The sequence below is a fragment of the Aquarana catesbeiana genome, linkage group LG02, assembly GCF_042186555.1.
Source record: "Aquarana catesbeiana isolate 2022-GZ linkage group LG02, ASM4218655v1, whole genome shotgun sequence".
Classification (NCBI taxonomy): domain Eukaryota; kingdom Metazoa; phylum Chordata; class Amphibia; order Anura; family Ranidae; genus Aquarana; species Aquarana catesbeiana.
In genome coordinates this window covers 332902979-333047157 of record NC_133325.1, presented here as the reverse complement: position 1 = coordinate 333047157, position 144179 = coordinate 332902979, and the positions used below count along the sequence as shown (strand labels likewise).

The window sequence follows — 144179 nt, the reverse complement described above, 5'->3', positions numbered from 1 at the left end:
ACCTGCTTTGCATGCTCCTGTCATGCTGTCTGAAGATGTGAAAGATTAAGTTCAGACAGTGTGAAATAAAACATAAGGCAGTCATACTGCTGCTGTACTGAACTCCCTGTACCAAACTGCTTCTTCTAGTTTACACACAAGTATGTCTGATGCCTATAAATATTTGTTGGCTTCCCTAGGCAAAATTAATTATAGATAGCTTTCCTCTTCAATTTTTTCTTCATTATTGAAATCTCTTTTATTCTGTTATTTTAATGTGTATTTTGCAAAAGCATGTGCAAGACCAGGCGTTGTTTTTTTTTTTTTCCCTCATTATCATTGGTGCTACATATTTTATTGCTGTAGCATGCATTCATAGAGGCCAGATGTGTTGCACACTAAAGCTTGCAATATACTGACAAACATTAAAAAGACAGATCTAAAAACTACACATTCTGGAAGCAAAAAGATCTACAGTAACTTTCCCAACTTCAGATTAACTGTTGTGGCCCTTTCCAATGAACCTACCATTACTGGTCACTAAAGCATTTTCATTGTATATTGTTTGGCAGGCAGTCATAGACCTGAAGTCAGGGGAGTCAGTATACTCCGAACAGTGAAAATAGCTTTGGTGTGGCACAAAAAAGGCATTCCGGCTAATATTAGCAAATAGCAGACATTTTGTGGTATCTATCCTAAGCAGGACCTGTACTTTTGAATGTTTAAAGTGATCATTTTCTTCAGAGATTAGAAAGCAAAATGAAAATGTTCTTAGAACTCAAAGAGAAGCTGCTATATAGTGCATCCATCCCTTGCTGCTTGGGTGCCAGAGCTCCTCCTGTCCAGCACTACAGGATACAGAAGATGAGGGAACCAAGACAAAGGTGTTGGTTAGTAGCAGTGCCTGGATATCTTGAAAAAATTAGGATTTGTCCTCCCACTTACCAAAGAGGTGCATCCTTACAGTTAGGGATGAGCTTCGAGTTCGAATCAAACTCATGTTCGACTCGAACATTGGCTGTTCGCAAGTTCACCGAACAGCGAGCAATTTGGGGTGTTCGCGGCAAATTCGAATGCCGCGGAACACCCTTTAAAAGTCTATGGGAGAAATCAAAAGTGCTAATTTTAAATGCTTATATGCAAGTTATTGTCATAAAAAGTGTTTGAGGACTTGGGTCCTGCCCCAGGGGACAAGGATCAATGCAAAAAAAAGTTTTAAAAACGGCCGTTTTTTTCAGGAGCAGTGATTTTAATAATGCTTAAAGTCAAACAATAAAAGTGTAATATGCCTTTAAATTTCGTAGCTGGGGGGTGTCTATAGTATGCCTGTAAAGGGGTGCATGTTTCCCGTGTTTAGAACAGTCTGACAGCAAAATTACATTTCAAAGGAAAAAAAGTCATTTAAAACTACTTGGGGCTATTGCATTGCCGGTCAGACAATACACATAGAAGTTCATTGATAAAAACGGCATGGGAATTCCCCACAGGGGAACCCTGAACCAAAATTTAAAAAAAAATGACGTGGGGGTCCCCCTAAATTCCATACCAGGCCCTTCAGGTCTGGTATGGATATTAAGGGGAACCTCGGCCAAAATAAAAAAAAAAAAAATGACGTGGGGGTCCCCCTAAATTCCATACAAGACCCTTCAGATCTGGTATGGATTTTAAGGGGAACCCCATGCCAAAATTAAAAAAGAAAACGGCGTGGGGTCCCCCCAAAAATCCATACCAGACCCTTATCCGAGCACGCAACCTGGCAGGCCACAGGAAAAGAGGGGGGATGAGAGAGCGCCCCCCCTCCTGAACCTACCAGGCCACATGCCCTCAACATTGGGAGGGTGCTTTGGGGTAGCCCCCCAAAACACCTTGTCCCCATGTTGATGAGGACAAGGGCCTCATCCCCACAGCCCTGGCTGGTGGTTGTGGGGGTCTGTGGGCGGGGGGCTTATCGGAATCTGGAAGCCCCCTTTAACAAGGGGACCCCCAGATCCCGGCCCCCTGTGTGAAATGGTAAGGGCATTTCACTAAAAAACTGTCAAAAATGTTAAAAATGACAAGAGACAGTTTTTGACAATTCCTTTATTTAAATGCTTCTTCTTTCTTCTTTCTTCTATCTTCCTTCATCTTCTTCTTCTTCTTCTGGTTCTTCTGGCTTCTCTGGTTCTTCCTCTGGCATTCTTGTCCAGCATCTCCTCCGCGGCATCTTCTATCTTCTTCTCCTCGGGCCACTCCACACCCATGGCATGGGGGGAGGCGCCCGCTCTTCTCTTCATCTTCTTCATCTTCTTCTTCATCTTCTTCTCTTCTTCATTTTCTTCTCTGGGCCGCTCTGCATCCATGCTGGCATGGAGGGAGGCTCCCGCTGTGTGATGGCGTCTCCTCTTCTGACGGTTCTTAAATAACGGGGGGCGGGGCCACCCAGTGACCCCGCCCCCCTCTGACGCATGAGACATGACGGAACTTCCCTGTGGCATTCCCCGTGACGTCACAGGGAAGTCCCGTCAAGTCACCGTGCGTCAGAGGGGGCGGGGTCACCGGGTGGCCCCGTCCCCATTATTTAAGAACCGTCAGAAGAGGAGACGCCGTCACACAGCGGGAGCCTCCTTCCATGTCAGCATGAATGCGGAGCGGCCCGGAGCAGAAAATGAAGAAGAGAAGAAGATGAAGAAGAAGATGAAGAAGAGAAGAAGATGAAGAGAAGAGCGGGAGCCTCCCCCCATGCCATGGGTGCGGAGCGGCCCGAGGAGAAGAAGATAGAAGACGCCGCGGAGGAGATGCTGGAGGAGAACGCTGGAGGAAGAACCAGAAGAGCCAGAAGAACCAGAAGAAGAAGATGAAGGAAGATAGAAGAAAGAAGAAGCATTTAAAAAAAGGAATTGTCAAAAACTGTCTCTTGTCAGTTTTTAACATTTTTGACAGTTTTTTAGTGAAATGGTAGGGGTACTTTTGTACCCCCTTACCATTTCACACAAGGGGGGCCGGGATCTGGGGGTCACCTTGTTAAAGGGGGCTTCCAGATTCCGATAAGCCCCCCGCCCGCAGACCCCCACAACCACCGGCCAGGGCTGTGGGGATGAGGCCTTTGTCCTCATCAACATGGGGACAAGGTGTTTTGGGGCTACCCCAAAGCACCCTCCCAATGTTGAGGGCATGTGGCCTGGTATGGTTCAGGAGGGGGGGTGCTCTCTCATTCCCCCCTCTTTTCCTGCGGCCTGCCGGGTTGCGTGCTCGGATAAGGGTCTGGTATGGATTTTTGGGGGGACCCCACGCCGTTTTTTTTTATTTTGGCGCGGGGTTCCCCTTAAAATCCATACCAGACTTGAAGGGTCTGGTATGGAATTTAGGGGGACCCCCACGTCATTTTTTTTTAGGTTCGGGGTTCCCTTGTGGGGAATTCCCATGCCGTTTTTATCAATGAACTTTTATGTGTATTGTCGGACCGGCAATGCAATAGCCGCGAGTAGTTTTAAATGACTTTTTTCCTTTGAAATGTCATTTTGCTGTCAGACTGTTCTAAACATGGGAAACATACGCCCCTTTACAGACATACTATAGACACCCCCCAGGTACGAAATTTAAAGGGATATTACACTTTTATTGTTTGACTTTAAGCATTATTAAAATCACTGCTCCTGAAAAAACGGCCATTTTTAAAAGTTTTTTCTGCATTGATCCATGTCCCCTGGGGCAGGACCCAGGTCCCCAAACACTTTTTATGACAATAACTTGCATATAAGCCTTTAAAATTAGCACTTTTGATTATTCATGTTCATGTCCCATAGACTTTAACGGTGTTCGGGTGTTCGAACAAACTTTTTTCCTGTTCGCATGTTCTGGTGCGCACCGAACAGGGGGGTGTTTGGCTCATCCCTACTTACAGTATCTGCTTCTTTTGCAAGGTAAATGCAGTTTAGTTTTAATAAACCCAAATAAGACCCAAAGCACCTTCAGACACCTACTACAGATGTTGAGTGGGACAGTGAACAGGCCTGGCCTTTTCTGTTCCGCCTATTTCTTCTCTCTCACTTCTTACTTTCTCTCATTGAGCAAGTGGCAAAAGGTGGGGATTCCAATAAAGAACTGTAATATCTTAGAGTAAATTAGATACGTATTTATTGGCGTATAACACGCAACTTTTCCCCCTGAAAATCAAGGGGAAATCGCGTGTGTGTGTTATACGTCAATCCCTGCTGCCTCAGAGTGGAAGGAGGGGGCAACCGCCACTGGATTACACACAGCTGTGATCTCCTGTGTATCCGGTGCTCAGTCACACACAGTCCCACCCCCCTGGCCCGGCATTGGACCCCTGTTCTGTCCATCATATGAGCCGGGCGGGACTGTGAGTGACTGAGCGCCGGATACACAGGAGATTGCAGATCTGTGTAATCCAGTACTGGTGCGGCTGCAATCATTGGCAAAGGTGAGTCTGCAGATGTGTACTAAACAGGCTGCAATCGTGGGCACATTGGAGGCTTCAGATGTGTACTAAACAGGCTGCAATGATGGGCATGTTAGAGGCTGCAGATGGGCACTAAACAGGCTACAATAATGGGCATATTAGAGGCTGCAGATGGGCATAGATCATGCTGCATTGATGGGCACTGGTGAGGATGCAGATGGGCACTGATAGGGCTTCATTGATGGGCATTGACCCTTATTTTAAAATTTAAAGTTTTTTTTCTGAAACTTTCTTCTTAAAGTTAAGGTGTGTGTTATACGCCGATAAATATGGTATTTGCTTCAGATCCACTAGTCCTGTAAGTCTTATTATGCATATGTCAATTTGATTAATTTCATGATAATTTCTTCTTGCATGATATGTACAGATTTTATATATTACATCATACCACTAAAAAGAATATATACAACGTACATGTAGCAGATGTCTAACCCATACTAAATACAAATGTAAATGCCCAGTGGCGATATCAGGCCTCATTTGTCTAATAATTCCTGCTGCTTTGACATCCTATTTGCATACAAATGTGTGCGTACTGCAAGAATCTAACCTGTTGCTATGGCTTTCCACCACACTGACAATTCTTACTGCTGGGCATTATTAATGCTAATATAACATGGCATGCTTAGAACTGTGTCATTGTCATTCTTTTACTAGTTCCCTGCATTATTTTCTAAATTTATGGTTTTGTTTTCTCACTGAGCTCCATCTTCATAAAGTCATAAAATTATCTGTATCTTAAATGACAAATGCAGCTGAGCTACTTTCCTTCTCCAAGAGCCAGCCATGGGCAGATGATTAAACATGTTGTTGAGTCATTTGTTAAGGATTCTGCTTTTCTTTCTTTGCTGTCCCAGAATTTCAGATTTGTATCTCACCATTGTGACTATAAAGGAGTTTTGAAGTTGTTTTGTTTTTTACTTTTGAATAATTGTACTTTTCATTTTCTAAACCCCCTTCTTTAAAATACGGCCTATGATTAAAGTCTGAAGGGGTTATTCACAGATTACTATACATGATTTTTCTATTTTATTGTTAGTCTCCCTGGTTACCCTCATGGACAGGGCTGAATGTTTATGGATCAGCAGTATTGTGTCAGAGGCCTTCAGTGCAGGCTCTGAAGGTTATTATCTTTATATGGAAAGAGGACTAATTTGCAGTATAAGCTCTTGAAGAAGGATTCGATGACTATGTTGCTATTTTAAACAGAGCAGCCACAAAAAATTGATATTATAAGGGGCCGTAAGGGGCCAGTCTAGAGGAAAACAGTTTCAATATGGTCATATTTATGGGAGATTTTGAAAGGTACACAATTCAACAGTGGCGGCCCGTCCATAGGGGAGCACGGGCGGCGCCCCCCCCCCCCCCTCCAGGCAGTCACAAAAAAAAAAAATTAAAACTGGCTCTTAAAAGAAATAGAAAAAAAGGTCCTTAAGTGCACTGTGTGCTGGACACTATGGGAAGCGCCACATCTATGCAATCACAAGATTGCAGACAAGGCGCTTCATTTGTGGGATTTTGTCCCACCTTGCGGCACAATACAAAGCGCCGAACAGCTTCCGCCTAGTGCCCGTAGTATGTATTATTACGGCTGGGTGCTTTGAATGACATTCGAGTTATGATGTCACTTCTGGCTTTTTCTTTCCCAGTAGAGTAAGCATAGGGAGTGGACTCCTCCACCACCGCTGCTGCACACTGAAGGAGACACAGCAGGAGAAGAGGACACAACATCAAGGTAAGTGCCAGACCTCCCGCGGAGAAGGGGGGGTTTGATGGGACAGTGAGGCACTGAGGCTGCATTTGATGGGACACTGAGGCACTGAGGCTGCATTTGATGGGACACTGAGGCACTGAGGCTGCATTTGATGGTACACTGAGGCACTGAGGCTGCATTTGATGGGACAGTGAGGCACTGAGGCTGCATTTGATGGGACAGTGAGGCACTGAGGCTGCATTTGATGGGACACTGAAACAATGAGGCTGCATTTGTTGGGACAGAGAGGGTGCATTTATTGGGACAGTGAGGCTGCATTTGTTGGGACAGTGAGGCTGCATTTATTGGGACAGTGAGGCTGCATTTGATGGGACACAGTGAGGCTGCTTTTGATAGAGCACCATGAGGCTGCATTTGATTGGGCACAGTGAGGCTGCATTTGATGGGACACAGTAAGGCTGCATTTGATGGGGCACAGTGAGGCTGCATTTGATGGGGCACAGTGAGGTTGCATTTGAAGGGCACAGTGGCTGCATAAGATGGGCACAGTAGCTGCATAAGATGGGCACAGTAGCTGCATAAGATGGGCACAGTGGCTGCATTTGTTGGGCACAGTGGCTGCATTTGATGGCACAGTGGCTGCGATTGATGGGGTTTTTTCAGAATTTTTCAGTTTGTTTGTGCCCCCCCAAAAAATTTTGAGCACCAGCCGCCACTGCAATTCAAGGATAAACAATGATTCTCAATGGCTACAGTGGGGTGCAGTATTATGAACATTATTGGTGTGTGGGAAAATGTTGTTTTAGAATTTTATACAATTAGCAAAGGTGTGCCCATTCCAGACTAGGCAAGGTTGGTTTGAAGGGTGTAGGTATGGTGTCAACTGAAGTGACACCAGCTAAAGAGGGTGGCAGGTGAAGGTGGGGAGGAGAGGGTTTGCATTCAGGTGTGGAGGCTACATGGTGGGTGTAAAAGGATTCTGCTAGTGTAATGAGGGCAGGGAGGATTGACATCCAGAATGTGTGTGTGTGTGTGTGTGGGGGGGGTTGGTGGCAGTGGTGAGAGTAAAGGAGGGCTGCCAGTGTTGGGGATTTGTGAAAGTGGAGTAGGTTGCAGGATTATGAACATGATTGGTGTGTGAAAATAATGCAGTTTTTAGTTGCAATTGCAACAAAAACTAAAACACTAATATGCTTCAAGCCAAGATTGAGATTTCACAGTTGTGTAAATTCCTTGGAATTCATATAGCACGGACAGATTTTGCAAAAGTGTCTCATGTGTTCTAAAAGTGATGCAGCATGCTCCAAATGCATGTAACTGTCTAGAACCTGTACTTGAATTTAGTGAATGCTCCACTTTTAGAATGCATGCAAGATGATTTGTAAGATGTGAGATATCTATATGAATTTGGTGCATGGACGTCCTCACAGAATCGTGCTCCTGGGGCTTGCACCTGGGAAAGTCTGTGATCGTTGGGTCCTCCGGACCCAGCGCATTACGGAACGGGGTAAAGGGCCAATGACAGTGTCCAAAGATGGAGATATCACTTGTCAACAAACCAGAGCTTGTCCTTTGCAGCTCCTCTCCTCACACCAATCAATACAGTGTGCGAAGGAGAGGAGAGAGCCCAGTGCAGCAGCGCTGTGGGCTGTCTCTGGAGTGTGCACGGTGCTGATCTGTGCCCATCCATGCTACATCCATTAATCCATCCCTGGCTCATCCATGCTCCATATGTGCTTACATGCCTTGTATGTGCCCATCCATGCTCCATATGTGCTCATCCATGCCTCATATGTGCCCATCCTTGTCTCATATGTGCCCAGCCTTGCCTCATATGTGCCCATCTATACTTCATTCATCCCTGGCTCATCTATGATCCATCCATCCCTGGCTCATCCATGTTCCCTATGTGCCCATCCATGTTCCATATGTGCCCATCCATGCCTCATATGTGCTCATCCATGCCTCATATGTGCCGATCCATGCCTCATATGTGCCCATCTATACTTCATTCATCCCTGGCTCATCCATGCTCTATCCATCCCTGGCTCATCCATGCTCCATCCATCCGTGCTTATCCATGCTCCATCCATCCCTGGCTCGTCCATGCTCTATCCATCCCTGGCTCATCTGTGCTCCATCCATACTCATTCATGCTTATCCATGCTCCATCCATGTTCATTCATGCCACAGCAGTGCTCATCCTTGCCACATCCATACCACATCAGTGCTCATCCATGCCATATCAGTGCTCATCCGTGCCACATCCATGCCACATCCTTGCCACTACAGTGCCCATCACAAAAGTTTAACAGGTAGTCAAATTAGATTTGAAATGTATGTCCCCGATGGTGCTCCCTGCATGTTGGGCCTCTGTATGTGGCCAGGCTGTGGAAAAGTCTCCCACATGTGGTATCACCATACTCAGGAGGAGTAGCAGAATATATTTTGGGGTGTCATTTTTTCTATGTACATGCTATGTGTTAGAAATATCTTATAAATGGACAACTGTCTGTAAAAAAAAAATGCGTTTTCATTTTTTTCCCATGTTTTCAAAAAAATGTGGAAAAAATGACATGTTCAAAAGACTCATTGGGGGGTTATTTACAAAAGGCAAAGCCACTTTGCACTACAAGTGTAAACTACAAGTGCAAAGGGCACTTGAAATTGCACTGAAAGTGCACTTGGAAGTGCAGTTGCTGTAGATCTGAGGGGGACATGCAAGGAGAATAAAAAACAGCATTTTAGCTTGCACACGATTGGATAATAAAATCAGCAGAGCTTCCCCTCATTTCACATCTACCCCTCAGATTTACAGCGACTGCACTTTCAAGTGCACTTTCAGTGCAGTTTCAAGTGCACTTTGCACTTGTAGTGTGCACTTGTAGTGCAAAGTGGATTTGCCTTTCGTAAATAACCCCCATTATGCCTTATAGAATATACATTGGGGTGTCTACTTTCCAAAATGGGGTCATTTTGTGGACTTTTCCATTGTCCTGGTGCTCCAGGGCCTTCAAAAGTGTAAGGTATTCAAAAAATGAAATGTGTAATTTATGTCCCTAGAACGCCTGACAGTGCTCCTTGCATGTTGGGCCTCTGTATGTGGCCAGGCTGTGTAAAAGTCTCACACCTGTGGTATCGCCACAGGAGGGGTAGAATGTGTTTTGGGGTGTAATTTGTGGTATGTATATGCTGTGTGAGAGAAATAAATCTTCATTTTGCAAAGAATTGTGGGAAAAATTACAACTTCAAAAAACCAAAATGGCTCTTACTAAACACCTTGGATTGTCTACTTTCCAAAAAGGGGTCATTTGGGGGGTATTTGTACTTTTCCTGGCTTGTTAGTGTCTCAAGAAATGAGATAGGCCATCAGTACGTCAGGTGTGATCAGGTGAGATCAATTTTCAGTGATTGGCACCATAGCTTGTAGACTTTATAACTTTCACACAGACCAAATTATATACACTTATTTGGGTTATATTTTACCAAAGATATGTGGCAGTATAAATTTTGGCCAAAATTTATGAAGAGAAATGACTAATTTGCTAAATTTTATAACCGAAACAAAGAAAAATGCTTTTTTTTTACAAAATTTTAGGTCTTTTTTTTTTTAATTTATAGCGCAAAAATAAAAAACCCAGTGGTGATCAAATACCACCAAAAGAAAGCTCTATTTGTGTGAAAAAAATCATATGGGTAGCATGTTTAGCATGTTGCTTGACTGAGTAATTGTCATTCAAAATGTGAGAGCACTGAAAGCTGAAAATTGGTCTGGTTAGGAAGGGGGTTTAAGTGCCCAGTGATCAAGTGGTTAAAACTGTGGGGATATATATATCTATAGATCTATATCTATAGATATAGATATAGATCTATATCTATAGATATAGATCTATAGATCTATATCTAGATCTATAGATACTGTATATATATATCTATAGACAGGGCTTTTTTTCTCAGAGAATAGGTGCAGGAACCCCCCCATCTGAGGCACCCCTTGTCTCTGCCCCTACCCACCTCTGACCACCGTCTCTTGATTCCACCCCCTACCCACCTACCAGTACTGCCCCTTTTAGAGACTACAGAACGAAGTATCATTTTGTGGTGCTAAATCATTTGTATGGAACATGTTAATTAAAAAAAAAGCAGTAAAATAGATCCCTTGCAGACAGGAACAATAGAATCCCAGCAATAGATCCCCATACAACAATAGACTCCCTGCAGCAACAGTGAACCACCCACAACAAAATATCACACCCAGTAACAAAATATCCACCCAAGCAACAGATCTCCTAGCAGCCAGCATCAATAGATTCTCCAGCAGTCAGCAAAAATAGACCTTTCTCTCAACAGCAGATCCCTTCCAGCGACATAAGACCCCCACAGCCACAATAGATTCCCCATCAGCAACAATAGACCCTCACACAAAATCAGATTCCCACCAGTGACAATAGATCCCCCAGAAGCCAACATCAATAGACCCTTCAGCATACCCCACACCTCATGCTATTAAATTCAGTGCTGGGGGTGCCGGAACTGCGTTCCCCCGCGTCCCCACTGAAAAAAAGCCCTGTATATACACAGTATACTATAGATATAAAAAGTTTTGCCTTTATACTTTAACCTCTATTGTTTTGTCTGTATTGGTTGCCTAAATTTGGTGTGTGTGTCTTTATTAACTGAGTGGTTTGGTTTATCCTGATTTACAGAAAGCTGGTAATATCACTTCTTCTGTTTAGTCATTGCTGTGACTAACTTTTCTGCAGTGTACGTTAAATGATTATGTGGGCCATTGCCCTATTGTCTTCCTTCACATATTTCTGTTATAGTTTTGTATGAAAAGAAATAGTGGGATTCTGACAATCTTGAGATAAATTTAATACAATGCAAACACAACCAGTTGAATCTAGCGAGAATCTAAAAAGACCAACAACTGGCTTTGCATATGTAGCTGTCTATTAGGAGTGGAAGGTCACCTACTGAAGTCATTTTAGTGAATGGAGCTGCAATGTCACAAGTGTACATTAAAGTGATATTAAAGGCAATTTTTTTTGCTAAGTAACAAACATGTCATACTTACCTGGTACCTGTGGTTTTGCACAGAGAAGCCCTGATCCTCCTCTTCTCTGGTCCCCCGCTGGTGCTTCAGGCCCCTCCCTCCTGCCAAGTGCCCCCAGAGGAAGCAGCTTGCACTGGGGGCAGCCAAGCAGGCTTGCTCCCGAGCCGCTACTGTACTGTGTCCGTTCACACACAGAACTGTGGCTCAGCCCTGTCCCCTCTCTCTCCTCATTGGCTCACTGTCTGTGATTGAGGAGGGAGAGTCCTCGTAGAGCCGAGGCTCTTGTGCACATTGCTGGATCACGATGGGCCTCAGGTAAATATTAGGGGAGGCTGGGGGGATGCTGCACAGAGAACTTTTTAATGGTTAAAGGTTAAAAAACCCTTACCCTTTAGAACCACTTTAATTTTGTTGTCCGCCAAAGGAGAACTTTAACAAGTGAAAGAATACAAATTAAAAATTCCTTTAAATATAGTGCCTGAGGGGTCCCCTTAGTTTGCCATTAAAGTGGTGCCACAATTTAGTGCACTCGGAACAAGATTGGAGATTTTTTGGATACATTCTGGTGACTCTTTGGCAGACTTTGGATGGAAGTAACCACAGTGAGCAAGCCTTATGTGAAGAAGCCAAATTATAGTACACTCAGGTCAAGATTAACAATTTTATTTTAGATAAAGTCTGTTGTATCTTTTGCGCACTTCAGACAGAAGTAACAGGTGGGGAAAAAATGGGTTTTGCTTGTTGTAATTGGGCTTTGGGCAGGAGTTGTAAAGCCAGCAAATTGGACAAGCTGGAATTTAGACACTGGGCATATGGGTGGCAGGGAGTGTATTTTTTTTCGATGCATTAGCAGAGAAATTTGACTGCTATACTCTACAGCTGGTGGTGTGCTGCTGGCAGACGTGTTTCAAGGACCTGTGAAACCCTTTGCTATACCATCATCCCTGTCAGTGGAGGCTGCTGAGAGGTCATGAGATATAGCGGGGGGTAGACATGAAAGGTAAGAAGTGAGGAGGATAAGAATTGTTTCCCTTTTGTGTGGCTTTCATGTGCTCTTGCTAATAAGCTGAGTGGTGAGAGGTTAAATGCCTTTGTAAGCATGTGGTACCCAAATGGCTGGTGTTTTTGCCACGCTAGATATGCTTGCAGCAGAGATTGCTAATTGCAACAGTGCGATCAGCTGTACATGTGCTAAAAAAGGCCCACACAGCTGAGCTGTGGGAAGTGGGCCGGGAGATAACAGCTCCACAAACCGATGAAATAGGGTGGCTGCTCTCTACTGTTCCATGATGGCTACCTTTGGAGGACATCCTGCCTCATTGGCATTGTGCCTCCCCATCACTTTCCTCCTCTGCTCTGTCTGGCACCCAAGTTACATCAGTGACCCTCCATCCTCATCATCACTGGAGCCAACTTGGCAATGCGCTACAGCTGGTAGAACATGACTGACAATTTGTTGTTTATCAGTGTTCTCCCCTCTCTGTAGGCTCATGTTACTCCCTTCCTCAACCTCAGAACCAACATCAGAATCAACTAATGCCTGTGCATCTTCAAGAAGCAAGTAGCTGATGCTTTGTTCAAATAATTCAGCAGACTCCTCCATGCATGATGCTGGGGCTATGGCAGGAGTAGCTGTGGACAAGGAGTCAGAATAAACCGATCTGGCAGCTGCGGTGGATTGCACACTAGTCTCAGCTTGGGTGATAGAGCATGAGGAGGATGGCTTAGTAAGCCAATCCACCACCTTCTCTGCATGCTGTGGCTGGATAGCACGGGCAAGATCACTAAACAGAGAAAAATGTGCCCTGCCTGAGGACGGACCACGTCCACCATTGCCTGTGGATACAGACGCTGTTGGCCCCCTCATAGTGGCATGGGAATGTCTGCCTCTCCTTGTTTTCCTCCCAGACATGATGGGGGGCTTATTACCCAAATTTAATAGACACTGGGAAATGTGTAATTGGATGCACTTTATTCAATGAAAAGTCGTGTTTGGTGCACTTTAAGTTAAGGACTGCAGCTGACAGAAATGTAAAAACTATGAAAAAAAAAAAAAATAATAAAAAAGGGGGAACAACAGTGTCACAGTCAGAAAAACTGCGGCTGACAATTTTAAAAAGAGTGTCAGGTGCAGGACAAACCCCCCCCAAAAAGCAAAACAAAAAAAACGCGGCAATTGAAAAAGAAGGGGTATACAGCACAAAATCTTATGTAAAGCTGTGCTAAACACAGCACAACACTACATTCACTCTACACTGACACTACACTATACTCACACTATACTGATACACTAAACTCACACTACACTGACACACTATACTCACACTATAATCACACTACACTAGCACTGCACTGATACACTACACTTACACTACACTATACTCAAACAATACTCAGACTACACTAACACTACACTGACACTTTACTTAGATTCACAATAACACACTAATTTGCTAGTGGCAAACAGAGCCCTGCTCTATCTTTGTCCAATCATGGCTCTGATGGTGCTCTCTGCCCTGATTGGGCAAAACCTTGCACCTGACCAGTGGTTAGGTGCATTGCTTCATCCACTTAGGGCCCTAGAATGCACTGTGCAGCACGCAGTGCTTTCTGGGGTGCTCGGCAAGTGAGCATCCTGCTGAGCACCCCAAAATGTGGGTGTTCGTATAGCAGGCTGACAGGCAATGTCTGGGCCCAAAGCTCAAACTGTTCTCCAGTGGCGTCACTATGGGGGTGCGCCAGAGGGGTGACACCAGGCTCGGCACAAGGCGTTGCATTGAGAGGGGCACCATGGCTCCTTCCCTTCTGGGATCTCTGCTGTATCTCCTCAGCTCCCCGTGATGTGAGGGGAGAGAGGGGGGGAGAGAGTGAGGCAGAGACACAGACAAGCTAGCTCTTGAGTCCCGTGTCCCAGCTCCACTGATTCACTGCTCCGGAGCTCATTACTGAGCACACCTGTCCCGCATGTGCTGCGGCAACTGGTGCAGCAGTCCCCCACTATATTATTGTGACTATTATTGTGACAGCCGCCTGCCTGCAGGCGGACAAAACAGGTAACACACTTAACAGCCGACGGAGCCTAGGAGCAGGGACACCTGTGTGGGGAGAGCCGTACTGATATGAGGTCTGTCAATGTAGGGAGGGATTTACACTGTGGGGGATTAAAGTAGGGGAATTACAAGGGGGGTTCCACTGTTACATTGGCGTGATTGCACTGGGTAGGGGGTTACACTTTTACACTGGAGGTGATTACATTGGGGGAGTGCAATAGGGGATTATGCTGGGGGGGAATACACTATGGGGGATTACATTGTGGGGTGTTCCATATTTACACGGGGGGTGATTACATTGAGGGGTGATTACACTGGGGGTGATTACATTGGGGGGTATATACATGAGGGAGTTCAATAGGGGATTATGCTGGGGGATTACACTATGGGGAATTACCTTGGGGGGGTTCAATAGGCGATTATGCTGGGGGGATTACATTATGGGGATTACATTGGGGTTCCACTTTTACACTGGGGGGATTACACTGGGGGTGATTACATTGTGAGGATTTACATGGGGAGAGTACAATAGGGGATTATGCTGGGGAATTTATATAGTTGTCTTTTAAACCTCAGCAGATGGACCCTTGTATTGCTTAGTTGTATATAATAGTCGTATAGTACAAATATACTACATAGTAGTATACGTAGTATATTATACTACTATACCATAGTATACATAGTAGTAGTAGGGTAGTATATCCCAGGGCTCTTTAATTTTACTAGTCTGAAACTGCGAGAGCAATTTGAAATAAATATTAGTCTATGATTATGTGCCTGACCCACTTGGCAAGTGTGCAGTATCTTACTTTGATAAAGTGTTAATACTTTAATTTATGTGAAAGAAGACACTTCTCATAAATCTTTACATATATTAACATAATATGTTCTGCTATTTATAAGGGTTTGGGACAGTAGCTCAGGTAAGAGTTATAAATCTTTTCTCTCTTCTCTGGATAAGCTGGAAACATAGCCGATAACTTTTAACTCTGTTCTTACAACATAACAGGGACACTTAGTTCATTAATTTCTCCAGTACCGGGGAGTACATTTTCCTTGTCAAAGTTTAACAAAATATCATTTAATGATGTACAAAAAAATAAAATCCCCTAAAATGATACAGCTTATGAGTGCCAGCTTATGAGTGCCTGCAAATGTCAGAACAATCAGAGTTATAGAATGATTTGATCCCTTTGCAAGTTACTATTGTATGAGCATTTTCATGCAAGCTTGAAGCCTTAGTAAGGTTGAGCAGTTGTATAAAATGAATCAGTCCTTGAGAACACAGCCTACATTTGTCATTGTTAGCTTATGACTCACTCAGGCAGCTTATCAAGATATGTCTCTTAAGAGATCGGATAAATAGGGACAGTTGAAAATGTTTTTTTGCATAATGATAGCTCAGTATATTCTTATCAACATTATTAAGCTGTTTTAAAAACAAACTGGAACATTTCTGCTCTACTAAAGTAACAATAGGAACATACAGTATAGTGTTTGTGCACATATTTTTTCTTTGCTCATTATGGTGATTACAAAAAAAATATTATTAAAGAAAAATTACATTTGTAAACATGTTTGCTTTTTTTCATCTGAAATAATACAATTTGAAATTATCCTTTTAAGCCAGCGTGTGCTGTTTCAGGTTACTTTTCATGTTTTTTTTCAGGTTCACTTTTGATGAAAAATGCCTGTTTACACAGATAAGTAGCTCAAGCTAAAGTTGACACACAAAAGTGTAAAGCCTGGAACACATGGGCCAAATATCGGCTGGTAATAACAGGAACTGGCTGACAATTGGCATGTGTGTACAACAGCCTGTCCGGCAATCAGCGCTCATAGCCATCCATAGTGTGTTCTGGTGGGAGGGCAGTCCCCCTGTCAGAACACAATAGCTCAGTGGGGAGATCACTGTGCTAACATTGCATAGTTAAGCCCCGTACACATGGGCCGAATGCCAAATGACATCGGCCAGTTCAATAAAAAAAGTCTGACATTCGGCCCATGTGTATGGTAGTTGGTCCGACAGAAGCTGGCTGTTTGGCCAGCTTCTGTCGGAAGAGCATGCTGGAAAACCAGTAGCCGACTGTTTCCTGATCAGTACTCTTAGCCTGGCTGAGAGCGCTGACCAGAGTGTTCTGGGGGGAGGGGTCTTTCACAACAGCTCAGCGGGGGAGATCGCTGTACTATCGTCAGATCATTAGTACAGCCGCTCTGACCGGAGCTGACAGTTTTTTTTCATTCTATACTACTGGGTTCATCAAGTAGGCTTCTTTTTTGTATTGAGCCCCTAGTACTCTGGGGAATCTTTTTGAAATGTATTAAATGTAAATCAAAAAAAGCAAAGTTTGTAAACTTGTAGAGATACAGATATAAAACAGCAGTTTGAAAACTTATAAATCTAAAAAAATAAGAAATAAATTTGACACTTTAAAGGAGAACTTGAGGCAATACATTATATTCAGTAATATAATGTGAAAACTTGAATGTTCTGCTTCTGTGAGTTTCAGACAACATTGTAGCTATAACACACAGTCAATGTGATGGAACGTTGAATCCTCTCTATCTACTTTGATTAGTGGAAGTTGCTCTCAGCTGCATGAGAGCATTTGTAGCATCCTTTTGCTGATTCCCACAATCTCCTTCTGAAGTTCTTTTATGCCTAAAAGTTATGTGTCAAAAAGCAAAGTAAATGTGTAAAAAGCAGCCAATATGTGACTGCTAGCTATATGTTGATATCACCTGTAGTGAAGCAGAATAGGTCAGCTTCACTGTCCCTGAATGAATATACAGCGTCGGTGTGAGAAAAAGACGGCTTTCATCAGGGGCTCCTTATATATTTTATTTTGTAAAGTGTTGCTTTTAGCCTGTATTTTCATGAAATTAGAAGTTGGCCAACACTGATACAAAGTAAACTCAAAACTTCTCTGGATGAACAATTCTAACTAAAGCATAGCTTCACCTGTAAGCAAAACACAAAAAAAGTATTGTCATTTATCAGCCCTTAGATGTGGTGGCTGCATACTGTATCCATGAGGGAGCAGCATTTTCCCTCTAAGCATCTCTCCTGAATTGGACTAAAAACACCACCTCTACTTCTTAAAACAAGGAGGAGGCATTTTGTAGTTTACAGGAGATAGCTAAGAAAACTGAAAACACTTCAGGTTTTTTTTTAACTGAACAAGCTGAACTTGATTGGCTACCATGCACAGCTGCACCAGATTTTGTACTTTTTAGTTTTAGTAAATCAACCCTATTGCTTGAGATATCAGTTTGGTACAAAGGAAGTTACAAGGACTAAAGATTTCCGACAGAATCAACAGGTATTTTTTTGTATTTTCAGAAAGTGTACTTAGCCTAAAAAAAAAACAAATGCAGGCACCACATCTAATTCTGATAAGTTGCAATATATACAGTATTTTATACACAGTATCTTCTTGGTTTTAAATATCGCTTAGGTTATTTTTTTCTGAAACAATGGCATGCAAGCTGTATTATTTCAAACTTTAAAATAGTTTAAAAAGTGGGGGTTGGAGGACCTAGAGTGAAAACACGAACTGAAAATGATAACCTCCTCCTTTGTCCCCAATCCTCTAGATTATAGCTTATAATTCCTGATCATGATACACTGATAGCTGATGTTTAAATAAACTGCTGCTGGAAGCACATTTGGTCCTTTTTTACCCTTTCTGTACCCTTTGTGCCACAAAGCTACCCCTGGTGCTGCAAACATTCAGCTTCAGGGGACAGGACAATTTCTGCTATTTTCCACTTCACTGTGATGGACCAAAAGAAGATGTGGATAGCCTCTTGAACTTGAAAGTTGGGTCAATATTTGAGTGAAATATAAAAAAGAGTTGAAGGACAGCCAGCATAAAGTGACAATGACACTAAAATCTGTTTATAAATGCTATCTAAGTATGTATTCTTTACTCAAAAAAGTACTTTTTGTTACTCTCAGCTTCTACCTTTCTCCCAATGCCTTGTTTTTGCTGCTGTTAGCTAACTTACTGCTAGACGGTGGCTACATTCATTCTTCATGGCACCTCAGTATGTAGTAATGTAGTCACCCTCCGTTGCTCTCTCCTGGGATGGATTGGGGACTATGGGATAATTAGCATGCAGTGCACATGACCACCACTAATGGGAGCTGCTTGTTCCAAATGAAAGTGAGGGGAAAAAATATTAGGATTACTAGGCCATTAATTAGTGGATATGTATAGATTATTTTTGGAGAATAAAGATATAATTTAGTGTCACAATGCCTAAAAGGTGCAGTGGTGGATTAGGAAGCTTTTCCCACGTATTAAGTATCTCTTTTTTTTACAGGTATCAGGGGTAATTACATAGACTTTATAAGAGTAACACCTAGTAGAAAGGGAATAGAGATACAGGCCTGAACACAATCAGACCAGGATTTTCAAGTGCAATATTTGAAGCTAAAGTAGCATTGTAGTAAATATAATTTCTTCCTCAGCTCTCACTTCTTCCTGCAACTCTGAAACCTACTTGCAAGTTTGTTAGGTCCTTTAACGAGGAAGTAAACCCTGGTGGGTTTTACTTCCTCTTTATTTCCCTGCAAAGTTAAAGCATAATGGGCTACTATGCATCGCATAGTAGCCCATTATGTGTCACTTACCTGATACCGAAGCCTGTGATGTCACTGTTGTCCCCACCATCAGGGAGCATCCATCTTCTCCCCTCTTCCTCCCGGAGACGCAAACTCCAGGTCTGTAACTGGCCGGAGTTGCGTGACATCATTCCCGTGCATGCGCGCAGGAGCCGCCAGTCACGGCATGACCCCTATTAGAAAGGGCACGATGTGCCCTTTCTAAAGTGCTCATGCGCCGATGACATTCTTAAATATCTCCTAAACTGTGGAGGTTTAGGACATATTTCAAGCACCTACAGGTAAGCCTTAATATAGGCTTACCTGTAGGTAAAAGTGGTTGTACAGGGTGTACAACCACTTTACGAAGCTACCAGTTCTTATAAACACTTCTTAGTACTTCTAGTACTTACTGTTTTTTACCTGTAGTTATTCTGGTTGTCTTGTCCTGATCTAAACTTGCTTGCTGATTATGATAACATATTAGAGAAAATCCTATTGTGAATTACTGCAGATTCAATGATAGAATGAAAGACAAGTATTGCTTTTGCTACTAGCAGAACAGACTGTTCTAGTCCAGTGTTGGTTGAAAAAATACTGTGCACTCAGGCACAATTCTCCAGGGCTGCAGGTTAATTATTGTTTTCTTTTCCCCTGGTTTGCCTTCTGATTACAAGTGCAGATTGTTAGCTAAACTGTTCAAAGATACTTATCTTGCATTTCTGCCTTGTTTCCTTTCATTGCCATATATGTCATGCTTTTTCTGATACATTATTAAAATCTCAATGAGCAGTGTAATTTGCTAAATAGGATGTTGGATCCTATGTCTAAAGATTGCAGAATGCTAACCAGCGTTGGCATCTCAGCAATGTCCTGTCATTACAAATGTCAGGGAGACAAAACTGTGCATATACAATACTCCACTTATTAATGCAAGAAAAAACAGTGCAATGGGGATTTCCAGCGTTAATTAAAAATAAATCTTCCATCTGCTTCATTATTGTTACATGCAGGAGTAACCATCACAATCCCTAGCAGCATAAAGAACCTCGTCCATGGTTTTCATTGACCAGAGTACTCAAGAACTATCTTGTCAAATATGGTAGTGTTAATGGTACAACAAAACATGTGACACAAACTGCAATACCATCCTTCGGAAAGTCCTGTAGTTGATCTCTGAAATAAAAGCTTGAGGGTAGAGCAAAAAAAAATATTTAACCACTTCAGCCCCGGAAAAATTTACCCCCTTCCCAATCGATACGGCACTGCATCATTTTAACTGACAATTGCACGGTCGTGCAATGTTGTACCCAAACAAAATTGATGTCCTTTTTTCCCCCACAAATAAAGCTTTCTTTTGGTGGTATTTGATCACCTCTGCGGTTTTTATTTTTTGTGCTATAAAAAAACGACAATTTTGAAAAAAACACAATATTTTGTACTTTTTGCTATAATAAATATCCCAATTTAAAACACTTTTTCCTCAGTTTAGGCTGATATCTATTCTTCTACATATTTTTTGGTAAAAAAATCACAATAAGTGTATATTGATTGGTTTGCGCAAAAGTTATAGCGTCTACAAAATAAGGGATAGATTTATTTTTTTTACTAGTAATGGTGGTGATCAGCGATTTTTATTGTGACTGCGTCGTTGCAGCAAACAGATTTTACAACTTTGTTGGGACCAGTGACATTTATACAGCGATCAGAGCAAAAAATAGCCATTGATTACTGTATAAATGTCATTGGCAGGGAAGGGGTTAACACTAGGGGGCGATCAGGGGGTTAACTGTGTTCCATAGGTGTGTTCTAACTGTGGGGGGATGGGACTGACTAGGGGAGGAGACCGATTGGTATTCCTACTTAGTAGGAGCACACGATCTGTCTCTACTTCCCTGAGAGAACCGGGATTTGTGTGTTTACACACACAGATCCCAGTTCTCCACTTGTCAAGAGCGATCGCGGGTGCCCGGCGATCATCGCGTCCGCCAGGCACGGGCATCGGCTCCGGGGACACGCTGCGCGTGCACCTGCTAAAGCTAGGGCTGACATACAGCTATGACAGCTCATGCAGGGGAGCCAACCTACCGCAGTATAACTGCAGCGGCTGGTCCGTTAAACCAGACAGGCATGTGTTAATTTCCCCCCAAAAAATACTTCAGGTCCACAGCTTTCCCATGATTCTAACTTTTACAGTAATAACTGATAAATGCCACAAATATTGCCCTATCTTATGGGGTGTAGTTCATTTAGCCACTGTCATCACGTCTACCTCTTCATGACTGTGTGAGACTATGGGGGAGATTTACTAAAACTGGTGCACACAGAATCTGGTGCAGCTGTGCATAGTAACCAATCATCTTCTAGGTTTTATTGTGAAAGCTTAAAGTCATTGTAAAGCTTTTTTTTTTTTTTTAAAAGTTTTACTCACTTCCTCTGTGCGAGGGTTTTGCACAGAGTGGCCCCAATCCTCCTCTTCTGGAGTCCCCCGGCCACACTCCTGGTTCCTCCTCTTCTGGAGTGCCCCCATGTAGAGCCACTTTCTATGGGGGCACTCGTGCTGGCGCCCTCTCGAGTATTGCTGCTGTGACCATTGACACAGACATCAGGACTCAGCCCCGCCCCCTGGCTCCCGTGTCATTGAATGTGATCGACAGAAACGAGAGCCAATGGATCCTGCTGCTATCAATCTATTCAATGAGGACCTGAGACAGCGGCTGGAGCTGCTATTCTCATCCCAGTCGCTGTAAAGAATGGGCTCAGGTAATAAAAATGGGGGGTCTGGGGGGGGTACTGCAGCACAGAAGGTTTTTCACCTTAATGCATAGTGAAAATTAATGCATTAAGGTGAAAAACTGTGAGGGTTTACAACCCCTTTAATTGAACAAGCTGAAGTTAGACCTTCTTTTAAGTTAGACCTTATTTTTAATTTAATGAGTTATCAATAGTTAAAGTAGATGGCTGAGAGGCATTACAAAATAAGAAACATCAAACATTTGGTGGTTCATTGTATGATAAAAACATAAAGTGTAATGTCTATTATTTTTGCAGAATAAAACTATGTAAGAATATGACAGACCTCTCTATTTTCAGAATATGGCATTTTACAAGCCCCCCCCCCATTATGCCAGTGGTGATTAATTTATAGTGATTCTGAAGAAGTCAAGTGACATGTCATGTAATGCGTAAGGGTGGGGGCCAGGAGATTTCATCACATTGATCTGGAAGGAGAAAATGCCATTACTGTGACCCTGTTCTGTATGAGTATTTTGCTTTGTGATTAAAAAATTTGTGTGAGTACTTTTCTTTTTAATAAATATGAAACTATTTAATTTACTACACAATGGTGAGCTCTTCTTTTCTGGAGTATATAGCTGGCCTGAACGTGTAAGTGAGAATACAGAGTGGACCAAACAGATCTTTTAAAAGGCCACTAGCCCTGAATAACTAGAGGAAGAGTGGAAAGTCTTTGCATCGATTTCTATACCGCTGAGGCCCTGGGGAATGCGCTGGTGACCTATATTAGCATATAGGTCCTATGCTAAAGGTGAGGGCACATCTATAACACTGTGGTAGCCACTTTTTTGATTGAAGTGACTCACAGAGGTTTTTAGTATAAGGTGGCATGAGTGGGGACTCTATGCTTTTAATACTTTTCTAAGGACTATTTTCATATATTATATGGGACTCTGTAGTACACTTGGATGCACTTTTTAAAGATGATTTATGTTATGCACATACAGTATATGGGGGATTTTAATTTAATTGCATACTGGATGTATGGACTGAATGGTAAATATATTGCATTTTTAGTTATACAATATTTGAGACACAATTTAATACACATATTTTTTTTATCAATGTTCACATATTGACATACTGTCAGCAGCACATCACTATTTTTCGTTTTATACTCTCAGATCATCATTTTTTAGGGTGAGGTGTTTTCATGTCCTCGGTCTAAATGGGAGCAGTAGTTTGTGCTCAGTCCTTAGGTTTTGGGATGTAAAAAATCATGAAACAATATCCTGAGTATTTAAACAAACAGCACTGCATTCTAATACCCCATACACACGATCGGACTTTCTGACAACAAAACCATGGCATTTTGTTCGAAGGTTGTTGGCTCCAACTTGTCTTGCATACACATGGTCACTCAAATGTTGTCCAACAATTACAAACGTGGTAACATGGTGACATACAAGACGTACAATAAAAAGCTGTTAAAAAGAAAGTTCAATAACCAGTGCTGCTCCTTCTGCTTGATTCCAAGCATGCGTGAATTTTTGTGCGTCAGACTTGTGTACAAACGATCTGAAATTCCGACAACAAAGTTTTGTTGGCGGAAAATTTGAGAACCTGCTAGCCAACATTTGTTGACGAAATTCCACCAACAAATGTTCGATGGAGCATACACACAGTCGGACTTTCAGCCAACAAGCTCACATTCTACATTTGTTGTCGGAAAACAAGAGCAGTATCTTCCAGAGGTATCCACCACTATTTGAAACACTCCCAGAGCATTATGTCCTACACATTTTCATTATAGAGCAATAGAAGCTTTGGTAGGATACACCTCAGTGCTGACTTTATCAGGGACAACAGTTATTTTTACATGCATAACAAAATGATTGTTCCCTTGATGACGTGTCCACTAAGATGCCATACCTGCTAGGTATTTGCTGCTGGGCTTTCCATTGCTGACATTTTATTTGGTGACAATTAAAACAAAAATCTTTATTCAAACACCTAAATAATATATTTTCTTGATGGCAAAGTTGAGAAAGAAACAATAAAAGAGTTACAGCTGTTTGTTCTATAGTTTAAATATGTAGTTTTTGGCCAACATTTGTGAGTAAGTTTGAAAGTGAAAATAAAATTTGACAGTGAAAGACAGAAGCAGTTGCATGGCTCCCCACAGATCAACAAAAAAAGATGAATAACCTTGTTTTTGTAAGGTTTTGGCTGGTGGGTTGTACAGACCTAGTCTAATATCTATAAATAGGACTGTATGCTACCTACATTAGTGTTTTTAAATTCTATTTGCTTTTTTGTATGGTAACAATGGTGTACCTATAATATGCAGTATAACTAAAGAACAAAACCTGCTGATATGATTGTGATCAGTCACGTGGCCATTAAATAGTGCAACTTTCAAACCATACATTTGATCATTGAGGTTCAGCCTCTGTATATTGTATATTATATTGAATCCTAGGTACTCTTTTTGTTTAAATTAATTCTTAAATAAAACGTTTTCTGTTACAGTCATTCAAGTGGGGTAACACTGGCATAGCAGAAGTTAGATATTGCTGAACAGAGTTATTTTTTATGCTGGAGTACCACTAGAAGCTGCTTAGAATGATAAATTGTCATGTGAATATTCTGACAAGGAATACAGCATAATGGTGGAAACAATGCAGAAGTTTTGGATATTCCAACAGTAAAATCTTTTGGCCATTTTTTCCCAACTCTATTCCTGTTCACTTGGGAGATTTGGGTTTTCCTCTACCTTTGTGTGTTCCAGCTCTTCATGTTCCATTCTTCATTATATGAAATAAAGGAATCCAATAGGGTGGGTGTCACCCCCACATAATGGCCACAACAGGTGTGTGGACACAGGGTCTCAGATACAGGGATCACAAAAACATGCAAGAAAATGTCAGACATTTATTCTCCAGCATCTACCTTAAACTGAGATATCAGTTTTGGATATACTTGCCCTTAAAACTGTGCCCCAAAATGTTGTCCTGACAGAAAGTACATATTTCTACCTTTAAACACAAACACAGCAGTAACTGCTGATCCATCTGCCGGCCATGCCAGTGATTTTGTTTTTTGGATATTGCTGTGACATGTAATACAGGACACCATTAAAAAAAGATTTCACTCTTTCTCTATATTAATCTAAATGATAATATGTTCATCCCTTTGAAATGACACATCCATTATCGTTTACTGGTATTCTAAAAATCAGCTACAGAAACAACTGAGGAACTGACAAAAACAAATAAGAAAACCTTACTTTCATATATCATTTATAACTGGGCAATGGGATTTGTTGTGCTTTTGTACTTCTGGCATGGTAATAGAGTACAGGCTGAAAGAATAAGCAAGGGAATGCGAATCATTTTCGGTATATTTTTTAAAACAATCTGTGCACTTGGCATTTCTAATTGATTTCTGAATTCTCCGCAGCGGGGTCACAAGCCTATATGCTCTTTATTTTATTCTCTCTCAAAGCATGAGACTCTCACGGCATGATCAATTTTCAGCACCTGGAAAGAGAACATGCTCTACACATTAACTGCTACCAACAAAGAATGTGTCTCAATACAGTTACACTTAGTTGTTTTGTCTTGACAGAAGGAATCTTATCGAATTCTCTTTGATAGCAGCATGACATTTTGCAGCAAACCAAATGTAAAGTTCTGCCTAGAAAGTCCATGCACTTTATCAATCATGAATTCTCCTTTACAAGTCCTACACAAGTAACTCTTGATTGACACTTCTAAGGCACCGATGCCATTGAACAGTGTCTTGTATTTGTCAGGAGTTTTTCTTTCTTTGGGAACTGTCCTCATCAGGCGCTTATGTTCTCTTTGCTGGTAGATTAAAGTCTTTTTTTTTTTTCGCCATTTGTCAGTGGATTTGACTGTCACCAAAACCATACACCTTGAATTATTACCATATATTAAAATCTATTATACTACTGCAGTTTAGAATATGCTCTATTAAAGAAGCAATATTAACCACTTCAGCCCTGCAAGGATTTACCCCCTTCCTGACCAAGCCATTTTTTGCAATGCGACACTGTGTCGTTTTAACTGACAATTGCGCAGTCGTGCAACGCTATACCCAAACAAAATTCATGTCCTTTTTTTTTCCACAAATAGAGCTTTCTTTTGGTGGTATTTGATCACCTCTGCGGTTTTTATTTTTGCGCTATAAACAAAAGAAGAGTGACATTTTGGAAAAAAACACAATATTTTTTACTTTTTGCTATAATAAATATCCCAATTAAAAAAAAAACTAAAAACAAATTTCTTCATCAGTCTGGGCCGATATATATTCTTCTAAATATTTATGGTAAAAAAATTGCAATAAGCGTATATTGATTGGTTTGCGCAAAAAAGGGGATAGATTTATGGCGTTTTTATTATTATTATTTTTTTTTTACTAGTAATGTCTGTATGTAATCTGTGATTTTTATCGGGACTGCAACATTGTGGCGGACAGATTGGACACTTTTGACACATTTTTGGGACCATTGACATTTATACAGTGATCAGTGCTATAAAAATGCACTGATTACTGTATAAATGTCACCGACATGGAAGGGGTTAATACTAGGGGGAGATCAAGGGACTAAATGTGTTCCCTCACTGTGTGTTCTAACTGTGGGGGGATGGGACTGACTGAGGGAGGAGACCGGTCGGTGTTCCTATATATTACAGAGCAGCCTCGATTCTCTTCTAAGGTCCACTTCTAAGGTCCCCACTGCTGCTGCTGGCTCCTTCTCTTCTGTGAGTGCCTCCATAGCAAGCTGCTTTCTATAGAGGCACTCATGTGGGCTAGCTCCCTAGCCACCCTGCCTGCGTTTATTGGCACAGACAGTGTGGCTTAGCCAATGGCTCCAACTGCTATCAATCTGCCCAGTGAGGAGGAAGAGAGCTTTGAGAGCTGATGCTCTTGTGCATAGTCCTAGGTTGAGTGTTATATAGATACAGCAGGTCAGCCAATAGGAAATAAAAATTAACTTAGGCAATATGTTTTGGGGGACGCAAATTCCCCCTTCATCAGGGTTAAAACAAAAGTTAAAAACAACACGCATAGGAAGATAATAATGCAGAATTGCTGTATAGAAGAATAATAAACTGATAATGATGACATGTCCATTGAAAATGGCTATGAATTAAAACAGTATTGATATGATGAAAAAAAAAACTATGTTCTAAATGTTAGAACTAATATTAGACTAAAGAGAGACCAAAACATGTTCATATCCTAACCAGAGTACAATACAGCTTAAAGGATATGTTTACCATATTTAGGGTATAGCATTGTAACATGTTGCTATGACCCCACCCCCCTCCGGTCCCTCATGACAGCAGGCTGGGGTTCCTCTCCCCTGCAGCCGCTCTCACATTTAAAATTGGCTTGGTTGTGTGGGGCTCTGACCACACAGCCAAGTCATTCATTCACAGAGATCTGTGAATGAATGAACTACGAGTAACCAAAGAAAAGAGGGGGCACCAGTCTAGTGCAATATCCCATGCACACTTTATTAAAAATCCACAAGCATCAGCTTCTTGGTTGCTCAGTTCACCCAGCACACTCCAGACCTAGGGAGAGCACCACCAGGGTCCTAGCTGGCTTAAACACTTTTAGGGAAGTACTCTCTTCCTCAGAGCCAAATCAACTGGACCCTCATTACTCGATATATACCACTCCACATGGCATGAAAACAATTTGCCTCTCCCTTCTGTGGGGTAAACCACACCTCCCAAGGGTCACGTGATCATAATTATTGTTAACATATATATACACACTCAGTATGTGTTTCTTTGACCTTACACTATTTATTAGCAGGTAAGTATACAATGCGTCACAGTGTCTGGGGGGAGCCAGCCGCCAGAAGTAAATGTACTGCTGACAGTCAACAAATGGTTAATTTGACACAAATGTTGGATCAGATATAGGGTTACTTTTGTATCTGGCCATATACATACAATTTATTATTAAAAAAATGAATAAAAAATAAATAAATAAATGGCCAACAAATGATTCCAAACAGCAAAGGTTCCAAACTGACCTCCCAGATCCTTTCCTTTTCATTTGTTCTAAAAACGTATCCAAACTATACTTCACATATGGGGGGCTTTCTTTTCTGGTTGCTTTGAATGACTGTACCTTAGTTTTGGCAACACCTTATCTGTAAGATATACTACATGGGTTTCTGTTGATAAACATAGGGAAAACATTATTTATATAGCTACATGTTGTGCTAATTTTTTATTGTGAATCATTTTGTTTATGGTTCTGTTGCTGGCAAGAAGAGTGAAGCAAACACAGGTCAGGTGCTGTCATGGGAGAAAACAGATGATATGTTTTATTGCCAACCATGTTTTCTCTCTCTCTCTTTAACTCAACATTTCCCATTTTTATATGTAGCTATGAAGTATAAATGAACCCACATATATTCATTTTTATTTTAATTGTGTTTCTAATTTACTTAGAAGATTTTTAAAACTTAAAGCCATATAAGTATTTTTTCCTTCAATTAGTCATTTGAAACTCCAACAACAAAATAAGCAGATAAAAATGAATGTTCTATATAATCCCCTTCCCGCCGACCGTACGCAGATATGCGTACTCGGCTTTCCGGGGTTATACCGGGATGATGCCCGCAGCTGCAGGCATCATCCCGGTACCGTTGTTTCCAGCGGGCGATCGGCTACCCGTGTATAACAACCGATGTGGCTAAAAGCCGCTCGGCTGTTATACCGGAGGAGCGGGAGGGGACACCCCCCCTCCCGCCGCCTCCCGCCGCTTCCCGCCGCTGTTACCGGGCCTCCCGTGCGATCGGGAGGCCCGGTGTCCATTCGGCTGCCTTCGGCGGCTGGGGGCGGGCTGGAACGAAGCTGTGAGCGGCTTCGTTCCAGCCTTCCTGTTGTAAACGCGGAAGCGACGTCATGACGTCACTTCCCGTTTACTCAGCTGCCAATGGCGCCGAATTTAAAAAAGTACACAGGTCCACTTCCGGTTCCGGCGCCACATGAGGAGGAGGTAGGAACCCTCAGCTCCCGCTGCACTCTCCACTAAACCGGCCTTAAAAACCCAGCTAAAGCCTCGGGGAGACCCCCCCTTACACCGCCACACAGAGGGGACACATATGGATCGCTTTGTGGAGCGATCATACGCCCGAGCGGCGTCCGCCTCACTGACACAGGCAGAAGGGACAGAGACAGGCGCAGCTAAAATGGCGGCCGTGATTTCTCCAGCAGAACAGCTGCAGCCGCCTCCACAGCCTCCACAACTGCCCACCTTACCTCCCTCAGCCCCAGTCACCATAGCTGTTGACCCTGCTTCACCTGAAGGCATAGCCCAGGCAGTTGTGGCGCTGCTGGGACCGACTCTAGCTACCACAGTGGACACAGCAGTAAGCAGAGGGCTAGAGATGCTGCATGCAGAAGTACAGGCACAAGCACAGAGGATTTCAATCACGGAGGAACGGATCTCCTCCTTGGAAGATGAAGCTGCTGCCACATCAGCTGCTGTAGCACGTATGAGCATTACCCACAGAGAAATCTGGGAAAAACTCGACGATCTCGAAAATCGTTGGAGACGAAACAATTTGAGGATAATAGGACTTCCTGAATCAATTACTACTCAACAATTAACAAACATATGTGCACAGATCATTCCTGAACAACTGGGTCTTCGCATACCATGCATAGTAGAAAGAGCGCATCGCATTGGGCAATATACGGAAACCCGCATAAAACCCCGACATGTTATTGTCAAATATTTGAACTATGCAGATAAGAATGCCATCATGCAAAGGTTTCGTCGCTCCCGCTCACTAACAGTTGATGGCGCGAAACTGCTATTATTCGCGGACTACTCTGTTGAGGTCATGAATAAGCGCAAAGCATTTTCTCCAATATGCTCCATTCTATACAACAACCAGCTCAGATTCTCCTTGGCTTACCCGGCAACTCTTCGAGTTCAAACCCACGATGGAGAACAACTTACCTTCACCACACCTGACGAAGCGGAAAAATTTGTCTCCACCCTGAACACGGAAATGGAACATAACAACTCAACAGAGGACTATGCTACTACATCGGGGACCTCTTCATCTTCATATGCAAAACCCCAGCGTAGCCCAACCAAACCCCCATACAAGCGTCTTCGTGCTGCACAGAAAGAAGATCGTTCGGGACACCGCTGATGACCTACATAAGGCCAGATGCTGCTCCACCTATCGGAGAGACGGGTAGTACTACTCTCCCCATATGCTCTCTTTACTCTTTCCTTAAATTGCTTCTATGTTTTTCACGCTTTATATGCCTAAGTGAATAGCTGCAGTTAATACTGCAACATGCTGCTATACTTGGACACGGTTTTGTTTATTCAATATTTGTTTGATTAATCATAATGGTATCGTATTTTTTTTTTTTCTTTTTGGGCTACACTGTTTAACCACCACTGAGGCTTCAATTGCAGATCTAATCCTCTGATTCCCCTTACTTCCAGTTCTACTTTACAAAATCAATCCTTCAAAGACGCCGCCCTCTTTGGTGAAGACTTGCTATCCCCCTTATCAAACCTTAGTCCCTAAGTCTCCCAATTTACTCAAATTCCCTCCTCAATCCCCTTCTACCCCCCTCCCTCTGGCTTAACACCTGAAGCTGAGAGTGAGGCGGGAGATCGATGGGAGCCGTGAGAAGTAATAGAACCTCATGTGGAAAAAAGTGAAGCCCATCGTACATGTTAAAGGTTTTCCCCATTTAACCTCTGCCAAGCGGTTCTTTTTTATTGATCTTAGACATGTTTACCTATCGACTGTAATCACCTGTTCAATACCTATAACCTCAGGAAGCTTAGGTGACTTTCAGATTACAGATGCATTGCCCGATTGGGGACATTATTCCATATCCTTAACCCAGTATATTCCTCAACATCGGACATGGCCTCTTCAACCGGTAAGAACCACTTAAAATTTATTTCATGGAATGTTAAGGGACTCCGCTCTCCATGTAAGCGGATGGCTATCCTTAGACATCTAAAACGTCTTCAGACAGATGTGGCCCTGCTACAGGAAACGCACCTGTCTGCAGACGATCTACCACGTTTACGTAAATTATGGGTAGGTACAGTATATGGATCGCCTGCAATAGGCCGCAAAGCAGGTGTAGCCATATTAATACATAAAAACTTAAAACATACATTAAGAGATGTTAGGATCGACTCATCAGGCCGCAAAATGACCCTACACCTGACATTAGACAACAAACAAGTAGCTGTCACTAACATATATGCTCCTAACTCACCAGACACATCCTTCTTCCAAGACATGGTGCAATGGACACTCTCTGCTCCTGAGACACTACACCTCGTAGGAGGAGACTTCAACTCGGTCATATCCACACTAGCAGACCGCACAGGATATTCAACCCACCGAACACATAATCCCACATCGCAGACGCCTGACTCTACTTTATTGGCGCAAGCTATTGCTTCCATGCAATATGTTGATACTTGGCGTCTATACCACCCGACAGATAGAGAATACACTTTCTTCTCACCTCCACACAACTCCTTTTCACGCATTGATTACTTTTTTGCCTCCCCTGCACTAATCAACACCCTCTGCGAAACAGAAATTTTAGACGCTAGAATATCAGATCATAGCCCCATATCTATACACATGACACAGATGGCACCTTCATCTCCCTCGCCCATATGGCGATTTCCATCTTACTTGATGGACAACCAAGACTTTCAACACACGTTAAACACAGCTTGGAACGACTATGTCTCCACCAATGGAGCTCATATTACCGAACCCAATCTCTTCTGGGAAGCTGGCAAAGCCTTCCTCAGAGGGACGATCATTTCATATACCACACAATTCAAAAAACACTCTAAACAACAATACCGGCAAGCTAGTGAGGCACTACGTACAGCCCATGACTGTCTGACTCTAAATCGCACACCCGAAAATATCCAAACATGGAGACAAGCTAAGTGCACGTTTGATCTTTGGGCGGAACAACAGGAGGCGGCTAGGTTGGCATACTCTAAACTACACTTCCACAGGTATGGCAACAAAGCTGGTAAACTACTGGCTAAACTATGTGCAGGAACGAGACGACCCACCCGTATCTCCACTTTGAGAAATACGGATGGATCCCTTATTACATCTACTGATGAAATCAGTAACATACTCACAAAATATTACACAGATTTATATGCTGCTGACCAAACTGACCCAACCACTACGGAAGCCCTCCTATCCAAAGTACATCTGCCCAAACTTCAAGCTGTACAACTAGAGGCACTGAATGCACCTATCACAACCGACGATATCCGACGAACGATCAAAAATATGTCATCTACTAAAGCCCCGGGTCCAGACGGCTACACAGCTGAATTTTATAAAATGACCAACGACTTCATCCCAGACACCCTAAAACACGTATATGCAGCCATGTGGGATGGGGGACCATATCTCCCTACAGGGACACAAGCCCACATAAAACTGATAGCTAAAAAAGGAAAAGACCCCCAACTGCCAGGCTCTTATCGCCCAATTTCCCTCATAAACGTAGACGTCAAAATTCTCTCTAAAATTATTGCGTCCCGCTTAGCACATCTTCTCCCTTCATTACTACACCCAGCTCAATCGGGATTTGTCTCAGGTCGATCAGCCACTTTGAACATACGAAAAGTACTAATGGCGCTGCACTACGCTACAACCCACCCAGACCAGGACGTCGCTATTATATCATTAGATGCCGAAAAGGCTTTTGACAACGTTAATTGGTCTTGGCTATTTCGAGTACTACAACAATTTGGCTTCACGGGCTCTATCTTAAATTTCCTTCAACAAATGTATACATCCCCGACGGCACGACTGGTCACCCCTGACTTCGTATCGGCCTCGATCCCTCTGACCAAGGGAACGAGACAGGGCTGCCCACTTTCCCCCTTACTTTTTAACTTAGCTATAGAACCACTTTCCAGACTACTTAACGCACAAGATGGAGTTAGCGGGATCGCAATAGGAGACCAAGTTCTCAGATCCGCTTTATTCGCAGACGACATATTGTTGTTCTCCACTAATCCTCTCTCAGACTTTGAAAAACTACAAGAACTCTTTGCGGCTTTTCAATCGAGCTCGGGCTTTAATTAATTAATTTAATTAACCTCGATAAAAGCGAAATCTTGCCACTACACACACGATTATCAATTAAATGGAAACATCTATCACCATTCACAGTGACGACCCGATATATTACCTATCTAGGCATACACATAGGACGCGAACCCTCTTCTCTTTATGCACTTAACTACCCACCTTTAATAACCAAGATTGTGCAGGAGTTGGAAGCTTGGGCTGCCCTCCCCCTCTCGCTCTTTGGGAGATGTCACTTATTCAAAATGGTGTCGTTTGCGCGCTTGCTTTATCCAATGCAGACCATACCTTTATTACTAAAACACTCAGATGTACAGAAAATATATAAAGCATTAACTACTTTTATTTGGTCTCGCAAAAAACCACGTATTGCACTACAAAAATTATGTCTCCCGAAGTCCGAGGGTGGGGCGGGTCTGCCCAATTTACGTTTTTATAATCTGTCCTGTTTGCTTAGGCAAGGGTTGGATTGGCTAAACGGAAAATCGAAATACTGCAATACCTCTCTTGAAGGTGCCATGACTTCACCTCACACGTTATCAGCTATCCTCCATTCTAACCTTAACGCTCTACCACCTCACCTCAAGTCAAATACACTTATCAGAGATACTGTAATTGCCTGGAGGGAGACACGAAAATTATTGGGGCTCCCCTCAAATATCTCAAGACATCTACCCATCCAAGGAAATCCTATGTTTCTCCCATCCACGATGCACAAAGCGTTTGACCAATGGGGATCCAATGGCCTCACGAAAGTAATCTCCGTATACCAAGGCAACTCGGGACGCTTCAAACCTTTTCGGTCACTGGCAAGCGAATTCTCCTTACCATCAAAACATATATTCTTCTACTTCCAATTAATCGACTATTTGAAGTCTTGCTATGGACCCAAATCTGACCCCTTCCAGAAATCCTTCATAGACACGGTACTACTGCAAAATGACTACTCCATCACCAATCTCTACTCCTACCTCATCCAACATCAATCTGCAAAATACCACCTCAAACCATTTCATAAATGGTCTACTATCTTAGGAGATGAGGAACTGTCAGAAAAAATACTTGAAGGATACAGACAAGTCCGCAAACTAACGATATCTGAAACCTGGCGGGAAACCCAATTCAAAATTATACACAGAGCATACTTTCCTTTTCACTTCACCAAAAACGATCCAAGTCAAATGAAATGCCCCTGGTGCTCGGAACCACGCCCCACCCTATTGCACCGCCTCTGGGACTGCACAGCCATAACTACATTTTGGAACGCTATCTTGGATCACATTGACAGGATCAACAAAACAAAAATCCCAAGGGATCAACTACTATGCCTATTTGGATATACGCCCCAAACAGCTCCTCCAACAACCAGAGGACCTACAAATATTCCCCAATGGGCACATTTACTCCTTCTAGTAGCTCGCAGAACAATAATGAAACATTGGATTTCAACGTCGCCACCTGCACTACCCGAAGTAAAAAAAGCTATGATGTCACTCTTCTACATGGAACGGCTCGACATCATTTCACTGAACTTTCGCTCTACTTCGCGCTTCTTCATGAGGTGGCATAAATATATAGAAGCCACATTCACCCAGACGGCTCTACAAGATGTCATGCGCCCATTCCGATACACTGATTGGTACCTGAAAAGAGATATCTCAAATTCTCTGGGCAACCTTAAAATTAAGTATCCTACCCAGACGGACCCCCCCAGCCTTCTTACATCATAATTTAACACAAAGCCATCACAGCCCCTTGACTTCCATGTTTCCCGTATATCTGACATTGGTTACTCGCACAGCCAACATTGTTGCTGTTTGAATATAATGCATCTTTATAGGGCATTCTTGTCTATACTATGCTTCCACTCCTGAGGTTGTATTGTAATACACTGTAATACACCCATTGTACTGGGTACTATGTTAATCAGCTCTTAATCTTTAGGAAACAATAATCCGCTTGGCAGATTCCCCTCCCCTCCTCCCCTTCCCCCCCATTTTTATAAGTTAGTTTTGTTTTGTTCCCGCCTTATCTACGCTAAGACATATACACTTATATTGTATGTATATGAGACAACCTGCTTTGATATTACTGCACTGTACCTGTTTATGCTATGTAAACATCAATAAAAAATTTTTTCAAAAAGAAAAAAAAAAGGTACACAGTATTCAGAATCGCCGTTTTCAGCGATCTGAATACTTTGAAGTGTAAAGGAGGGATGGGGGGTCTTTTAGACCCCCCATCCCTCCATAAAGAGTACCTGTCACCACCTATTACTGTCACAAGGGATGTTTACATTGCTTGTGACAGCAATAAAAGTAAAAAAAAAAAATTTTTAAACACAATTTATAAAAGTACAAAAATAAATAAAAAAAAAAAAAAAAAATTTAAAGTGCCCCTGTCCCCGCGAGCTCGCGCAGCGAAGAAAACGCATACGGAAGTCGCGCCCGCATATGTAAACGGTGTTCAAACCACACATGTGAGGTATCGCCGCGATCGTCAGAGCGAGAGCAATAATTCTAGCCCTAGACCTCCTCTGTAGCTCAAACCTGGTAACCGTAAAAAAATTTTAAAACGTCGCCTATGGAAATTCATAGGTACCGTAGTGCGTCGCCATTCCACGAGTGCGTGCAATTATAAAGGGTGACATGTTTGGTATCTATTTACTCAGCGTAACATCATCTTTCACATTATACAAAAAAATTGGGGTAACTTTACTATTTGGATTTTTTAAAATTCACGAAATTGTCACTTTTCCAAAAATTTGCGTTTAAAACACCGCTGCACAAATACCGTGTGATAAAAAATATTGCAACAATCGCCATTTTATTCTCCAGATTCTCTGCTAAAAAAATATATATAATGTTTGGGGGTTCTAAGTAATTTTCTAGCAAAAAATACGGATTTTAACTTGTAAACACCAAATTTCAAAAATAGGCTTAGTCAAATGATGGTCAACTGAAACATTATAGAGGGAATGAAATGTAGCACCTGAAACTTCCAGAGGGGGGCAAAGTAGTAGCATATCTCAGTGCTCAAAAATGTTGGTCCTGCTACCTTTTTTGCAGTGTATCACAATGCACATGGAAGAGGTTGATGTACAATAACCCCATTTATGTAATTGAGCACAATAATAACCCCTTATGCCCTGTACACACGATTGGATTTTCCGACAACAGATGTTGGATGTGGAAAGTCCGAACGTGTGTATGCTCCATCGAACATTTCTTGTCGGACTTTCAGCCAACAAATGTTGGCTAGCATGCTCTCAAATTTTCCGCCAACAAATGTTTGTTGTCGGATTTTCCGATCGTGTGTACACAAGTCCATCAGACAAAAGTTCAAAGTACAAACATGCATGCTCGGAATCATACATCACTATTGAACTTCCTTTTTATCAGCCATCATAAGTCTTATACGTCACTACATTCATAATTGTTGGCCAACATTTGTGTGACCATGTGTATGCAAGACAAGTTGGAGCCAACAACCTTCAAACAGTTTTGTTGTCGGAAAGTCCAATCATGTATAGGGCATAACATTGGTGTATATACTATTAACATTACAACATTGGTTGTCATTGGCAGTGAAAGTTAACCCCCATCCCTCCTCTGCATTGGTGGTCAGTGGCAGTGAAATCAAATCCCACCGACCCTACATTGATAGTAAGTGGCGTTGATAGTTAACTCCCCCCCACATTGGTGGTTATGGCAGTGAAAGTTAAACCCCCATTTCCTCCCACATTGGGGACCATGGCAAGTTTACCACCCACCCCCCTGTATTAGTCATCATGGCAGTAAAATAGTGTGCACTATAACTCTTGCACTACCTCTGTGCTCTAATTAAAATAAAAAAAGATATAAATATAAATGGTGTACCATCAAGAATGGGTTTCTGCAAGCATCAAATGGTGTTCAGCCAATCATAACAAACAAGAATAAAGTAAAGATGCAGCGCTACCAATTCACATAAATATTTTTTTTGATTATTCTTCAACCTTTTTCCAATCAACTCAGTGCTCATGTTGCCCTCATCTTAATGGTGGAATATACACACATGTATAATAATATCTATCTCACTTCTCTCATCTAGTCATACGCCCAGCTGATAAGGGAAGCAGAATAGCCCCTCAAACCTGTCACATATTTTCCTAGTTGAGACTACAGGCTGTCATTCCAATACAGTGTCATGTTTTACTGTTGTCAGGAAGCCCATCCTGAAAAACTGCATGAATGTAGACAAGAAGTGGCTGGGAAAAGATTGTTTGTGAGACTCTGAAGCTGGAGAAATCTGAAGCCCAGTAAAAATCCTTTGTGCAAAGAGCTGCTAGCTGAGTCCTGGACTGTGAGCTGGAGAAACATGAAAGCGAGTGAAATTATTTGTGCAAACGGCAGCTAGCTGAGTCCTGGACTGTGAGTCTTGGACTGTGAGCTGGAGAAATCTGAAGTTCAGTGAAATCCTTTGTGCAAAGTGCAGCTAGCTGAGTCTCAAAAAGAAATCTTTTCCCAGCCACTTCTTGTCTACATTCATGCAGTTTTTTCAGGATGGACTTCCTGACAACAGCAAAACACAACTATATATTGGAATGATGGCCTGTAGTCTCAACTGGGAAAGCATGTGACAGATTTGAGAAGCTATTCCACCTTCCTTATCAGCTGGGCATATGACTAGATGAGAGAAGTGAGCTGGATATTATAATACATGTGTGTATATTCCACTGTTAAGGTGAGGGCACTGTGGGCACTGAGGTGATTGGGAAGAGGTTGAAGATTAATCAAAGTGGAAGATATTTATTGTTTCATGTCATGGCAGTAAAAGTTAATCCGTCCTATAATGATGGTCATTGAAGTGAAATTGTTAACCCTCTTTCCCCCCTGTATTGGTGGTCATGGAAGTGAAAGTATTGACTCCCCACCCCACCCATACAGTATTGGTGATAGAGCAATGAAAGTGTTACCCTCACCCTGTATTAGTGATTATGGCAGTCAGGGCCGCCTTTAACAAAAATGGCAGCTGCCCAGGGCTCTGTCATTGTTGAGGGGCCCAAAGCAGCTGCCCCTTGAGCCCCTTGGGTAGACCTGGGCTGGGAAGAAGAAGAAGCGAGGGCCCGGGAGAGAAAAGAGCTCCCTGACCACCAGAAGGTGAGGAGCGGCAGGCGCAACCTCGATGCTGCGGCACGACCCAGCGACTGGATTTCTCCAACTTCCTCTCCAAGCTCCAATGGCAGCCAAGCAGATTGGGCCCCCCGCCCGGGGACTGACGGGATGGGGCATGCAGACAGGGACTGCTACCCTGCTCTCCAAGCTCTGACAGTGGCCTGGAGGACATGTGGATCACCCCCCCGAGGACCGGTGGGAGGTACATACAGCCAGGAACTGCTACCCTGCTCTCCCCTCCTCTCCAAGCTCCGACGGCGGCCCAGAGGACAGGCAGATTCCCCCCCGAGGACCAGTGGGGGTGCATGGAGCCAGGGACTGCTAGTGCTACCCGGGACAGTCCACTGTCTAGGAAGTATCCGCTGGAAGGAGCAGAGCACCCCATCCTCACCACCCAGAAGGCGAAGGCCCCTGCCCACTGCTGGCCAGTGTGAACATCCTATGGAAGGAAGGTACCAGGCATCATACACACCAATACACAGACTGTGACAAGGGGTACACAGAAGAGACTGCAGCCAAGGCTAAGGCCCCCTCTCTCTCATTCTCAATCCTCTTTCTCTCTCTCATCCTCAATCCCCACTTTCTCATCCCCAATCCCCCCTCTCTAATCCCCAACCCCCCTCTTATCCCCAATCCCCTCTCTTTCTCTCTCATCCCCAATCCCCCTCTCTCTCTCTCATCCCCAATCCCTCCTCTCTCTCTCTCATCTCCAATCCCCTCTCTCTCATCTTCAACCCCCCCTCTCTCTCTCATCCCCAAACCCCCTCTTTCATCCCCCTCTCTCTCCCATCCCCAATCCCCCCACTTTTTCTCTCATCCCCAATCCCCCCTCTCTCTCTCTCTCATCCCCAATTCCCTCTCTCTCATGCCCAAATCCCCTCTCTCGTCCCCAATCCTCCCTCTCTCATCCCCAATCCCCCCCTCTCTCTCTCTCATCCCCAATTCCCTCTCTCTCTCATGCCCAACCCCCCTCTCTCATCCCCAGTCCCCCCTCTCTCTCTCATCCCCAACCCCCCTATCTCTCTCATCCCCAATCCCCTCTTTCTCATGCCCAATCCCCCCTCTCTAATCCCCAATCTCCTCTCTTTCTCTATCATCCTCAAACCCCCTCTCTCCCTCTCATCCCCAGTCCTCTCTTTCTCATCCCCAACCCCCTCTCTCTCTCATCCCCAACCCCCCCTCTCTCTCTCTCATCCCCAACCCCCCTCTCCCTCTCATCCCCAACCCCCCTCTCTCATCCCTGCTCTCTCTCCCATCCCCAACCCCCCTCTCTCATCCCTCCTTTCTCTCTCCCTTGCCCAATCCCCCCCTCTCTCTCATCCCCAATCCCCTCTCCCTCTCATCCCCAACCCCCCTCTCTCGTCCCCAGTCCCCCCTCTCTTATCCCCTATCCCCCTCTCTCTCATCCCCAATCCCCCTCTCTCTCATCCCCAATCTCCTGTCTCTCTCATCCTCAATCCCCGCCGCTCTCTCATCCCCAATCCCCGCCTCTCTCTCATCCCCAACCCCCATCTCTTTCATCCCCAACCCCCATCTCTCTCACCCCCAATTCCCTCTCTCATCCCCAATCCCCTCTCTCATCCCCAATCCCCCTTTCTCATCCTTAATCCCTGCTCTCTCTCATCCCCAATCCCCCCTCTCTCATCCCCAATCCCCCCTCTCTCACTCACCCCCCCTCTCTCTCATCCCCAATCCCCAACTCTCACCCTGTCTCTATTTCACCGACCCCCCCCTCTCTCTCTCTCTCTCTCTCTCTCTCTCTCTCTCTCTCAACCACTCTCTCTTTCACTCACCCCCTCTCTCTGAAAGACAAAACCAGAGAAAATCCCCAGCTCAACGCAGCAACCCTATCTCTTCCATCTCTCTCTCCCACACCCCTCTCTATCTCTCTCACCCCCTCTCTCACACCACACTCCCTCTCACCCCCTCTTCACCCACCCCCTTCTCTCTCACCCCCTCTCTTTCGCCCCCTCTCTCATCGATCTCTCTCTTTCATCCACTTCTCTATCTCACCACCCTAGCTCACCCTCTCTTTCTCTCTCTCTCTACCCCCCCACTTATACTGATCACACCCTCCATTTCCCCCCAATGCCACTGATACCAATCCACCCCTCACCACCACCACTGCCCACACCCCCCACCCCCAGCAACCATTAGCAAGCAGAAATGATGTGCTGTAACCTCTAGCAACTAATTAGTGAGCAGTAATAGTATTCTTTAACCTCTGGCAACAAATCACAATTGTTGCCTGATCTGCTGCACTAAACTGATTTGGAGTTTAGCTGCTTATTGTATGTTTCAAAGCAGGTAGAGAGAAAAATTGCATTGGGGGGGCAAAGAAAATGTTTGCCTAGGGTCCAATCAATATTGGCCCTGACGGCAGTGAAAGTATTAACCTCCATTGCCTCCCTGTATTGGTGGTCATGGCAGGGAAAGTGGTACCCCCATCCTTCTGTATTGTTGATCATGGCAGTGAAAGTACCTCCCTTTTTCGTTTCTGCACTGGTAGTCATGGTATTAGTATTAAGTTATATGTCTGCCCCATTGATCACTTACCAATTACATGCCGCTGTGCCTCTCTCCCTAGACCAGGACTTCCCTTATACTGTGAGTGGAGATAGTTCTACCCACAATACAGTCTCTCTCTCTTTTAATGCCAGGGGGTAGAACACAAAGAGTGTTCAGCACCTGGCAGTCTGCAATCTGACTGTTGCCCAATAGCCTGCAGGCTGCACATAGAGGGCCAGTGGGCAGCATGCAGCCTGCAGGTTTTGTGTTTGGCACCAGGAAAATATAAAGATAAAATAACAAAACTAATGTTTGTTGCAATATTCACCTTCAATCCAGAGATTCCCCACAGGCTTTTTTCTGTAACTGCCTAAAATTCAGTTTTACAAGTAAACTGGTCATGACAGAAATATGGTACTGTTATCCTTCCAAAAAATAATTGTTGATTGTCTGTCACATTGGACCTCAGTGCAACTTATAACACCCAAGTGAAAGATATAACACCAATATGTCAGAAAAAATAAAACAAATTCAAAAACAGAATCACAGAGTTGGAAAAATGATAACCCCTCTTATGTCAGTATTTTGTTAGACCACATTATGCTTTAATGACAGCCTTTCGTCTGTTGAGATATGTATCTACTAACTTTGCACATCTAGACTTTGCAATATTTGCCCCCTCTTCTTTGTAAAACTGCTCAAGTTCAGTTAAATTTGATGGTGACCATTTGTGGACTCCAGTATTTAAGTCATTCTACATATTTTCAATGGGGTTTAAGTCTGAGCTCTGACTAAGCCATGCAAGGACATTCATCTTTTTTTCCTTCAACCACTGTGTGGTCATTTTTGCCGTGTGCTTTCGGTCATTGTCATGTTGGAAGTTAAACCTTTTTTCCATTGACAACTTTCTGGCAGAGGGCATCAGATTTTCCTTAAGGATTTGATGGCATTTGCCCCCTCCATTTTACTTCTATCCTGACAAGTGTCCCTGTCCCTGCTGCAGAGAAACATCCCCATAACAGGATATTACCACCTCCATGCTTTACTGTAGGTATAGTGTTATTTGGATGGTGAGCTGTATTGGATTTCCGTCAGACATATCTTTTGGCGTTGAGGCCCAATAATTAAATTTTAGTCTCATCTGACCATAACACCTTTTTCCATGTGGTTTCAGAATCTCAAAGGTGCATTTAGGTTGTTAGATGAGACTAAAATTGAATTATTCGGCCTCAACACCAAACAATACAACACCAAACAATATGTCTGGCAGAAATTCAATACAGCTCACCATCCAAGTAACACCATTCCTACAGTAAAACAAGGAGGTGGTAATATCCTGTTATGGGGGTGTTTCTTTGCAGCAGGGACTGGAGCACTTGTCAGGATAGAAGAAGAATAGATGGGGCAAAATACCATCACATTTTTGAGGAAAAACTGCTGCCCTCTGCCAGAAAGTTGTCAATGGGAAGAATGTTTACCTTCCAACATGACAATGACCCAAAGCACACAGTAAAAATGACCACACAGTGGTTGAAGGAGAAAAAGGTGAATGTCCTTGTGTGCTATGTTAGTATATCCCAACAGACTAAGGGCTATATTTAAAGGAAGATGTGGTCCAACAAAATGGTGTCTGTCTTCATTTAAGGTGGCAAAGCAACAAAATATGATTCATTTAAAGGGGTTGATTCTTTTCTATACCCACTGTTTATGACTGAATTGTAAATGTGTGGGAAAATGATCAGTTCTGTAAAAAAAGTGACAAAGCAAGAAGCTATGGATTTTAGGACCACCAATTATTTTTGTCTTCTTTGTAGTTCTCTTTTAAATCTAAAAGTAAAAAAGAACAGACTGACCTACAGGTAACATGTGTATTGTTTATACAAAAGTATTTTATGAAATGCTTTTCTTTTGTTTTTGACATATATAGAAATATCATTGGAAGTTTGTGTAAAGGCTGAATGGCACTACTGCCATCACAGGTCACAGAATAACTAGTCACATCCTTGTTAACTGCTACATAGCCTTTGTTTATTGTTTTTGCCTTTGGAATATTCTCCTATATAAGCTGTATCTCATCAACTTCTGTGTGTTTTGAAAAATTTGCAACTCTTATCTAATTAAGTATTGAAGAATTGCCTACAATTAAGTCTTATTGTTCATAGTAAATTTTTCGAATGACATATTTTTTGAACAAAGGCTTTATCATTTTCTAGAGTTAGTTTTGCTGTAAGAAATTGGATCACAACAATGCCCTACTTTCTTTTCAGAGAATTTCAGCACATTCATTATCTCAAGATAAATTAGTTGACTGAAAATAATTTGCTTTTAAATCATGTCACCTCTCCAGTCTAGTGAACAGTCAATTAGGGAGAGCATCAGATGGAAAAAAAGTGCCTGTTTATCATAATCTTCCACAAAAGCATTCCAAAAAGTGTATCAAGCTTAGAAATAAAGAGCATCCCTTTAAAAAGAAGATAAAGTAATGTTAACAGATTTTATTGTTTGATGCTCTGACTCTCCCAATAAATAAAATGGATGTGAAGATGTCATATGGAACATTAAGATAAATGATGCTCCAATGCTTCACTGTATTGCTTCAACTACCTAATGTCAATAAATACTGGAACTTGCAGCCATGTGTGAAAACTGGTTATTTAAACAGGGTCTTTTGCATTTTTGCAGGATTTGTTAGCTGAAGGCACAATATTTGCTTGTGTAAATTGCAGAACATATTATACAGAAATCTGGAGGCGTCATATTGGTAATTAAATTGTTGAGCAAACTTTTAAAGGAAAAGTCTGATATTTTTTGTTTCCATTGAAAAAACATCTTTAAAGTAAAAAATTCCATGTATGACTTAAAAATTCAACAGATTGTGTAAAGAAACTTTTGCCAGGTCATAAGCAGTGTATTCAGCCCAATAACAGCACTTTTGGCTACATAAATTTTGCTTTATTGGTTACTTTTGGGCTCTATCATAGCATTGGGAAACAAATTGCAGCATCATCTTTGGTTTTCATTAGTTGCCTTTCCTAATCTGCCATCAGTGAACACAAAAACAATATTGACAACACTACATTGAAACAGAGCTACAAAAGAATGTGTAATAGCCTCCCAGCTGTTAAATCACAAATCTCAGGAAGCTCTTCTTTTCTGAAAACTTACCTCTGAGTTTGCATTTTTTCCAGTAACAACAGCTACACCCCCCTCTCCCTCATCATTCCACTGTCACTGCTACCATACTTGCAGAAGTTTCTCCCATTTCCAGCACATCCCTATTTCATTCATGGGTCTGCCATTGATCATTAAACTTCCATGTATGCACAAATAAGCTGTTTCACCAGGGAACCCTGCTCCACTCTTCACCTATGTGCAAATGCCAAGAATGTATATAGCACTCTTCATGCACCTCTGGTGGTGTACATAAAAAAAATTGCTAGAACATAAGGAAATCAGACTTTTAGCAAAAGAGACATACAAACTCTATTGTACTGAAAACTCTGCCTGCTAGCAGTTTTTTTCCATAATTCAGTCCCGCTTTAACGCTTTCCAGAAATGGGTAAAGATAAATGAATCTCAATCAGGTTAGTGTATATTACTAAAATATTGTCCCCAACTGCTGTTCATTTTTTATTAAATTCATTCAAGCATGACATGTCCTCCTTAGGTAAAGTTTGGTTCATAAGTCAAATTTGCTATTCCTATTCTATTAGAATCCTATCAGGGAAAATAATTATGAAAATGCTTGTCAGTCAGCTATGCCATATTCCTTTTCATATTCCATTTTATAAATGTGAAATATAGTGTATAGGCATGCTGAAAGTGTGCAGAGAGGCAAGTGAAATAACTACATTTTAATTATTACTAACAATCAAATACATATCTATGCCTGACCTCTTTCTCGAATTGGTACACATTATAACCTACCTAAACAAGAACAGATCAAGTAATCCTTTCTCTGCCTCAATGGCAATGTCTGGGTTCAGTGCAGAGAGTAAACTAAATTAGAGTAAATTTAAACTATAGAAAACAGTTCAATACACAGGTAAAACATATAAATGTTGATTGTCTTACCTGTAAAAGTAATTGTAATTCGTCTCTGCCAGTCTTGAGATCCAAACATCCTTGCAAGAACGCACAACCATGATGGTGACTTCTACCCCCCCCCCCCAGTCAAGCATTATATAGCTTGGTCACTGATTTGTCTCAGTTCTGATGAAGGTACATCCCCACACCGAGGAGGTAATTTCTTTGTTTATGTATATTCCTGGTCTAGATTAACTACTTGCTGATCAGCCAACGCAGTTGTACTGTGGCAGGTTGGTACAGCTGCGCAAATTGTACGTCGGCTGCCAGCATGCTCGTTTGCGGCTCTACGCTAGAGCCGACGCGTGTGGCTGGCGACCGCGATATCCGCCAGACACCTGCAATCGCTCCTCAGAGAGCCATAACGGGGATCTGTCAATGTAAACAGACAGATCCCCGTTCTGACAGGGGAGTAGAGAGAGATCTGCTGTTTCTAGTGATCAGGAACAGCGATCTCTCTCCACCCCTAGTCAGTATACTCCCCCCACTGTTAGAAACACCCCCCTAGGGAACACTTAACTCCTTGATCGCCCCCTAATGTTAACCCCTTCCCTGCCCATAATATTTATACAGTAATCAGTGGCTATTTTTAGCTCTGATTGCTGTACAAATGCCAATGGTCCCAAAAAAGTGTCAATATACACTTATTGCATTTTTTTTACCAAAAATATGTAGAAGAATACATATTGGCCTAAACTGATTGATATTTTTTTGGATATTTATTACAGCAAAAAGTAAAAAACATTGTTTTATGTTTCCAAAATTGTCGCTTTTTTTGTTTATAGCGCAATAAATAAAAATCGCAGAGGTGATCAAATACCACCAAAAGAAAGCTCTATTTGTAAGGAAAAAAAGGACACAAATTGTGTTTAGGTACAACGTTGCATGACCACGCAGTTGTCAGTTAAAACCACACAGTGCTGGATTGCCATTGCCAAAAATGGCCTGGTCATTAAGGGGGCAAATCCTTCCAGTTCTTAAGTGGTTAAATGCACTATTCAGGGCTATAGAACTTGACTGGCTCACAGTGCTCCTCCTTCTCTTCCAGTTCAAGCCCTCAGAATTACAGGAGAATAATACACAAAGCGATTCAGATGCTTACATATGGCTATATTTATCAATTTTTTTAAGTGCATTTTAATACTTTTTTAAACAATACAATACTGGACTAAATGGCCACCTGTTCAATTTAACACTATCATGACTCCAATCATTGGTTTTCTGCTGTTAAAAAGAAACACATGATACACAAAACTATGTTCTGGCTTTTTTTTTCTCTGTGACCAGGTTTAGTATGCATGTTAATACTTGAGGGTCAGGCACATCAAATATTTTTTAAACACAGCCTGTAAACACTGTAGTGGAGTGTTCATTTACTCACCATGCTCAGATTCAGGTGCAGGGCCCTTAAATTCCGTTTCCTACAGTGAATATAATAATCTCTGTTTACCTTCCTCAATTGCTCAGGGAGACCACACCTGTTGAGGCAGAAGTAGCTGGGGACAGTGATATTCATCCAGTTGAGCTATCCTCCACTGTCAGAAATTTCATGAGGGTAGCTGGGCCAAAGCCTAATATCGGGCAATCTCTCCAGAAGACTTGGCTACTGTGGGGAACTGCTACCTGATTGGTACCACAGTACTCAAGTTTCAGGGGGATTGTCTTTTGTCCTTGGTCCTTGGATGCCTTTAGCTATTCACCTGTATTACCAGAATTACAGTGATGTAAGCACAGGAGATGACCAGATATACTCTAGATTCAGTGGCGGCTGGTGTTTTTTTTTGGGGGGTGGCAAACAACCACCCATCCCCTCCTTGACTGGCACCCACCCCTTCGCTGTTTGCCGGTCAGTCCAGCGGTGACAGGCAGCAAGTAGTGTAATGCAGCGGCTCCGTGTCCTCTTCTTCATGGTGGCTTCCAGCTCCTCCCCTCCTCCTCCTAGGCATCCAATAGGATCGTCTGTCCTTTCAGCCAATCGGGTGACCGGTGTCAAAACCCACATCCTGATTGGCCGGGAGAAGGATCAGTGTTACAACAGCGAATATTCATTCGCTGTTGTAACACACCTGTGTGGGATCGGAGTGCACTCTCTGCGACCTGAGCCCACCCTATATTGAAGCCTATTAGAGCCCCTGGTGCAGGTTGAGGTCTGGACTCTGTGCAGGTCAGTCAAATTCCTCCACCCCAAACTCGCTCATCCATGTCTTTATGGAGCTGAAGCTGGTATAGCTGCAAAGGGTGGGCCAACTCAAAATTGAAACCTATGAACTTAACTGGTAGCATGGAAGCATGGACACTTTACCAATTTGTAAAACACCAAATTTGTTTTAGGAAGGATATGCCAAGCCTCCGGACCTCATCTAAGTACTACCACCCTCTGGGATTGGATTCAGGTGCAGGCTTTGCGCAAGTCTATGGAAGTGAAGAAATCCTGGATTGCCACAATCTGAAGAAAGGCATCTTTATTGTAAATCGTTAAAATCCAACATAAGCCACCTCACAGGAACAGTATCTAAAGAATTTCACATCAAACCGTTGTGAAACGTGTTAGCTACTGTGCTCTGTACTGTTTCTGTGAGGTGGCTTATGTTGGATTTTAACGATTTACAATAAAGATGCCTTTCTTCAGAGTGCGGCAGTCCAGGATTTCTTCACTACCAAATTTGTTTTGTTTTTAGTTTTAGGCTTGGTTTACATATATGTCACACATATATGTTTGGGTTCTGAAGTAATGAATCTCAACTAGACTAGTGTTGCTTTAGAGACTATGCTATGAAGCCACATGTTTTTTTTGCCATCCAGAATTGTCTTTGTCTATTATTTCTTCTAACTTTGTGGTTGGTTAGTAAACTGCAAGTTACAGTTACTACCTATCTGATCATTTGACCAATCACCTATTCTATTAAAACACTGGTCTGAAGAGTAGTGTATCCTGCAAAGTTTAACAAAACTTTTAGAAAGCAACTTTCTAAAGGATCTTATATCACCCTTAGATCTGGAAGCACTTTGAGTAGAACCTATTGTAAGCAGCTTAGTATCTGTCAAGGCTTTCTCAATGTTTATTTAATGCTACAATCGGTACTCCAATAAAGGTTTTTATAAAATACTCAAGGACCCAACCTAAAGGATGCTCCAATGCTTTTTAAGTAAATTGACTGATGTTACCTAAATACTTTGTGCTTGTTTTGGTAAATACTTAGTGAATCTTTTATCTCTGGATCTCTGTTATTTTATCTATCCAATACACACATTGTTATCTCAGGGTCTTTTACTTCTTATTGTAAAGTATTGTGAAGATGTGTTTGTATGTCAGCACTGTTTTTTCAATTTAAATGCAGTGCTGACTGAACAATAAATTCACATTAACCCACGCTTTTGGTACAAATGCAGCACATACATCTGAACAGGTTTGTTTCACTAACTCTAGACGCATGTTTATCCATGGGGATTTTTAAAAGATTATGGGGGACAAATCCCTATTCCAGTAGATAGCAACAGGTGTGCCTGACCAGCTTTAGGCCTAGTACACACCACTAGTTTATTTTTCATTCAACCCAGCGTGTTGAACGGAAAAAGACAGACAGCTCAGATCAGAGCGCCTGCTGAGCTATTGTTTTCTGACGGAAGGATGGCTCATCTGCCAGAATACTCTGGTCAGCGCCATTTGGCAGACCTTCGACAGGCTCAACGGCTGTTGGACCAGCTGCCATACACACGGGTCACACGGACCATTGGGACTCATGCACACCGCAGCCCAAAGAAGCGGCTCCTACAGACTTTTGAGCTCTTATTTTTTTTCTGCCAGGAAACTCCCCTCCATGTTAGCCAATGTGTCCATGCACACAATTTCTTTTTCAAGAGTTTACAGGCATATGCTCTTACAGGCAGAAAAATAACCCCCCACCCAACTTACGTTTTTGATAGGGGCTTTTGTGCAGAAAAGACGCCAAGTGCGAAAACGTGCAAGAAAGCACGAAAAAGCATGAAAAAGCTCAAAGAAGCTTGAAAACACACACAAAAAAAGTAGGAAAGTTGAGCTGAGGGGAGGGTTTGTGAAAAAATTGCTTTTGCTTCAAAAATCTACAAAAACCTAAAAGGAGCTCAAAGAAGCTCAATAACGTGCAAAAGATCCAATTGAAACATTTTAAACTAAAAAGAGTGATATCTCAAGATATCTGATGTTACCATTATTCACTAGAAAAGCATGCTCTGTGCCCTTCTTTGATTTCTTTTTTGTTACTGGAGCCTGACTTTCCCTGATTCATAGTTAGGCTTCTTTAACTTTCATAGTCATGTACATTGAGAGTACTCTTTCATCAATTGATGCAGTCATTGGAGGGAGATTTGCTAAAACTGGTGCACTCGGAATCTGGTTCAGCTGTGTATGGTAGCCAATCAGCTCCTAACTTCAGCTTGTTCTTCTAAAGCGAAGTTCCATCTGGGTAAAAAAAAAAGTAAAAGTCAGCAGTAGGGATAAGCTTCGAGTTTGAGTCAAACTCATGGTCAACTCGAACATCGGCTGTTCGCCAGTTTGCCGAACAGCGAACAATTTGGGGTGTTCGCGTCAAATTTGAAAGCCGCGGAACACCCTTTAAAAGTCTATGGGAGAAATCAAAAGTGCTAATTTTAAAGGCTTATATGCATAGTATTGTCATAAAAAGTGTTTGGAGACCTGGGTCCTGTCCCAGGGGACATGTATCAATGCAAAAAGAAGTTTTAAAAACGTCCGTTTTTTCGGGAGCAATGATTTCAATAATGCTTAAAGTGAAACAATAAAAGTGTAATATTCCTTTCAAATTTCGTACCTGGGGAGTGTCTATAGTATGCCTGTAAAAGGGCGCATGTTTCCCATGTTTAGAACAGTCTGACAGCAAAATGACATTTCAAAGGAAAAAAAGTTATTTAAAACTACTTGTGGCTATTAATGAATTGTCGGTCCGACAATACACATAAAAGTTCAATGATAAAAACGGCATGGGATTTCCCCACAGGGGAACCCCGAACCAAAATTTAAAAAAAAAATGGCGTGGGGGTCCCCCTAAATTCCATACCAGGCCCTTCAGGTCCGGTATGGATATTAAGGGGAACCCCGTGCCAAAATGTAAAAAAAAAAAAATGTCGTGGGGGTCCCCCTCAAAATCCATACCGGTCTGGTATGGATTCTAAGGGGAACCCTGCGCCAAAATTACAAAAAAATGGCATGGGGTCCCCCCAAACTCCATACCAGACCCTTATCTGAGCACACAACCTGGCAGGCCACAGGAAAAGAGGGGGGATAAGAGAGTGCCCCCCCTGAACCATACCAGGCCACATGCCCTCAACATTGGGAGGGTGCTTTGAGGTAGCCCCCCAAAGCACCTTGTCCCCATGTTGATGAGGACAAGGGCCTCATCCCCACAACCCTTGGCCGGTGGTTGTGGGGGTCTGTGGGTGGGAGGCTTATCAGAATCTGGAAGCCCCCTTTAACAAGGGGACCCCCAGTCCCCCCCCTGTGTGAAATGGTAATGGGTAAAAAAGTACTCCTACCAAAAAAAGTGTCAAAAATGTTAAAAATGACAAGAGACAGTTTTTGACAATATATTTTTTTAATATATGGACGCATACATGTCCTGGGAGCCTGTGATGTTGCCACCCAAAGCTGACCTGTTCCTCGGCTTCCAGTGCAAGCTCCGGCATCCTTACTAAGGGAAACAGGAAGTGAACATTACGTAGTTCGCCGCACAATGTGCTGTGATCTTTCCCCAGGAGTGGGAGCAGATACCTGGATTTGACAGGTATCTGCTCCTCCCTCCCCTTGAAAGGTGCCAAGTGTGGCACCAGAGGGGGGGAGAAATCCCATCAGCGGAAGTTCCATTTATGGGTAGAACTCCGCTTTAAGCTTTAACAATAAAACCTGGAAGCTAGTTGGTTTATATGCAGAGCTGCACCAGATTTTGCACACTCCAGTTTTAGTAAATCAACCCCAATGTGAGCAGTAAAATGGCAGTGGGCAAGGCTCAGCCAAAAAAACTGTTAATGTCAGGCCACAGTAACAAAGAGAAAGAAAAATGTATTTAAAGAACACATTCAGAAGATTTCACATTGGTAACTAGTGGGAAAACTTAATTGGTTATAATTAGTGACTCACTCAAAGGCATAGGGCTATGTTCTGAAAACCATTGTAATTTTTATATTTGTTTCACAGTGGTGTCTGATAATTAATTTCTGTGTTATTGGGACTATTATGGTAAATTGCAATTCTGTCAAAACATTAATGTATTTGAACAAAGATACATTTACGTTAACAAGAAAGTTCAAATTTCTAAAAATCAATTTTATGAAGCTGATAGCATGAAAGCATGAACACTTTACCAAGTGAAAAACATCAAATTTGTTTTTAGTATTAGACTGGGTTCACATATATGTCAATTGGATGCATTTTTAACAGCATCCAATTTGCATAACATGTGAGTGTGACCTGCTTTCAAAGGAGTTGGTTCACACATGTCCAGGGCAGCTGCATTGCAGTTTTGAAAAGGGTCCTGTACATTTTTGGGTCCGATTCTGGTGCAAACTTAGGGAAAAATTTGCACCTAAATCGCACCTGAACCAGTGAATAGAAACGCACAGGACACCAGACTGAAAATTGCAGCCGCAAATATGTGAGCCCAGCCTTACAGTGGGTTTTATTTTTGAGAACTGACAATTTTTATTCTATTTGTTTTACAACATACAAGGAAAGGAGTACAGGACATTCAAGTAGCAGATTTGCAAAAATACACAGATATCTGAGTAAAGATACAGTACGTAAACCTCTAGCCAAGGCACAGAGTAGGCTATCACCTAGCGCTATGGTAACAAAGTAAGGTCACCAGTCTTGCTTACAAAAAGAGAAGAAGAGCATACACAATCACAATTAAATCATACCCATATTAAGGTATTCAGCTGTTAACCAATCGTTACTATGCCAAGTGCAAAAGAGAAGTAGAGGAGTATGAAAGAGTAACAAGAAAAGACAGGGGAAGGGAGGGAGAAGGGACAAAAAAAGACTCCACCTACTTCGGAGCCCAACAAAAACTGGAAGCCCCCACCTGCGCATATCCCACAGTGACCCAGGGTAAGTCAGATAGGTGGGATTTCTAAAAGGTGCCACAATTTCCAAACCCAGTTATCATTTAGGGAAGCAGTCAGGTATTCCATCCTCTTCACATTCCGAATCCCGTTGTGCAGTTCAACCAAGGAGGGGGACTCCTGCTTCTTCCACTTGAGAGCAACCAAGCACCAGTTGTTATAAATTTTAGAGAAGGATTAAGGGGGGAGTCCCAGGATAATTGTTTTGTGGTTGCAATGGATCCAGGATCAATGTACATTATTTGCAGTCAATATACCTGTTGAATTTTAGTTTGTTACTGAAAACTTTCACTAAAAACTATTGGAAAAGAAAGGGATCCGGGATCCAAAAATAGAAAGGACAAAGTAGTGGACCATCCTCCAGTAGAGGGAGATCAGTGGGCAGGACAAATTGATGTAGTACAATGTGCCTGGTTCCTTTTTGCATCACCAGCAATTGCTGTCAGCAGAGGGGTATATGGAGTGGAGTAGGTAGGCAGTTTCATACCAGTGGAAAAGAATCTTGTACTGGTTTTCCTTATATAAGATGCATATTGGGATTTTGAACACCTGGGACCAAAGGAAGATAAAAAAGCCTGTCTAGGGAGAGAGTAAGTGTCCTGTAAGTTCTGGAAGGTGTGCAGTATTCTAGCATCCACCAGCTGGCCAAAATAAAACAAGGCCCTTTCCTTCCAAAAGTGGGACACCTGTGAGATCAAACTTTCAGGGATACTAGGCATTAATAACAAGAAGATTGTTAATGAAGCATCAGAGATGAGGAAATAGGACTGCTTGGCATGTTGCCATAGGGTTCACAAGAGTCGTAGGTCCTAGCAGAAGGGAAGTATCAATCGGGGGATCACTACTCCACAGCACAGAGTTCAGGTGGGTTTTTTGACCTCTGTACAGTGGTTATAGAGTTGGAGGGTATCCAAGCTTATTAGTGCAATCAGCCTGTAATTAGAGCTTGGTGTGTGGCAGGGGCAAATGTACAGGGGTTACAGGGGTCACAATTGTGACTTGGACTCATGCTCCAATGTGCATGTGCAGCCCCCTGTACACTTGGACAGCAAGTAGAGGAACCGATCCCCTTCATTTTCCTTCTGCAGCCTTTCAGGGTATTGGTTCCCCTACATGCTGCCCTTCCTATGCATCTCTTGCTGTGATTATGGCCCTGTGTGATCCTCTGGCGCCCCTCATCCCCAAAAGTGCTGCCAGGTTCCCCCCTCCCCTCTCCCGCCAGCTGCTGTGGAGGATCTGTCAGGATGGAGAGTGGGGCAGGGGCCAGTAAATGTTTCATTTACAAGCACCTTCCTTGTCTTAATGCATAGAGTCAGTGATCTGCATCATTCATTCATAACTGAGGCATAGTACACTGTGTTACTATGCTTGAGTTTGTGAATGATCGAGAAGCTCTGTACAGGGCTATACCTGTCCATTCATTATCTGCAGCTAAGACTGCAGAGAAGCAGATTGAGGGCTGTATCCTTAATCTCCTTTCTCTGTCGCAAAGGTGAAACACCAGAGGTCTGGTAAAAAATAAAACTGAAAAAAAATAAAAAAATAAAATAAAATAAAATGGTAAAAAATAATAAAAAAAAGAAAATAACAAAAATACTAAACTACTGACACCAGTGGTGAAACTACCAGATTCACAAAGGTCACACTTAAGCCCCGAGCCTGGTGTTCCACTACTGGGGGGCTCCGGCCAGGGGTCAGGAGGGCCCTTTTTGGTTCCTTGCACCAGGACCTTGAAGGTTCTAGTTATTTCTCTGGTGTGTGGTCCTTACCCAGTTTTGGATCATTGTAAGGAATAAAACTTGCATATCTCTTGGAATGGCATAGTCGGTCAGAAAAAGAGTTGAACAAAGAGGTAATGTGCAGGAACAGAAGCTGAGAAAAGGTTTTGTAATAGGAGTAAGGTAGACCATCAAGTCTGGGGGATTTATTGACTGGGAGAGACTTAATCGTGTTAATTATCTCCTCGTCTAGGATGAAGGAGTTAAGACTAGCTATGGCTAAAGAGGAGATGGGGAAGTTTGCTCTCTGTCAAATAAGACTGTATGTTTTGAAGAAGGTCAAGAGGTGGAGGGTTATGAGGTTTAACTGGGTCGTTATAGAGGCTCGAATAGTAATCGTGAAAACGTTGGGCTATTTGTGTGGATGGGATTGAAGGGTGCCTGTTGTATCCTTTGGTGCAGTGGTAGTCGATCTTTTGCAGTGTTGCCTAGCCAGTGACCTGTACAGTTTTTTGCCCTTGTCATAATAAGTTTACTGTGGTCGAAAACTAGTTTTTTCAGTGTCCTTCAGTCCAGCTCTAGAGCTGGCTATTTCCCTGAGGGTTGATAGCGATGGTGAAGATATTACAGTGTTTTTAACCATTTATCAAATCTAACAGGTGGGTATCACTGAGAAGTTTCTGTCATAGGACACTAAATAAGCATTACCCTTTCCCTTCTGTATGTAAATGATCACAGACTTATCACACTATTGCTCTTCTAAGATGCCCATGAGATTAGAAAATGCAAGCGGTTGGTTCGAGGAACACTCATGTGCTTGAAGGCTTCCCCAATGCCTGATGGCTAAGTCTCCTCTTGAGAAAATCAATTGGCTAATATGGATTTCTCCTATGACATGCTGACACTGACATATTTCCCTTTCCTCTCCCTAGGAGAGAACACACGTGTTTGCCTAATTCACATGTTAATGTTTTACAGAAATCATTTGTAGTAAGGATTGTTTAGTAGCTGGATTATGCATCCACCACTCTTAAGTGTCAGGCAATTTAATTGGCAAACACACTAAGATTGTTTCACGCAATCCAGCCGACCTGTCTTTTGTTAAGTAGCCTCTAGCATTAAAGGTAGCCCCTGGTAGCCATATGCTATGCCAGCACTTGCCTTTACTTTAACTTTTATAACTCCATTGCTTGTTTTAGACAAAGAATATTATTCTATTAATGATCCCTGTTGCATTTTGGCATCCTTCCATTTATAATCATTAGAATGTAGGTCAATGCCAATTTCTCCTGTCTTATTGCATAAGGCAATGCCCATACATATTACTAGAATGTATAGATAGATGTAATAGCTGAAATGGTGGTATAATGATTTGTTAACAAATGGGAGAGTTACATATACAACAAAGTAGATAGCTATAAGTAGCATAAAGCGTATTGTTTATTACAACATTTTCAAAACTTAATGGGACACTTATACAGGAATATCAATATTTTAAATGGTACACTCAGTTACATGGACAGAATACCAAGTAAAATTGTTTCAGTATACATCATTAACTGCAGGTGTATTTTTCAATGTATTTGCATTTCTCTGTTTTAATATGACTTTCTTTATGTTATATCAGGCTGCTTGGCAATAAGGAAAGCACAACATGATTTTCTACTTTGTAGATGTAATTTCTTTGAAAGAGAACAGTTACTTAGTGCATATGCTGAAATTATCTTACAAGCAAGCCACTTGTAGAAAGCACTGCTAGAGAATGCAATGATTAATTATAGTAATTTACAAATTGCAGTTTCTTGTTATGGGATGCCATTCATGTCATTTGTATAAATCACAGGTATCCAAAAAATATTTTTGTTTCTTTTTGTTCCTTTCGTCTTCTTTTTTTTACAGCCCATTCCATTGTTTTTCTTTTTGTTTTTTGTTTTTGTTTTTTTTTTTTACATAATAAAGCCTTTTACAAGAATGAACCATTAAATGGCACTGATGCCTCTACCTTATCTCCAATCTTCCATATCCAAATCTCTTCAACACAGATGCAGTATTTATACTCTTCTGATCTGAACACACAATTACTTCAACAACGCAATAAGGTGCTCCTGCCCATTTGATTCCCCGTTGGGGGGCCGTTAAACATGTGACCACTTGTAAGCCTCACAGATTGGGGTCGCCCCCTTGGCTTTGAGGGCATGGACAGGCTCTCAGTGTGTCCGGGATCGTACTTGAAAGGATTATTTGGTTTTTAAAGAAGTCTCTGGTTAAGCGACCCCCTGAAGAAGACCATAACCTTTGAGGTCGAAATGCATTTGGGCATTTCCATATATCTGATAGTGCAATTTCAAGTGTAACAATGTATCACTCTTGATGTATAACCTTTCCTAGCCTAATTTGTCTCACCTTGTATATACCAGAGCTCATATTTTAATAAATTTTTTATATATGTTTTGTGTCTAACCATCCTTTGAAATAATAATAAAAAATCTGTGATTTTTTACAAAATATTTGACTCCTTTTTGCTGCTAAAAAGCCCCGTGGGGAACTTTCCACTTTTTGCTTTTCAAAGATTGTAATTGGGGTGTGCAGCCCTCTCAGACTCTCATATATGTGTTGCTCTATGATATAAATATTCCAAAGCAGCACAGTGCAACACAGTACATTTGAATTTTTGCATTTTGTGTTTGAAAGGGAATTGCAGTGATGTCATTGCCACTTTTTGTGAGCCAAGAAGCCAGAGTCAGCTCTGTCATGCTTCCACACACAGACAGCGACATTCTACTACAATACTGATCTAGTGCTTGCCAGTGACTGTCATAAGTGATCTGTTGTTGCAGTGGTACATGTGGAAGAAGGGCTGGATAAATCGATCCAGTTCCTCTTATATGAAAAAAGAAAAGGCAGCGTGAATAAAGTAAAAAAAAAAAAAAATCAATACAATTCAAGAATAAATATTCCTCAAACGCTCTGAATGTTGCCATTCCAGTTTTCTTTTCTGCACCAACCCAAGTGGATCTTTGATTAATGTTACACAAACTACTTATAGGAACAGATTATTTGTTTTAGCAGTGAAATGTCAAAAAGGTGGGGGAGGGGGCTTAAAAAAAAAAAAAAAGAAGCAAACTCTGACTTTGAGCTTTACCATCCTGTTACATTACTTCCATACTGCTATGTTACTTAAAAAAAAGCTTAGGATGTGTGATATTCTGATAGCAAGATAATAGTCATAGGTAATTAGAGTGAAAATAATGCAAATATAAACAAACATAACTTATATAACTGCAAAAATAACTTAAAGTTATTATTCAGCCAGTTTTTATATTTATTTATTTTTGAAACTCTGGATGATGCTGAGTTCCGTGTGTATAGCACCTAAACACAGTTTTATCAACCATAAGCAAGTTTAAACTAGCAGATCCATTAGGGAGCCTATTAGAGTCCACAGGGGTCAGCAGGAGCAGAGGAAAAGTAAAAGATCACATGTAAAATTTGATTGATTTGCCTGGATATATTGAAGAGGTAAAATTTGTTAAGTGCTGTTGCTTAAAATAGCTTATTCAGGGAGCAATTTGTAACAAAGTATGCTAAACACTAACTTGAAACAATTCCAAACTGTAAAATGAAAACAAAATCCACCTGCCATAACATATAAGTATTTTAACCTATGGAGGAAAGGGATAGAAACAATATTTTTTTACTTCTTTTTATTCTTGTACCTGTTTATGTACCTAAGAATGCAATATCTAGTACCTCTTTTGACCTAGGTTTTTAACACTGGATTTAATGGTATTCATCGAGCATAGGACCATATTTGGAAAGCTTTTTTTTTTTTTTCCAGATAAATACTGGATAAAGAAAAGTGTTTGTCTCTTTTGATTTATTTTTTTTGGTTTCACATATTTAGGTTAACCGTTTTTACTCTATTTATAATTGTTTTCTCACAACTTTTACCCAATATCCATACATTTTTTTAATTGATATTAGCCTCTTTCAGTCCCAGTACAAAAAATCTATGATTGGGCAAGTGAGAAATAGCACAAGGAGTCAATCAGTTGTATTGCAGTGGAAGGGACATGCTGATAGGAGAAGCGAGCAGAGTAGCAGAGAGGTAACACATCAGTCTGCTGTTTCATCTTTTATTGTACAGTTATAGAGTGTGAGTGGGGAGAGACATATAAATGTTACTGAAATGCAGCAGAGAAAAATCAGGTCCCCTCTGCTTCAAAACACAAATGTGATGTGTGGCAAAGTTGTGCAAATTTCACAATGGGATGGATAGGAATACAATTTTTTTGTCAGGTAATACAGTTTCCATATATTTTTTTCTTCTTAAAATTCAGTTATTTTCCTCTAGTTCAGCTTTAAGTAATCAATCATTATACATTTAAAGTGGGGTTTCATTGTCTCCACATATTTTTTATTTTTGGCAAACTGACAATGTTTAATATATTTTAATATTGAACTTACTTGTTCCGCTTTTACAGCTTACTGCTCTCAGTTTTCTGCTATAAAAAAACTTATAAATTTTCCTGTTGCCGGGTTTCATCTTGCCTGTAGGCATGTGAAGCCCACAGGCATCCTCTTCCGGGATATGGTGCTGCTGATCGACCAGCATGCATCGCCTGTTCTAGCCCCGATCTCGCGCATGCGCAGTAAACACAAATCGGAGCGCTGTCAAGAGCTCCAAATGTGGCGGGCGTAATGACGTCAGTCCTGTTGAAATCACGCAAGATTTCACGGCGGCTCTCCGCACTGACTCCTGGGATGAATGACACGAGATCCCAGGAGACAGTGCGCCGAAGAGAGGAAATGATGAAAATACCCGCAAAGTCCCCGCCCACAGCCGCAGGGACAGAACAAAGGCAAAGAAAAATATCGTAAGATAGGAAAAAAAAAAAAGGTCCATATAGCACTCGGTGCTATCTATAGAAGCCACGAAGATGAAGTTTAAAAAATGGGTGAAGATCCGCTTTAACAGGTTGATCACCAAACATAATGCAATCAAAGGAAACACAAAACACATTTCATTATGTATATTCAGTTTTTGGTCTTATGCTTTTAAAGTCACATGTGAATTTACAATCAGGACAAAGTTTTTGTCTTTTTATGCCATACCACACACTTTCATATTATAATGCAGCCTTTCTATATAATTACTTTGTCGTTAATATGTAATGCCTGAATTGCTTGGTTGGCCCGAGTTGTTAATCTGATTGTTGCATTAAAAATTTAGCTAGACAAAATTTCACTCATTGATGTTACAAAACTGTTGGCACAAAAATGTTGTTTGCTTAAATAATCCAAAAACAGCTATAAAAGCCAAAGGCTGCTTTATCTTCACATATAGCACTACAAAACAGGGCTGCTGATAGAAATTGCTGGGCCCCGTACAGCCTACCTCACAGGGTCACCCTCCAAATTGTATTTTTGCTAAAATGCAACTGCCGCAATGCTTTGCTTTGCAGCCAAGGAAGACATTTACTCCATCAAACAAGACCGATTCGAGTGACCAATGGCACAGAGGCAATATCTGCCCCCCCACAGTGAGCGATTGGTACAGATCGCTCACTGTGTTCATTCAAGAAGGTGTGTTCCTTCAGGATGGTGAGCCTCACCACTCACCATTCTGAAATAACCCCCCTGTGTGCCCTCAGCAGCTGCCGGGAGGAGAGGAGTGAAACCGGCAACACTGTGGGGAAAGTGGCACACAGGGATCCCAGACAGCAGGGAGTGCAGAGACTAGAACCGATCCCCTTGCAGTGCAACTGGAGGGAGAAAATAAAAGTAGAAGTCACCAACACTGCACAAGAGTCACAAGTGTCAGCAGTAAGGCAGTATTATTATTAATATTATTATTATACAGGATATATAAAGCGTCAACAGCTTGCGCAGTGCTTTACAACATGGGGAAGACAGTACAGTTACAATAGAATTAAATACAGGAGGGATCAGAGGGCCCTGATCATTAGAGCTTACAATCTAGAAGGGAGGGTCAAGTAGAACATAAAGGTAATAGCTGTGGGAGGTGATCAGATGGAGAAAATGAAAATACAGTTGTTAGTTGTGGGTAGGATAGGCTTCTTTGAAGAGGAGGGTTTTCAGGGATCATCTCAAAGCTAATAGAGTAGGAGATAATTGGACAGATTGGGGTAAGGAGTTCCATAGGATTGGAGAGGCTCTGGAAAAGTCCTGGAGACGAGCATGGGAGGAGGTGATGAGGGAGTTAGAGAGCAGGAGGTCTTGAGAAGAACAAAGAAAACGATTAGGTTGGTATTTAGAGATTAGGTCAATGATATAGCTGGGGGCAGAGTTGTGAATGGCTTTGTAAGTAGTTGTTAGTATTTTTAATTTAATTTGTTGGGTGAGCAGAAGCCAGTGGAGGGATTGACAGAGAGGATTAGCAGACACTGAGCGATTGGTAAGGTGGATGAGTCTGGCAGCAGCATTCATGATGGATTGAAGGGGGGATAGACTATTTAGAGGCAAGCCAATGAGGAGGGAGGAGCAGTACTGCCTGCCCTCCTTCTTAGCAGGGACGTGCAGCCAGGGGAGGCAGGTAAGGCAGAGCCATGAACATTAAAAAATAAATAAATAAATTCAAACAAATCGAGCTTCAAGGGTCGTAGCTCAGTGACCTGAGGTCACAGAGACCCCAAATTTGGGGGGTAGGTAGCCTAAGTCCTACCCCACCACTTTTTGTGGCTCCTACGACCTATGGTTTCGGAGATACAGGGCTCCTTGCATAGCCTGTCAGGACCTACATACAGAGTGGCCAGTTTAAATACAAGCTGACACACTCTGTTTGCAGCAGACTGAGAGGATGAACTTACAGTGCCTCTCCTCACTTCTTGTCAGAGGCACCAAGCTTAATGGACAGCTTGGAGTCTTGGACCAATGGTAAAGTACCATTAGCACCAGCTGTCCAATAACTCACATGTGTGGTTTGAACACCGTTTTCATATCCGGGCACTACTCATGTATGCATTCGCTTCTGCATGCGAGCTCAGGTTTTTTACACTGTTCTTTTAAAAAAAAATTGTGTCACTTTTATTTCTAATACAAGGAATGTAAACATCCCTTGTAATAGGAAAAAAGCATGACAGGACCTCTTAAATATGAGATCTGGGGTCAAAAAGACCTCAGATCTCATATTTACACTAAAATGCAATAAAAAAAAAAATTGTCATTTAAAAAAATACAAAAAAAAAGTCCCTTTAAGAGCTATGGGTGGAAGTGAAGTTATGATGTAGTTTCCTCCCTGTGGTGATATGAAGACGCGTGGGGGCCATCTTCCCCTCACTCATCTCCATGTCAGGCTAGGGAAGGGATCCGATCACCTCTGCCACTGTCGACAGCTCCGGTAATCGTCGGAGGGCACAGGAGCGCGGCGGGAGGGAGGGCCCTCTCCCACCGCCGATAAAAGAGACCACTTTTATCTTGAAGCAGACCGCCCGCTGAAGAAGAGGATACTGGGGTTATTGCAGCTAGCTGCTGCCATAACAATGATATTCCTCTTAAAAGTACCGACATATAACAACGGTGGGTGGTCCAGAAGTGGTTTTAAGTGCAGTCTAAAAAGTGTTAAAAGATATTCTTTGTTTTATATTGTTTCCTTTTTTATGAGCACTTTTTAAAGGTGAAAAATACAGAATAAATGCTACAAGTCAAAAGCTGATACATGGGGAGCCAGTATTGACTGTACGTTTAAATCACCTTAATGTTTTAATCAATGACCGTGCTTATATCAGTGAAATCACAACTAGTATACTATAGATCAGGAAAAGCTGAATGTAAGTCTCTGGCTGGAGAATGTTCTTAATAGGACATTATTTTCCCCTTAAGGTGGAATTATCCAATGATTATAGATTTATCATACTCTTGCTATTGTTTGCCTGAAGATTTTGCAGAAAGTGAAATACCAAAAGGGCATTAGAACACTCTGCTGTTCATAGTCTGACCACTCAGAATTATAAAGTTATATTTAAAATGTTTTCTGCAGTGATAGAGCAATTCTTTTTATTGCTCATGAACAAAAAAAGGTTTCTTCTTCACTGGACATATCTATTTTTATAACTATTATATTACTGTAAAAAAAAAACAATGTGTGTGTTATCTACCCAGATACCCAATGGCCACCTTTGGTGTGAAGTCCGCAGATCAATGAAAACAGATCTTTGTGATCATCACACTATACTGTTTTGGACCGAACCAGAATCGTTCGGTACTTTTGTTTCTGTCCCCCTGGCCAAATTAACCTTCAATGTAAAAGTGTGCACACTCGACACAAATCACTGACACATACAACGTTCAGTAAATTGGTACTTCTGCTTTTATTACTTCCTGGACCCCGGCTAATATACCGTGAGCTGGATATTTTGTTATCAAATCAAATATCAAATAAGACAAGCGTATGCAGACCACAAGATATACATATTCATTATTGTGACAAAGTATAAGCTTTTAGCTGGGTTATATTTATATAAGGGAATAGCAGACTATCATAGCTAAATAGGATGTCTTGTTTCCAGTTCTTGAAAACAGGCGCAATCTTCTTTTAACTTGCTCTTAACTCTTGCAATTCTGTTCCACAAAAAGGGGGAAGCTGGCAGACATCTAATTGAGCATCGTTAAGGCTAATAGCTGGTTATATGAGATAAGCACTTATATCTATGCGATTATATTAGAAATAGGCATTTCATCATGGCACTCATAATCACATCCACTACAGTCCCCCCTTGAAATGCTTATTTACTTATTTCCCAAAAACTGTCCCTAACACTAGTAAACCACCTTTAACCACCCGGCCCATTCGCCTCTGCAACTCTTTTAAGCTGTATGTAGAGAAAGGGCAGTGACTAGCTCACCACCCCCCTCGATACAGCTGGCGAAATGTAGCCAGGTGCTATCTGTCCCTATAGCCCTACGGTGCTGCATCTCGGGGGAAGGGTGACTGTAACGGAGTGTAATGCAAAGCTATCATCATAGGTTTCATCAAGCCTTACATAGACATCGTCGTCATCATCTAGGATCTCTTGATTCACGAATGTGGGGGTATTTTGATCAACAGACTTTTCTATACACATCCTAATGCAGGGGAGAAGACAGCAAATTATGGCAGCTATTACCAGGATAGCTATCCCTATCTGGGTCAATAGTCCCTGCCATCCTCCCTTTATCCAGGTAAAATACTGATCCCAGGGGTTGGTGAGCCTTGAATTCTGTTTTAATTCTTTGGACAGGTCCTCTAGTTTCTGGATGGCTAAAGTCACTTTACCATTTGGGCCGGTGTTGTCTGGGATGTAAGTGCAGCATGTACTTGTCTCGGGGATCATCTTACATACACCCCCCTTTTCAGCTAGGAGCATGTCTAAGACCATACAGTTTTGGAAAGTCATGTGTGAAGTTGCCTCTAACTGTTCGGCCAAACCTTGGAGTGCGTCCCTGGTGTAATTGACAAATCTTTGTTGGTTATAGTAGATGTAGTTTATCCAGTCTACATTCTTATTTACAGTGATAATTGGTATCAGCGACTCAAAACCTGCTGCTACTTGGTCTCTTGCTTTGAATTCATCTGGGACCCCCCTTGGGACCCCTATGGCGTCTATGTATACGTGGGGGTCAAAACTTCCTGCTGGGGCACTCCTACGTCTTCTGTTGGGTTTGGGTACATCCTTGGCTTCCGGCTCTGGGGTTTGTGAGAGAATATGCAGAGGCATTATGGCTTTTGCCAGTGCACATTCTCCTGTTCTCTGTCCTGTCATTCTACTTCTAATTTTCATGTCTCCACAGATCCAGTACACATCTCCTGAGGAGTGGACCTGACTTTGCACTAGATCTGCAGACACCTCACTATAAGACTCACAATAGCCTTTGGTGAAGTATTGATCTGTGTACTTGTTGATTGTCATTCTATCAATGAGTGACTTCAATATGTGTCAGTGACCGGACACTGTAATCAGTACCTGGAAGTATCTTACTATAAGGGGGGTGTGAAAGTGGCAACATGTGTGTTGGATGAATTATACCAGAATTGGGTTATGCCACCTTTCTGTTTGATAGCTACTTCTTGTGCCTGAGTGGTGAGAGGCGTGTATTCACGAGTTCCTTCCTACTGATGTGGTGGTTGTCAGAAGGACTTGGAAAGGACCATCATATCTGGGTTCAAGGGTGTGTTTCCTCACAAAATTCTTTACTAGGACCCAGTCACCAGGGACCAACATGTGCGATCCTGTGTCTAACTCAGGATCTGGAATGGAAGAAAACACTTGCGCATGGATATGGGTTAATTCTCGAGATAAAGCAGTCACATAATCAGTTAATACATCAGATTGAAGTTGCAACTGTTGTGTAAAATAACAACCCAGTCTGGGGCTGAGCCAAACAATATCTCATAGGGTGACAAACCATGATTTCCCCTTGGGGTGTACCTAACACTGAACAAGGCAAAGGCAAAGGCAATGGGTAGGCTGTCTGGCCAACTCATTCCCGTTTCCTGAGACATTTTCAGCATTCTAGACTTTATTGTGCCATTCAGTCTTTCCACCTTCCCACTACTCTGAGGATGGTATGGAGTGTGGAAAGCTAGTGTAACCCCTAAGGCTGTCCATATCTCCTTGGTTACTGAGGCCGTGAAAGCCGGCCCCTGATCACTCTTCATAACCTCTGGGACACCATATCTGCACACTATTTCTGTTAAAAGCCTTTTAGCTGTGGTCTTCGCCGTCATGTTGGTAACGGGATAGGCTTCCGGCCTACGTGGCAGACGCAGTCTCTTGTTTAATTCCGTGATTCTTCAACTTCTGTGGCTCCTTTTTTGATCCACACTTCTTTTTCTTCTTTGTCAGCTGTCTCTTGTTGCTCCTTGAGGTGAGTCCTGTTTACAGGAAGGTTTTGTAGAATCATAGTGGTTTGTACAGTCTCTTCAGGGGTGTCTATTGGGTCATCCAGGACAGGTGCATTCACTCTGCTGACCACTTCTCGCGTTCGATCTGCAGCAGAGTAGGGCATCCATTAAGTCCTTGATAGCTGCACTGTGTTTTAAAGCTGTTCCTGCTGCTGTCAGGAACCCTCTGGTTTTCCGAATGATCCCAAAATTTCCTTCTGCCAATTTGCATGCTGTTTCACTGACTGTCGGTAAGTGTGTTGTGTCCATCTTCATCACTTCAAAGCAGTCATGAGCGGTGAGATGAGAATCATTTTCCAAAGAGGTTCCCCCCTCGAGAAGAGGAAGGAGAGTGGATGGGTTAAGGGTATCACATCGGAGGATGGTGATGTTATCGGGGAGAAGCAAGGCACACTGAAGTCTGAGGTGTCTTGCTGTTTGGGCTGTACTTGGTTCAGTATGGTAGTTATGTCATGAGGGGCATTGGGCTGCACAGATGGCTTTAAGGCAGGAGGGTCCCCCCGGCCACTGAGTCCAGTTGACAGGAGTGATACCCTGAGTCTGTTATCATGAGCCTGAGCCAAAACTCCTGTGGCATGTCCTTGCCTCTCTGAGACAAACAGTTTGAAAGTCTTTTAGACCCAAAGCAGAGGCTGTTGAGAGGATCTCCTTCAGAGTTTCAAAATTGTCCGCAGCTTCTGAAGAAAGCAGGAAAGGGTCAGATTTCAGGGCATCATAAAGGGATTGCTTGACCTTGAGGCAAAGGGATGCCCTTGATTGCAGCAACTCTTTCTTCAGTGAGATGTCAGGTGCCTTGGGAGATGCAGAGGCCTGGGAAAATCACCTTCTTTCTGGACTTTTTGCTTTTTAAGGCCTTGCAACCTTGCTCAACCAGGTAGTGGAGGAAGCTTTCAGAGTAGATTGAGGCAATCACAAGCAGGAGGTCATCTACATACTGAAGGAGTACAATGTCTGGGTGTAACTTCATCCAGGTGTCCAGAATGAGGGCCGCTGCCTTGGCGAATTGGGAGGGGGAGTTCTGGGCACCTTGTGGCATAACAGTCCAGGTGTGGCTGGCAGGTGAAACATGCTTGCCTGAATCCTTGTGGAGAAGGTCCATGTGATCCGGGGAGGTAGGCGAGGTGAGGTGTCATGTCCCTGGTACTGGGCACTTTCATGTGGAACATGGTTAGGGCTTGGTTGACTGTGGGTGAATTTCCATGAGCTTCGGTATTCCCTTCTGGAGTGGCTGGGTCTTTCGCAGTTGTAGCAGACACGTGGAGTTGGTACTGGTGGGCGCAGATAGGGTGTGTCAGAGGCCATCATGAGAGGAGCTACTCTCTACTGCTCTGTGAGGATTCTGGACCTAATAACTACTAATAACAACGTCTCAAGCTCCAAGGTTGTGGGTTCTCTATACTCAGACCCTTTCATATTGACTCTTTAAGACCTGAAATAAATGCGGCAGCTAACATGTGTCTATGCGCTCTGTTCAGTATGCTAAAACCCAAATCAGTAAACTTCTTGTACACATATTGACTTCAGGCATTTTAGAGTGGAGATGTGAACCATCTCAATACAGAATATTTTTTTATAGGGAGCCTCGGTCCAGCCGATCTCCACAACATACATATTTATTTTTCTTTCTAAACATTGTAATTAGATACTGAGTCTTTTTTTTTTTCAGAATACAAAACGCTCAGATGTGAATGGGGCCTACCTAAATCTAGCACATAGAGTTAAGCAAAGAAAGCACTTCCTCTTTTGCTCTTCTGACATAATGCCTAGAATACATAAACTTCCTCTTTATTGCTAATACAGCTTAAACACAATTAAAACCAAAAGAAACACCTTTTAGCTTCAATAATGCAAGGGTAAGCAATTACAACTAAATTCAGACTCCGACTGAAATATTCAGAAATATTCAATACATCCTATACATAAATTATTTATTTAATTAAAATGCTACATTGGTTTCTACTATGCTCCATCACTGGAAACATGTGGGTGGGTTTCGGTGTGGGCGGTTCATGGGGCGGTGGCATAGGGCATGTTGCCACAGGGGGAGGTGTCTCTTAGAACAGAGGGGCGGTAGACGAAGGGCAGTGTCTACTTCCTGGGGACCAGACGCCATTATAGGGCGGTGGCTGACTACTTAGCTTCCTCTTTTCTAGTTTTCTTGTACACGAACACAATGCAACCATTTTGATTTGTTTCCTGTTCCATCCACCCTCTTCTTCTTGAATAGCATTTGCAACTTTAAACCAAGCATCTGCTGCTCGCAGCAACCCATAATCTGACAACAGATCTTATTTACGTTTCAAAAAACAGTACACCATTCATCTACTTGTAATCTACCACCCAAATGCATATTAATTCCACACACTTTTGCTAATTTCTTTCCCTTTTTCACAGCATCCTCTCCCTCCCGTTTTAATACCAAATCACAGGCCAGACTGCCCTCTGCGGGCCTAGTCAACTTATTTCCTATTCTGCACAATTTTTGGACTTAAGTGGAAGGAAGGAAAAGCAAGAAAGATCGAGGCAAAACAGAAAAGAAATAAGGGTGAACGCCTCACTAAGCGTAGATATAGAGAGACAGGGTGATGTGGAGGATGGGAAGTGAAGAGATCTCTAGTAAATCTGTTAATGAGGAGACATGAGAGGAAACACAAAATGAGAATCAACAGCTGGTATTCAGTTAATCACTTCAAATGTCTTCTACACTTACCAACACAAAACCCAAACTCCTCACTCTGGCTTTCTCTGCTTCCTTGTAGTCTTCTGGCTGCTGAGGTTGTAGGGGACAACTTTTACTTCCCTGTCCTCTTATCCTAGCCTCAGCCTCAATAACTTCCAATTTCTTACCAACTGAAAATTTCACTGGATAATGTACATTCAATCTGAATACCATTACTTGGGGGACCTCTGGCATTAGAGGTTTGTAACCGAGAATAGATCTCTTATAACCTGGCTCTACCTTTGTGACCAGGCCCCAGGCCCTTCTCATTAATGCCAAACAACAGTCCACAGACACATCTAGGACATGACATTACCAACAACAATTGATGTGACGACTGGAGTGAATTCTGGACTTAATCAGATCCTCACGGGATCCCCACGCCACCGCCGGGCGTATTCCTGACGCCCCCTCCAGGTAACCCGTGCTTCACCGCACCGACAATTATTTCCCCCAGGAGGAGTTTAACCGCGTCCTGATGCCCTCTCCCGATGTCAATCCTCAGGAGAAGTTTAACCACGTCAATTATATCATCCGTGACTATATAATCAATCCCTCATTCCCAACAGCCGTCACACAACACAAGATCGATCGACAAAACAAAACACAATATACTCCAAATACAGGCGGGTCAGAAACAATTGCAGGTTTGTACTATATAAATAGGCTCGAGACAAGATATATACCTGTCTTTGTGGACCGTGGGAAGCCGATGCAGAGACAGAAATTAACCAAATACGGATGTGGATCAAACAGCAGACAAATTATTAAGGAAAATGTCTTACCGCTTTCTCCAGAGTTGATCAGGCTCTGCTCCACCCGTATTTTGGTCCTCTTTCAGTGTCCTCTTAGTTCGGCTTCCTTTTGGGCTAATCTCAAGCCCCACTTTTGGGTGCCAAATGTTTTGGACCGAACCAGAATCGTTCAGTACTTTTGTTTCTGTCCCCCTGGACAAATTAACCTTCAATGTAAAAGTGTGCACACTCACACAAATCACTGACACATACAACGTTCAGTAAATTGGTACTTCTGCTTTTATTACTTCCTGGACCCCAGCTAATATACCGTGAGCCGGATATTTTGTTATCAAATCAAATATCAAATAAGACAAGCGTATGCAGACCACAAGATATACATATTCATTATTGTGACAAAGTATAAGCTTTTAGCTGGGTTATATCTATATAAGGGAATAGCAGACTATCATAGCTAAATAGGGTGTCTTGTTTCCAGTTCTTGAAAACAGGCACAATCTTCTTTTAACTTGCTCTTAACTCTTGCAATTCTGTTCCACACAAAGGGGAAGCTGGCAGACATCTAATTGAGCATGGTTAAGGCTAATAGCTGGTTATATGAGATAAGCACTTATATCTATGCGATTATATTAGAAATAGGCATTTTATCATGGCACTCATAATCACATCCACTACAATACCTTATATACAATGACAATGATTGCAGGTGGTCAGGGGCAGGCAGCAGCTCTCATTTTGCAAATTTTTAGTTTGTCAAAGCAACAGGTTCACTTTAACACAGACCTTCATAACTAAATACACGGAACTTTCACTTCCCCAGAGCTTCATTCAGACACCTCGAATAAAGCAAAGCCAAAACCAAACTTACACAGGGCTATGGAGTCAACTGTGACAGCACTGATTTGCCCATCACTGTTATGTAGGTGAGTCACATGCTCATCCAAACCCATAAGTATCAGTTATTCTCATTGATTCTCACTGCTGGACAGAGCAGTGGGGGTCGGAAGTAAATGTAAGTATAAGCCACTGGGGATAGGAGTTGGAAACTAAAAAAGGAAAACACAGTTTTGCTTTAAGGTTCTGGAAATCTTTTTATATAAAACAATTCTGATCTACTAAAACACACTGGGGTTGATTTACTAAAGGAGTATAGACTGTTCACTTTGTAAAGCCTATGCTGACTTAGCTTAGTAAATAATGAAATGAAAAAAAAAATTTTTGCTTGCATGATTGGATGAATAAAGGAAACCCATCTTCAGCTCATTCAATAAGCTAAATAAACATAGAGTTTACAAACTAACTATGCTCAATTTCTCTAGTAAATCAACACCTTGACTAGCTTGTATTGAAGGTTTTAGGGCTTATTCCAACTAAAGGTTGCATCGTACCATACTTACTGGTGTGCACTCCAAAGTAAACAGTGGCGATGCAGTAATTACAATGCAATGTACTTTAAAAAATTATTGAAATGTCACTTTTTGACATTTTATTCTTTTTATTAAGCAGCAGAGTGTTGCAATGTGGGTGTGTCCTACTTTTTTTTTAGTGCATACAACATAAGACACAAGGTAATTTGCCTTGTTTATGAACTCAGCTTACAATACTTGTCACACCTTGCCAATAGACTCAACAACTCCTTTACTCAGTGCTTATAATAGCAACACAAGTCTTCTTGCCACACACAATGGCACACAATTCCTTCACAATATTTATTATATATGACAAAAAAAATGTTACAAATCATAAAAATTCTACCAACATACATAAAATCCCCCCCAGCAATAGAAATTTGGTATCAAGTGGGTTATCAGGTTTTCAGCCTTTGTATATGTGCATATATATATATATATTATTCTATTTTTGCAACACTTGAACCAAGTACAGTATCTTTCAAGAAAAGATGCAGATGATAAAGTAATTCTTCCACACCAACCTTTTTTTTTACATATTCTGTATCTTTAAATGCTTCATTTACAAAGTAAACTCTACAACAGGTGAAGACTAACATTGTCTGTAAAGGGGATTACTTCACCTTGGGACTGAGTGACTACATGCAATATTATTCCCTGTATGTATGCCTGTAATTGTCTATCCCTGGGAGTCAAATGTGGGAATTTGTAAAATAAGTCCAACTGTACCTTCTACTTCCCTAGAAAAGTCTTGAGGCTCCAGGTCCTTGCCTCCTGGTAAGAGCTAATTACTTTCAGAGAAGTAGGGGTGAAGAGGTGATGATGTTACTAAAGAGTTCAACCTCCAATTCACAATGTGATCTGTAGTGACATCAAAAGTGGTAAATCACAACCATATTTTTGCAATGCCACCACTTCAGCCTATAGGCACTGTTACTTAGATAAGAACTGAGATTTGGCATCAGATGTATCAAGATTACTGACTGCAAAGTAATAATGGAGAAGCAATTAAGGGAGATAAATACTGTAGGTTTGTGTCCTGATGTGCTCCAGAGTTTAATTTCAGGCAATAAATTAAAAAAAATACAACTATATGAGAATTACTGTAGCTTTCCATCTAGTTAAGGAGCTCTTAAGTCAAAATCAATGGCTGTAGCCCAAAGCTTATATTTTCAAGCATCAAATCATTAGAATTTTCATTGTATTTGTTTTGTGTGGCTTCCAATTGTTGTGGTCACAATTATTAACATGTAATCTCTTATAATCCCTGCACATCCTATTTGATATTTTTTATCAGTCTCATGTGTGAGACATCCAGATACATGTGTAAGCACAAAATAACATTGATAACAATGATAACATATAACAACCTAAATTATAATATACAATAATAATGTATAACTTTTAAGGTACCACATATCCCAATGTCCAAACAAATTAACTATTTAAAAAGAGAAAGTAACAAGTTTTTATTTTCATACATGCTGAAAAACAATCGTGTACATAATCACAGAAAGGAAATTTGGCATATGAAAGTAAACATATTCATCTTGGCTCTACCTTCAAAGTAATTATCAAATGTTATTATCTTTAACTCCTCAGATCTTATCTCATATATGATAACCATACTTCTTGACTGAACTATATAACTATATAAGTATCTTGTATTTTTTTTTGTAGCTCACATAATGACTTTTTCTATGCATCCCAATTGTTCCCTTCTTCGGGATGACAAGAATGGAGGAATGCATTCTAAAAGTGAATACACTTAAATCAATATACAATATGTAAAAAAAAACAATCCTAAATATATTGTATTTTGATTTATGTTTAATCACTTCTAGAATATATCCCTCCATTCTTAAAAAAAAAATAAAAAAATTGGATATTGGTATACGTGGTGCCTTGAAAGTCCTATCATATTTTTGGGTTGTTATATACTTGTTATATAGTAAGTTATATAGTAAGTTTGGGATGTTGATACCAACAAACAAATTGCTCAATAGAGTTCCATATATAAAATGATTTTGCTTGGGTAGCTATTCAACAATAAGAAAATATGTATTATTTAGATAGAAGTTAACCTGGTTTGCCCATTTCTGTCATTCAATTTTTCAATCCAGTCAAGGTGAAAGTGGGAGTCTTGAAACCTTTAGCTTTATATTTATCCAGATTAATAAAGAATAATCTCAATATCTGACACACGCCACAGAGTCTACCCCCAACCCACATACCCAAAGCATGGTATCTTCACAATATATGCAGCTCTAAGTGACCAACGACCCTACTCCCAAATTAATACCGTTTCAAAATGGGAACCAGATCTAAATGTCAAGAGTTTACAAACTATGTGGCAAAAGGCCTTCAGATCCACCCGCGAAGTGTCCCATTGCTCTAACCATTGGAAAACCTATCAAAAAATTATACATACTGTAGGTGGTACCTAACTCCCTACATGCTAATAAAAATCTACCCAAACTCTCCCACTACGTGTTGGAGACCCTGTGGCAGCGTGGGTACTTTAGTACACCTCATCTGTTTTTGCAGATCCTTTAGCTCCGTTTGGAGACAAATCTTCTCCCTAATCTCTTCTATATCACAGATCTCTACAACACCTACTCCAGCTCTGGCTCTACTCCACTTGGCTATAAAATAAATTTTCCCTTAAATCACGAGTGGTAATATTACATCCTTTACTTGCAGCGAAGTTAAATAGTACCAGACATTGGAAAACGGCAGAACCCCCTTCCTTGGTGTCCACACTTGCAGAGCTACAGTCAGGTCCATAAATATTGGGATATTGACACAATTCTAAACTTTTTCGCTCTATACACCACCACAATGGATTTGAAATGAAACAAACAAGATGTGCTTTAACTGCAGACTCAGCTTTAATTTGAGGGTATTTACATCCAAATCAGGTGAACAGTGTAGGAATTACAACAGTTTGTAAATGTGCCTCCCACTTTTTAAGGGACCAAAAGTAATGGGACAATTGGCTGCTCAGCTGTTCCATGGCCAGGTATGTGTTATTTCCTCATTATCCCATTTACAAGGAGCAGATAAAAGGTCCAGAGTTCATTTCAAGTGTGCTATTTGCATTTGGAATCTGTTGCTGTCAACTCTCAATATGAGATCCAAAGAGCTGTCACTATCAGTGAAGCAAGCCATCATTAGGCTGAAAAAACAAAACAAACCCATCAGAGAGATAGTAAAAACATTAGGTTGGCCAAATCAACTGTTTGGAACATCCTTAAAAAGAAAGAATGCACCGGTGAGCTCAGCAACACCAAAAGACCCGGAAGACCACGGAAAACAACTGTGGTGGATGACCAAAGATAATGAATAAGCGCACCTGTTAGTGTGTGAAACGCGCCTACCATTTGAACTGTCTGTAACACTTGGGATGTTCGTTCATTAAATAAGAATTTTGATGGATCTTGGAGTGCAGCCATTTCTTTAGTGTTGACAGAAGAATTCTTTCCCTGGTGAAGAAAACACCCTTCACAACAGTTGGCCAGATCAAGAACACTCTCCAGGAGGTAGGTGTATGTGTGTCAAAGTCAACAATCAAGAGAAGACTTCACCAGAGTGAATACAGAGGGTTCACCACAAGATGTAAACCATTGGTGAGCCTTAAAATCATGAAGGCCAGATTAGAGTTTGCCAAACAACAAAAGCCTTCACAGTTCTGGAACAACATCCTATGGACAGATGAGACCAAGATCAACTTGTACCAGAGTGATGGGAAGAGAAGAGTATGGAGAAGGAAAGGAACTGCTCATGATCCAAAGCATACCACCTCATCAGTGAAGCATGGTGGTGGTAGTGTCATGACGTGGGCATGTATGGCTGCCAATGGAACCATTCTCTTGTATTTATTGATGATGTGACTGCTGACAAAAGCAGCAGGATGAATTCTGAAGTGTTTCGGGCAATATTATCTACTCATATTCAGCAAAATGCTTCAGAACTCATTGGACTGCGCTTCACAGTGCAGATGGACAATGACCCGAAGCATACTGCGCTAGTAACCAAACATTTTTTTAAGGGAAAGAAGTGGAATGTTATACAATGGCCAAGTCAATCATCTGACCTGAATCCGATTAAGCATGCATTTCACTTGCTGAAGACAAAACTGAAGGGAAAATGCCCCAAGAACAAGCAGGAACTGAAGACAGTTGCAGTAGAGGCCTGGCAGAGCATCACCAGGGATGAAACGCAGTGTCTGGTGATGTCTATGCATTCCAGACTTCAGGCTGTAATTGACTGCAAAGGATTTGCAACCAAGTATTAAAAAGTGAAAGTTTGATGGATGATTGTTAATCTGTCCCATTACTTTTGGTCCCTTAAAAAGTGGGAGGCACATATACAAACTGTTGTAATTCCTACACCGTTCACCTGATTTAGATGTAAATACCCTTAAATTAAAGCTAAAAGTCTGCAGTTAAAGCACATCTTGTTTGTTTCATTTCAAATCCATTGTGGTGGTGTATAGAGCCAAAAAGATTAGAATTGTGTCAATGTCCCAATATTTATGGACCTGACTGTAAATCTCCAATGCGAGATGGAGAGAATAGTAGCCAGGAACATGTGACCATGGACAAGTTTCTCTTCAAGTGGTCCTCTTGGTTATCACATTCAGGAAGCACTGTACAAGTATTAGGTTTCTTGCTGAATATCTCCTGTTGAATTTTACCTTGTTTGATTGGTATGCTGGTATTCCCCTTCCCCCACCTCTCTACCCACCCCCCCCACTTCTCACCCTTCTCCTCCCTCCCCCCTTCTGGAGTTATCCCCATTAATGCCTCCAAATGTAGACATATCCTTACAACCTATTTTGAATTTAACTATTTTGTGTCAGGGTACTCACCAAGGCCGAGATGCTGAGAGCGGCTCCCCTTGCAGCTGAGCGCACTTTACCTCTGGAAGTGTTACAGAGGGTATAGGGCACAAAGAGGCACAAGTCACCAGCAGGTAAATGGGACTTGAGTGAAGATCTCCAGTAGAGCTGGTACACCATGCTGTGGTAGGCTTGGGACCAATCTGGAGTAAGAAGCCCAGCTGGGACTCTAACCCAACAGATCCAGAAGTAGAGACTGGGGATGGGTCCTTGGAGCAAGAAGCAAGTCCTTAATACAACACAGGGTCATACACAGGAAGTCAGGCAGGTGAGGCGGGAGAGAGAGTCCTTAAACAAGCCAAGGTTAAACACAGGAGGCAGGTAGAATAGAGGAGTCCTTTAAACAAGCTGAGGTCAAGCACAGGAGGCAGGTAGAGTAGAGGAGTCCTTTCCTTAGGCAAGCCGGGTTCAAAGTAATGGAGAAGATCAGAGCAGGTCAGGGTCAATCCAGGTCACAACAGGTAATCACAGGATAGCAGAACTTGAGGCAGGAACACAGGAAGCTGAGAGACAAACCAGCAATTAGATAAGGGGTTGGGCAGCCTTTTATAGGCCAGCAAGGGGATTTCACGTTATGCATGCTTCAGTGCACATGCGCATGCGCCCATGCCGTCATGCTGTATCATGCACCCATATGCGCCCATTCAGCTGTATCGTGCACCCGCATGCGCCGGAGCGCCGTTCTACCACGCATGCGGAAAGTGACAATACTGGCATGTCCAGCTTCTGCTATTTCTCTGACATTTTGCTAATTATTATGAGTATGTTTCATGAGTTAATTTTTATGCTCCAGTTGGAACATCTGACATGATATCACATGTACTGCTAACTATGTATGTGAAAACTTAATAATAATGACTATTGAAATATAATAAGGAATAATCTGTTTTGTCCACTGGAAATTACTACAATGACAAAGTGAACATATTTTGTGCCACTCTACAGTCTGTGATCAGGAAATGTCATTATTTTATTCAATTATGCTAATATTGATGATGGATACTACGAATTAGATGAACACGTTAAATGTTAAGAATATTGAAAACATGCTAACATAATATATTGTTATTTCAAAAAATATTATATTGCACGCTTTCTGCTCGAGTATTAGCATGTAGTGTGCAGGAAAACCATCAGAAATTTCGGGGTCCCTTACACAGCTTTAGGCCTGGGGCCCCCCCAGTCCTGATCACCAACATTCCCCAGGGTCCACCCAATGGCCATCCAATGAATCCGCCCACTTGCCTGTCCACCAAGTTCTTCAGTGCACCCACTTTTATTTTAACACTTTTACAACGTAATATATGAAAAAAGTGTATCTCAAGTCATCAGTGCTTTCAAGATTTAACAGTAAGGAATTATATTTTGTCCACGACAAGGTTGACTCTTTTGAGCAGGACCCTACACTAACACTAACTGCACTACAGATGACTGGTATGATTTAGCAACAGAGAGGAGTTTCAGCAGGGGTTTGCCTCGGATTAATTATAACAACTGCAGCCATTGATGCTTTTTGTCTTTTTTTTTAAAGCTGCTGGCAATGTTATTTTAAATGTATTTCCTTAAACTGGAGAACAGCTTTTAAAAGCACATTTCATGCTAAATGGAAAATTATGGCTTAAGGTGCATAAAAGTATCACATTACTTATATGCTTCACAATACCAACTTTCTTTCTGATTTTGGAACACATCCCCTTAATAAAGTGGAAAACAATGTATTGCTGCTTCTCTCAAACAGAAACATTAATGTAAGAAAGAAGAAAAAAAAACACCAATCAGATTCACAACTGCCTTGAATATTTATGGCCCTATCACACTTGTGCATTGTGGCAATATGCACTAAAATGTGTCTGCCTGCACTCCAAGGTATTGTACAGTAGAGCACAATAAACTACAGCTCATTACTGTGTGTTTACCATGTGTTGTGGGTGGTGCACTGCATTATTAAATAGGGTCATGTATGTTTTTAATCCATTCTGATATTGGGCTGCCTAAATGCAATGTGTATTAATGCATGTGCATGTAGCATTGGAACATTTAAGTATAAATGGACCCCTAAGCTTTCATCTCCACTTCTGATCTTTTTTCTTGGCTGCTGTTATATGCAGAGAAAAGGGATATGTTATTGTAAAAGTAGAGAGAGAATAAACTAGATAGCATGGCCCTCAATAAGCACAATACATTTTATCTCCAACTAAAGCTCTCAGATGGTCAATGTGCAATGGATGATGTAAAAGTTAGCTTAAAGATAGCCTTTGTCCATTTGTCCCACTTGGCTGTGCCTGAGCACCAATCACCAACTCTGTCACATTGGAGGAATGGTAGAGTCAAATATTCCCCATAACCAGAGAATCCAGGTATTTCTCCTTTTTTTTTTTGGGGGGGGGTGAACTTTGAGGGAATAAAGATATAGGAGCATGTGCAACAATGGGCAATGCAACAGATAAGTGAATCTGCCTCTTTGCACTGAAGTATAGGTTCATTTTAAATTAAGCTGAATGCAATTAACCCTTTAATTCGACAATGTTTGCAAACATTGCTGCAAAAAAAATATTTAGCAAATTAAAATCTCACTGGTTCACCACCAAATTGCCTTCTGCACCGTGCAGAAGGCAAAATCACAGCCTGCATGTCATACATCTCTGTCTTTTTTGACAATCTTGCCTCCCTGTCCTCTGCATATATCAGAATCGAAGTTAAGGCATAGCTGTTGACTTCAAATGGTGCATTTTCTTGTCAGTAACAGTACTATTTAGTATGCTTAGGTTGCCTAGTTTGTGAAAAAGAAGCATTGCATTTAAATCAGCTGCCAAAGTGAACTATAAAAGTACCACTATATTTACAAGCTTTAAATGAAAAGGTTCACTTTATTGTCAACTTAACGCAACTACTGGTGCTGAAATGCTTTAGAATGGCATCTATTTGTTTTACTTTTTGCCTGGAATTGCTCTTTATGACTTTTATGTAAAGATTTATAAGCGTAGCAATATACCTACTTGTTGCGTGGAATTTTTCTTTATGATTGCTAGCTAAAGATCTTATAAATGAAACAATATACCACCATTTTTAAGTATTGAAAATATGGGAAAATAAGAAGTCTCTTAATAGAAAAGTTCAGGGGGCAGGGGACTACGTTTATGTAACACTTTGTTCAATTTTGCTGGGTGCAGCAGATCCAGAGCTAGCATGGTTGATAGTGTCCCCTTCCCTGACACTGTTCTGTAAGATATGAATAGTTAATTAGTTGTGCTTGACAACGCTTTTCTCTGATAGCAGACATGTGCCTGAGATCAGATCAGCACAGTCAAAACTCTTGCAGGGAGAGCTAGAGTTTTGTCACACTCACCAACAGCAGTCTCTGATGGTGGGTGTTATAATGTGGTCCCAGACTGACTTGCCTGTTTTAATCTTTACTAAACATTCTTCTCTCCCTGTAGGATTTTTAATGTATTGCAGCAGTAGAAATGGAAGAATAACAAGGTGATACAAAGCACTTCATCAACCGCAACAGTGAATATGTAGATACGATCTGACTTAAGGAGTCATCATGATATATAGCATACAGAGCGTGACTCAGTTCTCTATTTATAACTGTAATATATATTTTAGTCACTGATCCATTTCATAAATAAATGCCATTTTGTTAAGAATGCTGCAAAAGGGCATAGGCATGTGCACAGCAGAGGGGGTGGTTACAACTGCTTGAGCTTCACAAAGGGAACACCCACAAATTAGGCTTCAGGCAGGGGAGGAGCTTACAGGCATTAATAGCAGACAAAAAGTGTATTTCCTTTTACAAAGAAAAGTATTTAAAACTGATTCAATAGACTGGCAGTTACGTTTTTATTAATGTTGAGACTTCTTTGATCTCTGATTTTGGGCAATCCCTTCCTATTTCAAGGTTTAAATTCAGACGTTGCCCTTACCTATTTAGTGTATAGTATAGTTAAGGTGGAAGAGCTTGGATAACTAAAGTTATCAGTATGTCTTTTTCAAAATGTTATGGCATTAAAACTTACATAACACTACCTTTACCTCAGTGATATTTAAAAGGACCTATCACAAAACAAAACCCTGTGAGGAAAGCCTCAGAAGTTACTATTCTTCAACTTCCGGCCTACATACTAGTTCCAGGACATTGCTATCACTTTCAGTGCAGAACAATAGTATACATTTAACTAACAGATCAGCTGGAGCTGGTGATGATCCACAAAATAACTTTTTTTCAGAGAAGCTGCATGATAATATGCTCTGGCCTGGCTGTGCACGCACTAATTCTGACAGTGGAAGGCTGCTTAATTAGCTGCAGATCACTTGCCCACTTACACTCCCCTCATCAGGTGTGGCCTCTTTGAGCTGCTGAGAGAGAGAAACTAAAAAAATATTGTTCCTGGGCATAAATCTACCTACAATTGAATAAACAAACTGTTTAGGAGAAAGATATTTCCTTGAGCAGTGTTTCTAGACTTTTGTCACATATGTACTATATTACAACATTGGGCCATAAATATATGCCAACAGTAATAATACCAGTCATTAGTCAGATCAAAGTCTTTTCAGGCAAAACAAACTTTATGTTTGGCCATATTGGTCCTTGGTATAAGTATTTATGCACACTACCCTTTGAGCCAATATTCAAGACAGATGTGTCCCCAAATTGTCCACTGCAGAAAATAAACAATTAAAATAAAATTATAGATTGGGTACAGGGACTGGAGTTGAAAATTTAATTTTTTTCTCCCTGGAGATCACCTTTAATTTAAAAAATTGCCTGGTTGAATTTGGTATCCTGGTCTGTTTAGGTATTTGTGTCTCTGAACACAACACTTAGTTGGCCAAAACTGTTTGTAATATCTAGCCTAGACTGCAGTTAGTATCAGTGCTGGGACCTGGTTATTAATTGAATTACGCACACTGAGCCAAAGTACAAAATTTTGTGAAATAATATGTTACAATTGGTGGATGGCCAAACCATGTAGTGGCTCAGTTATGTATGTATGGGGCTGTGTTGTGTGATCCTGTGACTCTATTTGTCACAAATAGTGAGGAACATTGGGTTTGAACCAAAGTAAAATTCAGTCTGAACTTTGCCTGTTTGGCATTTAACACATGGGTGAACTAAACAGAGTGTTCACCATCCAGCCCAGCCAAAGCTTCAGTTACAATGGGAAGTAGAGATGGGCCGAACACCCCCCTGTTTGGTTCGCAGCAGAACTCTTGAACAGGGGAAATGTTCTAACCTGAACGGCGAACCCCATTGAAATCTATGGGAGTCAAAGAGGAAAAATAAAAAGTGCCCATTTTGATGGCTTATATGCAAGTAATTGGCCATAAAAGGGGTATGGGGGTCTGGGTACTGCCCTGAGGGGCATGTATCAATAAATTATCTTTTTTTAATGATCGTTTTTTCAGGAGCAGTGATTTTAATTATGCTTAAAGTGCAACAAAAAAAATTGAAAAATTAATTTAAATGTAGTGCCTGGGGTCCCCTTAATGTGCCTGTTGAGTGGCACATCTGTAGCATGCATAAAACATGCTACAGCAAAAATTACATTTCTAAATAAAAAAAAAAGATGCCCCACGCCAAAATTAAAAAAATCCATACCAGACCCTTATCTGAGCATGCAGCCCGACAGGTCAGAAAAGGGGAGGGGACTAGGTGTGTTTTTGGGTGTTTGTTGAATGGCCGAACAGGCAAATGTTCGGCCTGAACTCATGCTCAGGTCGAACCATTCACCCATCCCTAATGGGAAGTGATACTTTTTGCAGTGGAATATCAAGAATCAACCACTATTCCTGTGCCTTTATTTACAACCAGCTGCCAGCCAGTTATCTGTCATTTGGCAAAGAGTAGAGATAGGATTGGTCATGTCTTGGGGTCCTGGGGGACTTTTTTAAAGGACAAAGTGTGTAATGTGTTTATTTTCTGTTTACTTTTTTGTGAATCAGTAGGGGTACTAGGTACCACTCACTCATTCATGTGAGGGGGCAGAACATTTGGCTCATCCCTAGTCACAAAGTGGCTCAGTTGATAAGGAATTATTGGGATTGGAATGAGAAGCTGAGAGTTATAAATCAGTATTGATATCTACCAGATGGTAGGGAGGGTGGTAGGCTGGAATCTGTTATTATATGTTTGAAAGTTCTGTTACCAGAAATAATATGTGTGTTTGGAGGTGTGCCACCCTGGCAGCCTAGCTACCCTAGATCAGGATCTATGTTGGCTATGCAGAAATTGAGCCATCTGTTTCTTACTTCTTGTTTTAAGATGTCAGCTGAGCCACATCTTATCAGCAGCTAAGACCCTGTCTACATGTTTAACATCTATATTTTGTTCCTACATAAGAGAAAGCAAGCATGTTCAGTATTAATACCAATCAAGCTGTTGCTATGTTGCAGAGTTACAGGCTCTGAAGCATGCAGCACAGACTGCAAGTGACATAGTGGCTGGGGGTTGGGAAGCAACAGTGGGCAGCAGGGATATAAAAGCATCTGAAACACCCAGAAGTAAAGATTATTGTTGTGTCTTTAACCCAGCAACCTAGCAACAGTTTGATTCAATTGTTGTACTAATACTGAATGCTAGGTTTGCCTTTTCCTATGCACTAATAACATATAGACATCACATGTGGTGATAGTGTCTTTTAAAGTGTTTTACCTATACTACTCATGCCAGTTAAATAAACAAGCAGCATAATTACAAAACTATTTTGAAGCTAATTTATGAGACTTAACAATAATGTAAGTTTAGATTTCATTACATTCTTTCTATACCAAATGTAAAGGTAAGGTAAATGTGCTTAATTATAAACAGAAGTGTGCCAGAATTCCTACAGGTTGAGTGAAACACAACACAAAGCATGTGACTGTCATGCTACTAAGATGTTATCATGTTTGCACTGTAAAACTCTAACTTTACTGTAAATGGAAAGGTTTTCATGTGTAGACCTATTGTAGTTTCATAATGTTTGGTGTTGATTTGGTAGGCAACAGTGGTCATTTCTATAAAGCCTTTGTGCGCATTATGCAACTATGGATAAGCAAATCTGACAAGATCTGAACCGCCAAGGTTTTGATGAATTGTGCTTGATATTTGGTTTACGCAGACTTAGTGGCAAATTCTATTGAAGTCTAATGCGGATGGTCCTGTAAATTGTGGCATATTTTAAGGCTAATAGACAAAGTGCTGTCAAAAGAAAGCAATGGAGGCTTGGCACTGCCATCAGGGACGTGTACCAATACCTGAACAAATCTGTTCAGGTATTCTCACAGCCACAGAGGGGCATTAGTCCATCAACACAGCATGGATGGAGGAATCTGTTAGAATGTATTTGTTCAGCTCACATGATATATAAAGAAGAAAAAAAGTAACAGTAAATGAACAGCTTTAGACTTCTCATACTGTTTGCCTGCCTTGGCTTGGCTCTTCCTGTCTGCTTTGCATTGGCCCTGCCTGTTCTTATTCATTTGTCTGCAGTTGTCCACCTAGACTCTACTGTTTATTGCATAGTGAAAGTTGTGCTGCCACACATGTCTGTCTATACCTTAAATAGCATCAATGATAATTTGGCACTTATAGACTCTGTAACCTTGTGAGACCATCACCTGGAAACATAGTATACATCTATCTGTATTTTGTCCTGTACCTGCTCTCCTGTGTGTCTGAACTTTACTCAGATTTTCCTGCTATTCCTTGGATTTCCACTTTACTCTTGTCATCAAGTCCTTTCGTCTCGGTAGCGCTCAAATATCTAGGTAGAGCCAGCAATTCCTTGTTGCCTGTGACATAATAGACATAAAAATAATGATTTGATGATGTTTATACCCCCTACTTTGTACATTATTGAATGCAAAATTCTTTACATGACATTACAACGTATGATTGATGAGCCAGAAAGAAACTGATTTAATGTTTTTTTACAGATCCAAAAGCACATATTCCTAATATAGCATATTGTACTCCAATAACTTAGCCTCTCCAATGAATAGTATATTGTTGGCAAACTTAAGGTTTTGCTAATCTTACTAGAACAAGTTATGTCACAGTATATTACACTCAACATTCAAAAAAACACTGAATGATTGCCAAAGGTACAAAAGTGCATTTTTACTGGTAGGATAAATGAATTGGCTTCATCAAATGTAGGTATCAGATTACATTTGCAAGTTTTCAAATGCAATTTAAATTAATAAAGATAAACCAATAATGGGTAATTCAAGTTCTATGGTGAGACTCACCAAGCTGGTAAATGGTAAGCTTCAGATTACCAAAATAAACATAGAAAATTAAACAAGTGCATGAAAACATCAGAAATCAACAGCATGAACACACAGAGTGACTGAGAAAATCATTTCCATTTGCATAGAAAGCAGGTAATAGAGAAAATAGTTAATTGATTCTTCAAGGATTTCCTCTTTTATACTAAAGCATATACAGTGCCTTGAAAAAGTATTCATACCCCTTGACATTTTCCACATTTTGTCATATTACAACCAAAAACATAAATGCCTTTTATTGGGATTTTATGTGATAGATTAACACAAAGTGCCACATAATTGTGAAGTGGAAGGAAAATGATAAATGGTTTTCTTACAAGTAAATATGTGAAAAGTGTGGCGTGCATTTGTATTCAGCCCCCTGAGTCAATACTTTGTAGAATCACCTTTCACTGCAATTACAGCTGCAAGTCATTTTGGAGATGTCTCTTCCAGCTTTGCACATCTAGAGAGTGACTATTTTGCCCATTCTTCTTTGCAAAATAGATCATGCTCTGTCTGATTGGATGGAGAGTGTCTGTGAACAGCAATGTTCACATCTTGTCACAGATTCTCAATTGGATATAGGTCTGGACTTTGACTGGGCCATTCTAACACATGATATGAATATGCTTTGATCTAAGCCATTCCATTGTAGCTATGGATGTATGTTTAGGGTCAATGTCCTGCTGGAAGGTGAACCTATGTCCCAGTCTCAAGTCTTTTGCAGACTCTACCAGGTTTTCTATTAGAATTGCCCTGTATTTGGCTCCATCCATCTTCCCATCACTCTGACCAGCTTCCCTGTCCCTGCTGAAGAAATACATCCCCACAACAAGATGCTGCCGCAACCATGTTTCACAGTGAGTATAGTGTGTTTAGGGTGATGTGCAGTGTTAGTTTTCCACCACACATAGCGTTTTGGCTTAAGGTAAAAAGTTAAATTTTGGTCTCATCTGACCAGAGCACCTTCTTCCACATGTCTTCTGTGTCCCCCACATGACTTCTCGCAAACTGCACACGGTACTTCTTATGGCTTTCTTTCAACAATGGCTTTCTTCTTGCCACTCTTCCATAAAGGCCAGATTTGTGGAGTGCACGACTAATAGTTGTCCTGTGAACAGATTCTCCAACCTGAGCTGTGGATCTCTGCAGCTCCTCCAGAGTTATCATGGGCCTCTTTGCTGCTTCTCTGATTAATGCTCTTCTTGCCTGGCTTTTCAGTTTAGGTGGATGACCATGTCTTGGTAGGTTTGTGGTTGTGCAATACTCTTTCCATTTTCGGATGATGGATTGAACAGTGCCTCATGAAATGTTCAAAGATTGGGATATTTTTTTATAACCTAACCCTGCTTTAAACTTCTTCACAACTTTACCCCTAAGGGCTTCATAGAACAGCTGTATTTATACTGAGATTAAATTACACACAGGTGGACTCTTTACTATTTAACTATTTACTAGTTAGGTGACTTCTGAAGGCAATTGGTTCCACTAGATTTTAGATAGAGGTATCAGAGTAAAAGGGGCTGAATACAAATGCATGCCATACTTTTCAGATATTCATTTGTAAAATAAATTGGAAAACCATTTATCATTTTGCTTCCACTTCACAATTATGTGCCACTTTGTGTTGGTCTATCACATAAAATCCCAATACAATACATTTATGTTTTTGGTTGTAACATGACAAAATGTGGAAAATTTCAAGGGGTATGAATACTTTTTTAAGGCACTGTAGTGCTAAAGTATACAGTGATCAAAACAGGGTATATGCAATGTATACGTTTGGTATAGTAAAGACTAGACTGGTTTCACAGTTAAACTGTGAACAAATTGGTAAACATGGAACTCGTAGGCAGGCCAGTAAAATGGTGCTACCATGTGGCTAAGACTAGATCTTACCGTTCATTTGCCAGAAAAAAAAGTTTGGGTTCAGATAAAGTGGATCAAGGGACAAATATATTTGTAGTTTGTGTGTCTCGGAAGATTGTCATCCCATTGACTACATGAAAAAGATAGCCAAGGAGGTGATGGAGTCTGTTTATTTTGTTGGTTCCATGACTTTGACTGTAGGATATGTTTCTTTAGGTAAAACACTGGTTCTTCGGGGTCAATCAATACATGCTTTTTCCCTTCTGTGGTCTGTAGTAGGACCATGGCTAAGTAAAACTGAATCTGTGAAAGAGAGCTGTGAAAACTTTTTTAAATGCTTTTCTTTTGCGACTTTTTTCTTCTGAGTAGTCTACAAAGATAAGTCACACATTGATCCTGAACTTAAAGGTCATGTAAGAGGGTTTGGATGCCTTTGAAGACTGCAGCATCCATCACTTGACTCAGTTTTACCCCCAGACTCTTCCCAGTAAAATCCACTGGGAATGAACTGGCTAGACTCATTGTAAGTTTTGACTTACATGAAATAATTTAGGAGCATCACAATTTAGTCAAGAAAGCACTTCATGTCACTGGTTACACAACACAGGAGTTGTAGCACAGTTATTAGATATCACTCTGTTTTCTTCTCCTGTTAGACTGTTCACTGTCAATAGATATGCAATGCAGCAGAATCTGATATAGTACAGCCCCTTCAATATGATACTGGGTGCATTTTGAAATACATTCAATGTTTTTTATTAGGACATACTTTAGTTAATTTTTTTGTTTTGTCTGCTTTAACCCCTTGCCGATCAGCGCACGATGATATACGTCGGCACAATGGCACGGCTGGGCAAATGGGCATACAGGTACGTCCCCTTTAAATTGGGGCACACATGCCCACTGCGTACTGTGAGTGTGCCCGAAGATCCCGCATACTCGATGTCCGCTGGGGGCCCGCGATCAGAATGCGGAGATGCCTATGTAAACAAGGCATTTCCCTGTTCTGCCTAGCAACGTGACAGAGATCTACTGCTCCCTGTCATCCGGAGCAGTGATTTCTATCATGTTCTAGTGAGACAATCCCCCCTACAGTTAGAATCACTCCCTAGGACACACTTAACTCCTAGATCGCCCCCTAGTGTTTAACCCCTTCACTGCTAATGTCATTTACACAGTAATCAGTGCATTTTTATAGCACTGATCACTGTATAAATGACAATTGTCCCAAAATAGTATCAAAAGTGTCTGATGTGTCTGCTGCAAAGTCACAGTCATGATAAAAATTGCAGATCGCCACCATTACTAATAAAAAATAATAATAATAAAAATGTCATAAATCTATCTTCTATTTGTAGATGCTATAACTTTTGCGCAAACTAATCAATATACGATTATTGCAATTTTTTTTACCAAAAATATGTAGAAGAATACATATCGGCCTAAACTGAGAAATAATTTTTTTTTTATATATTTTATGGGGATATTTATTATAGCAAAATGTAAAAAATATTGTTTTTTTTTCAAAATTCTCATTTCTAGTAGGAAATAATAGGATTGGGAATATTATGGAGAATGGGTAGAAGACATTGGAGGAAGAACAGTTTTGGTATCTTAAGAATGTTATTATTGGGCACCAGCACTATTGGTTACCACATGTGGGGAAGAGGATTACATTGAAAACAATCCTAAACATTGCTGTACAGTATTTTATAAACATTAGAATTGACATAATACAATATTCATATAATCTGTTAAATGTATTATGCAATATTTTCCATCACATAAGATTTTGCTCATGTTTGCAAAAACTTTAAAATTCAGGTGGAAATTATAAAGCTAAAATGTCAGACTGCTTTCAGTAAGTGTTTCAACTTTTTAATGCTGCATGCCACCATATTCAAGTAAATAGCAAGAAAATGGATTTTGAATGATACTTCAAATATACTTGTGTAGCTTTTTGAAGTGCCTAAAAACCATAAGTGATTATGTCATGGATAATTCCAAACTGGTTACAAGGGCCATCTTAATTCTTTATAGTAGAATTTGAATTTATGTCAGCTGGTTGGGTCAAGTAAATACACAGAGATACATAAGAGCCTTAATGAAAATGACAACTCAATTTTCTAAGCATAAAACCAAAGTTTAAAGGTTAGAATGTGCTAAGCTACATAAGGTCAGCATAATTTGGTCATGATGTGTGCTCTATATTTAAGAAAAACTGTCATTTACAAGCATAATAATTACTACTTAGTGTGGAAATTAAAGTATATTCTGAAGAAAAGCTAGAAAAATGTAAAAGTGGAAACTTTTACCCACCATTGTATTTTAGTGATCCAGGAACCACCATCAGAATGCACTGTGCAGTTCTTCGATGTTCAAAATGGTAGAAGGACAACTGCTGATTGGACAATGAAGGAGATACAGAACAGGGACACATTTTTCTCCTCTATATCTCTCAGTTATTACATAACTGCATTTATATGAATGCTATAACCACTAAATTGGATGAAAATTTTGATGCTACATTTAGCAAACAATCCAGTTTTGATTCTCAGGCTTGTACTATGGAAACAATATGCAATTTGGTTGAAAACTTGTGCTCTAAATAGTTTTCTTTTTTTGTAAATCAAAACTTACACTGCCCTTCATCTACCTCCATCCCCTCCTTCATTTTTTTATTTTACTTAATTTCTACCCACTAATCATACAGATAGAATGGGGGGGGGGGGGGGGGTTGGGTTGCTGGACTGGAGGACCCCACTCACCTATGCTATGAAACTTAACTACAAGTAAAATGCCCATCATAGTAAGAAAAACAAATTGTTATCAACATAAGAACCCATGAAAAACAAATGAATTAGATTAAGACTCTAAAGTGCTTCACAATATCTATCTATCTATCTATCTATCTATCTATCTATCTATCTATCTATCTATCTATCTATCTATCTATCTATCTATCTATCTATCTATCTATCTATCTATCGCATGACTGGCAGCTCTGAAGTCTGTCCAAATTTTTCCTAAAAAACAAAAAGATGGTAGAATTTAATGCCAGTACTGCTTGAATAGACAACAAATAAACTTGTTGATCCATCACATCATGATGGATAATTTGAAATACCTTGCATGGAATAATGTATGTACATTAGAACATATTTTTTTAACTAACTAGGATAACAATCCTTTTTTTCAAAGTAATGAGAAGCATTACAAGCATGAAACCGAAAAGCGGCATTGAGAAAATGTGATAGACTATAATTGCATTTGCATATGTGATGTCAAGCAGGTGTCATACACATGTCTGTCAGAAAATACAGCTGGAGCTAAAGGCTTGCCAGTATGCATGAACAGAAATAGCAAAGTATGTCTATCTAAATTGTATATATACACACAGTATTAGTCCACAGTAAAAAAAACAAAAAAAAAAAAAAAAAACAAAACAACGTTCCTAACCATAAAAAAGATTAAAGATGCTTCAATGCATTTCTGAGGATAGTTTTACCAGGATGAATATAAACCACAATGCTGTATTTATTGGGGCATACCTTATTTATCCATTGGTTTTGCTAGGATAGCCACAATTGTTTGGCTTTAAAGGGGCAGGAGATGCTAAAAGTTGGCCTAGTTTGCTCAATTGTGTTCAAATTTAGACCAGACTTAATTTGGATACAAACATAATTAGGCTGGTTTACTAAAAGAGTTGAGAATCTTCACTCATAAATGTTTCTGAATATTCTCTTAAATGATCCACTCATGCCAAAAATAGTGATGGATAAATGTGCATAGGTTTGGTTTGCAAATTGGAACCTTTATCTGTAAACAGAATCAAAAGTAATGCTACCAATTAAGTCCCACTCAGAGATCTTTAATTGCTAGGACTGATTCAGCTGCCACATGAAGAATTATTAAAATATTGTGCATTCACACTCTCACTATCTCCACCCACTACCCAGCTGCTGTGCCTGAAGTCCAATACACCCAAATAAGTGCAGAGCTATATTCAATATAAGTAATTGAATAAGTAATTAAAATATAACAGTGTCATACAAATGACAAAAAACGTGTTAAGAAAAATGTTCTAAAGCCACAAATATAAAGTGATGTTCAAATAAGTGACAAACTTTTTTAGGTGTGTCCTTCTCATAAACACACAGAATGAATTGTTGTGACAAATAAAACAAGTTGTGCTTCTCCAAGTTCCACACAACAGTGACCTTCCTTGCCTTCCCCTTAGATATGCTCACCAGAGATATTTGTGACCTCTTATGTGCATACCCCCCCAGAAATATAGTATCCATGTTCCACTAGAGAATCTATACAAACTAATGACTGTAACTAAAAATTGGATTTAAAGCAATTTAAATGTATCTACATGTTGATGCTGGGTTGGGGCACAGTAGAATGTGAGTTTTATAATTTGCAATTTTAAATGTTTTAAATAAACTTACTACACTATGGTGATCCCTTCTCTGACTACATCGATCTGAACTCTTTGGGAAGGGAAGGATTGGTAACATGTCCCATACAAGATTGGAAGTTTACTAGAGGATTCTTGGCATTACAAAACAACTAAGAAGAGAAGAAGTGGATACTATATTCCCGCAACATGTTTTGTGACTTTTGTTATATACATAGAAGGTCACAAATATTTCTGGTGAGTGAGCACATAAAAGGAATGTCACTGTTGTATGGAACTTGGTGAAGCACAGCTTGTTTTATTAGGCACAATAAGGACACTAAAGAGTGTGTTTATGAGAATGACTTATCACTGCGTGAACTTTTACCACTGTACCTAAAAAAGCTTGGCACTTATTTGAATATCACTTGATGTTTGTGGCTTTAAATCAGTTTATTAACATAGTTCTTTAAGTTATTTGTATGACACTGGTAGACATCTGCACGCCGGAAATTTTTGTTTTATTTCAAATGCATTCATTCATTAAAGAATTTTGTTTTGTCATATTTGCTATGTTGACCTGATTTGTTTTTAAAATGTGTTTCTTATCTTTGGTTTTCATTCTGTATATTAGTTGGTCCGAGTGGATTCCAAAAAATTTTCAGTTTTTTTGGAAGGTTGTTATATATTCAATATATTATTGAATTGGACAGAATTTAACTGGAAAGATTCAATACTTTCGGATGCTAGTCCAACTCCCCAAGAGAAATGGCATTAGCCGATTGGACAATATCAACTGGCATCATGTGCATCCAAATTAACAAATGGATCAAAATTTATATCCATTCATTATCCGAATCCGAATTATCGAACCAATTTGAAAATTTTATTTATTTCCCCATGGGTCTGAACTACTATCGTATCGTGTGATGTCATCTGATTGAAAGGAATGAAGCGAATGCATTTGTTAATGTTTTAATACATTTTTGTTGGATTTGTTGACATTGATTACTATGTCCATTTGAAGATTCCTATACATACAAATCTCTGAAAATGAAATTTTCATCAGAAAAAGTAATTGAAACAAAATGAAATGCACATGTCTAGACACTGGTATATTTCAATTATTTATTCCATTACTTATATTGATTATCACATTGTACCACTTTGTTTACTTTAGCACACACAGGAAATTCTTTGGTTGACAGCTAATAGTAAATAAAGGAATGGGGATGCTGGTTGATGTCATTAACCAAATATGACCATGGCGATATTGGGTCAATTATGAGATATAGGATGTTGACTCAATCTAGGTAGTAAAAAAAGAGATAGGGGCGGGTCCCATCATCCTTGAAATTAGGATAGTGGAAAAGGGTGTGTCAGGGGCTACTCCAAAATATTGCCCCACGACAACAAGAATTGTTGTGGACCCAGGGATTTACACAAGGTAAATATAAAAGTATACATTTATTAAAAAAAGAACATACATAAAAAACATTAAATATAACAATACATAAAATAGTTATTGCATACAGTTACAGGTGGTTAAAAACAGAACAGATAAGCCCCACTGGTATATGGGGAGTAAAGATGTAGGTCCAGATGTAATCCTCTACATGTTTTGCGACACAAGTCGCTTTTTCTGGAGGAATTGACCATAAACATCTATAGAAAAATACAGTTTCATAATTATGTAATCACAGATAATGAGAACAGTAGAAAGGACAAAAAGTACAATTTTACATAGATACAGTAAATAAGATAATTTTGGAGTATTATAGTCAGGCATAGCTTACCAGTGGAAGCCCAAAGAGGGCACCAGATGGCACAATTTGAGGCACCCTAAATGGGTAATCCCCCGTGGCGAAAACGGGAGGCACTAAAAGGTGCAATAACTAAAATCAAAAGATATAAGAAATATTCTAATATGGGTCTATATAGTCTATGGAAGGGGACGAACAAAGAACCAGGAAGGGAGGAGGGGAGAAAAGGAAGGGGGGAGAGGGAGGGAAAAGGGAGGTGGAAAGGAGAGGGAGGGGAAAGGAGAGGAGGGGAAGGGGGGCGGGGGGAAGTAAAGAGAGGAAGAGGATGAGGGGGGAGAAAGAGAGGGAAGGTGTTGGGTAGGAGGGGAAGGATAAGGGACAGAGGAATGGGAAGAGGAAAGGGAAACATCAATCCAATCAAAAGACTAACCCACCCGATAGATAGCATGTAAGTAGTATGGCACCTGGGGATCAAAGGCAGAACACACATCACTGCGCCGGCCTGACGTCACCGGGTCCATCTCGCCCACTGCGCATGCGCGATGTGCACATGTGCATGACTCTAAAAAAAGAACAGCCAAAGGTCATCATCAAGGGCAGAAGGGGAGGGCAATCCACAGAATGGGGGCCCATCTCCTAATGGAGAGATGCATGTCCGTCTCTGGGGGGAGTATATCACCTCAAGCCACTGTTGATCCCATGGCAAATCATGCCTGACAACAAGATTTATACAAGGAAAATCAGTTTAAACAAACAGTTAGTGAGGCCATGTGTGTGCCAAAGCAGCGACCACAGAAATGATTGCATCCCAGTCAATGTCAAGGCACACACATATGCCAAGCAATTACACACATGTTATTGATAATACAATCAATTTATCTCCAATCATAATCTCACCACAAAGGATCACAAAAAGTTTTGTATGGATCCTAAAATGGAATAAAGGATATTTTGGAATATGTACTTAAACCCAAATCACACTTAACACTCGTCATGATTATCAAAGGTACAGGTGAATGAGATGGGGGAGGGGGGAGAGTGAAGGAGGAAAAAAGAGAAAAAGGAAAATACAGAAGTAAAAACAATAGGCAAGAGGCAAAAGCCCAAAGAACAGTAAAGAGAAACCAGGAACAGAAACAAAACCAGAATCAGGAAATAAGCTGTTCACAAGAAGGATTTATATGAAAGGGCCAGTGGTATGAGGGCGTTGAGTCACTCGATCCAGATAGTTTCAAGCCTCAGGATCGCTCAATTCCAATCGCCCCCCCCATGGGTCTTCTGGAATAACTTCCAGGACCGGGAATTTAACAATTTCAGGTTGGAATCTATGGTGTAAGCCTATGTGGCGGCCCACCGTGGTAAGTTTGCCATTAGATGAATTGTATAAATGGTCTCCCATTCTCTGCCTTAGTTCTCTAATGGTCTTGCCAACATAAAACGCATTGGATGGGGGGTTCCCAGGGTACCCGTGAATGGGGGGTCCCCGGGCACTTTCTGGTGTGGCCACTGCCCACGTTGCCCATGGATTCAGGAAGGCACAACTTTTATCCTTCCTCAATCAACACACCAACGGTGGCATGAGGGGAGTTGTTTACCTAATGGCCTGTGCCTGCAAAGCGTTTTATGTTGGCAAGACCATTAGAGAACTAAGGCAGAGAATGGGAGACCATTTATACTATTCATCCAATGCCAAACTTATCACGGTGGGCTTACACCATAGATTCCAACCTGAAGTTGTTAAATTCCTGGTCCTAGAAGTTATTCTAGAAGACCCACGGGGGGATTGGGATCGAGCGATCCTGATGCGTGAAACTATCTTCATTAAGGCCCTCATACCACTGGGCCTTAATGAAGCCATTTCATATAAACCCTTCTTGTGAATGGCTTATTTCCTGACTATGGCTTTGTTTCTGTTGCTGGTTTCTGTTTACTGTTCTTTGGGCTTTTGCCTCTTGCCTATTGTTTTTATTTCTGCATTTTCCTTATTCTCTTTTTTCCTCCTTCACTCTCCCCCCATCCCGTTACTCTTCCCCCATCTCATTCACCTGTACCTTTGATAATCATGACGAGTGTTGATTGTAATTTGGGTACTATTCCATAAATACTCCTTATTCAATTTTAGGATCCATACAAAACCTTTTGTGATCCTTTGTGGTGAGATTATGACTGGAGATAAGTTGATTTTATTATCAATAACGTGTGTAATTGCTTGGCATATGTGTGTGCCTTGGCATTGATTGGGGTGCAATCATTGCTGTGGTCGCTGCTTTGGCACACATATCCCCTCACTAACTGTTTATTTAAACTGATTTTCCTTGTATAAATCTTGTTGTCAGGCATGATTTGCCATGGGATCAACAGCGGCTTGAGGTGATGTACTCTCCCAGTGGTGGACATGTGTCTCTCCATTAAGAGGTGGGCCCCCATTCTGTGGATTGCCCTCCCCTTCTTCCTTTGGGCGTTCTTTTGTGAGGGTCAAGTGCGTGCACGCGTGCGCATGTCGTGCTTGTGCCGAGGGCGAGATGAACCCGGTGAACTGGTCAGCTACTGCCAGCGCTACCTGTGTTTTCATGACAGGAAGCTGCTTGGCACTTCCTGTTATTGTCACGTTTTGTGGTCATTATTTATGATGTGGACTAATGGGCCATATCTTTACATATTCTCATTGCACCTGTTTCTTTAGCCCAATGGCTATAGGGGACCTGTTGCTGGCCACATCTGACCACTGAACATCACTTTTTACAAACACGTTTACCTGCCTTTATCCTTGGAACATCGCTGATGATGTGGACTAATGGGCCATATCTTTACATATTCTCATTGCACCTGTTTCTTTAGCCCGACGGCTGTAGGGGACCTGTTGCTGGCCATGTCTGACCACTGAACATCGCTTTTTACAAACACGTTTACCTGCCTTTATCCTTGGAACATCGCTTTGTTTTGAGTTTTACCTTTGATCCCCGGGTGGCATTCTACTTACATGCTATCTATCGGGTGGGTTAGTCTTTTGATTGGATTGATGTTTCCCTTTCCCCTTCCCATTCCTCTGTCCCTTATCCTTCCCCTCCTACCCAACACCTTCCCTCTCAGTACCCGTTACTATTTCAAACAGGGGGGCTGGGATTTGGTGGTCCCCTCGTTAAAGGGGGCTTCCAGATTCTGATAATCCCCCCGCCCACAGACCCCCACAACCACCGGGCAAGGGTTGTGGGGATGAGGCCCTTCTCCTCATCAACATGGGGACAAGGTGCTTTGGGGGCTACCCCAAAGCACCCTCCCAATGTTGAGGGCATGTGGCCTGGTACATTCAGGGGGGGAACTCTCTCACCCCCCTCTTTTCCTGCAGCCTGCCAGGTTGTGTGCTCGGATAAGGGATTGGTATGGATTTTTGGGGGATTTTTGGGGGACCCCATATCATTTTTTTAAAAAATTTTGGTGCAGGGTTCCCCTTAATATCCATACCAGACCTGAAGGGCCTGGTATGGAATTTAGGGGGAACCCCACACTTTTTTTTTAAATTTTGGTTTGGGGTTCCCCTGTGGGGGAATCCCATGCCGTTTTTATCAATTAACTAAATGTGTATTGCCCGACCCACAATTCATTAGAGCTGCGAATAGAACTGTCAATCCAAACTAAAATGACTTTTTTCCTTTAGAAATGTCATTTTGCTGTCAGACTGTTCTAAACATGGGAAACGTGTGCCTCTTTACAGGCATACTATAGACACCCCCCAGGTATGAAATTTAAAGGAATATTACACTTTTATTGTTTCACTTTAAGTATTATTAAAAATCACTGCTCCCAAAAAAATGGCTGTTTTTAAAACTTTTTTTTGCATTGATACATGTCCCCTGGGCAGGACCCAGGTCCCCAAATACTTTTTAAGACAATACCATGCATATAAGCCTTTAAAATTAGCACTTTTGATTTTTTGTGTTCATGTCCCCTAAACGTTAACGGTGTTCGCGTTATTTTTTTTGCGTTCATTTTTTGCCTGTTCGCATGTTCTGGTGCAAACCGAACAGGGGGGTGTTCAGCCCATCCCTAGTGAAAACCTCTCTAACATAGCCCAGCCCTTACCTTATAGAAGTAAATACCTTCATGTGTTTATTTCTATTATCTGTCACCTTACTTTCTTTTACAATGCTTTACTTGCACATGTAAGCAGCATGCATGTGCAGTGATATTTCAACCCCACATTGTTAAGTCACAACTGCTGTTGAAGTGGCAGCTGCTGCAAAATCATGGAGTTTGGTCCACCAACCCATCTCCACATGGATAGCATATTGGATGACCTTGGAAGACACCACTCTTTTCCAGATAAGCAGAGGCTTACACTCTCTCATTCAGACTAATAGGACAAAGTGTGTTCATATTCAGCATTCACTGAATATTGTCTACATTATTTACTATTTTGCTGTATTTTGTCACTTAATTTGCCTGGTGTTTTATGCTTTATGGTATCACCCAGTTAAGCATTCACATGTATCCTGGGTCACACCAGTATGAGAATGCATGTGCGTTTCCCAAATACCTTTTTCTTGTGTGCTATATGAGAATGTCCTTTACTCATTGAGGATGCCCTGCTTGTGACATTTTTTTTGCAGGCCAGTCAAGTTTCTCCACCCCAAACTCGCTCATCCATGTCTTTATGGCCCTTGCTTTGTGCACTGGTCCAAATCATTTGGTGGAAGGGGATTATGGTATGGGGTTGTTTTTCAGGGGTTGGGCTTGGCCCTTTGGTTCGGGTGAAGGGAACTCTTAAGGCATCAGCATACCAAGACATTTTCGACAATTTCATGTTCCCAACTTTGACTATTCTTCAAACGCTTCTGGAAGAATAGTCAAACATTCCCATTGACACACTCCTAAACCTTGGGGACAGCCTTCCCAGAAGAGTTGAAGCTGTTATAGCTGCAAAGGGTGGGCCAACTCAATATTGAAACCTACAAACTAAGACTGAGATGCCATTAAAATCCATGTATTTGTAAAGGCAGGTGTCTCAATACTTTTGACAATATAGTGCATATACAGTAGTAGGGTGACTGTAATAACCTCTTAACACATAGGAGTTAAATTAGGTTCCTACATAATGAAACTATAAAGAAAGTATGTGGAAATAATGGTTGCTACAAAAGATTTCTACTGTGCATATTTTAACATAAGACAGATTACATTTATTCAAGCCAAAGGCTTGAACTTGCTCAGTGCTGCAGTTCCCCTTGGTGATACAAGGTGTATTCATATCCCAGCACAGCAACTGTGGATACACTTTATTATGATATCTACACAAGAGAATGGTCACAAAAGAAATATACTTGTAAGCATGTTTTGCAGTTCATGGCTGTAGAATTTTTTGTCCACTCAAAATAGGAAAAACATTTATGAATACAGTTAATGTTGTCTCTTTAATGCTACCTTTGCTTTTTTTCTGAGATCAGTACAAAAAAACAAGTGATAAAAGAAAAATATTGACTTAAAGTGGTTAAATTATCACATTAGAAAACCTAAATTAACTTTAACCTATTGCACATACTAGACACCCAAATAATGTAATCTAAAAACATTGAATACATGTAGTATGCTCTGCTTTCCACATCTCCTGCAGCTCTCTGGCTGCATTTACCAGCAATTCATTCTTCGGCATTCATTTTGACAACCACAAAATATTCCCTATCACAGGAGTGATCTTATTTCTCCTGTGTAAATTGATACTCTCAGAACAGTTTTGCTGTGTCAATGAGACTTACAAAATAGCAATGTTATTATTGCTTCATTGTAACTGCTCTGGTTCGTTCATAGCTTATGAAAGGGGAGAACTTTGATCCACATATGATGTGAGTTAAATCAACCTTGCTATTTAAAAAAATAAACCAAGTTACTATTTAACATTTTAGAAACCCTATACATACTAATAAAAGCACATACATTCAAAAAAAGTTTTAATTTAATTTTTAAATAACTTTTTCATGCTTTGCAACAGTAAAATAGTTTAATTGTTATTATAAATAAGACAAATACTAAAATTAACAGTCTTTAGCCTTAGCCCTCATTCACACGAGGCGGACTCCACTTCCACGGAGCCCGCCTTGGTCCGCCGGCTCAGCGGGAAATCTCTCAGTTGATCTACGCTGAGCCGGCGGATGACAGGTCCCTCTGTGCTCACTGAGCGGGGAGGGGCTTGTCAGGCGCCGCTGCTGCCTATGGAGGGATTGGATGAAAATGGACAGCATGTCCATTTCCATCCGAATCCATCGCCAGCGATGGATTCGGACGTAGGGCCATCCGTCTGCTTTAGCAGATCGGACGGGGTCGGATGTCAGCGGACATGTCTCCGCTGACATCTGTCGCTCCATAGGCTAACGTGGAGCGCCCGTTCAGGTCCGCCGTCAAAACTGACAGGCGGACCTGAACGGTCCGAACGTGTGAAAAGGGCCTTAGGAACAAAGAGATCAAACTAGAAAAATGTGTGTATTTCAATTTTGTTACACTTGTTTGTCTCTTTTTACCAGGCAATGTTGCCGATAAAGCCTTTTTTGCCTTAGGTATAGATGTAAATTTGTCCTAAGTGTAAGTACACCTACCCTTCATGCTTAATCGCCTTATAAAACTATCCCATCCCTTGTCTCAGATACCTACCTACTTGAATCCAATGGACACCACCTTATGCAAAGCTGCAACTGTACAGTGAATTCTCATTGACATCTCCTAGGGCTAGAAATGAGTGGGTGGCAATCCTTTAGAAATTTATGAGAATGCAATCCAAAAAGAAGAGTTAGACCTCATGCATTCATGTATGCACATTAATTTATTCCAAGGGCTAGGAAAAATTATTGTTCTGGCCAGTAGAATGAGTTTAAGCTCATATGCTTCTAAATGCTATATGTCTATAAATGCCTGTAATATATGTCGTAATTAACTTTTTTTTACTTTTGATCCTGCAGAAAGCCCTTGCATAGATAGAAGTTTTTGAATATGTCCTTGTGCATAAAGCCTTATTTAGAAAAGTTTTGCTGTAAGTATTGCTCTAAGGTTATGGAAAGTAAACATCTGATGGGGACATTTTTCATCAAGGTGGCTTAGCAAAGTGGACTAGTTTACAGAAATCAGCTTATTCTTTGAAAAAATGGTTATATTCATATGTCAAAAGAATGTTCATATAGTGCCTTTTTAAAGCAAGGTATGGTGGTCTAACAAACATTTATTGGAAACATGCTGAGAAAAATATGCTGACCTCTTTCTGAGAATGCTAGTTCACTGGCTGTCTGTAAACTTCATCACTTTGAGACACTGAAGCTGGCCATAGATGGATAGAATTTTGAACAAAAATTCTTAGGGAAAATCTTTGGAAATTTTTTTAAAAATTCTCAGAACATTCAAGTTTTAACATTTGATTTTGGAATGAATGGACTTGACTAAACAAAAACAGCATACAGTGATAGAATTTAATTTGGTCAAGAAATATGTTCAATCCTGCTTTTTCAAAAAAAATTTCATCACTGTGGTCGAAAATGAACGTCAGTTTGATCCACTAACGATTAGAAAAACAAATAAACTTTCTTAGAACATTCTTTTCCTAAGAATTTTAATTTGGAATTCTACCAATCTATGGCCAGCTTCCATACTTTGTCACTGCAGGTTTCCTTTAGAAATCATCTAAGGGTCCTTTGATTAGTTTACCTCCTTAGTAGTATCTCTGTAACATGTTTTAGCATCATTTATTTATTTATTTATTTTATAATTTTATTTATGGGATTATTTGTCTTACTTAGTCACCACATATTGCATGGAATTTCTTTTATCTCAGCTAGCTAAATCCAGTAATTATGTGGGAAATGAAAACGTATAATACATTCTACATTAAGGACCCGTTCAAACTATGTGCAGTTACCTGCATTTTTTCTCAGGCAACAGCAATGACAGTGGGGGGAGATTTAATAAAACTGGTGCACACAAAATCTGGCGAAATTGTACATAGTAACTATGCAAGCTTCCAACTTTAGCTTGTGCAGTTAAGCTTCGACAATAAAATCTAGAAGCTGATTGGCTACTATGCACAGTTGCACCAGATTCCAGTTTTAGTAAATCTCCCCAATGGAAAACAAGAGTTTTCTATGTGTCAAGTCCACACCAAAACATTCTGTGTGTTTGAGTTCCAGAGATGTGTGATATTTTGCAAATATATTGCAAAATATCACACATCTCTGGAACTGGAGAGCCTTGCATGTCACCGCACAGCAAGTGCAACACACAGTGCTTCTCTGCAGTGACATGAATCAAGTGTTTCCTTGTGCAGTTCAAATAAAGTAGACACAAAAAGGGGGAAAAATGTGCTTCACACTGCCCCCTACTGCCAACTCGAACCTGCTGTGGGCAGTGTGAATGGGCCCTTAATAATGTTTTTCAGATGTCAATAAACATTTAAATGCTTTGGACCTTTCCTAGTATTCACACCAGGTGGTGACCATCTCCTGCAGCAGGACAATTCATTTGGAACTTTTGGAATTTGGAACCGTGTATTCACACAGTTAGATGATCTTCCCCTGCAGCCGTCCTGTTAGCAGTAGCAAGGCCAGTGATTTTTATTTTTTTTAATAGGCAACCCCCTTTTCACTAATTGTAAGCAACTGAAATTTTTCATACATTTACAATAAAGTGTTTCTGTGCTCAGTTTAAAACATGTAACATTTTCTTTTGAAATGCCATTTAGGCTAGAACAAACTTTACCTAAGATGTTCAGAAATTCAGCATGCCTGGTTGCTTTCTAGTACACTCTCATGTTTATATCTCTTAGAAAGATTCAGAGAGATTGATGAATCTTATTTCATCAGCTCGTCTCTTTGAAGAAAATGTTATTTTTGTAGGTCAGCTCTGAACACATTCATGGTGTCTTTTTCCTTAGTCTAGGCTTTTTTTTGCGTTGAGGCTGCATTTAATGAGCCTGCCAGAGAGACCGTGGGCTCTGTTCCATTTCACTTGGGTAGTGATAGGAAGGTCATTCAAACAAAATGCACAGTGCTTCATATGCTACTTTAATCAGACACAAAATATAGTCTTTGATCTATATTATATAGTTTCCTTAAACATTAGCAGGCTAAGACACTTTTGTACTTCCACTGACATTCATTTTGTCTGATATAACCTATACAGATGTATCTCCTTTTAGGTTTTTTCTAAGTTAATGGAGGTCACTACAGTTAGCCATCTTAACAGGGCAGGACTGTGCCTGAAAAAAAGCTATGCAATCTAAAGCCTAACAACCCATATTTATGTTGGTAACCCATGTTTGCTAACTTCAGTGGACCTTTAATGTTTTATATCTGTAGCCATTACTTGGTAAGGTGCTAGTGCTATTTGCAGGGCAACTTCAACTTTAGTAAAGACTGTTCTTTAAATAACCCCCCTCCTCCTCTTGGTTCACGAATATGGTTCTGGCTGGCTCCTTTTCATGCTGCACATGCATGCCATGGCCCCATTCATTCCATTCATTCCAATGGGTAAACTGTACCCTGAGAAATTACTGGAAGCTTTTGTGAGTCTGATTACCCGTAGGAATGAATGATATCAAGTAGCAACCATGTCAGGGGAAATCTCTCTAAATTAGGGAGTAAGGAAAGAATTATCCTAGCTGGTCTGCACTATGGTGGATGGAGGGGTTATTAAAGAACAACTTCACTAAGGGTAAAGTTGTCCTTTAAACACAAACTTCAACTGTATGCAGGGGTGGCCCGTGCATTGTGGGCGCATGGGCACCGCTCCCCTAATCCTTACCGCCGCCTCACTATCCATGTGCTGGGCCCCTTTGAGGACGCCAGACGCATGGACTCCCATAGCAGTGTGGGAGGGGGTGGGTTTTTTTTAAGCACCTGATTAGAGCCTGACGCTCTAATAGGCTTCAAGAAAGGGTGGGCTTGGGGCGCAGAGAGTGCACCCTGATCCCACCCTGTTTTGTGACCATAGCAAATTAATTTTCGCTATTTTTACACCACAGTGTCTGCCCGCCAATCAGGAGGCAGAACAGTGAGACCTGTTTCCCGATTGGCCAAAGCGCTTTGGTGGAAGAGACACACAAGGGAGGAAGCTGGAGAGTCGGACTCCTCCACTGCTGCTGCTGCCCACACTGAGACACAGGAGAAGAGGACCCAACAGCCCGGTAAGTGCCGAACCTCCTCCCGTGAGGAGGGTAGTACTGCCAGTGTGTGTGCCCCACACCCCGAAGAATGGAGAAAGAGATGCATGGGAACCGTGGAGGATGCAGGAGCCATCGTCTGCCCATCCCACAGCTCGTGCCATCACCTGGATGGGGTAAGTGCCGGTCTGATGGCAGGCGAGTGGGGGGGTCACAGTGGATGCATATTATGGGCACAGAAGCTGCATATGGTGGCTACAGAAGCTGCATATGGTGGGCAAAAAAGCTGCATATGATTGGTACAGAACCTGCATATGATGGGCACAGAAGCTGCATATGGTGGGCACAGAAGCTGCACATGATGGGCACAGAAGCTGTATATAATGGGCACAGAAGCTGCATATGGTGGGCACAGAAGCTGCATATGGTGGGCACAGAGGCTGCATATGATGGGCACAGAAGCTGCATATGACGGGCACAGATACTGAATATGATGGGTACAGAAGTTGCATATGGTGGGCACAGAAGCTGCATATGATGGGAACAGAAGCTGCATATGATGGGCAAAGAGGCTGCATATGATAGGCACAGAGGCTGCATATGATGGGCGCAGTGGCTGCATTTTATGGGCAGAGTGGCTGCAATTGATGGCACAGTGAGGCTGCAATTGATGTTTTTTTTCAGTGTTTTTCAGAATTTTTCAGTTTGTGTGCGCCCCCCCCAAAAAAATTTTGAGCACCAGCAGCCACCACTGATTGTATGTAAAGCCAAACCTTTCCTTTATTTGGATAGAATGGAGAATGAATTAGAATCCTTGATTGTTTCTTTGATGCCTGGTTACCCACTGGGGAGTCACCCTCTCAATTTGTCCTAGTGATCATTGCTTCTAGTAAAGAAAGTGATGGGAAAGCCAAAATTTTAAAGCTGTTACAGGAACGGATAGTGTGGGGGACTGTAAGGGATAGCAAATGTTAACTGTAATCAGACTATGATTTAAATAAAGTTTAATAAAGCACAAAACACAGATTCTACACCAACACACCATAAACATAGCAAAAGTGAAAAATAAACGAGACAGTGAAGCAAAAAACAAACCAACAACCTAACTATAATACAATATATAGATATTGGGGGAAGCTCACAAAAACAGGGCATTATTAGGACTGTGACTGGGAGCAAGAGGTGCAGATATGGGACAAAAGGATATGAGTACTGGATGCAAGGTACAGGATGCAGGATAATCAGCAGCATGTATATGACTAACAGGCAAATCATTGAAGCATTGATGAAAATCAAGGAAGGGGTTATATACCTTCCCAGTTGCCAGCATCAGGTGGAGCCTAGTTACTGGGATCTGATGGCTTCTAAGAGAAACCAGCTGGTGGCCATCAGAACTGTGCCCTTCAGTTCTGGGAACCACAGTGTCACCAGCAGGGCATCCAGGTCCTGACACTTCCATTGGAGATATCTTCTAACTTTGGTGGGGTTTTCTCTTCCCACTGTTTCTCTGGGATAGGAAGTGAAGGAAAATCTCCCTGATAGAATACAAAAAGAAACAAATAAAGGTCTTAACCAGTATCTTCTCTACTCAAAACAAATAAATGGCTTTGCATTCATTGTAGAAATGAAGGTAGAATCAGAAAGGTGGCCATTGCTGATCTATCTTTTTGAAAATTCTAGTTACCTGGATGACATATTTATACAGATCATGCGGTTTGACATTCTATTTGCTAATATGCATACAGTACTGGTTCTGGGTAAGAAAAAGGTTGGCAATATTTGACTCAGTACATGTTTCCTTCTAGATAAGTTATGGGGCCTACAGAAGACCCAGCTGCCCACTTTTACTGTGACATGCCAACTCTTGTTTTTGCTATGAATTCCAGAATGCCAATCAGAATCTGAATTTTGCCATCATGTAATTTTGGATCCATATAATAAGGTTTTTGTTTATATACAAAAACGCCAACCTGTCCTTGACTGAACTGACACTGTCATCATTCTCCTACCTCCTCTCTATGGGGAGTAATCCAGAATATCTCACCAATAAGCATTTTTCTGCATGGTAAAATCATGACTGCATAATCCTTACATGTCTATGGCCACCATAAAGCCCAACCTTTTAAAATCAAGTCTACATATACATACGTGATTGTAAATTAATAGAGGTTGAAAATATGTGGTGACCTCCATGCTATGCTACTGTATTAGATAATGTCTGATAAGGATTCCTAGTTAATGAAAATAAACCCCTTTAATATCCCAAACCAACTGACTTGTCCTTTTATCAAAGGTCAGAGTATATTTGTTAGGTGGAGCCAGTGTTTTGCTACACAGATCTGATACTAAGCATTGTAACATTTATTGTAAAATGTTGTCATTGTTTATCATCTCAATACAATTTTATAGTATAACATGCTATCATTTTCCACAACTCACCTAGTAATTTGCAAATGCATTCCCAAAGAAGTGTTTTAGATTAATCTTTCAATAAATAATTGAGTAATTTATGACACTAGTGCTAAAAAGAGCAAAGCCTAGTAAAATGGTCACAGTGTTAGCCCACAGGACATCATATTGCTATATTTTATGTAAGGCTTAACTAACTACAAATATCCCCCAAACTCAATTTCCAGCATGGAGTAATGTGAATGTAATGGAAAGTTAATGGGTCTCTTGACATTAATGTACAGCTCCATAAAGTTTTGAATACATAGTGCTTTGTTGTTGATAATGATTGTCTCCAGAAGTTATGTTTTACTAAGTTTAAACTTGCCAAACCGGCAGCTTCATCTCAATGTCACAATTACCTTCAATGGGCAGTTTCAGTACCAACATCACATGGTTTACACTTCTGATATATTTTTGAAGTATTAATTGGCAAGCAGTGCATGTAGCAAACCTTAAGCACCATTAGCGGTAATAGCTGAATAGATTTGAATGAATTTAAATACATACTGTATTGAGAGAACATGTACAAAAATTAGGTACCATTTCTGTATAAGTCCCAGCAAATTGTGTTTTGAGTGTAGTGACTTATCTGAGACACAATAATTAATCAAAATACACTGCTTAAAATTAAATATGCTGAGTTCCGTGTGTTTAACTTAGAATCTAATGGATATTGAAACAATTCACCACTCATGCATTGTTGTTTGTGAAATATAATTTATTATTTCATATTTAAATAAGATGGGCATTCTAATCATTATTAAATATAAATAACAGCTGCACGGTGTTATATAAGTGAATTAAAGTAATTGTAAAGTCTATTTTTTTTTAGTTAAAAATAACAAACATGTTATACTGTGTTTATCAGCATATAACACACACTTTTTTCCCCTGAAAATCAGGGGAAAATCGTGGGTGCGTGTTATAGGCCGATCCCCGCCAATTTTGTGTGATCGGAGCGATTGCCGCGATCGCCGCCGACATACACAGCCGTGTGTAAATTCAAATATGGCGCCGAGACTGCAGGGACTCGGCGGAGCCGAGATACACATACCCGAGAGTCCTCGGCTTTTCTCGGCGCCGCTGACAGTCCCGCCCAGTCCCGCCATTGGACCTGTGCGATGTCCATCATAGGGCTGGACTGGGCGGGACTATAAGCGGCGCCGAGAAAAGCCAAGGACTCTCGGGTATGTGTATCTCGGCTCCGCCGAGTCCCTGCAGTCTCGGCGCCATATTTGAATTTACACACGGCTGTGTATGTCGGCAGGGATCGCGGCGATCACACAAGGCTGCACTGGGGCAAAGCTGCACTGGGGCAAAGCTGCACTGGGGCAAGGCTGCACTGGGGCAAAGCTGCACTGACATGGCTGCACTGACATGGCTGCACTGACAAGGCTGCACTGACATGGCTGCACTGGGGCAAAGCTGCACTGACAAGGCTGCAATGGACACTGGAGCAAGGCTGCACTGACAATTCTGCACTGGGGCAAAGCTGCACTGACAAGGCTGCACTGACAATTCTGCACTGGGGCAAAGCTGCACTGACAAGGCTGCACTGACAATTCTGCACTGGGGCAAAGCTGCACTGACAAGGCTGCACTGACAATTCTGCACTGGGGCAAAGCTGCACTGACAAGGCTGCACTGACAATTCTGCACTGGGGCAAAGCTGCACTGACAAGGCTGCAATAGACACTGGAGCAAGGCTGCACTGACACTGACAAGGCTGCAGATGGACACCGATAATGCTGCATTGATGGGCATTTTAATGTAAGTTTTTCTTCCTTAAACTTTACTCCTAAAAGTTTTTTTCCTTAAAATTCCCTCCTACACTTGGGGTGCGTGTTATACGCCGGCGCGTGTTATACGCCAATAAATACGGTACTTACCTGCAATGGTTTTGCACAGAGTAGCCTCGATCCTCCTCTTCTCTGGTCCCTCTTCGGTGCTTTTGCCGCTCCCTGTTGCATGCCCCCACAGCAAGCAGCTTGCTATGGGAGCACCTGAGCCGAGCCACAGCTCCCTTTTCTCTCCTCATTGGCTGACTGACTTTGATTGCTGTCTCAGTCAATGAGGAGGGGAGTCCCGGGCAGCCGAGACACGCCTGCAACATAGCTGGATCTAAAGGGACCTCAGGTAAGTATTAGAGGGGCTGAGCGGGGCTGCTACACACAGAAGACAGAAGATAAAAAACCTTCTGCCATAACAATCACTTTAACAAAGCATTTTAACCACTTAACTACTTTCCACCCGGCCACTGCACATAAACAGCCGGATGGTCCTTTCCTCGTTCTGAGAGCACGTTCAGGAACGTCCCTCAGAATGAGTGCTCGCAGCGCGGCCACGAGGTGCACTGCGGCTTGATCCTGTGATCATTCCCTGTGATCATTCTGATCACAGGATCCATCTGAGCAGAGATCGGGATATGGGCGCTGTGATTGGCCCTCCCGATCACCTGACAGCTGTGTCCAATCACAGCCATCACAATGTAAACAGAGACGCGTGTCTCTATGACAGGTCTTTCCGCCTAGCTCAGTGAGAGCTCAGTGTGGGGGGGGGAGAGGGGGAATCTGCAGATTTGTGACAGCTGTCTGTGCGAGGATGATTTTACACAGAGAGCTGTTACAGATCACCCCACAAAGTACACCAAGCACCACTGATATACCCCTGTACATATACACATTTCAGTGTCCCAATTAAAAATCTGTCTGTCCCCCATCACTGCCAAGACCAAATAAACACTGATTTGGGTTATTTTTTACCAAAGAAATGTAGCAGCATCATTGTTGGTCAAAATTTATCAAGAAAATTTACTTATTTGCAAAATTTTATTTATTTTTTTTTATTTGTAGCATAAAAAATAATAAAACCCCAGCAGTGATTAAATACCACCAAAAAAAGCTCTATTTGTGTGAAAAAAAATGATAAAAATTTAATTTGGGTAAAGTGTTACCTGACCGCGCAAGTCTCATTCAAAGTGTGACAGCGCTGGAAGCTGAAAATTGGACTGGGAAGGAAGGGGGTGAAAGGGCACCAGTGTTGAAGTGGTTAAGGACCAGCCACCCCAGTTGCACTGCAGCAGGTTGCCTCTCCTGGGCGAATCAACATCATTGTACGTCGGCCGCTTTAAGACCTCTAGGGGGTGCGTGTGCGGCACCGGAGCCGATGCGCATGGCCGGTGGCCGCGATGTCCGCCCGCCACCCACTATTGCTCCTGAGAAAGACAGAATGGGGATTTGTCACAGTAAAAAGACAGATCCCCATTCTGTCAGGGGAGGAGAGACAGATCTGCTGTTCCTAGTGATTAAGAACAGCAGTCTGTCACCTCCTCCAGTCAGTACACTCCCCCACAGTTAGAAACACCTCCCTAGGGAACACTTAACCCCTTGATCACCCCCCAGTGTTAACTTCCCTGACAGTGACATTTTACAGTAATTAGAGGCTATTTTTAGCTCTGATCGCTGTGTAAATATCAATGGTCCCAAAAAAGTGTCAAAAGTGTCTGATCTGTAATGTTGCAGTCTGTAAGTCTGTAATCTGTAAGTGTCCACTGTAATGTTGCAGTCCCGCTAAAAATCGCTGATCAACGCCATTACAAATAATAAATAAATAAACAAAAATGCCATAAATCAATCCCCTATTTTTTAGACACTATAACTTTTGTGCAAACCAATCAATATACGTTTATTGCATTTTTTTTACCAAAAATATGCAGAAGAATACATATTAGCCTAAACTGATGAAGAAATTTGTTTTTTTACATTTTTTTGAATATTTATTATAGCAAAAAGAATATTGTTTTTTTTTTTTCAAAATTGGCGATCTTTTTTTGTTTATAGTGCAAAAAAAAAGCAGAGGTGATCAAATACCACCAAAAGAAAGCTCTATTTGTGGGGAAAAAAAGTACATAAATTTTGTTTGTGAAAACGAGGCAGTGCCGTATCGCAAAAAATGGCCTGGTCATTAAGGGGGCAAATCCTTCTGGTCCTTAAGTGATTAAAGCAGGCCCAAATTCATGATAATCGCCCTTTAGTAAAGCAAGTTATTTCATATTTATGCCAAAATATAAACTTTTCACCATGCTGTAACTTCCGTACTGAAGTGTGTAGAGAAGAGAAGTAATCCACCAAGATTCTCCAGGTCATTTCAGTTTTGCTGCCTGACTGGAGAACTACCATGCTGGAGAACTTCTCATCATGAACAGACATTTGTTGATTAGAGATTGCAGTACACTGATATTGTTACCAAATGAGGCATCCCTCTTATCTTCTCAGATACATAGTCCCTAATATATTTAAAATACTGAACAAAGTAGTTGATCATCTATATACGATTTTATGCCCCATGGAAAATAATTTTCGCTACCAGTATAATTGCATGAAAATTGTGCCAAATGTGGCAACTGTACAGAAATTTGCCATTATAATAAAGGTATCATGTCTGACATTAAAGCTCGGATTATGCATACATTCCTCTTACTAAATCTCTGAACTGTCTACTTTACGAAGTGGGGTCATTTTGGGGGCATTTATATCTTCCTGGCATTTTTGCAACAAATTCATATGCAAATGCATTTTTATTTGGTGTTAATAGCGATGTAGTGAAATTTCGACAGACGAAACATATAACCCAAAAATGGTGTTTTTGGCATTTTGCCAATAGAGAAAAAGGTGCCAATAATGGTGCCAAAATCGCACATGATTTTGCAACAATTTTACAGTGATTTTACTGTGAATGTACTGCAATTTTGCCATAATTTTACCATGATTTTATTGTGCTTATGGTTTTTCATAGGTCATGTGACTCAAAAACTGCATGAAAAATGTAACATGGGTGTGTTAATGATGTGTTCTTGCTTTGTTTTCAATGCTTTTTAATGGGGTAGTGCGTTTCTTGAGCTAAAGGTGCCGATGATGGCCAACAATAAACTCATATTCATTTAAATTCATGATATTAATTAAAACATCTAATATAATACAATTATATATAAAAAAAATATATTTTTTTTAAACTGTCATTTTCGGTCTCGGCCAAATGCGTCCTGAACTTTCGGTTTCGGTTTTGGGCACCAAAATTTCCATTCGGTGCACCTCTTGGTATAAAGAAAGGAAGATAAAACATGACAAGGGGTACATAACAAAAAGAGAATAAGGCACACTGGAAATCTCCAGGTGGGTACATATGGCTTCAGCCAGGGGTGATATGGCTAGATTACATATAGAAGGGGATAAAGGGCATCCCCATCTCTTCCCATTGGATATTGTAAATGCTTTGGAAAGGAGGCTGGAGGAGTAGACTCTTGCTGAGGGAGTCAAATACAAAGCCATAATGGCTGACAATATTTGCAAAATATAAACAAAAATTTTGATTTTTTTTTTTCTTTTATATAGCAAAAAATAAAAATCCAATGGTGGTTAAATACCACCACAAGAAAGCTCTTTCTGTGTAAAAAAAAAAAAATTGAAATGCATTTTGTTACAGTGTTGCATGACTGAGTGTTCAGGAAGCAGGTGAAACAGTCCATTCTTGCAGTGATTAAAGCTATGGAGTGGAGTTGGAGAGATTAGCCAAACAATTAAGATACAAATGATGCATCTATTAAAAAGATAAAATGACATAATCAGCTCATGCTGAAATATACATCTTCAATCCTGAGATTTCCATTCACAGTACTTTTTGTGCCACAAGATCTCCTTGTTTTAAAAGCCATCATCATTCAACACACTTCCTCTGAGCCCATATCTTCCTGGACCCACCTTTACCAGTGAGAAGAGAAGCAGCATAGTAGTGAGCCCATGCCCCTGTCCGTCCGCTTTCTCCTCTTATCAGCATGCTCCCATCAGCACATGAAATGAGTGGCTTCTTGTGCTGCTTCTTCTTCTCATACTCCTGCTCTACTTCTCAGAGTATTCCAAAGGCAGATATCAGGTCAAATTCAGGTACTTACACTGCTTGCATTCTAAAAATACATTTATTGATGTTTTAATAATTAGAGAACTGCATCAATGTTTTCTTTTATATATGCCTAAAGTTGAGCTTTGAGATTTAAAATCTTCCTCTGCAGCAGAAATGATGTTCAGTGAATACATACAGTACAAGTGTTGTCTTTAGTGGGAATCAATACTATAGAATCAATGTTTTACCATCATTAAGCGGCAAATGTAAAAAAAAAAAAAATGATCACTGTAACACTGGCAATAATATTTATGTGGTGAATGTTACTGAGACGTGGTTTTCCATGAAAGAATGGGAAATTTAAATGTGGAAATGTGTGGTGAATGACAGCTAATGCAATGTGATCCAGCAAATGTGCAGGAAGTAAATGGGCTTCACAAGTATGGCACTAATCAGCTGAATATTATGTTTTCATCATAAGAAGTCTTTGAGCAATATTTTACTAACACATGGTATTTATTTTCCAAGTTCACAAGATACAGTACACAGCAGGGGTCAGCAACCTGTAGATCGGACAGGTGACTGGTAGATCGTGGTCTGGGCTTGCTGACCAGCCATTCCAGAGCATCAGACAGAGTGCAATGCAGAGGGACTACTTGTAAAGTTGGAGCTGTAGTAGGGAGCAAGAGCTGCATAAGCCAATGCCTCCTCTGTAGTGCCGGCTCCTGTCCCATGCGGAGTGATACCAACTGCACTCCACCTCTTATCCCGGATAGCAATCTCCAGAGTGGTGCCAGCAGCAGGAAAGAAGAGATCTTTAGGTAAGTGTGAAGCAATACACTGGGCATAATAGTATAGTGTTGCTTTCACACTGATGGACTGCGGTTTACCCACACCATGGGTGCAGTGCAGTGTACCTGCAGCTTTCCTGCAGGTTTGCTGCACTTAGCCATAGACTTCTATTATATCCTGCTGTTTTACCACCACCAACTTTACATGTGAAGGAGCCCTATGGGTGCCACTGCCAAATGCAACTAAGGGCTCACAAGCACTACTGCTCCTCTGAAAAGTGATACAAATATGTGTTGGACTATTTTTTGCCTCCTCACCACCTGATTTAAATCCATGATTGCCATGTAATGCATGCAATTGAGATACGGTAGTATAGCGATTAGACGTTTAAATCAGATGTGAGGAGGCAACACTGGGCGACACTATGACCGATGATCTTTGACTTCTCCCACGTTGTTCAGGTAGATCTCCACCTCTTTAAGGTTTCCTACCCCTGGTATACAGTATATTTAAAGTAAAGCAAAAGTTTTAGATAGGTGTGAAAAATGCTGTAAATGAAGAATGCTTTCAGAAATAGAAGTGGTAATAGTTTATTTTTCCAATTACCAAAATGGAAAGTGAGTGAACAGAAGATAAATCCAAATCAAATCAATATGTTTCATCTATTTTCACCCTTTACCTTTAAAACAGCATCAATTCTTCCAGATACACTTGCACACAGTTTTTAAATGAACTCAGCAGGTAGGTTGTTCCAAACATCTTGGAGAACTAACCACAGATATTCTGTGGATGTAGGCTGCCTCAAATCCCTCTGTCTCTTTATGTATTTCCAGACAGCCTCAATGATATTGACATCAGGGCTATGTGTGGGACAAACCATCACTTCCAGGACTTCTTGTTCTTCTTTACGCTGTAGATAGTTCTTAATGGTATTGGCTGTATGTTTGGGGTTGTTATCCTGTTACAGAACACATTTGGGGCCAATCATACACCTTCCTGATGGTATGGCATAATGGATAAGTATCTGCCTTTATTTCTCAGCATTGGGAACCCTATGGATCCTGATCAAATCTCCAACTTAATTTGCAGAAATTCAGCCCCAAACTTACAAGGAACCTCCACTATGCTTCACTGTTGCCTGCAGACACTCATTATTGTACCACTCTCCAGCCATTCAGTGAATAAAACTGACTCCTGCTACATTCAAATATTTCAAATTTTGACTCATCAGTACAGATCACCTACTGTCATTTTTCTGCACCCCAGTTCCTATGTTTTCATGCATACTTGAGTCGCTTAGACTTTTTTCCATGTCAGAGGTATGGCTTTTTGGGCACAATACTTTCATGAAGACCACTTTGGGCCAGACATCTCCTGACAGTAGATGGGTATACCGGAGCCCCACTGGTTTCCACCAGCCCTATACTGATGGCACTGTTTCATCTGCTTCATTAAGTTTCTTTGGCCGACCACTTTGTCTACAGTCCTCAATATTGTCTCTTTCTTTTGAAATCTTTGCCTGGGATAAACCTTGCTGATACAGCATAACTACCTTGTGTCTTTTTGCTGAGCTCAATTTAGCATGGTGTACATGACCTGTGACTAGGGATGAGCCGAACACCCCCCCAGGTTCGGTTCGCACCAGGACCTGCGAATGAACCGAAAGTTTGCGCGAACGTTAAAACCTTGTTAAAGTCTATGGAACTCGAATGTTTGAAATCAAAAGTGCTAATTTTAAAGCCTAATATGCAAGTTATTGTCCTAAAAAGGGTTTGGGGATCCGGGTCCTGCCCCAGGGGACATGTATCAATGCAAAAAAAAGTTTTAAAAACTGACGTTTTATCGTGTGATTTTAATGATGCTTAAAGTGAAAAAAAAGTGAAATATTCCTTTAAATATCGTACCTGGGGGGTGTCTATAGTATGCCTGTAAAGTGGTGCATGTTTCCCGTGCTTAGAACATTCCCTGCAAAAAATGACATTTGTAAAGGAATTAAAGTCATTTAAAACTGCTTGCGGCTTTAATGTAATGTCGGGTCCCGGCAATATGGATGAAAATCAGTGAGACAAACGGCATGAGTACCCCCCCAGTCCATTACAAGGCCCTTTGGGTCTTTTATGAATATTGAGGGGAACCCCACACCCAAATTAAAAAAAGGAAAGGCGTGGGGCCCCTAGGCCCTATATACTCTAAACAGCAGTATACAGGCAGTGCAAACAAGACAGGGACTGTAGGTTTGTTGTTAAGTAGAATCTGTTTGTAATTTTGAGCTGGTACATTTTTAAAGTGTAGCTCTAGCCAAAAAATCTATTTTTAAGCTTTTTGGAAAACATAGGGAAGGGTTATCACACCTGCAACCTTACCCTTGTAACGTGGATCAAGGAGGGTTGCCAGCCAGTAATCATCCCTCCCCTTGATACCACGAATACGAGGATCCTTCCGCAGGCTTTGCAGGATCAGGGAGCCCATGCAGCTTAGGTTTGCTGAGGCATTCGGTCCAGAGTCCTCTGGGTCACTAAGGACGACATGATCTGCATCCACCTCCTCCCAGCCACATACAAGTCCATGGGTTTCTTCAGACTGTAAATGATCCCTTGAAGACTGCTGCTGATGCTGAGTGTCAGGCTCCACCTCCATGCTGACACAATCCTCCTCCTCCTCGTCCTCTTCCTGTGTGATCGTCGGGCACGCAGGAACACTGTCTGGATAAAGGGGGCCTTGAGAGGTAAGAAAGTCCTCCTCTTCCTCCCTCTGTTCTGCCTCAAGTGCCCTGTCCATTATTCCACACAGCATGTGCTCCAACAGGTGGACAAGAGGGACAGTGTCACTGATGCATGCACTGTCATTGCTCACCATCCTCGTGGCCTCCTCAAATGGTGACAGGACAGTGCATGCATCCATGATCATAGCTCACTGGTGTGGGGAAAAAAAAACAAGGTCCCCTCACCCTGTCCTGGTGCCATAGATGGATAGGTACTCATTGATGTCCCTCTGCCCTCCGCTGCTGCAGCATGGCCAATGTTGAGTTCCACTTGGTGGGCACGTCACAGATTAGGCGGTTCTTGGGCAGGTTAAATTCCTTTTGGAGGTCAGCCAGCTGAGCACTGGCATTATATGACCTGTGTAAATGCACTGTCATGGTTATGCAATAGAGTTTCTCTGTCAGCTTACCTGACAGCTTACCTGTCTCCATGTGTTCATCTCTAAAGACCAGCTGCCTCTCACCTGACTGGTTTTATAACCTCTCCTCTAAGCATGGCCCCACCCCAGGCCCTATCAGGGAACCCTATATTAACCTGTGCACTGCAAGCCAGCAGTGCTGATCAACCATTGTGTGTTAGCCTCCGTGTGTACTTGCTGTGTTTCCTACGTCTGATTCCAGTTACCGACTTTGGCCTGTTCTTAACTATTCCTGTCTGCTCGTGACCCTGACCTTTGGCGTGTCCCAGACTATCCCTGTTTGCCTGTGACCCTGAACCTTGGCGTGAACTCTGTTGTCCTTGTCTGCTTGTGGCCCCGACCTTGGCTTGTCCCTTACTTTCCTTGTTGTTCCAGCCTGCTGCCTCCTTCCTCTTCTCCTGTAGTCTACCATGAGCATGAGCTGTGAGACCCTGGGGGCCGCGACCTGGAGCCAGACTGCAGCGCAGTCAATTCTCACCACTAGAGGCTCTGGTGAACACCTGCTGGCTCTTAGACTCTGCGCCCTGGGGAATCTATGCTCTAGCTCCCAGTGGGATCTGTGTCAGTGATCCAGTAGACCTTCTTCCTGAACCTCCCAGGGTTCAATCCGCAGCAGTCAGTCCTAGGGTCCGCTACCTTAGCGGTGCACTTCTGACTCCTACAGAGTGCATCTGTCACCTAGCCTCAAGGTGACCTGACATGCACACAGACTTTCCTGGCCTGCCTCAGGACATCCTGTAAGCCTGGGGACCTGCCCAAGAACCACTGCACCACCAAGTTAAGGATGTGAGCCAAACAGGGCACATGGCTCAGTTGTCACTGTCGGAGGGCGGCGAGGAGGTTGGTGCCATTGTTGCAAACCACCATACCTGGCTTAAGCTGGCGTGGTGTCAACCACCTCTGAACCTGCCCCTGCAGAGCTGACAGAATCTCTGCCCCAGTGTGGCTCCTGCCCCCCAAGCACACCAGCTCAAGCACCACATGGCATCTTTTTGCCTGCGTGCTTGCATAGACCCTTAAACGCCTACGGAGCACCGCTGGTTCTGAGGTCAAATCAGCACAGGAAGAGGCCATGGAGTAAGAAGAAGAGGAGGGGGTGGAGGAGAGAGGTGTGGAAGAATCACCACTAGTAGAATTTTGGGGGCGTGGTGGCGGAACAATCTCCAACACTACTGCACCTTATCCTGCATCCTTCCCAGCTGCCAGAAGAGTCACCCAGTGCGCGGTGAAAGATAGGTAACGTCCCTGTCCATGCTTGCTGGACCATGAGTCAGCGGTAATATGCACCTTACCGCTGACCGCCCTGTCCAGCGAGGCCAAGACATTGCCTTCCACATGCCGGTAGAGAGCCAGAATCACCTTCCGTGAGAAAAAGTGGCGTTTGGGAACCTGCCACTGAGGAACTGCACATTCCACAAACTCACGGAAGGGGGCAGAGTCTACCAACTGAAAAGGCAGCAGTTGAAGTGCTAGCAATTTAGTCAAGCTAGCATTCAACCGCTGGGCATGTGGATCGCTGGGAGTGAACTTCTTTCGGCGGTACAGCAGCTGGGGCAGGGAAATTTGCCTGGTACAAGTGGCGCGAACGGCCCATACCGTTCGCAATTTGACAAACGGTTGAACAGGCGATGTTCGAGTCGAACATGGGTTCGACTAGAACTCGAAGCTCATCCCTAGTTTCCACCTATATATAAAATTGATGACAATTAGCACCTACTTGGTATAATTGGTTAACTACCTCAATACTGGGCACTTTCACCCCCTTTCTTCCCAAATCCATTTTTAGCTTTCAGCACTGTCACAATTTGAATGAGAATTGCACAGTCATTCAACACTGTACCCAGATTAAATTTTTATCATTTTTTCACACAAATCAAGCTTTCTTTTGGTGGTATTTAATCACCACTGGGGTTTTAATTTTTTGTGCTATAAATGAAAAAAGACCGAAAATTTTGAAAAAAAAAAATTTCTTAGTTTCTGTTATAAAATTTTGCAAATAAATTTCTCTTCATAAATTTTGACCAAAAATTATACTGCTAAATATTTCTGGTAAAAATAACACAAATCAGTGCATATTATTTGGTCTTTGTGAAAGTTATATAGTCCACAAGCTAATCACTGAAAATTGATCACACCTGATGTACTTGAGGCCCTAAAATGTCAAGACAGTACAAATACCCCACAAATTACCCCATTTTGGAAACTAGACAGTCCAAGGTATTTAGTAAGATGCATGACAAGTTTTTTCAAGATGTAATTTTTTTTCCCACAATTCTTTGGAGAATTAAGAAATTATTATTATTTTTTTGTTATATTAACAAGTTATTTCTCGCACACAGCATATGCATACTTTCAACTACAACCCAAAACACATTCTGCTACTCATCCTGAGTATGGTGATGCCCAATGTGTGAGAATTTTTCACAGCCTGACCACATACAGAGGCCCAACATCCAAGTAGCACCTTCAGCCATTATCCACTTTAAAACCGGACCTTATTCGGACACTTTTTGTTTACAAGTAAAAATCTATATTGTTGCTAGAAAATTACTTAGAACCCCCAAACATGTTATATTTATGTAGCAGAGGCAATAGAGAATAAAATGGTGGGTTTTGAAAATTTTTATGTCACACAGTATTTGAGCAGCAGTTTTTCAAACTCAAATTTACACACTAACGCATGAATACTTTTTAATGAATTTCAATGCACACAGAGACAATATAATGCCAAATTTTTCTGGTAAAATATAAAATATGGTGTTGCACCGGGTAAATCACGCTTTAAAATTGCGCACGTGAGGAAAGAAGTAATCCGGATGGCCACACTCCAAATGAAAATATCTTTATTAATGACAGTCCATACAGCAGAGGAATAAAACAGATCGCTGATTCGTTTCACACCGTAACTACTGGTGCTTACTCATAGCTAAATCTTAGGCAAATAAAAATGACTTACATACACATACAAATACATACAAAGTGGACTTAATTGGAGGATTAGCATGCCAAATTTTTCGGTAAAATATAAAATATGGTGTTACACTGAGTAAATGGATACCAAACATATCACGCTTTAAAATTGTGCACACTTGTGAAATGGCGCCAAACTTTGCTTTTTGAAAATCTCCATAGGCGATGCTTTATAAGCCTTTATTGGTTACCAGTTTAGAGTTACACAGGAGGTGCTAGAATTATTGCTCTTGTTCTGATGTTCGATACCTCATGTGTGGTGCAATCACAGTTTACGTATGCATACGTGACCAACATGTGCATTTGCCTTTGCACATAAGCACGGGGGACAGGGGCACTTGAAAATGTTTTATTTATTTATTGGTGGGACACTGGTACACTGACAGATGTTGATCTGCCACTGACAGACACTGACAGATGTCACAATGGTACACTATTGCAGATGATTTGTGCACTGGTACAGATGCAATGGGGGACAGACAGATGTTTGTGCGCTGGTATAGATGTTTTATGGGGGCACTGTGACAGATGTGGGGACAGGGGTGACAATGGTGCTTGGTGTACTATTTGTGGGGGGATCTGTGAGAGCTCTCTGTGTAAAACCATCCTCACACAGAGATCTGTCACAGATCTGCAGATCCCCCGACACTGAGCTCTCATTGAGCTCGGCGAGGAGAACTGTCACAGAGACAAGCGTCTCTGTTTACATTGTAACCGCTGTGATTGGATACAGATACGTGATCGGGAGGGCCAATCACAGTGCCCATATCCCGATCTGTGCTTGGCAGGGTCCTGGGATCACAACAATCAAAGGATCATGCCACAGCACACGTCCCTCAGAATGAGGAAAGGCCAGGTGGGAGGCAGTTAATCATGCCCCTGACTCAAATCCCACAAAATCCCTGATTTTGTGCAAGTGTATAAAGTGTGCAAATGTAAGAAATGATGCTGTGTTAAAGCCAAAGGGTAGTCCCACTAAATTCAGATTTTTCTTCTGTTTGCTCACTTTGTGTTTTGTAAATTGAGAAAAATAAACAATTAAAATATAAAAACAGTATCTCACAAAAGTGAGTAAATCCATCACATTTTTGTAAATATTTTGTTATATCTTTTCATGTGACAACACTGAAGAAATGGCACTTTGCTACAATGTAAAGTAGTGAGTGTACAGCTTGTATAACAGTGTATATTTGCTGTCCCCTCAAAATAACTCAACACACAGTCATTAATGTCTAAACCACTGGCAACAAAAGTGAGTACACCCTAAGTGAAAATGTCCAAATTGGGCCCAATTAGCCATTTTCCCACCCCGGTGTTATGTGACTCATTAGTGTTACAAGGTCTCAGGTATGAATTGGGAGAAGGTGTGTTAAATGTGGTGTTATCGCTCTCACTCTTTGATACTTGTCACTGGAAGTTTAACATGGCACCTCAAGGCAAAGAACTCTCTGAGGATCTGAAAAAAAAGAATTGTTACTCTACATAAAGATGGCCTAGGCTATAAGAAGGTTGCCAAGACCCTGAAACTGAGCTGCAGCATGGTGGCCAAGACCATACAGTGGTTTAACAGGACAGGTTCCACTCAGAACAGGCCTTGCCATAGTCAACCAAAGAATTTGAGTGCACATGCTCAACGTCATAACCAGAGGTTGTCTTTGGGAAAGATGTATGAGTGCTGCCAGAATTGCTGCAGAGGTTGAAGGGATAAGGGGTCAGCCTGTCAGTGCTCAGACCATATGCCACACACTGCATCAAATTGGTCTGCATGGCTGTTATCCCAGGAGGAAGCCTCTTCTAAAGATGATGCACAAGAAAGCCTGCAAACAGTTTGCTGAAGACAAGCAGACTAAGGACATGGATTACTGGAACCACGTACTGTGGTCTGATTAGACCAAGATAAACTTATTTGGTTCAGATGGTGTCAAGCGTGTGTGGCGGCAACCAGGTGAGGAGCACAAAGACAAGTATGTCTTATCTACAGTTAAGCATGGCGGTGGGAGTGTCATGGTCTGGGGCTGCATGAGTGCTGCTGGCACTGAGGAGATACAGATCATTGAGGGAACCATGAATGCCAACATCTACTGTGACATATTGAAGCAGAGCATGATCCCTTCCCTTCAGGGACTGGGCCACAGGGCAGTATTCCAACGTGATAATGGCCCAAAACACACCTCCAAGATGACCACTGCCTTGCTAAAGAAGCTGAGGGTAAAGGTTATGGACTGGCCAAGCATATCTCCAGACCTAACCTATAAGACCTATTGAGCATCTGTGGGGCACCCTCAAACGGAAGGTGGAGGAGCGCAAGGTCTCTAACATCCACCAGCTCCATGATGTTGTCATGGAGGAGTGGAAGAGGACTTCAGTGGCAACCCATGAAGCTCTAGTGAACTCCATGCCAAAGTAGGTTAAGGCAGTGATGGAAAACAAAAATATTGACACTTTGGGCCCAATTTGGACATTTTCACTTAGGTGTGTACTCACTTTTGTTGCCAGTGGTTTAGACATTAATGGCTGTATGTTGAGTTATTTTGAGGGGACAGCGAATTTACACTGTTATACAAGCTGTACACTCAATACTTTACATTGTAGCAAAGTGTCATTTCTTCAGTGTTGTCACAGGGTACTCACTTTTGTGAGATACTGTATATGTAAAAGCATTCTTACTTTACAATGTTTCTTCACACCTGCCTAAATATATATATATATATATATATATATATATATATATATATATATATATATATATATATATATATATATAGTGTGTGTGTGTGTGTGTGTGTGTGTGTGTGTAAAATCCAGTATTCTCACAGTAAGTATAAAAGATAAAAGCAGACCAAGTAACTGTAGGGTGTAGTAAATTCTATTAGAAGGGGCAAGAAGCATTGCATATTTAATTACTCATTATTGCATGTAACCTTTTTGGTTGAACAGAGCTGTTATTAATTGTCTTGAGAGATTCCTTTGTTACAGAGCATTTCTTATTACTCTATATCACCAATTGTGTTTCATTATACTTCTCTCCTGGCCCATTTCCTTTAATTTCTCACATTCATGATTGTTAACTCTTGATTTGTGAAGGACATGCTTGGTATTTAGATTCAATATTCAGGAATTCTAGAAAATATAGACGTTTTAACTTTCCCATTCACACGTTCAGGCTTATTTAGTAGCTGCAGAGACACGTAGATCTGATTGCTTAAACCTCATGAAGGTGAAGTCTTTAAAGGATTTAATTTAATTTCACTTTGATGAAAATTATATATATATATATATATATATATATATATATATATATATATATATACCGACAGGTCAAAAAAAATAAATGAGAACACACATATATAACTTTTTCACAGTAGCGCTCCAAAAATGTTTTAATTAACTTTATAAATGTGTCCAAATAAGTGTAAACGTAAATAAATGTCAATGAATAAAATAAAAAAATGTGAAAAAAATCTTGCAATTCCACACAAAACATAAATGACAGTCCTCTTGTAAAGTGCAAAAAACTGATATAACACCAATGCCTCCACCACAGTGATAAGTGGGAGGTCAGCTCCCTTAGGAAACAGGCTCACCAGATGCTGTTGCCATTCACTCTCGTGTTTGGCAAAATACACTCAGGAGTTAAATTGAAGAGCCACTGTTAGACGCCACACTCTGTTCAAATGCCTGACTTTAAACTCCACATGTAGGAATAAAAGTAGAGACAAAGCCTCTGATAGTGTAAAATCACTTAAGGTAGTAAATCTATTAAAAGATACATTGCACGTACATCAGATACAAGTGAGACATGCCTTCATGTTACATGGTGATTTAATGCCATCCTTTCCTCATGATGATCTTTGATATAAGAGTCCATCCTGAAAGCAAAACATGCACCTTTAGTTGCCTGCACATACTTTTTAATATCTTTATGCATGCCAAAGGACCCTGAAACTTTGTTTTCTCTATTAGGAAAATGTTGACTTTTGTCCTGCAGCTCCCTATTGTATTATGAGGCTGTCTAGCACTTTGAAGAACCATTCCTCAACATTCTAAGTAAAAGATGTTGTTTCCTGGTTTCTTGAAGCACTTGTTAAAATATTAGAAGGTATATGTAGGCATCTTTGACAAGTAAAAAGGAGCAATGCTCAAATACCTCAAAATGACAATATGTAGTCCATAATAGTCCAATGGTAAATATGGGGGAGAAAAAATAGGTGAGTCTGTCAGGGCTGCCACCACGAGAACCAGAAGCAAGTTCCGGCGAAGCTAGGAAAAAAACAAGGAGAGGGGCGCCTCTAAATATGTATCAAATAACAATGTATTACTTTTCAATACAATTTATTTCCCCCTGGGATTTTGCCCTTATTGAGTGGACTTTCAATCTTAAACCACTAGTGCACAATCTTTGTGGAATCTTTTAATGCTGCACCAGGTCAGCACTTAGAGGACTTGCTGTGACCTGCAGTTCCACAACATCCGAACTGTTGTTTGATGTGCTGTATCCTCCAAGAATGAAGCGGATTGACTGCAACTTGTAGTCCCACCTCATCAGCCCAGAGATGTGCCTGAATTCAACTCTATGTTCTTCCATGTGAGTGGATATTGTTTATATTAATACATGTAAATTGTTATTTGATACATATTCAGAGGTGCCCCTCCGTATGTGTAGGCATCTGGGCAGGCTTGCATTACATTCATGCTGTATTCATAGTGGGGATCTTCCACAATCTTTCCAATCTTGGGTTTCCCCTCACTTTCCATCCCAGTGATAATGGTGAATAAGAAAAATAGAGGAGGTGAATCTCCCCAGAGGGGATACATACAACTAATAAACACCTAAAAGGAGTTCTAACCCCTCACTACTCTATCCAAAACGAAAAAAAGGAAATAATAGACCAATCATACAACAGACATAACACAATTATGCTCTATGTATATACAGTATATATATATATATATATATATATATATATATATAGTTTCCAGTTTCTGCAGCTGCAGATTTTAATTGTGCTTATTAATTATTCCTTTGCCAATGCTCAGCAATATTGCGGTATACTAAAAATAAGTTGTTTTAATTTAATGTGGAATTGAGCCAATACTAAGGCAATATTTTCATATTAGCTAGAGTTTGCCACAATGTGTTCTATTTTATGCAGTTTGAGACATTTATCTTTTTATTTAATGATTATTAAACATACATTAATGGATTTGTCCTACACATGTATAATGTTTCTTCATAAAAATAAAGCAATACACATATTATGTTGTTTCTTTTAAAGTTAATATAATGCAGTTTTTATGCTCAAACCCACTGTAAAAGATTATAGCTTGTCCTAAATATTTTATATACATTTAATTAACTGAAGCCAGGTTTCTCAAATATAGTCATCAAGTGTCCATAAAAGTGCTGCTACTTGTGTAATAATTCAGTTAAAACTATTCTACTAATTTTCCTGTTTGCTTTAACATTTAACCTGTTATTTTATGGTTTTATGTATGTTCCAGCCCTCCAAGACATCTGCTGGGCTCACAAATCACTTTTCTCATTTCCACTGCCACCACCAACATTCATCATATTCTTTCTTTTTCAAATTGTTATCAGCTTTATATGACCTAATCCATAAGTTGTGCTATGATGCAATCAAGTAAAGATGACATCTGTTGGCATCAAGTTCATTTTGCTTTGGAGTAGTTGTACAGTTGTATAACAATCATTTGTTGCCTGGGTCCATCTGATTCTGTATATAGTTGCTTTGTTTTAATAGCATCCAAAGTAATACATTTGTAATAGCTGTTTGACTGCATGTGCAATAGGTTTTTTCAGATAAAAAGTAATAAAGCTCAGAATATTTTCTTTATGTGTTCAGAGCATGCATTGACTTTTGTAGTTTATTTAATGCTGTAACTCTATCTTATAAAATATAGATATAAGGTTCAGGTTAGGGTTTATCATGAGTTCTTGCTTGTCTGAGGTTTATGGTGCCTAGGAGCTAATGTGGAGAATTGGCCTCCTGAATTCTTTGTAGCCATAATGCACTGCAAAAGACCCTTGAGATATGCTCAGCCAGCTTTTAAGGACAAATATCAGTGGGTTTGTTAGGTCTCCATAAAAAAAGAAAGGGACCAGAGCAGCCATAGGGGGTTAGCGAATATGCTGAAATTTCACTTTGAAAAGAGTACCTAACCATGTGCAAGGAAAATAAAAAAACATGTTTGCTTGTATATGTTTGGATGATGGAAATCAGCAGAGCACCACTTCATTAACTAAGCTCTGAGGAAAATCCCCCTGCAAAGCACAAATTCTCTTGAAAAGTGAACAGTCTGCTGGTCTTTAATAAATTAACCCCATAAAATGAGTGTATTGGAAGCTGCTGTAAGGATAGAATAGGGATAGATAACAAGCTGCATAAAAAAAAGATTAGGTCAGTTAGGAAACTATACTTTAACCTCTTAGTGCCAGCGCCTCCCACCCCTTTAACCTCCCTGGCAGTATGATTATTTCAGATTTTTATGCTGAAAGCGTTACAATTATTTTGCACAGAAATTTGGCGTTTTATATTATAGGCCTGTAATTCTTAGGAATAATTCACTTAAATCTGTCCAAACAAGAGTCTAGTAGACATCCCGGGTATGATAAAGTTTGAAAAACTAAATCAAAAATTATAATATAATAAATAACTATAAATAATTATAACAAATAATAATATAATAATAATAAAAATTATTCAATAATGTAATCAAATCAAAAACACTGAAATTTGCTCAGTTGCAGAATTGTCGCTTTTGTTACTTTTAGCGTTTGTTGACGGATTTCCCCACAAATCACTATCACTCAATTCTGCGAGTGATTCTAATTTATTATCACTGTTTTCTAGCTGGTCTAAAAGCACTTTTGATGTAAAGGGACAGTTTTGGTTGCTATGGACAATCTCCAGTTTACAGGCAGAAAGAACAGTTTTTATAATATAAAACTGCATGCAGGACACTGGACAGACCACTAGGGACAAAGGGGATGTGTAATTATTTGATACAGCACTGTAATCTGTAAGATTACAGTATACTGTATCTGTACAGTGTGTTTTACTTTTTGAATTCGGCACCGAACTCGTCCCCGTGCAGCGCAACGCTCGCAGGGAACAGAGCTTGGCACTGTGAATCAAGCGAGACACGGCGGCTCGCAGATCACAGCGGGGAGACATTGCAGGATCCAGGGGACAAATTAAGTAACCTCTACAAGGATCCTGCGATGTAATCCCGAGTCTGGCTCGGGGATACCACTTTTGGTATTGAAAATCCACCCCGTGCCAGACTCGGGAATACCGCTAAGGGGGTTAAGAGGTTTATGATGCTGGGAGGTAGGCGGGGCTTAAGACCATGTGAATGCGGTGATTGCCTGTCACAGTGTTCACGTGATCCAAAATCTCCCGTTTGCAAGGACCGACAGTGACTGTGCCAGGAGCGTGCAGCATGCTCATTCATGGCACAGGTGTATTGGCAGCAATTCATGCAAATGTGCGGCCCCTCGCCACTAATGACCATGCACCGAGAGGCCTCATATTTACATATGGCCAGCACCAAGGGGTTAACTCTGATTTCTAACTCTCTGAGCAATTAACACTTTATCTGGGACTTATCTGTCTTTTTGGGGGTTTTTTTATATTTTTTTGTGGTTGATTTTATGTTTAGCTGCTTCTTGTCCATTGCATACTTTTTTGGCACAAGACTTCCCCTGGGAGTGGGATTTTGTTTCAGAAGCTATTCATTTGTGGCTGTAATTTATTTTGGGGATATATTGTTTTTTTACTGTGTTGTGATAGGGTTGATTTTATGTTAACCAGTTAACAATTGGGAGGGCGTACATTGATGTCCTCCCAGAATCCCTCTCCCGCGTGCCCCCTGGGGCTCGCACCCAGGAATATTTGTGACCGCTGGGTCCGGAAGACGGATCATGGTAAATGGCCGCTGACAGCGGCTGTTTACCACGTTATCACTCCATAAAATGATGGAGCGATCACTTGTATACAAACTGGCGTCACGTCCGGTTCCTCTCTCTCCTCTCTGTACCGATCGGTACAGTGTGAGCGGAGAGAGGAGAGATTGGTTGCAGCAGCGCTGTGGGATGGATCTGTAGTGCCCACAGCAATGATATGTGCCCATTGCAGCCATCCATCCATTCATGCTCAGCCATCCATACTCAGCATACTCATCCATTCATTCTCAGACATCCATACTCAGCATACTTATCCACCCATCCATGTTCAACCATCCATACTCAGCATACTCATCCATCCATGCTCAGCCATCCATACTCAGCATACTCATCCATCCATGCTCAGCCATCCATACTCAGCATACTCATCCATCCATCCATGCTCAGCCATCCATACTCAGCATACTCATCCATCCATCCATGCTCAGCCATCCATCCATACTCAGCAATGATATGTGCCCATTGCAGCCATCCATCCATCCATGCTCAGCCATCCCTACTCAGCATACTCATCCATTCATTCTCAGCCATCCATACTCAGCATACTCATCCATTCATTCTCAGCCATCCATACTCAGCATACTCATCCATCCATCCACGTTCAACCATCCATACTCAGCATACTCATCCATCCATACTCAGCCATCCATTCATCCTCAGCAATACTCATCCATCCATCCATTCATACTCAGCAATACTTATCCATCCATCCATATTCAGCCATCCCATCTACCCCCACCCATACTCAGCCATCCCATCTACCCCCACCCATACTCAGCCATACTCAGCCATACCCAGCAATACCCAGCAATACCCAGCCATATCCAGTAATACTCAGCCGTACCCAGCTGTACTCAGCCATACCCAGCCATACCCAGCAATACTCAGCCATACCCAGCAATACCCAGCAGTACCCAGCAATACTCAGCCATACCCAGCCGTACTCAGCCATACCCAGCCATACTCAGCCATACTCAACCATATTCAGCCGTAACCAGCCATACCCAGCCATACCCAGCCATACTTAGCTGTACCCAGCCGTACTCAGCCGTAACCGGTCGTACCCAGCCATACTCAGGCATACTCAGCCATACTCATTCATGCTCAGTCATCCCATCCATACTCAGCCATCCCCATCCACGGCTCATCATCCTCATTCATGCTCATCCATGCCACATCAGTTCTCTTCTCATCCATGCCACATACATGCCACTAGAGTGCCTCACAAAAGTGTAATAGGTAGTCACATTAGATTTGAAACTTATGCCCCTAGAACACCTAAAATTGCTCCCTGTATGTTGGACCTCTCTATGTGCCCAGGTTGTGTAAAAGTCTCCCACATGTGGTATCGCCGTACCCAGGAGGAATAGAAAAATCTTTTTTGGGGTGTAATTTTTGGTATGTACATGCTATGTGTTAGAAATATTGTATAAATGGACAACTTTGTGTAAAAAAAAAATCATTTTCTTTACACATTTTCCAAAAACTTGTAGAAAAAAATGATATGTTCAAAAGACTCATTATGCCTCCTAGATTATACATTGGGTTGTCTTCTTTTGAAAATAGGGTCATTTTTGGGACGTTTACATTGTCCTGGTGCTCCAGGGCCTTCAAAAGTGTAAGAGGTAGTCAAGAAATTATATGTGTAATTTATGCTCCAAGAATGCCTGATGGTGCTCCCTGCATGTTGGGCCTCTGTATGTGGCCACGCTGTGTAAAGGTCTCACACATGTGGTATCACCATACTCAGGAGGAGTAGTAAAATGCATTTTGGGGTGTAATTTGTGCTATGCATATGCTCTGTGTGAGAAATAACCTGCTAATATAACAATGTTGTGAAAAAAAGAAAAAAAATCTTGATTTTGCAAAGAATTGAGGGAAAAAATTACAACTTCAAAAATCTCACCATGCCTCTTACCAAATAATTTGGAATGTCTACGTTGCAAAATGGGGTCATTTGGGGGGTATTTGTACTTTCGTGGCTTGTTAGGGTCTCAAGAAATGAGATAGGCCGTCAGTGCATCAGGTGTAATCAGTTTTCAGAGATTGGCCCCATAGCTTGTGGACTCTATAGCTTTCACAAAGACCAAATAATATACACCGATTTGGGTTATTTTTACCAAAGATATGTAGCAGTATACATTTTGGCCAAAATATATGAAGAAAAATTACTAATTTGCACAATTTTATAACAGAAACTAAGAAAATTGCATTTTTTTACAGAATTTTTGGTCTTTTTTCTTTTATAGCGCAAAAAATAAAATACCTTGCGGTGATTAAATATCACCAAATTAAAACTCTATTTGTGTGAAAAAAAAAGGACAAAAAATTCATATGGGTACAGTGTTGTATGACTGAGTAATTATCATTCAAAATGTGAGCGCACCGAAAGATGAAAATTGGTCTGGTTAGGAAGGGGGTTTAAGTGCCCAGTGGTCAAGTGGTTAAACTGATTCTTTCCTGCAAGGCTTTCTTTAGAACGCAGACTTTTGTTTCAGGTGTGTATTTTGGGAAAAACTACAGCACACTTTTACTTGTATTCACCAGACATGTGCATTTGTTTTCGTCCAAATGCATTTTTGTCCAAAATTTTGGGTATTTTCGTTATCGTTTTGACAAGCGATAATGAATGTGCAGAGTCCAAAACCAAAAGATCCAACATAAACAAATGCTTTATTTTCATTTTCATTGCGGCAACAGTTCGATATAGATAGGAAATTCTACCAGTGGCGGCCCGTCCATAGCCCTTTAAAAAAAAAACAAAGGAAAAAAAAGGTCCTTAAGTGCACTGTGTTCGGACGCCGGACACAGTGCGACGCCGGACACAGTGCACGTATAGGAAGCGCCACGTCTATGCAATCATGAGATTGCAGACGTGGCGCTGCATTTGCAGGCGTTTAGCCTGCCTTGTGGCGTTTTCTGAAGCGCCGAGTAGCTTCTGCCCGGCCATAGTAATACATACTACAGGTGCCGGGCGGAAGCTACACGGCACTTCAGATTTGATTGACATCTGCCCTGAGTCAGATGTCACTTCCTGCCTCTCTCTCTCATTGCGCCGAGAGAGGAAACAGGAAGAATGCTGCTGCATGTGTGAGGAGAAGGACACCGCAGGAAACCCAAGGTAAGTACCGCTGGGACTCTGATGGGGACACCTGCTGTGGGGGGCTCTGATGGGCGACTCCTGTTTTGGGGGGACTCTGATGGGGACACCTGCTGTGGGGGGCTCTGATGGGCGACTCCTGTTTTGGGGGGACTCTGATGGGGACACCTGCTGTGGGGGGGACTCTGATTGAGACGCCTGCTTTGGGGGACACCTGCTGTGGGGGGCTCTGATGGGGGACACCTGCTGTGGGGGCTTTGATAGGGGACACCTGCTGTGGGGGGCTCTGGTGGGGGGCTCTGATAGGGGACTCTGGGGACACCTGCTGTGGGGGAGCTCTGATGGGGACACCTGCTGTGGGGGGGCTCTGATGGGGGACACCTGCTGTGGGGGGACTCTGATGGGGACACCTGCTGTGGGGGGACTCTGATTGGGACACCTGCTGTGGGGGAGCTCTGATGGGGACACCTGCTGTGGGGGGTTCTGATGGGGGACACCTGCTGTGGGGGGACTGTGATGGGGACACCTGCTGTGGGACACCTGATGGGGACACCTGCTGTGGGGGGACTCTGATGAGGACACCTGCTGTGGGGGGGCTCTGATGGGGACACCTGCTGTGAGGGGCTCTGATGGGGACACCTGCTGTGGGGGCTTTGATAGGGGACACCTGCTGTGGGGGGCTCTGGTGGGGGACTCTGATGGGGACACCTGCTGTGGGGGGACTTTGATGGGGACATCTGCTGTGGGGGGACTCTGATAGGGACACTTGCTGTGGGGGGACTCTGATGGAGACACCCTGCTGTGGGGGACACCTGCTGTAGGGGGCTCCAAAGGGTACACCTGCTGTTGGGGGCTCTGATGGGGGACACCTGCTGTTGGGGGCTCTGATGGGGGACACCTGCTGTGGGGGGACACTGATGGCAACTCTGATGTAAGGGGACAGAGGCTGTATTTGGGGGGACAGAGATTGTATTTGGTGGGGGCAGAGGCTGCATTTTGGGGGGGAAAGAGGCTGCATTTTGGGGGGGACAGAGGCTGCATTTGGGGGGGGTTAGAGGCTGCATTTGAGGGGGACAGAGGCTGCATGTTTGGGGGGCAGAGGCTGCATTGGGGGGACAGAGGCTGTATTTGGGGGGACAGATGCTGCCTTTGGGGGGGACAGAGGCTGCATTTGGGGGAACAGAGGCTGCATTTAATTGGACACAGGCATGCTGCATTTGGGGGGCAGAGGCTGCATTTGGGGGGGACAGAGGCTGCATTTGGGGGGGGCAGAGGCTGCATTTGGGGGGACAGAGGCTTCATTTGGGGGGACAGAGGCTGCATTTTTGGGGGACAGAGGCTGCATTTGGGGGGGGACAGAGGCTGCATTTGGGGGGACAGAGGCTGCATTTGGGGGAACAGAGGCTGCATTTAATGGGACACAGGCATGCTGCATTTGGGGGGACAGAGGCTGCATTTGGGGGGGACAGAGGCTGCATTTGGGGGGGGCAGAGGCTTCATTTGGGGGGGGACAGAGGCTTCATTGGGGGGACACAGGCATGCTGCATTTGGGGGGGGCAGAGGCTGCATTTGGGGGAACAGAGGCTGCATTTAATGGGACACAGGCATGCTGCATTTGGGGGGACAGAGGCTGCATTTTGGAGAACAGAGGCTGCATTTAATGGGAACAGAGGCTGCATTTAATGGGACACAGGCATGCTGCATGTAATGGGACACAGGCATGCTGCATTTGGGGGGGGCAGAGGCTGCATTTGGGGGGGGGGGACAGAGGCTGCATTTGGGGGGGGACAGAGGCTGCATTTGGGGAGACAGAGGCTGCATTTGGGGGGACAGAGACTGCATTTTATGTGACAGAGGCTGCATTTGATGTGACACAGGCTGCATGTAAGGACGGACTGCTGGGGACACCTGATGGCATCTGGTTGTAGACGACGTGGCTAGTGACACACTTGGGGCTCCCACTGATTCTGCATTATGGTGAGTTGAATGATTTCATTTTATATTACAATGTAATAATAGTAATAATGCGCTTCAATCATCCTGACGCCATAACAACCATGGTGCCGGGATGATTGAGGCGCTAACACCAGGTGTTTGGAGTATCTTTATCTGCTGATTGTTAAACTTTGTAGAATACACATTTCTATTGTTGTGTAGGATCTAGGCCTGCTGTCCCTCTCTCCCTCTCCCTCCATCACTCGTTCATCTCAGACGCTAACCACACCACCTTAGAGCCACGCCCATTTTCACCAAGTGGGAGGGGTCAAAAAGGAAGGGCGTGGTCTGGCGCCCCCCCATCCTAAAACTTCACCAGCCGCCACTGGATTCTACATGATGCTGACAATAGCGTTCTGTGTCCATCGAACCTGTGGTCGAATGTGCCTAACTTTAGCTCTATTAGTCCAAGATTATTCTACATAAAGAGAAAAGATTCAACATAGAGAAAAAAGATTCAACATTATAGAGACAATAGCAAAAAAGGTCGAATGTGCCTAACCTAACTCTATTAGTCCAAGATTATTCGACAAAGATTAGAAATGAAGATTCGATGAAGCAGTCACCGTAAGTGGACATTTATGGTCAAATGCTCCGCCCATAGGCTATAGAAGAATTCTAATGTTGGTTGACTAGTAATAATAATTAATAAATATAATTATTACTAGCGTCATACAACATTAGAATTCTACTGTAGCTTGTAGGCGGAACATTCGACCGGGAATGTACGATTGCGGGGTTGTACAGTTTAGCTGTTCCGTCGAATCTTCTTAGAACATTCAACAGACACCATAAGCCTTCAATGACAGATTCAACCTTAATTATTTCGGATTTTCGGACGAATGCAATTTTTAACGAAACAAAATAAATAAAAACGAATTTCGGGAGTAACTAAATAAATTTATTTTTCGGACGAAAACAAAATTCTGAAACGAAATATTTCAGTGTGCACATGTCTAGTATTCACTGCACCCCCTTATCCCTATAAAAAAATGAATGTTAGGCATGCACTGATTAGGCCTATCCTTTTTTAACCACTTGCCTACTGGGCACTATTACCCCCTTCCTGCCCAGGTCAATTTTCAGCTTTCAGCGCTGTCACATTTTGAAGACAATTGCGGGGTCATGCAACACTGTACCCATATGAAATTTTAATAATTTTGAAGAAATCGAGGGGTTTTTTTTGGTGAAATGTAATCATGTCTGTTTTTTTTTTTTGCTAAACAAACTAAAAAAGACTGAAAATTTTGAAAAAAAACAACATTTTTCAAAGTATCTTATAAAGTTTTGCAAACAGGTAATTTTTCTCCTTCACTGATGTGCGCTGATAAGGCTGCTCTGATGGGCACTGATAGGCTGCACTGATGAGGTGGTGCTGATAGGCACTGATAGGTGCCACTGATGGGCACTGTTAAGTGACACTGATGCGCACTGATGAAAAGGCACTGATAAGGCTGCACTGATAGGTGGCACTGATGGGCACTGATAGGTGGCACTGATGGGCACTAATGAGGCGGCACTGGTGGGAACTGATGAAGAGACACTGATGATGCTACACTGATAGGTGGCACTGATGGGCTCTGATAGGCAGCACTAATTAGCATAACTGATAGGCAAAACTGATGGCACTGATAGGTGGCACTGATAGGCAGCACTGATAGGCACTGATATTCACTGGCAGGCAGCACTGGTGGGCAATAATAGGTAGCACTGGTAGGTGACACTGATGAGGAGGCACTGATGGGCACTGCTTGGCAGCTCTGGTGGCAACACTGTTGGGCAATGTTGGGACTGCACTGATAATCAGTGCCATGATTATCAGTGCCAGTGTCACTTTAACACAAGCCGGTTTTCGGCTCTTTTCTTTTCTCCTCACGCTGATAGCTGATAACTGGCTTGTGTTTACATCCATGATCAGCTGTCATTGGACACAGCTGATCACATGGTAAAGGGCCTCTATGTTTGGCCCTTTACCCTGATCTGTGATCAGCTGAGTCCGAAGGACGTCCATATACACTCTCCCTGCAAACTAAGCCCACACTGTAACCATCTTTCGGCTATAGTGTGGGCAGGAAGTGGTTAAACTGTTCTGCTGCTGGCCAATTTTACACTTCTGTATCCTCTGCAGCATCTTATTTCATGTAGTAAAACATCTGCCTTGACCCTTTGTCTTTTAGTACATTTTGGCACGTTCTACCACATAAAAATACAATATTATAATATAATAAAATGTTGCTGGCAAATTTTATACAGCTGTATCATCGATCTCCTAATTTTTAGTGAGAGCTTAATAAAAACTGTCCAATGGCAGGACAATTTTGCATCAGCCACAACATAGACAGCCTCACTACAAGCCAATTTCTATCTGCTGGTCAAAGCAGGCCTATTACCACTTGATGGAAAATAATGCATTGATGCTAAAAAATCATTTAATTGCAGAAGTTCCCATATCAGTGACAATAATGTTTAAAATTTAAAGTGACAATATACATTTATTAAAAATAAATGTTAATAATCTCTTCCAAAGTAATTCTATGTCAGTCATAGTATTATAAGGTAATAATTATGCATTTGAGTTTTATTGTAATTAAAGGCCTTTTTTCACTTAACTCCTAAAATTAAGACAAGGTTACTTTGTAAGCAGAGGGAACTGTGTTGTACCCCTTGCAAAGTACCTTTCCGATGTTAAACTGCATTTGGTATGGTCTGGTGTGGAAAGAGGGGGCCACTGCCACTGCCCTCCCTTCCCTGGCCAACCAGGCTGCATGCCTAAATAAGGGTCTGGTTGGAATATTAAAGGGAGCCTCATGCCATTTTTCCATGTTTTATTTTATTTACTACATTCAAAATTGTATGAGCTATATTGTGAGCTGTTTTATGTAAACAAAGGTAATTGTAAAAGGAAAAAAATTATATCACAGCCAAATATGTGCTGTCAGTATATGTTGTTGCTGAGATTGTCTGTGAAAATCTGACTGTTCTGTAACTCTACATTTTACCAAGTTTAAGGCATCACCCAAGCGAGTTATTTAAAAGGATTTGTGCATATTGTTGCCTTAAAGTGGTTATACGCCCTGTACAACCACTTTTACCTACAGGTAAGCCTATATTAAGGCTTACCTGTAGGTGCTGGAAATACCTCCTAAACCTCCACGGTTTAGGAGATATTTACAATAAAGCCGTGCGCCGATGTCTGCGGTGCATGCGCACTTTAAAAAGGGCAGATCGTGACGTTTCTAAAGGGGGTCATGCCGTGACTGATTGCTCATGACATCGCGCGACTCTGGCCAGTCACAGAGCTGGAGTTCGGGGCCCCGGAAGGAAGAGGGGTGAAGATGGACGCTCGCTGCTAGTGGGGACAACGGTGACATTGCAGGCTTCTGTTTCAGGTAAGTGACACATAATGGGCTACTACGCGATGCATGGTAGCCCATTATGCTTTACCTTTGCAGGGAAATAAAGAGGAAGTAAAACCCATCAGGGTTTACTTCTTCTTTCAAAACCACACAATAAGACCCTTTCCCCTCTTCCTTGTTAGTGGCTTTTACAAATGTTTCATCAGTCCAAGCTTTAGGTGAAGCAGAGTCAAAAATATCTTTGTCAGTTTAACAAGTGGTTCATATGCCACATTTTTCTGTCCTGGAACCAAATTCTTTCCCAGTGGTCATTCCCTTTTAATGTAATGCAACACTCTTGCATGGCTGTCCCATTAGCACATCAACAAGTCACTACTTTTAGATTTCCAGGGATATTCCAGTTGTACTTGGTGTATTGGATGTGCTTCAACAACAGTTCTATGTTTTTGTATGTTTCTTTGATGTGTGCAGCCTAGCCAACAGGTGTTGCAAATTGCAAAAACAGAAGATTTCTAAAAAAGGGTATGTGATAGGCTCAAATATAGGTTATTTTCTTGATTAGCAGCAAAAAAAAGTGTTCACAAAGCAAAATCTTTATTGTCCAGTGTAAAATGCTCCTTTTAACCACTTCCCAACCGCCTGCAGTACATATACTGTGGCAGGGCGGCTACATAGTTACATAGTTAGTCAGGCTGAAAAAAGACACAAGTCCATCTAGTTCAACCATAAAAATAAATAAATAACATATACTGCGGCAAGGTGGCTCTATTATGCAGAATACATTTTTTAAATAAAAATGCCAGAAATATATCCCCTATTTTGTAGACACTACAACTTTTGCGCAAACCAATCAATATACGCTTATTGGGATTTTTTTTAACAAAAATATGTAGCAGAATACATCTTGGCCTAAATTGAGGAAGAAATTAGATTTTTTACATTTTTTATTTGATATTAATTATAGCAGAAAGTAAAAAAATCTTGTTTTTTTTTTTTTTTAAATTGTCGCTCTTTTTTTTTTGTGACACAAAAAATAAAAACCGCAGAGGCAATCAAATACCACCAAAAGAAAGCTCCATTTGTGGGGAAAAAAAGGACATTATTTTTGTTTGGGTACAGCGTCGTACGACCACGCAATTGTCAGTTGAAGCGATGCAGTGCCATATTGCAAAAAATGGCCTAATCATTAAAGGGGTAAAACCTTCTGGGGCTGAAGTGGTTAAAGAGTGGGCTGTGTTATTTTAAACTGATTTACTAAAGGAAAACAGGCTGCTCACATTGCAAGGAAAGTTGCACTTTTCAATTTAGAATTTTCCCCAGGGCTTAGTAAATGCGGTGAAATGCAAAGAATATCCAATCAGATGGAAGGAAAATAAAAAAACAGCATTTCTGCTTGCACGTGATTGATTGATAAAAGTCAAAAGAGTGTCAGCTCACTAAGTTCTGAGAAAAATCCCCTTGCAAAGTGCAGCTTCCCTTGGAAAGTGAGCAAACTGTTTGCCTTAAGTAAATCAATCCCAAAGTTTCAAAACCAGTCTCAGAAATTACTAAAGCTAAAAACAGGAAAAATTTAAATTTTTCATAAGTAAGCCTGCATAATTATATTCATCTAATGCTGGCCACACACTAAATGAAAAATCGGCCAAACCCATTTTCGAAAAACCAACATTCGTCCATGAGAGCAAACAATAGTGCCATCGATAAATCGTTCAGTGGATATAAATGAATCAATTTTTTGTTCATTTTTTTACATATACCTAGTGCAAAGTGTTCGGACAGCAAACACATTAACCTTTCAATTTATCATTCGTTCAGCAGAAAATTTCCAAACTTGTCCTTTTTTTTCTGGCTCTAAAACTTCCCAAAGATTTTGTGCCCACTAATTGGCCACAAAACGAATGAACTGGCCAAATTATCGAATTTCGGACGATTTTTCATATAGTGTATGGCCAGCACAAGACTGATACAGACTCTTAAATAAAACTATTTCGTAACTATTTCTCTTTCAGAGCTGATATGTGTTCTTGTGCATTACACATACCTTTCTGAGCATAACTTAGAAATGTTTTTTCCTAACCAGCAGGCTGCCCAGATGATGCAAGTTTCTTGCAGGCATATAAAGAAATCAGTAGCAGACCAACAAGTCAGGATGTCAATATAACACACACAGTGGGAACCTGTCAGAAAAAATATCCACGTTAGAAACGTAGAAAGCTGCTGTCCTCTGATTCCTGGACCTCATATTAGCTACTGGGCAGTGAAAAAGAACTTGTTCAACTGCACTGCAAATTATAAAACTGCTCTAGAACTAGCACAGCCAGAGCATATCAGCTTCCCTCCTTCCTTCTGTTGCTTCTCATGCAGGTTATTTGCATGACATATTCAATACATAATGATGGCATCATTTACTTAACAGCATGTTTTCATAGCCCTCGTTGCTTTATTAGTTTAAAATACATAGTTTGTATCTCGTGTCCTTACAGCTATAACAGTATCCTAAAATAACTGCAGGGAAATGAAGAAAAAACATTGCTGGACTTACCAAATGTATTTCAGAGTGGGGGTTTGTCTGTTTCTACAATACCGTTAATCCTCCTCATAACCATTTAAGTCTTTCCTAAATGCCACTCAAGAAGAAAACCATATATGTAGGCTGAGCACAGTTTTCGGTACTACACGGTCTGATTTGTTTACAGCTTGTGCGCAAGTACTGGAATGTCAAATATCTGTGGGCCTCCAGAAAAGCCTGGCATCAGTTACTTTTTCAGCTCACTGGACTTAACAATCACTTCAACCACAAGGGACAAGACATCTGAAGCTTTTAAGTTGTCACAGTAATTAAACGGAGGAGACATAGTTTTTTCATATTCTGGTTTCATCCCAAGGCCTCTTTCCAAGAATTTATTAGCACTTTATCTATGGATTTTATGTAATACAGCCAGGGAATATTCTTCCAAAAAAGAGGACAGTCTTCTATCTGAGATCTCATTCTTTCCCAGATGTCTTTGCTTGAAGAGGATGATGAGTCTTCCTGTAAGTATACACTGAACATGTTTGTATGGGGTATTGATGGGAAGGAATAGGTTTCATAACAGGTTGCTGAGATCAAGTACTTTATACTGTGGATAAACTAACTGTTAGACGTAAACATTTCAATGAAAACATAAAAGGTTATTATTTTACAATCCAGTGATAAAAATAAATAAATTATATTGAAATCTAACAGGAAAGCTCACTAGGCAGAACAAAAAAAGTTATTTTAACAATGCCTAACCATAATACATATACCAGCTTTTTTGCCTGAAAACAATCTAACTTGACATGCTGTGCAATTATTATAAATATCAGAAAGACAGAAAGATTTCTCATAAGGGTACATGAGACTTGTAGTTCTTTTACAAACTGTGAAAACATAGACTGTCTATAACATACCACCATTTATGTTGTTAAACTGTCAGTAGGTAAAGTTTTTAAGATGTAACAAAATGTCTAAATGGTTGCTGCAGGCTCAGCTTTAATGCAAAGGGGAAATGTTTGTCAAATTTTCAGATTGATTAACAGTTTGTATCTTAGTAACCAATGATGCTTCTGTAGAAAACAGAAGTTTCATATGCATTTTTGCGACGTTTGTGCAAATGATGCACTGAAAAACAGGATTGAGCAAGCATGTGTTACCTATAGTGGTCTTATTTCAGCTGTCACTGAAATTTGTGTGTTGTGGACAGCACATATGCTGTTCCCAGTTTTTGATAATTTACAGAGGACTACATAGTAATTGTTACATTTGCCAACAAACTGGAGGGGGGGGTCATAAAGATATGTGCCAAGGAAATAAATGCTTTTTTTTTCATTAACTGCACTCATTATTTGCAAAATGAAATAAATCCTTGTTTAACTTTTTTTTTTTTTTTTTTGGAGGGGGGGTGGGGGGGTGTTATTGAAATAGAGTTTGGGCCAAAATGTTTTGCAGCTTTAGGCTAGGAAAGGTTAGAACCCCAGTCTGTGCCCCTTCAGGGAGAAATACCTATACTCTTTGTTTTGTTGACCATTGTCACTGGACCATTAATAAGGACAGGTTCGAAATTCTCTGGTTGTCACCAGCACAGAGAGAGATGGGAAATTAGCTGTCAAAGGTATGATTTCCCTTGTTTGTTTGGAGATTTCCATTTGATTCCTGGTGTGTCTCTGAGACAGAGAGGAAAGGTAAACTGCTTTGAAGGGGACACAGACATCAAAATATTCCTTCCCAACCCTATCCAAGGCACACAAATTAATTAAATTAGTGTTACATCACATGTGTTGACATCTTAATTGTGTCAGTGTCACTGGTCTAGAACTGTTTCTTTAAGAGCGAGTACTGTAGACATTTCTTGTAGAGGGTCTTTGACCTTTTTAAACATCACCACAAGTGTCTGCAATAATTTTATGTTGTCCTGGAAGCCAGTCTTCAGATTAGGCATAATAGAGCTTACTAAAAATATATAATAAAAAATCGTGGCACTATCAGGCATCACAACTGGCTTTATGTTTTCTTGGTGCTTGTTCAGTTTTATGCTTATACATCCGAGGGAGTGCTTTTGCTGCTTAATTCTTTTTGTGTATTTGCTCTGTGTTATTGAGAATCCAGTCTGCTTAATGCTTATTTTCTTTGTGGGCATCTTGAATTACATTTTGAAGTCATCTTCGGGGCAGCAAACACATGACCATGCAGCTGGCGATTAGCTGCCTGCAGCCTATTCATAGGATTTAGAGAGGCAGCTGCCAAATACAGTTGTTGTGTGACAGAAAAGACAGACAGAAGTTAGACATCAGCCATTTGTTAATGCTGATTCATAATCAAAACTGCAGGTTGATGTTGTAGAGACCAGCACTTCTGTGAATCAATATTTCTGTTACATTTTTTAAAGCAATATAAAATATTATTGTGTGTGTGCAAATACATGATGTGAACAGTATCGTATTGCTGAGATCCTAGATATTTGTGTTTGTAGGTATTGCATTACTTTGTGTTTATACTCTTAGTTTGCAGCATATCAGTGTTTTTTACATATCAGTATTTGACTTTTAATCAATTACACAAAGACATTGGGACTGATTTACTAACAGATACAGTATATGCATACAATCATGCATCAGTGCTATGTGAACAAGCAAATCTGATGCTTATGGAATTTATCATTAATGTGTGATTTATGCAAATGTGTGCACATATTCTATAACACTTATTTTTACTATGTACACATGCCTTATTCATGTGGGGGGGAAATAGTTGGAGCTTATTCTAAAGGGGGCTTCCAGATTCTGAAATGTCTTCCCCCACAGACCCTAAAATTCCATTAAGGGATGGTGTATTTAGATGGCTCAGCAACATGACAACAAGATGCCTTGCAAGTGGTGGATGCTTTGCTGCCTCTCCCTTTTAAGGTACCCTTCCAGAGCTGAGGGTGTTCAGCCTGGTATGTGAATTCCCCCTTTAAGAAAAAATGATATGATGTTTCCTGCCTCATCCTTACATCTGATGCCTCAAGAGCACGTGGGGAACTTCTAGTGGGGAGCTAGTCCCCCAAAGCCCTCCTCCCTACATGAATAAGTACCACTTGTTACCCATCAACAACATTTTTTGGGAAAGTAAATACAAACAGACACCATGAAAATTTCATCACATTGTCCAGTGATGTAGATCCACATTTAATAACAATGAGCGATGTCCAACAACCAACTGACATGATGATGCACTTTCTTGTGCTTGATTAAGAGCAAACTTCATTCCTCCTAAAATCCAAAAAGAACTCCATAAAGAGTTAAAAAGAGTTAAAACAACTGCAGAAAGTTACACTCTAGTTTACACTTACCTTTAGCTCACCCATCGCCTGATCAAGAGCTCTGAATACTTGGCTCCTCTTGCCATGAACCTGCTGCTGCATACTTCTGGTCCCAATACATTGTTTGAATTGGAGTGGCCAGCCCATAGAAATCTATAGGCAATATTATTTGGAAACATAAGGGACTTAGGACTCCTGATCACTCAGTTTTTACAACTTTACTTCTTTCTGATTGTTTACAATAATTTAATGTAAAGTATATATTTCCAGTTAACCAACTACTGTATCAAAATTTCAGACAAAGGCAATTTATTTGGTGCTGTAGGATGTAATAAGATATGATACTCAATTCGATTAAGCATCATTGACAGCAAACTGTATATGCACAGATGGTTGTTGGTGGTGGGTTAATGTTTTGATGTTTAGTACCGTATTTATCGGCATATAACACACACTTTTTTCCCCTTAAAATCAGGGGAAAATCATGTGTGCGTGTTATACGCTGACCCCCCACCGATTGTAAGCCTTTTGGCAGCTCTCGGTGGCTTTTTCCCATTCTCGGCGGCTTTTCTCTGCGGCTTTCAGCCATTCTTGGCGGCTTTCATTTTCAAACGACAGATTTCTGCAAACGAAGGGCAAGGCTACAGATGGACACTGACAAGCCTGCAATGGGGGACGAGATTACAGATGGACACTGACAAGGCTGCAATGGGGGACAAGGCTGCAATGGGGGAACATGCTGCAATGGGGGACAAGACTGCAATGGGGGACAAGACTGCAATGGGGGACAAGGCTCAAGGCTGCAATGGGAGACAAGGCTGCAATGGGGGACAATGCTGCAATGGGGGACAATGCTGCAATGGGGGACAAGGCTGCAAAAGGGGTAAAGGCTACAGATGGACACTGACAAGGCTGCAGATGGACACTGATGAGGCTGCATTGATGGGCATTTAAATTTAAGTTTTTTTCCTTAAACTTCCCTCCTAAAAGTTTTTTCCTTAAAATTCCTTCCTAAACTTGGGGTGCGTGTTATACGCTGGCACGTGTTATACGCCGATAAATACGGTAATTATCTTCCACATAAGGCAGGCAAACCTGTTAGCAAGTGGGTGAATGCCACATGCATAAACCAACAATCAGATGTAAATGAAGAGTTAAAACACTTATTTGTTTCATATGAATGGATCATTCTTTTAAAGACAAGTGAAATAGCAATGAATAGAAATAATGATGACCTTGGTTCACTTTATTTTTATTCATTTATGTCTGATTGGATTTTTGAATAAGCCAACAGTTTTCCTTCCCACATAGTATTGTACTAGTCCTTGGAGGCTTGAATCCTTTTATCAAAGACGTTCGTTCGCAGTGGAACTTATTTTTCTGAAGGTCGTAGGTTGAGTGAAAGGAGAAAATAATCCCTTATAGGATCTTAGAAGTATAGAGTATAGTTCAAGCTTTTCAAGAAAAGGTTTCAGCTCTGATGCCTGTTAGCTTTTTGACATGTTTAGGGCACAGCCATCTAAAATACTTCTCATTACCAATTTTAATTCAACTTATATTTTAAAACAGATTTTAGCAGTATACATTTGTTGTGTAAGGTTGCAATGAAAATTGTAATTTAATTAAAGAAAAGGCCTTGGTTATAAATAGCTGAGTGAAGACAAACAGTGTCAACTAGCATGATAGGGAGCAATAATGAGCACCTTTGGAAGTTGGAGGCAATTTAATCACAGAGGAAGATTTACCTCTGACAGTGGTTAATCTGTGGGAAAGAGTAAAGGTTTCAATGTACCTATCATGACTCCCTGTCAACACTGAGCTAGTCCCTCAGCAGTTTTGTTTCAACAAGGGCAAAGATCTTCTTACGCCATTTCTTGGGCAGTTATCTGATCCACTACATTATCAAAATACCAACTTTAAATTACTGTATTTTAAAAAAAATATATACACTTCTAATATAATTATATGTCCTCACCAAAGGTTTTTTTTTCTAAAAGAAAACTCACCAAAGGTTTATCTGTCATATTCTCTGCTTCTTCCAAAAAGGGGGTTATTTTTCTAAAGACATACAGCCTGATCACCTGACTTCTGTCAGTAGTTACATACATCTATACTGTAAATGTTTGGGAAGAAAATGTATTCAAATTTTTTTTTCATTTTATTTGATCATATTTTTTATGAGACTACCTAAATATATCTATAAAAATTGCTTTAACATATATTTTTATCTCTGCATACTGCATACAAACCATATGTAAATAGGACTTTACTGTTTAGTCGGTTCAATCGAGCTAATGACAGCTCAAGAACTTCTCATGGTAATATGGGTGGAAACTATTTAAGGGATGCATTTGTGTAGGCTCGCCTACTGAGGAAGCCTAATCTCAGGGGCATAACGCATATAGGTTGGAGGGGCCGAGCCTGTGACAGCCCACCGTGGCCATTTTAGGTTATGTGGTGAGCCGTGGTTTATATTGACAACCGATGATTGTTTTTTTGAGGTTTTGAAAGTGTTTTTAATCCCTATTTAACGCCGTTAATAAAACATTGAGATAGAGAGTACTATGGTTTTCACTTTTGTGTTTTTTACAACACTAAATATGGTTTAATGAGAGTGAACATTTTGCAATCAGGACCAGGAGGAGGAGGAGGAGTGCAGAGCTGTTACCCACGTTGGTGGAGACTGTTACAAGCGAGTGTGACTCTCTAGTGGGGTCTAATCTGGAGGTGAACAGGTTTTTCACCTAGAGGTGGAGGTTCACTTGACACAAGATGAAGATTGAAGAGTTGTGAATCACCTACCACACGTGGTGCTTGTAACGATTATATGGGACTTTTATATATGTTTTTACATTTGGATTGAGGTTATCACTTGTCATAGTTATATTCACATAAGTGTATTAATTTTAAAATAAATTAAGATATAGTTGCACTGCACTTTTTTATGTTTGATTTAATAAAGTGGAGGGTGTAGTGAAATCACCTGTATAGTGTTTCAGCTGCAACTACTGTCTAGTTTAAGATAGTTACATTGGATAGTTATATAGAATATCTGATGACCTAATATGGCCATGTGGCCAATGATGGCCAGTAGGTCAATGATGTCACAAGCATCCCTGCCTCTTTGTGTACATGTAGCTGCAGGATAGAGAATGCCCTGCCCACAGCTCATTTGCTGGGCACTGACAGCTGTCTGCTGGGTTTAGACGGTAAACACGCTCATCCCTGCTGTTAGACAGTTGTCACTGAAGCACATTTTCCCATTTATAGATTTCCCCTCATCTAATCCTTCCACTTTCTATTTATTCTAAAATAAAGCTTCAACTTTACTTACTCTTTAAATTGAAGTGCAGACCTCAATTTCTGACCTTAAGCCTAATAATAATGTAACCCATGATCACCTTTCAAGGGCTACCTTAACCTGAAAACAAGCTTATCATCCAAACTATCTACCAAATACTAAGTGTGTGCAAAAGCTAATTTCAACGTAACAATTCTGTACCGACAACAATCTGCACTGACCTAGTGGTGTCAAAAGTGAATGACTGTTACACCACAGAACTTTTGAATCCTGTTAGAATTCCTCGAAAAAGAAGCTCCACAAATCCCATGCATCAGTTTCCCATGCATTTACCTAGAATGTAAACATACAGTATATTAAACACTGCACACAGAGCAGCTTGTATGGAAAATAATTTAATCTCATAAAAGGCTCTCGGAACATGAATAACATCATTGTTTTTATTATACATTCAAAGCTTGCAATTATATTAAGGATTTTAGAGAGTAAATGGCAAAGTTGGGCAATGTACAGTATGATTTTCACTGTTTCTCTTCCTTCCTCCTTGTCACCATGGCAACACAAGTGCGACATAGGGAATCCAAATAAAATAACTGTCTGCAAGACGGAGTTGACATTAAATGCATTTTTTCATAGAGCAAAATGATAAAAGAAACATATTTATGCAAAAATAAGAATTTGTTTAAATTTAAAATGAAACTTCAGGCAAACAGCTAATTGCACACTACATGCATGATTTATGGTCTATTGCAATGTGTTAGGCAGCCAATTCAATGAGCTGCATTAAAGCAACAACATGTGAATCTAAACCAACATATGTTAATGCACATTGTTACATAAGGATTTTTGCCACATTTCCTGTCTAGGGTTGCTGGTAATTTTTGGTAAAATAATACACTTGTCTCAAATATCATAGATTTAGTTCTGGAAAGGTAGAAGGAAACATCTACAATGTCCACTAAATTCAACCCAACATGCCTCATTTTATGCACATAGCAGTAATTATACTTATATAATTATGCACACAGCTCTTTAAAGTCAGCTTGAGTCAATTTACCTTGTTAAATGATAAACCAGTACAGGGCTGGTTTATAATTCAGCAATATATTGTCATGAAAATCACATAAAATTCCCCTTCTTCCTATATCATACCAGGCCCTATGCCTTTCAGCATCGGGAGGGGGGGTACCTTGCAATTGGGAGTACCAAGCCCTTCACCAGAAAACATCCTTTTACCAATGTTGACCTACAAAGGTCTCTTCTCCACCAATTTGTGCCACATATAGGAGGTGGGTAAAAGTAAAATTGGGGGACTTATGATTGTATCTGAAGCCCTCTATAAAATAAGGCGGTAACCAGATATCCACTCTCTCCCAGGGGTACATTAATACACAGTCCTTTAAATAAATCACAAACACATACAGTACATACCACTTTTAAAATAACATTTAACCAGTTATGACATTCTTCCCGAACATGTGTTTTGTGCAGTCGTGGGGCCATGCTGCAAGCTAATCTGTCACCGGCTGTGTCCATCGGACACAGCAGATGACTGATCACTGTACTGACCCGCTGCCGGTACCATGGGATCTAGTTGACTAATCACAGCAGATCACCTGACAACTGTAAACAATGGATGGCTTCCTTTCATGCCATCCATTGTGTACAATTGTGTTGCTAGCTGTGATTGTGATCACATATTACAGACAGGGCCAAGAACAGCCCATCTGTACCATGTGATTAGCTGTGGCTATTCACAACAAAACACGCTGAATAAAATCAGTTTCACTCAGAAAAAATGGTTTCTTCTACCATACCTACTATGATAACACTGTATTGCTCTAATCACAGTGTTCAAACAAATCACAAAAAGAAGAAATACATTTAATAAACTGTTGAGCACTGGTGGGCACTGTTGGGACTGCACTAATAATCAGGACACCAAGCCAGTAATCCGCTCTCCTCTCCTTATGCTGATAGCATGGGGAAAGGAATGCTGATAACTGGCTTGAATTTACATTATATTCAGCTGTGATTGGACACAGCTGATCACGTGGTAAAGGGCCACTGTTCTTGGCCTTTTACCCCGATCTGTCCTAAGAATACAGCAATCACATAGTGTGCCACCTGCATGCTGCAGTGTGCATGCGGCGAGGCGCAATCATGGGAGGACGTCATATGATGCCCTCCCAGAATTGGACGACTGCACTGTAGCTGCCATTCGGCTATAGCGTGGTCAGGAAGTGGTTAAATACCACTGAAAGAAAGCTCTATTTGTGTGAAAAAATTATAACAATTTCATATTTCATTTGGGTACAGTGTTGCATGACCACCCAATTGTCATTTAGACATTTTTAGACATTGAACTTTGCAACGTGTTCTAGTTTTATTCTCTCATTTTCCATTCATGTTTAATTGCTTTTTTTCTTTTCTTCAAAGCCAAAGGTAATTCCTTGTAATGCTTTAAGGACTGTTGGGACTGCATTGATAATCAGGACACCAAGCCAGTAATCTGCTCTCCTCTCCTTATGCTGATAGCATGGGGAAAGGAATGCCAATAACTGGCTTGAATTTACATTATAATCAGCTGTGATTGGACACAGCTGATCACGTGGTAAAGGGCCACTGTTCTTGGCCTTTTACCCTGATCTGTCCTAAGAATACAGCAATCACAGAGTGTGCCACCTGCATGCTGCAGTGGGCATGCGGCGGGGTGCAATCAAGGGAGGACATCATATGATGCCCTTCTAGAACTGGACGACTGCACTGTAGCTGTCATTCGGCTATAGCGTGGTCAGGAAGTGGTTAAATACCACTGAAAGAAAGCTCTATTTGTGTGAAAAAATTA

At 41.2% G+C, this 144179-nt stretch overlaps 1 long non-coding RNA gene across 1 annotated transcript; it reads right to left on the bottom strand.

Annotated features, from left to right (window-relative positions):
• Window positions 1-74023: 74023 nt before the first annotated feature.
• On the bottom strand, window positions 74024-135036 carry LOC141127937 (uncharacterized). The gene is made up of 3 exons (XR_012241612.1): window positions 134751-135036; window positions 81708-81840; window positions 74024-74564 (listed from the first exon to the last, which is right to left on the bottom strand). It is a non-coding gene; the product is annotated as an uncharacterized lncRNA (long non-coding RNA).
• Between the last annotated feature and the right edge of the window lie 9143 nt (window positions 135037-144179).